Source organism: Rutidosis leptorrhynchoides, chromosome 11 (assembly GCF_046630445.1).
Source record: "Rutidosis leptorrhynchoides isolate AG116_Rl617_1_P2 chromosome 11, CSIRO_AGI_Rlap_v1, whole genome shotgun sequence".
NCBI classification, from domain to species: domain Eukaryota; kingdom Viridiplantae; phylum Streptophyta; class Magnoliopsida; order Asterales; family Asteraceae; genus Rutidosis; species Rutidosis leptorrhynchoides.
This window is the reverse complement of record NC_092343.1, coordinates 164,968,554-165,112,732: the sequence shown is the minus strand read 5'-3', so window position 1 is coordinate 165,112,732 and position 144,179 is coordinate 164,968,554. Positions and strand designations below refer to the sequence as shown.

General features: G+C 33.9%; 5 protein-coding genes and 2 pseudogenes across 5 annotated transcripts; 3 read left to right on the top strand and 4 right to left on the bottom strand.

The window, feature by feature from the left end:
• Positions 1 to 34,174: 34,174 nt before the first annotated feature.
• LOC139875207 (F-box/FBD/LRR-repeat protein At1g13570-like) lies at positions 34,175 to 35,749 on the bottom strand. Its single transcript, XM_071862552.1, has 3 exons — positions 34,913 to 35,749; positions 34,577 to 34,741; positions 34,175 to 34,468 (listed from the first exon to the last, which is right to left on the bottom strand). Exons 1-3 carry the CDS (start codon positions 35,747 to 35,749, stop codon positions 34,175 to 34,177), a joined length of 1,296 nt encoding a protein of 431 aa, XP_071718653.1.
• Positions 35,750 to 39,491: 3,742 nt separating this feature from the next.
• On the bottom strand, positions 39,492 to 40,874 carry LOC139875206 (F-box/FBD/LRR-repeat protein At1g13570-like). Its single transcript, XM_071862551.1, has 4 exons — positions 40,853 to 40,874; positions 40,193 to 40,584; positions 39,905 to 40,069; positions 39,492 to 39,791 (listed from the first exon to the last, which is right to left on the bottom strand). Exons 1-4 carry the CDS (start codon positions 40,872 to 40,874, stop codon positions 39,492 to 39,494), a joined length of 879 nt encoding a protein of 292 aa, XP_071718652.1.
• A 2,008-nt stretch (positions 40,875 to 42,882) lies between these two features.
• Positions 42,883 to 104,809, top strand: LOC139875205 (NAD-dependent protein deacylase SRT2-like; annotated as a pseudogene).
• Positions 88,385 to 98,281, top strand: LOC139877186 (disease resistance protein RPV1-like; annotated as a pseudogene).
• A 2,109-nt stretch (positions 104,810 to 106,918) lies between the features above and the next one.
• LOC139875204 (F-box/FBD/LRR-repeat protein At1g13570-like) lies at positions 106,919 to 108,493 on the bottom strand. The gene is made up of 3 exons (XM_071862550.1): positions 107,657 to 108,493; positions 107,321 to 107,485; positions 106,919 to 107,197 (listed from the first exon to the last, which is right to left on the bottom strand). The coding sequence occupies exons 1-3, from the start codon at positions 108,491 to 108,493 to the stop codon at positions 106,919 to 106,921; spliced, it is 1,281 nt and encodes a 426-aa protein (XP_071718651.1).
• A 3,253-nt stretch (positions 108,494 to 111,746) lies between these two features.
• Positions 111,747 to 113,290, bottom strand: LOC139875203 (F-box/FBD/LRR-repeat protein At1g13570-like). The gene is made up of 3 exons (XM_071862548.1): positions 112,448 to 113,290; positions 112,160 to 112,324; positions 111,747 to 112,046 (listed from the first exon to the last, which is right to left on the bottom strand). The coding sequence occupies exons 1-3, from the start codon at positions 113,288 to 113,290 to the stop codon at positions 111,747 to 111,749; spliced, it is 1,308 nt and encodes a 435-aa protein (XP_071718649.1).
• A 10,322-nt stretch (positions 113,291 to 123,612) lies between these two features.
• LOC139875202 (uncharacterized) lies at positions 123,613 to 124,486 on the top strand. Its single transcript, XM_071862547.1, has 2 exons — positions 123,613 to 123,766; positions 123,961 to 124,486. Exons 1-2 carry the CDS (start codon positions 123,613 to 123,615, stop codon positions 124,413 to 124,415), a joined length of 609 nt encoding a protein of 202 aa, XP_071718648.1. The 3' UTR covers positions 124,416 to 124,486.
• The last annotated feature ends 19,693 nt before the right edge of the window (positions 124,487 to 144,179 follow it).

Genomic DNA, 144,179 nt, shown 5'->3' with positions numbered 1-144,179 from the left:
CCTTTAAAGTCCAGGGAAATAACATGAGATATATCTGTTCATCTTCAACTTCTCTTATTTTAAATAGAGTGCAGATCCTATTAAAGGTACGAAGATGTTCATTTGGATCTTCCTTCGGCGCACCACTAAATTGGCATTGATTAGTCACCATGTGTAGAATTTGTCCTTTGATTTCATAATCTGGCGCATTAATGTCTGGATGAGTAATTGCGCGACCTTGGCCAGTGCGTTTAGCTCTCATTCGGTCTTCCATACTTAAAGGTTCTGTTACTTCCATAATTGAATTTGTAGAATAGGAATCACTAGAGGATTCTGATTTAATGGTTCGTTCCTCAACAATCTCTGTTTGAATGATTGGTGGTTCCGGAGGAAAATTTAATGGTTCAGGATCTATGAATTGTCCCTGAATATTCTCCAGATTCTCAATTGTGAGGTCGGGTTCAAAAAATGGATTATCAACGGCGACAATATTAGCTAGATGTCTTGATCTAGTTACAGGTGGTGAACGTACAAAAGGCGGTGAACGTCTTGCTCGGTGCATTCACTGAATATCCTATTAGTTTTTTAAAAGGAAAGAAAAATTATTTAAGTTATCCAATTAATAGACTTTTCTGATTTTGCCCACGTTTCGAATAGCCAAAAGATGCAGCAGAGGGGCAAGATTCGTTTGGTCTCAATATAATTGAGGACTGTTTGGCTCCAATAACCCGGTCCACGTACAAATCCAACTATTACTACGAACCAGAAAATTTTGATGTCTATCAATTTAACCACTTAAAATAAATTTTCGTAATTTAAGAAATTTAGATAAGAAGTAGAATAAAAATCTATGTCCTAAAACTAGAATAGCGAGAAATAAGAAAGAAAAAGAGCGTGTCGGAAAAAGATCGAAAATAAAAATAAGAAAGAAAAAGAGTAACTTATAGAACTTAAAAACACTCGACTAACCCAACCTTATTACTATCACTAACTTAAAATTATAATCGCAAATTGAGATTACTAATTGGAATAATAATTGATACTTAGGTAAAAGGCGTCTAAAAATATTAAAGCTTACAAGTGAAACTATATCTCAAATGGCAATAACTTAAAAAAAAAAAACTAAAACTTAAAAAGGCGTCGCAGAATTCTAAAGCACTTAAATCTTAGTCTAAAGAAAAAGCACTTAAGGGATTTTACGGCAAAGCCTAAAAATCTAGAAATAAAAATATAACTATGGCAAAAACTAAGTTTAACACTAAAAACTAGCGAAAAACACAAATATTACGCTAAAACAATTAAAAAGGGATAAAATATAAAAATATACAAAAAGTTGTAAAAAGTACAATTTTTATAAAAATATTATTTTTATAATATTTATTTTATAAAACTATTAATTTTATAATTTAAATAAACTGATTTAACTAAAATATATAAATTAAATAAAAAGTAAAACTAATTAATATATTAAAATTAAACCTAATTAGGGTTAAAAGTTAATTAATAAATATAAACCCCGTAATTAATGCTGATTAGGGTTTCTGTCACGTGTGTCAGGGCTGCTTCGCGAGTTGCGGTGCCCGAAGCAGGAAAACTCCGCGAGTCGCGGGGTTCTAAAATTCAACTCTGGTACAGTTTTTAATTCGACGCGTTTTTTTTTATATATATTTTCTGTATTATGCTTTATATTTTCTGTTTTAAATAAAAATATTTATATAATAAAAACTTATATTTAAAAACTAAAATAAAAATAGAACTACTTTATAATTTTATAAATAAAAATCTTAAAACTAGATTTATATATATATATATATATATATATATATATATAATTTTTTTTTCTTTTTTTTCGGTTTTTGATTTTATATTTTAAATAAACACAAAATATTTAAATAAAACTTATATTTTTATAAAATAAAAATAAAGAAACTTTAAACAAAGCTTAACGCTATATAAGTTTACTTTTATAAAAATACAAATATATATATATATATATATATATATATATATATATATATATATATATATATATATATATATATATATATATATATATATATATATATAAGTAATATTATTATTATAAAGGGGGATTTTTACCGTTTAATGACCGGTTTGTCGATTTTAAAACTTTAGTCGCAGTTAAAACCAAATGTAAAATAAAAAATAAATACAAGACTTAATTTAAAGCGTAAAGTAAATAACGATAATGAAATTGCGATAAATAAAAGTGCGATAAAATAAACTTGCGATAATTAAAAGTACGATAATTAAAAGAGCAATTAAATATAATAACAATAAAATAAAATGCGATAATTAGAAGTGCAATTAAATATAAAATAAAGGAAATTAAATATGAAATAAAATAATTATGCTTATTTAAAATAATTATGATTAAAAGGCGTCGAAAAATAAGAAAGAAAAAGAGTGACTATAAAACTTTAAAAATACTCGACTAACCCAACCTTGTTACTATCACTAACTTAAAATTAAAATTGCAAATTGAGATTATTAATTGGAGTGATAATTGATACATAGGTAAAAGGCGTCGAAAAATAAAAATAAGAAAGTAGCGCGTTAAAACTTAAAAAGGAACTAAAAACTAAAAGTTGCGTCTAAAAATATTAAAGCTTACAAGTAAAACTATATCCCAAATAGCAATATCTTAAAAAGGTACTAAAACTTAAAAAGGCGTTGCAAAATTCTAAAGCACCTAAATTTTAGTCTAAAGAAAAAGCACTTAAGGGATTTTACGGCAAAGCCTAAAAATCTAGAAATAAAAATAACTATGGCAAAAAGTAAGTCTTAAAATTAAATACGAACGAAAAATACAAAAAAATTACGCTAAAACAAATAAAAAGGGACAAAATATAAAAATATACTAAAAGTTGTAAAAAGTACAATTTTTTTATAAAAATATTATTTTTATATTATTTATTTTATACTTTATAAAAGTATTAATTTTTATATATTAATAAAACTAATTAAACTTAATATTACAAATTAATTAAAACTTAAATTAAATACTAAATTAATTAAATATTTAACCCTAAATACAATTTAATTAATAATAATAAATAATACTCCGTAATTAATGCAGATTAGGGTTTCTGTGTGACCCATGTCAGACGGCTCCGCGAGTCGCGGTTGAACCAGTTCAATACCTCCGCAAGTCGCGGAGGTTGCAGGTCCAAAAGAGGTGCTGGTCAAATTCGACAGGTCAGTTTTTTTTATTCATTTGTTTTTTTTTCTATTTTTTCTTTAATTAATATATTTATATAAATTTAATAAAACTTATATTTTAAAAACTAAAATAAAAATAAAGATACTTTATAATTTTATAAAAAATCTTAAAAATAGATTTATATATATATATTTTTTTTCGTTCGGTTTTTTTTATATTTTAAATAAAAACAAAATATTTAAATAAGACTTATATTTTTATAAAATAAAAATAAAGAAACTTTATAAAACTTAAATATTTAACAAACTCTTAAAAATATTTATATTTTTGTTTTTCTTTTTATATTTTAGAATATTTAAAACCTATTTTTACAAAAGTGTATTTTTATAAAAGTAAACTAAAAATAAAAATCTTTTTTTTATAGCGTTGCGCTTTCGGCTTTTAAGCTAGATTTTAAGTCTTCCCCGGCAGCGGCGCCAAAAATACTTGATGTTATGCGAGGTGTATATAAAATAGCTTTATTTTTACAACTAAATACTATTAAATACGATACAATTTTACACAAGATATTTATTTATTTATAGAATGGATATACTTAAACCTTGCTACAACACTTATAGGCAGTGTACCTAATCATACAGTAGTGTAGTTTTTAGTAAGTCCGGTTCGTTCCACAGGGAAAAATCTTTAAACAAAGCTTAACGCTATATTAGTTTTATTTTATAAAAATACAAATATATATAAGTAATATTATTATTATAAAGGTGGGTTTTTACCGTTTAATGACCGGTTTGTCGATTTTTAAAACTTTAGTCGCAGTTAAAACCTAATGTAAAATATTAAAAATAAATATTACTTAATTTAAAGTGTGAAGTAAATAACGATAATGAAATTGCGATAAATAAAAGTCCGATGAAATAAAATACAATAATTAAAAAGTGCGTTAATTAAAAGTGCAATTAAATACAAAAACAATAAATAAAAGTGCGATAAATAGAAGTGCAATTAAATATAAAATAAAGGAAATTAAATATGAAATAAAATAATTATGCTTATTTAAACTTCCGTAATCATGATGTTTGACGTGTTGATTTTAGTTTTATGCCCATGGGTTAATTGTCCTTTGTCCTGGATTATTTAATATGTCCGTCTGGTTTTTGTCCATAACAGTCCATCGGTCATAAATATAAAGTGCGAGTGTCCTCGTCAAATTATCCTTATACCCGAAGTTAAATATTCCAACTAATTGGGGACATAAACTGTAACAAGATTTTAATACTTTGTTTAATAATTACACTAGGTTATCGACTGCGTGTAACCCAAGGTTTTAATACTTTGTTAACAATTATGCCAAGTGTCCTTGTACATAATTTCACCCCTGTTTTAATAATTCCATAGACTATTAATACATTCCCGTGTCCGGTTAAATGAACGATTATTCGTACATATAAATACCCCGCCCATCGTGTCCGATCGAGTGTATATGGTTATTTATGGGTACGTCCAATTGTAAATCTTTACATTAAAATTAACAAACTATCATTTAGTTAAACAAATATAAAGCCCATTAATAGCCCATAGTCTAATTTCCACAAGTGTCGTTCTTTTGTCCAAACCCCAATTATGGTACAAAGCCCAATTACCCAATTTTAGTAATTAGCCCAACATCATGATTACTTTGGTATTAAATAAGCATAATAATAACTTAGCTACGAGACATTAAATTAAAAAGGTTGAACATAACTTACAATGATTAAAAATAGCGTAGCGTTACACGGACAGAATTTCGACTTACACCCTTACAACATTCGCTAACATACCCTTATTATTAGGATTTAAAATTAAAATTAAAATTAAAATTAATATATATATATATATATATATATATATATATATATATATATATATATATATATATATATATATATATATATATATATATACTAAAAGGACTCGTTCATATACATTATAAACGATTCACAATAGTTGATTACATCGCGAGGTATTTGAACTCTATATAATACGTTTTACAAACATTGCATTCGTTTTTAAAAGACAAACTTTCTTTACATCAAAAATTGACGGCATGCATACCATTTCATATTACATCCAACTATAATTGACTTAATATTAATCTTGATGAACTCAATGACTCGAATGCAACGTCTTTCAAAGTATGTCTTGAATGACTCCAAGTAATATCCTTAAAATGAGCTAATGCACAGCGGAAGATTTCTTTAATACCTGAGAATAAACATGCTTTAAAGTGTCAACCAAAAGGTTGGTGAGTTCATTAGTTTATCATAATCCATCATTTCCGTAATAGTAATAGACCACAAGATTTCAGTTTCTATAAATATCCGTACACTCGCAAGTGTATAAAAGTATTCTATAAGTTGTAGGCACCCGGTAACAAGCCTTAACGTTCATGTTTTACCCTCTGAAGTACACCAGATCAGGTGTGTTTAAAATAACCTCGAAGTACTAAAGCATCCCATAGTCAGGATGGGGTTTGTCAGACCCAATAAATCTATCTTTAGGATTCGCGCCTACCATACATAGACAAGTAGTTTAATGTTACCAAGCTAAGGGTATATTTCTGGTTTAAACCCACATAGAATTAGTTTTAGTACTTGTGCCTATTTCATAAAACATTTATAAATCAGCGCATGTATTCTCAGCCCAAAAATATATATAAAAAGGGAGCAAATGAAACTCACAATACTGTATTTCGTAGCAATTATGTATATGACGGCACTGAACAAATACAGGGTTTGTCTCAGATTCACGAACGTATCAATATTGTGATTCAATATTGCAGGAAAGCACGTAGACGCAACGAAAATGATAAACGTTAGGTTGACCTCACGAGCAATACCCTCGATCAATACCCATAACCTTCATAGCTATAACCCATAATTTCCTTAGCTATATCCCATTTGAAAACTTATTTTGAAATCGTCTGAATATAACTCCATCGTAGTATTTTATGTATACTAATAATATCTTGAAATAGTACTAAGTAAATATATATATATGTAATTCGATTGAGAGAGTTTAGAGAAATATATTTTCAAGTTTCTATGAAATAATGAAACCTATTGAATTCTATTTATAATAGATTTTTGAATTATTAAAGTGAATTATTAAAGTATGAATTATTAAAGTGAATTATTAAAGTATGAATTATTAAAGTGAATTATTAAAGTATGAATTATTAAAGTGAATTATTAAAGTATGAATTATTAAATTGAATTATTAAAGTATGAATTATTAAAGTGAATTATTAAAGTATAAATTATTAAAGTTAAAGTAAAGTAAAAGTAAAGTAAAGGTAAAGTTAAAGTATAGTAAAAGTATAAAACTATGGACGTATAATACGCGTATAAAAATATATAATATTAATTTAAATCGTTATATATATTTAATAAAATAAAATATAAATATCGTTATCTTTATCATACTGGTTAAGTAATGAGTTGTCAAAAAGAATAGATTTCTTAAATCACAGTGGACCTCATAACATAGGCCCGTAATCATATCATAATGTATCTGATAATTCAATCATTTGATATTATCTCTTAATTCTGTCGATGAATATATCGAAACAAATATGTTCATGTAAAGTATCATATATCTAATACTTTGTTAATGTTTTCAGTTAGTATTATATATTATATATACATATCTATATAAACATAATTGTTCGTGAATCGTCGAACACGGTCAAAGGGTAATTGATTACATGAATGTAGTTCCAAACTTTTTAAGATTCAACATTACAAATTCTGCTTATCGTGTCGGAAACATATAAAGGTTAAGTTTAAATTTGGTCGGAAATTTCCGGGTCGTCACAGTACCTACCCGTTAAAGAAATTTCGTCCCGAAATTTGATCGAGGTCGTCATGGCTAACTATAAAAATGTTTTCATGATGAATATGAGTTGATAAATAGAGTTTTATCATCATTGAGTAATATAGATAAAATAATTTGATTACGCGAAGAGTATAAGTGAAGCTATCGCAAGAGAGTGAAATGAGTAAACGTATATTCATTTTAACCGATGACGTAGTTATGACTGATTTTCGGAATTCATGGGATTTAAAGAAAATCTTTGCAATAAGATTTGGTTCTTCGGCGATTAAGGAAATCAGGATCTTCTTTGATTAAATGCGATAATCTGTCTCGATTTCTCTGTCTGATATTTTACTATAATTCCACCCCCTTCGTTTCTTTATTTCCACATCTCACACCTTCTAGTCTTTCTCCCCAATTCATACTTTAAAGCATTCGTTAATATGCTTCATCCAGTATTGATTCTTGATATACTCTTAACTTTCATATATGTCATTCTTCTTTTTCATCTACCACCGGAGGAAGTTATTTTCTTCTACCATTACCTTGGGGTTATTGTGTTTTTCATTCTCCCGTGTCTTTATATTGCTATACGCATTGATATACATGGTTTGTAATTTCGGGGTTGTTATCGGGCTTTATATTCTCCATTATATTTCGGAGCTTCATGCTTTCGTTTTCTCTTTCCGACCTTAAGTCAAGCGGATAATGGTCCAGAATTCGTAGATATGAATTTTTGGATGAACATAGTTAATGTTCCAAGAAGAAAATCGTAATGGCACGATCTTGATTTGGCAAATTACCAGAATATACGAAAATATAGAGCTATCAAGATGATATGTTCTTAATATGTTTGGAAATTGGGTAGAATGTAAGAGTCGTGTAAACAGTACATGATGACGGTATGTTCTGTGAATCATCACGTTCCATTAGAAACTTAGCATGACTTACTGTAATATAATCACGTTGATCAAGTGTCATTATATTATACTAACTCATGCTTCAGTTCCCAACACTACTTCAAAAACATTCCTATTTTAAATTCAATTTTTTTTTTTTTTAGAATTTAGAAACTAACACAGCTTCTTTTTATGTTGTAACGCAGATATTGCGAAGAGATAAAAGATTTCAGATAAGAATAGTTGTGAAAATATCTTCAGGAATATCGAAGATATTATAATAAAAGATACGATAATATGGATGATGAAGAAGATTTGTCTGTGAAGGTTTAGAATAAGAAGTAAGTTGTTTGCTAACGATTTCAGTAGACACTGAATCATTTAGATCCTTTGAAGGCAGGTTTAGTCTTTGTGATTTGTCCACAGCCTCCTTCATGGTCTGCTCAATCCTTTTTCCAGTTTCAAACCTTCTCTTTTTCTCAGCTTTACCACCATACTATTCTTTATCATCAAACTTTTGACTGTTAAAGTCGTTTACAGTTTTTGCTGCTTCATCAGCATTTTTCCAATTTCGGAGAACTAGTTCATGGTTTGGGATGTTTTTCAGAAAATTCACATTCGAAGTATGTAAGTCTAGGAGATAGACGTTATATGTATAACTTTAGACGTAAAATTGTCGCGAAATTCAAAATACTGATTGCTAATTCCCAGTAGTTGGTGTGACAATTATTGTTACAGGATGTAGGTGAGTACATGATGGGGTTTTAATGAATAAGTATAGTGGCTTTTCGGAGAGGCTTAAGTCGAAGGTTAATGAAGTTGTTGATAAGTTTACTGCTAATGTGGCGAGATATGAAAGGTTCCCCGGTAACAATGATGAAGGGGTAATTGTTATAATAAGGTTTATTCGTATAAACAAATGAAGGTGATTTGCTGGAGCTGTGACAAAACTGTCTATTTTGGAAAGAGATTGAAAAATTATATTTGGTAATAAATATCAAAGGATCTGACATGGATACGTGTTAAACTATAACTTTGGTTTCGAGAGCTTTTCAGATGCATGACAGTGGGTAATATGTGGTTGGATCATCATCTCGCATGTCTTTAGGAATTTCGAATTGTTTGAACACATATTGTAATTGTTAATATACATATGATGTTCTAAGATTTTGAATGATACAAATATTTTTGTGAGTTCCATGAATAGAAATGAGGTTCTATGACAGTTTTGAAGTCAAAGTATAGTTTTGAAAGATGTAGGAATCTAAGAGTGACGATTTCGGTTATATCTTGAATCGAATTCTGAGATTTCAAAATCAGAATATGTAATTAGATTTTGAATGAGTATGGTTGTTTTGATTTTTATAAAAGAATGTATATTGTTGTGAAAGTAGGGAGTATAATGGATGATTTGCTGAATCAGATTCGAAGAATGTAACATGTTAATTGTGAATTTATATATCTCTCAGGTATTATCTACCCGTTAAAAAAAATTCACAATTAATATTTTGTATAAAAGAATTTTATTACAGTCTTTATAGAAATATATATGTGTATATTTCTTCAGATGTAATATTGATTTAATGAGTTAATATTAAATTAAACTCATTTGATTTATGGTTAAGGCGAGGATAGATAATTTCTAAACTTTAGAAATTACATAATCGCCGTAGAATGTTTCCCCAATGAAGTTATGAATCAATACTACATCGTTGTGGTATTCCTTGGTATCTACATGGCGTATGACGTCGATGCTCGTGGGACAGATTGTGAAGTTGAGGTTTGCGATGCGGTTGTTGTTGGTGGTGGTAATGGTACTGTTGATGTTGTTGATGGTGGTACTGGTTATGCTGCTGGTGCTGCTGCTGGTGTTTGTAACCTTTGCACCATATTCTCCAAAGCCACTACCCGAGCGCGAAGCTCGTTGACTTCTTCTATTACACCGGGGTGATTGTCGGTTCGGACGAGCGGATAAATAAGATCTAGAATTTGGTGTAGTATACAATCATGACGAGATACTCTGGAAATGAGAGAGAAAATGGTGTTTCGGATAGGTTCGCCGGTAAGTGCTTCAGGTTCATTGCCAAGAGGGCAATGTGGTGGATGAAAGGGATCGCCTTCTTCTTGTCTCCAATGGTTAAGTAGATTACAAACCCATCCCCAATTCATCCAGAATAGATGTTGGCTAATTGGTTGATTCATTCCGGTCACGCTGCTTTCGGAGCTCATGTGGAAATCCATATCGGCATAGCTGTCGGAATCCGAGGAACTCGAACTGGTTGAGGGATCCATCTTGTATGATCAGGGAAAGAATTTTTTGGTATGAAATAGATTGTAGAATTTAGATTTGGTATTCTTCAATACATAATTTACATATGTATATATAATACCAAAATCCCATAAATTACGGAGGAATCTTTGAAAGATGTCAGTCAAAGTTCACAGTAACAGATATGCTAAGATAAGAATTCGTCTATACACTATTATGCAATAAATGTAGGAAAACGCGTCTAGACTTAAGAATGATAAGTAGGTAATTTCCTAAGGATGGTAAGTAGATGATTTCCGACTAAAAATGATAAGCAAAAATTTTGACATGCAGACACGGTCGAAGTCCAGACTCACTAATGCATCTTAACAACTATCAGTTAGACACACTAATGCAAGACCTGGTTCGCTAAGACCACCGCTCTGATACCAACTGAAAGGACTCGTTCATATACATTATAAACGATTCATAATAGTTGATTACATCGCGAGGTATTTGTCCTCTATATAATACGTTTTACAAACATTGCATTCGTTTTTAAAAGACAAACTTTCTTTACATCAAAAATTGACGGCATGCATACCATTTCATATTACATCCAACTATAATTGACTTAATATTAATCTTGATGAACTCAACGACTCGAATGCAACGTCTTTCAAAGTATGTCTTGAATGACTCCAAGTAATATCCTTAAAATGAGCTAATGCACAGCGGAAGATTTCTTTAATACCTGAGAATAAATATGCTTTAAAGTGTCAACCAAAAGGTTGGTGAGTTCATTAGTTTATCATAATCCATCATTTCCGTAATAGTAATAGACCACAAGATTTCAGTTTCTATAAATATCCGTACACTCGCAAGTGTATAAAAGTATTCTATAAGTTGTAGGCACCCGGTAACAAGCCTTAACGTTCATGTTTTAACCTCTGAAGTACACCAGATCAGGTGTGTTTAAAATAACCTCGAAGTACTAAAGCATCCCATAGTCAGGATGGGGTTTGTCAGACCCAATAGATCTATCTTTAGGATTCGCGCCTACCGTACATAGACAAGTAGTTTAATGTTACCAAGCTAAGGGTATATTTCTGGTTTAAACCCACATAGAATTAGTTTTAGTACTTGTGCCTATTTCGTAAAACATTTATAAATCAGCGCATGTATTCTCAGCCCAAAAATATATATAAAAAGGGAGCAAATGAAACTCAAAATAATGTATTTCGTAGCAATTATGTATATGACGGCACTGAACAAGTGCAGGGTTTGTGTCAGATTCACGAACGTATCAATATTGTGATTCAATATTGCAGGAAAGCACGTAGACGCAATGAAAATGATAAACGTTAGGTTGACCTCACGAGCAATACCCTCGATCAATACCCATAACCTTCATAGCTATAACCCATAATTTCCTTAGCTATATCCCATTTGAAAACTTATTTTGAAATCGTCTGAATATAACTCCGTCGTAGTATTTTATGTATACTAATAATATCTTGAAATAGTACTAAGTAAATATATATATATGTAATTCGATTGAGAGAGTTTAGAGAAATATATTTTCAAGTTTCTATGAAATAATGAAACCTATTGAATTCTATTTATAATAGATTTTTGAATTATTAAAGTGAATTATTAAAGTATAAATTATTAAAGTGAATTATTAAAGTATGAATTATTAAAGTGAATTATTAAAGTATGAATTATTAAATTGAATTATTAAAGTATGAATTATTAAAGTGAATTATTAAAGTATGAATTATTAAAGTTAAAGTAAAGTAAAAGTAAAGTAAAGGTAAAGTTAAAGTATAGTAAAAGTATAAAACTATGTACGTATAATACGCGTATAAAAATATATAATATTAATTTAAATCGTTATATATATTTAATAAAATAAAATATAAATATCGTTATCTTTATCATACTGGTTAAGTAATGAGTTGTCAAAAAGAATAGATTTCTTAAATCACAGTGGACCTCATAACATAGGCTCGTAATCATATCATAATGTATCTGATAATTCAATCATTTGATATTATCTCTTAATTCTGTCGATGAATATATCGAAACAAATATGTTCATGTAAAGTATCATATATCTAATACTTTGTTAATGTTTTCAGTTAATATTATATATTATATATACATATCTATATACACATAATTGTTCGTGAATCGTCAAACACGGTCAAAGGGTAATTGATTACATGAATGTAGTTCCAAACTTTTTAAGATTCAACATTACAAATTCTGCTTATCGTGTCGGAAACATATAAAGGTTAAGTTTAAATTTGGTCGGAAATTTTCGGGTCGTCACATATATATATATATCACACACACACACACATATATATATATATATATATATATATATATATATATATATATATATATATATATATATATATATATATATATATATATATATATATATTACGTATATAGATAGAGAGATTGATAGAATTAGGATATATTTTACGATCAAAATGCGTTGCCTTTTATAGGAATTTTCGTCCAGGGAAGCTCCGCAACTCGCGGCATTTTTCTTCTTCAAACTCCGCGAGTCGCGGAGTTTGTTTTTACAGCTCACTCCAATTTGGATCCTAGTCTGCCGACGGTTTATTATATAAATATAATATATATATATATAATTTATATAATTAATTATATATTATATTATATTTATATACATAGTTAACTTGTAATTTTTTGTCCGTTGCGTCGAGCGTTGAGAGTTGACTCTGGTCCCGGTTCCGGATTTTCGAACGTCCTTGCGTACAATTTAATATCTTGTACTTTGCGTTTTGAATCTTGTACTCTTGTAATTTTTAGACGTTTCTTATCAATAATTGGAACCTCTTTGATTGTATTTTGTACTTTTGAGCTTTTTGGTCGTTTGCGTCTTCAATTCGTCGAATCTGTCTTTTGTCTTCACCTTTTTATTATTTAAACAAATATCACTTGTAAATAGAACAATTGCAACTAAAAGTTTGTCTTTCTTGAGGGATAATGCTATGAAATATATGTTCGTTTTTAGCATTATCAGTGGATGAACTCCAACATGTACTATGGGCACATCGGACAACGCCGAAAGATAGTACGAACGAAACACCCTTCAGTCTGGTATAAGGAACCGAGGCGGCCATACCGGCTGAAGTGCTAGTTCCAACTGATTGAATCACAGAATTCGATGAACAGCAAAACGACGATGCATTGTGAGAAAATTTGGATGCCCTGGAAGATCGGCGAACAATAGCGTACATCCGGTAAGCTGCAAAGAAACAAAAAATCGCAAACCACTATGACAAAAAAGTCAAACCATTGGACTTTCAATTAAACGGTTTGGTATTACGCAGCAACGAAGCCAGCCGACAGCAAGATGTCGGCAAGTTAGGCCCCAGATGGGAAGGACCGTACAGGGTTGTCGGGATAACTGAGTATGCTGCATACCACCTGGAAACACCGGATGGAGTTCCGATACAACGCCCTTGGCACGATTTTTATTTAAAGAAATATCATGTGCAGCTTATCTGCACCCGTGAGGACTGATCACCCACTCGGACGGCAGAAACACTTATGTATTCAAGTAATTTCTATGTATAAGTCATCAATAAAGCTTCACTTTATATACTTATGCACTGTAGTGACTCTGAATATGACACAAGTAACATCAAATATCCTTTGGCATATTTCTGACCTACCGCCAGAAGAAATGCTTTCTAGCTTTCGTTGGTAGGAGGACACCCCTTGAAGAACCTTAACGGATAACAAGGACGTCCGACCATATCATTGGTGGCCCTGTTTTACCGTATAAACAACTCGACCACACTCACGCGTAGTCTAGATATCTACGTTTTTGTCATGACAAACAAGTACAACTCAACGGAAAAGTAAACTAGTTTATAACACGGCATACAAAAAATTGTCGAAATTACATCAAATATACAAAAACCCAACCGAGTGCATATCTCTACGGTTGGTAATTTACAATATCCTCAACGGATGAGTTCTCGTCCCTACAAATTCTATCTAGCTCCTCAAAACTAATCCGGCCGAGAGCTTCATGTGCCCGATGGCAGTCCTCCACACAGGTAGCACTCAAAAGAGTTTTCTTCTTCTGAGCCGCGCTGCCAGGTGGCAGAAAACACTACACCGCCTTCAAAACCTCAAAAGTAGTCAACTTCTTAACGGCCTCAATAAAGGCACCAAATGGTTAACGAACAATAGACGACTTGAGAAGCCGGGCAAAAAGCACAGGAATACCATGCTGGAGACGGGTGAGTTCGCCTAGCGTGGCCGACACCTTCTCCGATAACTTTTTGTTGTCATCAAAGATCAAGGCAACTTTCTCCTGTTCTTGGGCAAGAGCAGCCCTCAACGACTCCTGCGCTTCTCGGGAAACATGCAGCTCATTCTGAATAGGCCCCAACCCCTCCTTAGCCGACAACAACTCCCCTTCAAGACGGGCGATCGTCCCTGACAATTCCGCCACCCGACGGTTATCATTCTCAAACAGCACACAATGCTCGTGAATACGACGAGCATCAGCCTCGCTTCGGTTCAGTTCATCTGTCGAAAGATGCTGAGCAAATACGGAGAATTGGGAACGCAAAAGCTGTACCTGGGTAGCGGAAAGCGCGGCCAGCACCTCTTTCAAAGCCGAAAAAGTGATAAAGTCAAGATACTTCTTATAAACCGGATAGTCTGAAGCTTCACAGTGGAACAGATTACGGAACAGCCCAATATTACAGTCGAGCAGCACGTAAACATTCTACCCGACACTAGTCGTCAACCGAGGACAAGCATCCGAGATCTATACCATGGGCTCTTTACCGGGACGATGCCCTTGAGCGCAAGATACAGTTAAATCAAAGAAAGAAAAAAAAACAACGCATACCTTCAGCTGCCGGCTCAATCCGACGCCTGGTACGACGGATCAGTCCGCCCTCCGAAGAGCCACCATTCGAAGATTCCAAATCTTCAGGAGGCGACATCCTGCGACGGCTGGAGGGCGCCGGTGTGGTCCCTTCGACCAGTTTATCGGTAAAGACCATGCCATCCAGGCTCGTCGCCCTCAGAACTTCTGACACTGTCAACTCTGCACAAAATATAAATTATCATCATATAAATCAAGGTCACCCTAAAAGACGGGAAGAGTCAAACGGTAAGATACCTCTCCCACCTCTTCGGGCAACAGGAATTCTATCAGCATGAGTCCAATTGTTGCTAACATTAGCCATTACCAGCATCTGCTCCTCATAAGACCGTTGAGGAATCCTCAAGCCCCTCAATTGGTCTACCATCAATTCATCTAGCTCAGAAAGCTGCCTCGACGACTGAACAGTCACATACCTAAACAAATAGAACTGTTCGTTCTTTAACGGGAAGTCAGAACATTTGGCAAAAACAAATGATTGCACCCAATTGTCTGCAATCGCTGGTGCCTCCTCAAGAAAATCAATTTCGTCGGTAAACGTATATCAACCTTTATGATAGGACGATAGCCGAAAAATGCTTCTAAAAATATTCAAGCTTAGGCTCATGCCTAAACCATTGAAATACATCTCGAACAACACGATCGCACGAACGCCATTCGGATGTAAACGAGCAACACTAAGGTTATAGAAATTTAAAACCTTCGTGAAAAAGCGGGTGAAGGGGTACCTCAAATTTGAAACCTCGAACGGCCTCAAATAGATGGCACAATTTAAAGCACGTTGCTGTGATCTTGGAATGATCAACTCCAAACCTCGCAACTGAGCGCATATGTGGCAAATCCTATCGAGATACGCCTCGTCAACACTACATCATGAAGAATGTTAGGTCTGGGGCCCATACTGAAGAAAAAAGGACGAAAATGCAAACCACAGAAGACAAGAAAATCGCTTCTCTGTAATTTACAAAGCAAGTACTCTCGAAGGTGGGAAGAATAAAATGAAGAGAAACGCTACTTTTTATAGGAAAAAGTCCCGCGTGGGACCCATCCAACTCAAAAAAGGTGTGTTGGAACACGAAAAGTACTATGATTAAGAAAGCATGCAACGCGCATTTATTGCACGTCAAATCACGTGAGCGGGTCACAATAATTTAAAGTTTGGCAACACAACTGTCCCAGCTGACCTTACCAAACTGGGGGGACTTGATGATACGCATAATGATCCGTCTCAAAATAGGCAAGCATCTCGGCAAAAATCACACCCGGCACTACGAGTCCCGGGTTGCCAACTCCTTTTCTCGTCATCCATCTGATGTCTTCCAGGATACTCCTCCATGACGGATAAATGGCAAGGCTAAGAACCTGGATGACAAACACGTAACCGGCACCTTACAACCGATCAAGATAATCGTAACTAGGCATTTCAAGACCAGTCATCATAATCGTGACCGTCAAGAAACACTTAGAACGCGTCTAGGTGAAACCTACCCGGCTGGACCGAGAAACAAAGACACTCCCAGGACAAGCACGTTGTCCCGAAACAAGAGTGCGTCACCACAGAGCAGGCACCTCGTCCCGGAATGACCACCTGATCACGGAACAAGCACACGGGCAAGTCGCGTGCCACATCAGCCTGCAAATTTAGGGAAGTTCGTTAGAATATGTTATTCCCCACGAAAGGGACAGGTGCCACGTCACCCCTCGGGATTGACAAAGTTTGTTACAACCATGAAAGGGACATGTGCCACGTCATCATTCCCTCCACAACATCTATAAATACACAAGTGAAATCATTCATTTAAAAAAGACACTGGATGCATAAACGTTACTCTGCCAAAATCAATTACGATAACGTCACTCCAGTCGTTAGCTTAATTCCGATCGGTGCTCCGATCACCATCCGAGTTAACCCACACTAAGATATTAACTTATTCGATTCCGATCGAATTAGGTTAATCTAATTGATTGTTTTACGCCCTTGGAATCCAGATTCCAAATCGGGGTTCGCACAATTATTGGAGTTAAAACAATCAACTTACTCCTTTTCCCAAATTAAGCACTCAAACCCGAAATCTCATCACCCATTACGATTTTGGTTTGATCACGAACGTTACTATGTTTTGGTATTTTTATAGTTTTTTTTTTGTTTAATTGAGAAATGTACATGAATTGCACAGAGCAGCTCATGATGCTGGTGCTGCTACGGAAATTGTAGATATTGGCAAAACACGAGTGGACGATTAACGCAACACTAGGATCGGCCTGTTCTTAAAAAGGATTAATTGGGGAACTTTACAACAGTGCCTGCATGAGAATAACTATTATGGACGTTACAAATTAATAAGGGTGTATACGTTGACTGCAGTTGGCAGCAGCAATAGAAAGTCTGGGTTATGACAGCAGCAATTTAGATAAGAGTTTTGGGATGAAGCAAAGACCCGATGGTGATATTGAAATCCATGAAATATTATGGGAAGGAGATTTCCACATACCGACATGCTCAAAATGTGACTGAATTCTTAAACCCGATGTAACTCAATTCTAGTAACTAGTATTAATACATGGAATCTGTTTTTACTACCACTAATTGACTAATTGGCTTAAGGTGTCTCTTTTTGAAGGTTGTGTTTTTTGGTGATAATGTACGTACCAAAAGATAGAGCGATTGTAGCTATGGAAGCTGCTGCAGGGTGTGATGCTTTCCTCGTTCTTGGTTCATCCGTTATGACAATGTCTGCTTTCCGACTTGTCGGGTACAAATGTGGTTGGAGCAATTATACAGAGCTGCTCATGATGCTGGTGCTGTTACAACAATTATAAATATTGGCAAAACTCGAGCTGATGATATTGAAGATTTTAAAACTAACGCGAGACAGAATGGGGAATTAATGTTGGCCAATAACAGGATCCTTTTACTTATACCTACAGACTTATAACTAGTGCAAACAATTAATTTTTATTGTTTATCAGTTCTTCAATTAGAAAAACTGGTTCTACCTCTACCTTTTATCAATTTTCAACTAATTACAGCTTCGCTTTCACTGTGTCACATCTTTTAATCCTAGACCAATTCAATTGATGCAACTATTATTATAGACAAAATGACTTGTAAACAATGTATAATTATGCGCAAACCTTAAGCAATCGATTCAAACCTGCTGCTTTATGTTTAGGGCTTCTAATAAATTGATAGTAATAATTTCAGTTACTTGAATATTTTTCGAATAAATCTCTAACTAAGGTGTAGCAACAATAAATAATCAAATTACTGAACCAGGATCTACGAATTCAACTGGAATACAGAATGTTTGAATTACAGATTACAGATTTAAATTAAAGAAGGTAAAAAGTCGAATAGAAATAACAACAGGAATCAATTTTTGTCAAACATTTCGTTTATATGAAAGAATCGAACCAAATTAAAAATTAACTTACCGAAATTCGGAAATAAAGATGAATCCATCGGAGTACCGATTCAAGTTTAGCGACCAAATTGGAGTGCCTAGTTTTTCAGAGTTTAAGGTTTTTTGGGTTTAGGTCGATGAAGTTTTTAATAAGTTAAAGTAAACATCCCTCAACTTTTGTTATATGTGTATGCTTCAGAACCAAAAGTTTTATTTGCAGAATGGGTCCCTTGTTCAGTTAAAATTAATAAAATATTCTTTATTTAAATTAAAATTTTAGTTATTTTCTTTGATTGAAATCGATGAAGATTTCCACATGCAAGATGGTCAAAATGAGATAGAGTTCATAAGAAAGCTAGAAAAATCTACTGCACGCCTGAATGAACTAGTCTTGCTGGATATGACCAATTGTGTAAACGTACGAGAATTTCCACACTTGCATCCCTTGTATATGTTGAAATATGTGCTTGCCGAAACCTTAAAGTTGTTGGAAGTTTATGATGCTTGAATTCACACTCCCATTTGTTTAACGATTCTTTCCCTAATGACTTGTCAGTAGAGTAATCTAGTTTCAATAGAGAGATTGATTCTAGAAGGAAACAATATAACAAGCTTACCAAAATGTATTCAAATTCTACCTACATTTATATATCTCAGCGCTAACCACTTTTCAAAGATCCAGTCAATTCGAGGATCTCCAGCTATGCTTTTGGAAATAAACGAATGCCCAAATTTATGGGAGGTGGAGGGTTTTTTCAAGTGGAATTCAATAGAAAATGTGGAGAAGAAAATAATAGAAAAAATGGGGTTGGGATCATTAATAGAGCTGGGTAGTCTTGATTATTCTAAACCAATGGTGGTATGTTCGACTTTGTTCTGTTTTGTGCTATGCTTTTTAACTAGTTTAGTTTCGTTGGCTTATATATCATTAATAAATGTTACTGAGAATCAAAATGAAAATGAATGATAGAGGATGGTGTATATGCAGGTATTGTATGAATATGGTATATTCGGCACATGGGTTACAGGGAACCTAATCCCTTGTTGCAGCAGCTACATGCAATGTATCATAAAAAGGGACCACAAATATCATTTAGAGTTCCAGAGAATGATTCAACACCAATAACTAGCTTCAACTTGTGTCTAGTATATTCTGGCATATAAGATTTGAAGATTCAAGTATATAACAAGACTAAGGATTTGTTATTGAATTACACATGTGAAAAAACGGATGAAAATGGTATGACAAAAAAGAAAGGGTGGGTAAGCCTTTGAAGGTGTGGCAATCTATTAGAACATGGAGATGAAGTTTTTGTACGTATCATTTTAGTAGATGATTCTAGAGTGTTGTTCAATGATATAGAAGAATGTGGTATAAACATTATATACAAAGAAGAATATGATGGCGATGATACAGAAAGAAAGGAGGGCAACAATAAACTAATGATGAGTGAAAGTGATGGAATTGCATGGAGCGATAGAATGGTTACAGAAATATCGTATTGTGTTCTTAACGGGATGACTTGTAATTTGGAAATTAATAATTTTATGGGATACTGTTTATTTTCTCGACTTTCAACATGTGTAGAACAAAGGGAGGGAGAACGTGTATTTTGGGTCGGTGATAGTGAGGTATAGATGAACTATGTGATTGAATTGGCTAGGATTCATCAATGAAGCTAGGTACACATAATTATTGTAAACTAAAGGTACGATCTTCTTTTTAATTATTACAATTTTGTAAACTAAAGTTACAAATGGTTTAATTATCAATACGTGGAGTCCGTTATTACCGGATCTAATTGACTAATTGGTTTAACGTCTCTCTGTTTAAAGGTTGTGTTTTTTGGTAATAATGTGCCTAAAGAAAGAGCGATTGTAGCTATGGAAGTTGCTGTTGGGTGTGACGCTTTCCTTGTTCGTGTTCACCGGTTATGACAATGTCCGCTTTCCGGCTTGTCAAGTACAAATGTTCATTTGATATTTTTTTGTGGTTTGTTTTTGATTAATTGAGAAATCGACATGAATTTTACAGAGCATCTTATGATGAGGCTGGTGTTAGGAAGAGGGGATCGCCTGGACGTTGGGAGATATAAATTTGAGAGAAAAACAACTCTATTACTCACAAGAATAGATTTACAGAGTATTACAAAACTCTTACAAAAAAACTCTCAAAACTCGCACACACTCTCTAGGTTGTGATTACACTTCTCTGAGTGATTTAGGATGATTTACAACTGAGGTTTGCACCTCTATTTATAGTAAAAATTCTATGGCGGTGGAATGGTGTGAACGGAGAAGGTTGGCGGCCGTCATCATCATCAACTTTGCTACCTCCATATGAGTTGTCAAGGTTGCCTACTTTGAATATCTAGAAGGTATATATATATATATATATATATATATATATATATATATATATATATATATATATATATATATATATATATATATATATATATATATGCTACCTCCATATGAGTTGTCAAGGTTGCCTACTTTGAATATCTAGAAGGTGGGCTTCTAGATTGTAGGCTGGAAATCTTCAATTCTCCCCCTCCAGCCAAATCCACAAACATTCCAGTTATGTCTCTGCATAACTCCAACTTCTCTCGAGTCACCACCTTTGTTAACATATCCGCAGGATTCTCCTTTGTAGGGATCTTCACTAGTCTCAACAGTTGTCGATCAATTACCTCGCGTATCCAATGATAGCGAATATCAATATGTTTTGTACGAGAATGGTACATGGAGTTCTTGCTCAAATCTATAGCACTTTGACTGTCACAATATACCTTGTACTCCTTTTGCTTGATTCCAAATTCTTGAAGATAACGCTTTAACCACAACATTTCTTTTCCAGCTTCTGCGGCAGCAATATACTCTGCTTCAGTTGTAGATAATGCAACACACCTCTGTAGTCTTGACTGCCATGAAACAGCTCCCCCTGCAAAAGTGTAAATGAATCCTGAAGTAGATTTCCTACTATCAGGATCTCCGGCCATATCCGCATCTGTATAGCCTTCCAAGATTGGATCAGCTCCCCCGTAACAAAGACATAGATTCTTTGTACCTTTAAGATATCTGAGAATCCATTTTACCGCCTCCCAATGCTCTTTCCCGGGGTTCGAGAGAAAACGACTCACCGTTCCCACTGCATGAGCAATATCGGGCCTTGTATACACCATCGCATACATCAAACTTCCAACTGCTGAAGAATATGGTACTGAAGACATCTCCCCGATCTCTTCCTTGGATGAGGGACAAGAACTCTTGCTTAACTTGAAATGGTTGGATAATGGAATGCTAACAGGTTTGGCATTGTTCATATTGAAACGTGAAAGCACTCGTTCAATATACTTCTCTTGAGATAGCCATAACCTTTTATTCTTCAGCTGGTTGATCTTCGTTGCGTCTTTCCCTACGATCAAAATATCGTCTACATATAGTAGAAGAGCAACAAAATCTCCTTCAGAAAACTTCTGAATGTAGACACACTCATCTGCTGCAGTTTTCTTGTACCCGTGACTCACCATGCACGAGTCAAACTTCTTGTACCACTGCCTAGGTGCCTGCTTCAAACCATACAAACTTTTCTTCAGCTTGCATACGAGGTTATCTCCTGAAACCTCAAAACCTTCTGGCTGCTCCATGTAAATTTCTTCATGTAAATCTCCATGAAGAAAAGCTGTCTTTACATCCATCTGTTCAAGCTCCAAGTTCATACTTGCGACCAATCCAAGTATGACTCTAATTGAAGTCATCTTGACTACTGGTGAAAATATCTCCTCAAAATCAATCCCTTTCTTCTGTTGGAATCCTTTGACTACAAGTCGTGCTTTGTATTTCACCACTTTTCCACTACCATCCTTTTTCAGCTTGAACACCCATTTATTTTTCAGTGCCTTCTTCCCGCGTGGAAGTTCTACAATCTCATAAGTTTGATTTTTCTGCAGAGAATCCATCTCATCCTGCATTGCGAGCAACCATTTTTCTTTATCCTTATGAGTTACTGCTTCATGAAAACTCTCTGGTTCCCCATCTTCAGTAAGTAGAAGGTACTCGGATTCTGGATATCTACTCGATGGAATCCGACCTCGTTCAGATCTACAAACTTCTGAACATTCTGAGGAGATCCACCATCATCTTGACCTTGTGATGGTGCTGGAACGTCTGGCAGATGGGGTTGTGGCTCCCCCTGCTCAGCACCGTCATTTTCCTCATTATCTTCTACTTCTGGAATTTCTTCTTGCACTGAAAATTCATTTCTCATGAATGATTCCGTTGTTGCCTCTGGCACCTGAGCAGCAACATTTGACTTCTGAGATATTGTGGGTTTTTCAATATCTTCTATTGTCTGGATTTCATGGAACACCACGTCCCTACTTCTGATCACCTTTTTCTCCTTTGGATCCCATAATCTGTATCCAAATTTTTCATCTCCATAGCCTATGAATATGCATGGAGTGGTCCTTGCATCCAGCTTCTGCCTGAGCTCCTTGGATACATGTGCATACGCCAAACATCCAAATACTCTTAAGTGAGAGTATGATGGATCCATTCCAGACCAAAGTTTCTCCGAAACTTCAAAATTCAGTGGTACTGATGGAGATCGGTTGATCAAATAACAAGCGGCTCTGACTGCTTCTCCCCAGAATGGCTTTGGCAGCTTAGCCATACTGAGCATGCTCCGAACACGTTCCATGATTGTTCGGTTCATTCTTTCTGCTATACCATTATGTTGAGGGGTACGTGGGATCGTCTTCTCATGTCGGATGCCATTTGATCTGCAATAAGCATCGAACTGCATGGAAGAGTATTCACTGCCGTTGTCGGATCGAAGACACTTTAACTTCTTTCCTGTCTCACGTTCTACCATGACATGGAACTGTTTGAAGTAATCGAACACCTGGTCCTTCGTCCGTAAGAAATATACCCACACCTTTCGAGAAGTATCATCGATAAACGTCAGAAAGTATCGATTGCCGCCAATTGATTCAACCTCCAAGGGACCGCAAACATCAGAGTGTACCAGACTGAGTAACTCTGATTTTTTCGTTGAAGAGGAATTAAACAAGACTCTATGCTGCTTACCAAACAGAAAATGATTGCAAGGATCTAGCGCAGCATCCTTGTCTACATTGATAAGCTTCTTCTTTATTAGGGTAGACAACCCTTTCTCACTCATGTGACCGAGTCTCTGGTGCCATAAATTTTGTGAAGCCTCCTTTTCTGCAACATTAACACTGTCTGTGCAGATCTTCACATGAGTCTTGTAAAGTGTGCCACAAATGTGTCCCCGAGCGAATATCATAGCGCCTCTTGACAATTTCCATGTGCCTCTACTGAAATGACTATCATAGCCCTGTTTATCGAGAGCTACTCCGGAAAGTAAATTCAGCCGAAGATCTGGCACATGGCGGACATCCTTCAGAGTGATTGTGCTCCCGGAACTTGTCTTTATCTTGACATCACCAATTCCGACAATCTCAGCGGAACTGGAATTTCCCATCTTTACAACTCCAAAGTCTCCAACTTTGTATGTTGTGAAGTATTCCTTGTATGAAGTCACGTGGTAGGAAGCTGCAGTATCTACCACCCATTCGGTGTCTTCTCGTGAGACGTGAAGGCATGTCTCATCATGGGTTGAACAATAAGCTACATCACCAGGGATAGTCACTAATGTTTCTCCACCCTTATTCTTCGGCTGTGAACTACTTTGACCTTGTTCCTCTTTCAATCTATAGCAGTTCTTCTTCATATGTCCCTCTAATCCACAATGATGGCATTTATATGTTGGTTTTCTGCCATCAGCTGACCTGCCCCTGCTCTTGCTTCTGCCTCTACATTTATTTTTGCTACTCATTCGCTGTCTCCCCCGATTCTCTGTGACAAAGGCATGGGTCTGATCTGTGCCCATGTCCTTTCTCCTTGCCTCTTCACTGAATAGGGCATCCTTGACCATTGACATGGTAAGTTTTCCATTCGGGGCTGAGTTGCTGAGTGTTACTACCAGCATTTCCCAACTATCGGGAAGGGAACTAAGTAGCAGTAGTGCCTGAACTTCATCGCCAAGCGGCATCTCTACAGAAGATAACTGGTTGACCAAGCTCTGGAACTCACTGGTATGCTCGGCAACTGAAGTTCCACTTTTGAACTTCATGTTGACTAAACGCCTCATCAGCAGGGCTTTATTCCGAGCAGTCTTGACCTGTTACATGTCCTCCAACTTTTTCCAGAGGACATATGCGTCTGTCTCTTGTGCAACATGGTGGAAGACACTATGATCAATCCATTGACGGATCTGACCAATAGTTTTTCGGTTTGATTTCTTCCACTTTTTCTCTTTGGCAGAATCAGGGTTTATACCCTTCAATTCAATAGGATCGAACAAATCCTTACAGCTGAGGAGATCTTCCATCCGAGGTTTCCACAGCGTGTAGTTTGTGGCTGTGAGCATAATCATAGCTCTGGAAGATGATGTTGACTCTTCTGTGGACATTATCACCTTAGAAATAATTTTTTAACACAAACGAGGTTGAATTGTAGAAAACAGAGATCACCGTTACGTCCGGAATGGTTGAAAATGGTGGAATAGACACTTCGCGGCTTAAATTCCACTTACGAGGCAAAATTATAATTTTTATAAACTTCAGGGACCAAAAATGAAATTCTGAAAATTTCAGGGACCAAATTGTAAAATTTCAGAATTGCTACAGAACCGCTACAGTACCGCTACAGTGACTTGCTACAGTGCCGCCGCTGCTACAGTGAATTGCTACAGTGATCGTCTTCTCCGGCGAAAATTCCGGCACCGGTCGTCTTCTCCGGCGAGTTGACCAAACTTTGACCGCATTTTCTGGGCTCGTTATAACTCCGTTTAAGTCACCGTTTTTTGCGTTGGACTCGGTTCGACGAGACGAATCCAATGGTACACTCAAAATTGGATTTTAAGAAAACTTCAGAAAACCCAAAACTCGACCAACGTCTCTAACCAAGCTCTTGATACCACTTGTTAGGAAGAGGGGATCGCCTGGACGTTGGGAGATATAAATTTGAGAGAAAAACAACTCTATTACTCACAAGAATAGATTTACAGAGTATTACAAAACTCTTACAAAAAAACTCTCAAAACTCACACACACTCTCTAGGTTGTGATTACACTTCTCTGAGTGATTTAGGATGATTTACAACTGAGGTTTTCACCTCTATTTATAGTAAAAATTCTATGACGGTGGAATGGTGTGAACGGAGAAGGTTGGCGGCCGTCATCATCATCAACTTTGGTACCTCCATATGAGCATATGAGTTGTCAAGGTTGCCTACTTTGAATATCTAGAAGGTATATATATATATATATATATATATATATATATATATATATATATATATATATATATATATGCTACCTCCATATGAGTTGTCAAGGTTGCCTACTTTGAATATCTAGAAGGTGGGCTTCTAGATTGTAGGCTGGAAATCTTCAGCTGGTGCTGCTACAGCAATTATAAATATAGGCAAAACTGGAGCTGATGATGATATGGCAGATTTGAAAATTAACGCAAGACTATGAGAGGTCTGTTGTACCCGAAAACCATTTGAATGCGAGTTCAACAATTACCTGAATCCTGGATCACTTGGTGTTCCTGTTTTTTAAGACTTCAAACAAGACTAACTGTTTGTTGTGGGGTTAGAGCCTAAAATTAATCGATTCGCGTGATGTTGACTTTGCCAACTTCTTTTAATGGGTTACTGCAAATATTGAGATCCTTCTGTTGGCATGATGTTATGGTACAAGCTTTTTGTTCACATGTTCATGTTTTTGCTCTTTTTTGTTGATACTGGTATATGTGTGTCGTCAGGTCATTTGGCATTCAAAAATAAATTTGTGTTTGTATAAGCATTATATGGAAATGTAATATGTATATTGTGGACAAGAGGATTTAGTGGATGTTAGGATTGGGGATCAGATTTTACCTCCACAAGAGTCCTTTAGATATTTAGGATCGATGCTTCACAAATCGGGAAGGATAGATGAGGACGTGACGCATCGTATACTAGTAGGATGGTTGAAGTGGAGGGCAGCGAAAGGGGTGTTGTGCGACAAGAAGGTACCCACTAAATTGAAAGGGAAATTTTTCAAGGTCGCAATCAGACCGGCCATGTTGTACGGCTCAGAGTGTTGGCCAATGACGAAAGCCCAAGAGAGGAGGATGGGGGTGGCAGAAATGAGGATGCTTAGGTGGACGTGTGGCAAGACCATGCTAGATATGATACCAAATGGAGTTTTTAGGGAGAACTTGGAAGTTGGGAACATAACCAACAAGTTGAGGGAAGGACGACTTAGACGGTTCGGGCATGTTATGAGGCGCCCACTTCTAGCCCCGGTTAGGAGAGTCGAGACTCTCGTTGTTGGGGGCGTAAGGAGAAGGGGTAGACCCAAACGTAGGTTGGAGGATAGATTGAAGCTTGACATGAAGGAGCTCTTATTGATCGAGGACATGACTTCTGATAGGAATTTGTGGAGGAGTAGAATTAGAATAGATGACTAGGTTCTACATGGTGTTTATTTATCTTATATATTTATATTATATTTCTTGCCTACTTGCTTGTGTGCACTTCATATATATCTTTATTATGTATTTTTTTTCGTGGGACTTTACGTATTGGCTGGACATGTTTTATGGATATATAATATATCTATACTTATTGTAGCATATTCACATGCTTTATTGCACTATATGGTTACATGTTTGTATTACATTATATAGCAATTAATTTATACGTACTTACATATCACATGTTTTTATGCTAACATAGCATACTTATTTGTCTATGCCTACATAGTATACCATCTATTTTATACTGCATATTATACCTACATGCTTCTTACCAACATGTTTACGTATACTTATTGTACTTACATGACTTGTTATACTTGCATATTTGACACTCACATATTTTACTTATATGTTATATTTCTCAATATTGTTATATGCTTTATTTACCTATATATATCGTATTGGAGTATACATTATTCATGGTAAAGCTTCTATTTTGTCAACTTTACTTGTATATTTTTACTTCACATATCGAATTTCATGGTTCTTTCTGGTCGGAGGTCCCTAGGAAGCAGCCTCTCTGCTCTACAGAATAGGGAGGGACGACTTCCTCTACCTGGGGACCGATAGGTATCCTGGGTAGAAGAATGACTTCCCTTTTACTTTAGGGTAGAGGAAAGGACTGTTGGAAATTTAGTGTAATTGAGGGATTTAATCTACACTTGTAAATGGGTTAGGAGGTACGGAGTGTACACCCATTAAGTGATAGATTGCCCATGGTTTTCCATTATCACAAATTTGAGTGATTACGGAAGTATTATTCCTGCACTAGGTGAAACATCTCCATCGTAGAAATAAAATAAACAACTTTATGTAAAGGATTTGTTTTATATTTGAAAACGATTTCCTAGATTTGGTTGTTGAAAATAAAACAAACAACTTTATGTAAATGATTTGTTTTAAATTTGAAAACGATTTCCTTGATTTGGTTGTTGGAAATAAAACAAACAACTTTATGTAAAGGATTTGTTTAGATTTGAAAACGAAATTAGTTAGTGAAACATCTCCATCGTGGAATAATACTTGTTTTTGGGTGCCTATAAATAAGGACTATCATTTATGAGAATAACATATACGAAAAACACCTTAATACTCTTATGCAAAAGAGTTCTTGTTTACTGCCAATAACAAGAACTAATCTCTGTCTTATCCCAAAGTGATATTCGTGTAACCCAGGCAATAAGGGTTGAATAATTACTTTCGGAAAGTGATACCACGATTCAGTGATTTATCCGGCTATCGATTATTTTACCCTACACGAAATTTCAATAAAACCTCCAACAATCGAAAGTAATTATTTGTTATAATCGATGGCGGCTACGATGAAACACATGACGGCGAATTTCTCCAAACTTGATAAGTTTGAGGGAATTGATTTTAGGAGATGGCAAAAGAAGATACACTTCTTTCTGAGCAGCATGAGTGTGGTGTACGTACTCAGCACACCAATTCCTGAAGATCATGGTGATGATGCTATTGTTGAACAAATTCGGAAAAGGTGCAAGTGGGAGAACGATGACTACATCGCTAGAGGTTTAATCCTCAATGGTATGGCTGATTCCCTTTTTGATATTTACCTAAATGTTGAATCTGCTAAAGAACTATGGGACTGTTTAGAAACCAAGTATATGTCTGAGGATGCTTCTAGTAAAAAGTTCCTTGTGAGTAATTTTAATAATTACAAGATGGTCGATTCTAAACCGGTCTTGGAACAATACAATGAGCTCATTCGTATACTTGGTCAATTCACACAACATAAGATGAACATGGATGAGTCTATTCAAGTCTCAAGCATAATTGATAAACTACCTCCATCTTGGAAAGAATTTAAACATTCTTTGAAACATAAGAAGGAGGAGTTAACTCTTGTTGAGTTGGGTAGTCATCTGCGTATTGAGGAATCCCTCAGGTTGCAGGATAATGACAAGCCAAAGAGCAACGAAGTTGCTGGTACGTCTGCTGTCAATATGGTGGAACATAAAAAGTTCACTAGTAATAATGACAAAAAGGGAAAACGTAAACATCAAGGTAATAACAAAGTTGATCCTAATAAGAAGTCTAAATTGACTTGTTGGAAGTGTGGTAAATCTGAACACTTGAAGAGGGATTGCAAGGTTATTTTTGGCACTAACAATGCTAAGGGATCTAGCACAAATGGTTCGGGCAATGGTTCGAACAACCAAGCCCCAAAAGGTCAGAATATATTTAATAATTCAATTGAGAATTATTATGTTTCGTATATATCTGAGATTTGTTTTGTGCAGGATGATGATGTTGCGTGGTGGGTTGACTCTGGAGCTACTATTCATGTATGTAAGGATAGATGTTGGTTCAAGACTTACGAGTCGGTGACTGATGGATCAATTCTTCATATGGAAAATGAGTCAATAGCCTCTATTCATGGACGTGGTCGTGTGGATTTAAGTTTTAGCTCTGAAAAGATTGTTTCTTTGTTTAATGTTTTGCATGTACCACAAATTAGAAAAAATTTGGTTTCAAGTAGTATGTTGAATAATTGTGGTTACAAGCAGAATCTGACAAGTTTGTTCTATCTAAAAATGGTTTATTTGTTGGATTTGGTTATTTGAGTAATGGAATGTTTAGACTAAACATTGAACATGTAAGTGTTGATATTGCTTGTATGTCTACTACTAGCATAAATAATTCTATTCTTTGGCATGCTAGACTAGGACATGTACACTTTAAAAGAATGCAAGATATGTCTAAAGATGGATTAATACCGGCCTTTGATATGAACAATGAAAAATGTAAAACGTGTATGTTGACAAAGATCACTAAGAAACCTTTTCAAAATATACATCGTGATACTGAGATTTTAGAATTAATACATAGTGATTTATGTGATTTGCATGCTACTCCTACTTTAGGGAACAAGAAATATTTTGTAACTTTTATTGATGATGCTTCTAGGTTTTGCTATGTTTATTTGTTACATACTAAGGATGAAGCATTAGATAAATTTAAAATATTTAAAACTGAAGTAGAATTACAACAAAAGGCTTTGATTAAAAGACTTAGAACGGATAGGGGAGGTGAATACATTGACCAATCGTATTTCCAATCCGTTGGTATTATCCATGAGACCACAACTCCTTATACTCCACAACAAAATGGTATATCTGAAAGGAAGAATAGGGTCCTCAAGGAAATGGTTAATTCCATGTTATCCTACTCGGGTTTAAGTGAAGGATTTTGGGGGGAAGCTATGTTAACAGCTTGTTATTTGCTTAATAGAGTTCCTAACAAAAGAAACAGGATTACACCTTATGAACTTTAGAATAAAAGGAAACCTAACTTGAATTATCTCCGGGTATGGGGTTGTAGGGCGGTCGTAAGACTGCCTGATCCCAAGAAGAAAAGTTTAGGTGAAAGAGGTATAGATTGCATATTTGTTGGATATGTTGAACATTCCAAGGCATATAGGTTCTATGTAATAGAGCCTAATGAGTTTGTCTCAATCAATTCTGTGATTAATTCAAGGGATGCAATCTTTGATGAAATTCGATTTTCATCTATACCTAGACCAAAGGATATGATTCCAAGTAACAATGGAATAAATAAGGATTGTAATGATGAAGTCTTTGAAAAGGCTGTTGATCAGTCACTTGAGATTCGAAAAAGCAAAAGAAAAGGGAAACCTAAATCATTTGGACCTGATTTTTAGTTATACTTAATTGAAGGTTCCAGGGATGATGTTTCTACCCAATATTCGTATTGTTTCAATGTTGATGATGATCCTAAAACATATGATGAAGCAATGAGGTCTCAGGATGTTGCATTCTGGAAAGAGGCAATTAATGATGAGATGGATTCCATCATGGGCAATAACACTTGGGTGTTAGCTGATCTACCTCCTGGTTGCAAACCTTTGGGTTGCAAATGGATCATCAAAAAGAAGATGAAGGTGGATGGAACTATTGAAAAGTTCAAGGCAAGGTTAGTCATTCAAGGCTTTAGACAAAAGTCTGGAATTGACTATTTTGATACTTATGCTCCTGTGGCACGTATCACTACCATTAGACTGCTGATTGCTTTGGCTACAATTCACAATCTGATTATTCACCAGATGGATGTGAAGACAGCATTCTTGAATGGTGATTTGGATGAGGAGGTTTATATGAACCAACCTCAGGGCTTTGTCATGCCAGGAAATGAAGGCAAGGTGTGCAAACTTGTGAAGTCCTTATATGGTTTGAAACAAGCACCTAAGCAATGGCATCAGAAGTTTGATGAAGTAGTTTTATCTAGTGGTTTTAAATTAAACCAAGCAGATAAATGTGTATATAGTAAATTTGATGATTCTTGTAAAGGAGTTATAATTTGTCTATATGTTGATGACATGTTAATCTTTGGGACTGACCAAAGTTAGGTTGATTTAACAAAAGAATTTTTGTCATCAAAATTCTCCATGAAAGATATGGGGGAGGCTTACGTTATCCTTTGCATTAGGATCAAACGTGAAAGCAAAGGAATTTTGATTTGTCAATCTCATTATATTGAGAAGGTATTGAAAAAGTTTAATTGCTTTGAATGTATTCCTGTGAGTACCCCTGTTGATCCAAGTGAGAAGCTTATGCCTAATCAAGGTGAAGCTGTATCACAACTTGAGTATTCTCAGGTGATTGGCTGTTTGATGTACGCCATGACTTGTACAAGGCCGGATATTGCTTTTGCTGTGGGAAAACTGAGTAGATATACTAGTAATCCTAGTACTCATCACTGGCAAGCAATTAGGTGGGTACTGAAGTATTTAAAGAAAACTATGGCATATAGTTTATCTTACAGTGGATTTCCTTCTGTAATAGAAGGATATTTTGATGCGAGTTGGATAACCAATATTGAAGATCATTCTTCAACGAGTGGTTGGGTGTTCTTGCTTGGGGGAGGTGCTATTTCATGGGCTTCTAAGAAGCAGACATGTATTACCAACTCAACGATGGAATCTGAGTTTGTTGCTTTAGCTGCTGCTGGTAAAGAAGCAGAATGGCTTAGAAACTTGATCCATGAGATAACATTATGGCCTAAACCTATAGCACCCATGTCTATCCATTATGATAGTGCTGCGACATTGGCAAAGGCTTATAGCCAGATGTACAATGGAAAATCTAGACACTTAGGTGTCAGACATAGCATGATTCGTGAACTCATCATGAATGAGGTGATTTCTATAGTGTTCGTGAGGTCACAACAGAATTTAGCTGATCACTTGACGAAGGGATTGGCAAGAGACTTGGTTGACAAGTCTGCTGTGGGGATGGGTTTAAAGTCCACATAAATTTCTAATTATAAGATACCCAATTCCCTTCCAATGAAAATTAGAAGTTGAATTCAATGCGGAAGGCTTATATTTAGAAATTTGGAGTACATAAATTTTATATCATCCCAAGGTAAGGTATGTACTCGGACCTGCTGAAGGTGAGGTTGAAGTCTAGCTTCTTAACAGTTCATTTGAAAAAGTGCAAGAGCAGGTGCATGACTGAAGTGAACTACCTATGTGAATGTGAAGTTTTGCCGCTTCAACAAAGCTTGGACTTTTAGCTTTGGATACATTCATGAAAGGATATGGACACATGGCTTGTAAAGTGTCAGGATAGCTTTAGAGTATTTGAAAACTTATGTGTATATTATTTTCAGTTATTCAAATGGGTTGAAGGGTTCAATTCTTAGAACACCCTGATTCTCGAATATTTGGAATGTGTAATGTACTAAGATGAAAATTCAATCTTCAAGATATTTTTATTTATGCATAAGTTTTTGTTTTAATTTGTTTAATTCTCATGAAACGAATTGCACTAAATTGGGGAGGATTGTTGGAAATTTAGTGTAATTGAGGGATTTAATCTACACTTGTAAATGGGTTAGGAGGTACAGAGTGTACACCCATTAAGTGATAGATTGCCCGGACCCGAAAGTGGTTTTCCATTATCACAAATTTGAGTGATTACGGAAGTATTATTCCTGCACTAGGTGAAACATCTCCATCGTAGAAATAAAACAAACAACTTTATGTAAAGGATTTGTTTTAGATTTGAAAACGATTTCCTAGATTTGGTTGTTGGAAATAAAACAAACAACTTTATGTAAATGATTTGTTTTAGATTTGAAAACGATTTCCTTGATTTGGTTGTTGGAAATAAAACAAACAACTTTATGTAAAGGATTTGTTTAGATTTGAAAACGAAATTAGTTAGTGAAACATCTCCATCGTGGAATAATACTTATTTTTGGGTGCCTATAAATAAGGACTATCATTTATGAGAATAACATATACGAAAAACACCTTAATACTCTTATGCAAAAGAGTTCTTGTTTACTGCCAATAACAAGAACTAATCTCTGTCTTATCCCAAAGTGATATTCGTGTAACCCAGGCAATAAGGGTCGAATAATTACTTTCAGAAAGTGATACCACGATTCAGTGATTTATCCGGCTATCGATTATTTTACCCTACACGAAATTTCAATAAAACCTCCAACAATGACTGCCTACATCTAACCTCCCCCATACTCTATTTTAGTGGAATTGGGTATTGTTGTTGTTGTTGTTGTAATATGTATATTGTATTCAACCAAATCAGTGTATGAAATATTTCCTTCATGGATGTTTGTTACTAAAGTATCATGCAGTGTTTGTTTGATATCATTCTCTTGATCTTAAATTCACCAGCCATTTATTTTGAGGACTTGTCTCCATAATAAGAACATATGAAGTATGTGTTTCAAACATTCTTGCAAGTAGTTTGATTAGTTCGAATCAACCAGTAGTTACACACAGCTCTCAAAATATAAAAAAAGAAAAAGCTATTAAAGAACTATATCATGCAAGGAGTGTTTGAGCTCATTTTGTATCAAATCAAACTGACTAGCAAGCTGTTCAAACGCTTAAAGCATAAACCAATCAGGTTTAACATTATATAGTATATACAGAGAACATAACATAAGCGATGGTCAACGATAACTAGTATGCATATAAAATGCAATGTAATATAAACTTAACGGATTGTGGTTAAGGATCCAAGTAGAAAAGCTCTGCTTTTGCGGAAGCTCGTGGGAACTGCATAACATCCTTAGCGAAGTTGTACTTTTCAAGAGCATCAACAGTTACACTGGGTCGAATTGATACTTTTTCAAGAATGGGCGAATGATTAAGTAAAAGCTTTATAAAGACCAACACAGGCCTTGATCTTTCTACATGCATAATATTTATAGTTTTCAATCGGTTCAAATTCTGGTCAAAACAGTCAGAAGCTTCCCAATAAGTTGATGCTGGATTCACATCCAGTTGCTCGTTTTGAAGACCCTAGAAAATACAATAAAAGTGAGATTGTATATTAAAACACCTATCTTAAATTACTATGTAAGCACACACAACACAAAAATACAAGAGAAAACGTTTGGCACTCTTTACCTGATTATCGAAATCAAGTCGTTCTAAGTTAGGCGAGTTACGAAGCATACATAAAACACCTTGAAGTTGATTTAAATCACCAAATTTAAAGTTGTGTAAGCTGAGATACTCTAAACAATTAGCCGGGTGTGGAAGCCACTTGGGAATGTTTTCTGCAATACAAAACTGTGAGGGTGAAAGTGAGATTTTAAGTTACCAAAGAAGATATGGAAGACGATATGAAAAAACATATGAGAACTAACTATACGCCGGAGTGGAATGGTAAAGTTCACTTGCTCAAAGGCAATATGATGAAGAACAAAAATTAAATATTAGAATTAAAAATTCAAATCATACCTGTAGAAAATACCCGTCGATAATTAAATCCCCAAGACATGGCATATTACTTAACAAGCTAGCCAAATTAACTCTTTCAACTCCTTGAATGGGTTTACCTATAGCTATACAAAGCGCACCAAGACATTTACTATGCACTAACTGATGCAAAGTTGCATCAGGGCAATTTAAGACCACTAACCAAAACAACTTTGTAGACTTGATCTTGAAATTGTAAACATTGGTGCATGCAACCAGTTTCAACATCTTAAGTTGTGGTAAGTTCATGATAGCTCCATGCAAGTTAGTCCCAAATTCAATATTCCTAAGACATAGATTTTCGAGATAGAGAAATCCTTGAAAATCGAGTGGTGGCTTAATGATACAGTTTTCAAGTTCTAGCATTCTCAATTCTAGACAACAACAAAAATAACATGGAAGTTGATAACGTTGGTTTAAAACAGTAAGGACGAGTTCCCTAATAACACCGGCTTTTGACAAGGATAAAATCCACTGATCGACTTCTTGGAAGCTATCAAGAGCCATGTTTGGTATGTGGAGATGTAACTTTAAGATAGGACCCTTGATAAAGTTAAAGATTTGGTTTGAGATGGTAAAAAACCCATAATGACCAAAAGCTTCATTTTTGGCAAACTTTTCTGAGAAATGTTTATCAAGAACCACCGAGCTCATTTTGGTCCATTTGTACCTCCAACTTTTTGATAAAACGTGTGTCCTCACAACATCTTGAACCGGGAGCTTCTCAAAAATCAAGTCAATCAAATTCTCTGGCAAGCAACTGATTTTATCCACTTCAATATTGTTATAACGTGTGTCCTCAATATTGTTACCTGTCATTAAATTCAAGAAAACGCAGAATGATTTATTCAAAAGGAAAACAAGTTGACATATAGCTAATACTCTTAATTTATGTGTTATTGTAAATGAACTTTTCAATAACACGACACCTGACAAAAACAATATTTTTTCTGCTATAATTATTATTGATGGTTAAAAGCATTTTTCTTAACTTTCTTATTAGTATGGCCCATTTTGCATCAATCATCAAAATTGAACATTCTCCTTGCAACATACAATGGAATGTTAGTCAAAATATAAGCAATCAAAAATATGGAAGGAAAATGTAGAGATATCAACACACATCTCAAAGATAGAAAACGTGGCAACTGCAGAAATAAACAGAGGGCATCAAGACTTATAAAGTTGAGTATTTGAGCAAGAAATAAACAAAGTGTACATCTTAAATGGTTGTAATAATGTCCATCGTAAAGCAACATTACTATCGAAAAGCAAGCTGCGGGCCAAACAAACTTAAAACTAAGTAGAGAGTGAAAATGGGGAATTAAAAACAACAACATCTACTTATACCTACAGAGTTATAACTTATAACTAGCGCCAACGATTAATTTTTACTGTCTTATCAGTTCTTCAATAAAAAAAATAAGAAAAAAAAAACTGGTTCTATCTCTATCTTTTATCATTTTTCAACGCATTACATTTTCGCTTTCACTATGTCACATCTTTTATTCCTGGACCAGTTTAATTGATTCAAATATCATTATATACAAACCTGCTGCTTTACTTTAAGGCTTGTAACAATTTCGGTTACTTGAATATTTTATGAATAAATCTCTAGCTAAGGTATAGCAAAAATAATTAATCGAATTGTTAAACCAGGATTTACGAATTCAGCTGGAATAAAGAATGTGTGAATTACAACATGAATCAATTCATTTCAAACATAAGTACGTTTATATGAAAGAATCATACCAAATTATGAATTACAGATGAATCCATCGGAGTTACAGATGAATCCATCGGAGTACCAATTATAGTTTAGCGCCCAAATTGCAGTGCCTTCGAGTTTAAGTTGTTCAAAGTTTTTAGGGTTTAGGTCGCTGTAGTTTCTGATAAGTTAAAGTAAACACCCCTCAACTTCTCACAGGGGCGGAGGCATGCTTTACCTTATGGTAGCACGTGCCCCCAATGCCGATCGTGATATAAGTTCAACATGTATCTAATTTATACAACAATAGGCATTAGTAAGCATTCATGCACCCACTATTTCCGTAAAATCTCCACGTGAACTTTATAATCATGGGGCACTCTCACATATTTATCATTTTTGTGCAATGTTAGATACTACTCCTACTTGCTTATTTCAGTTAAGTGCTATAAGTTTTTATAATTTATTTACCAAGTTAACACAAATCTAATTATAATTTAATTTAGTGACTTTAGAAATAGTTTAACTTGAGAGTTAAAACTTGAAAATTTTGTAAGATTCAATACTGTTGTTATACAATGTATATTACTATATTAGGCTAGCTTAATTGTTCAATTGTTTCTAGTTTTATCGTATGCTATTATACCGATTTTTGAATCGTTTATAATAGGCTTGAAATTTGTGCCACCAGCGATTAAAAATCCTGGCTCCGCCCCTGACTTCTCAACTTTTTTTTTTCTTTTGTATGCTTCAAAACCAAAAGTTTTTATTGCAGAATAGGTCCCTTGTTCAATTTCAATTAGATTTTTTTTTGAACGGCGGTCCCTTGTTCAATTTTTTTTGAACGGCGGTCCCTTGTTCAATTTCAATTAGATTAATAAAATATTCTTTATTTAAATTTGAGTTTTAGGTATTCCTTCTATTGAAATCGATGAAAGATGCTCAAAAAGTTAAAATGTAATAAAGTTCAGGAAGCTTGATAAATCTATTGCATGCCTGAATGAACTAGTATTGCTGGATATGACCATTTGTGTAAACGTAGGAGAATTTTCACACTTACATGTGTCCCTAGTATATCTTAGAGGGTGTTTGGGGTTACATTTTGTTAGTGATTTTTTGATTATCACGATTACAAAACGCAAATAATTTATTTTCAGTGTTTGGCAGTTAACATTTGAAAATTGATTAATTGCGATTTAATGGGTTAAAAACGCGATATTGAAATAGTGACATGGGAGGTACTGCACCAAAAACATGATTCTTATCTCGAGTAAAAATTACCGAATAGTCCTCTAAATATTTATGAAGCTTCCGTGGTATTTCACTAAAATTTACCTACTCCACCTCCATCTCACTCAGAGGCGGATCTAAAGTGTTAAGGAGGGGGGCGGTCGCCCCCGATGGATTTCGAAATTTTAGTGCAAATTTTTTCAGTTTTTCGATTTTGCCCCGGTGAAATTTTTTTTTGCCCCAAACCCTTCATATTTTGCTCCAAAACCTCTATATTTTGCCCCAAGACCTTCGTATTTTGCCCAAAAACCTTCAAATTTTGCTCAAAAAACTCTATATTTTGCCCCAAAACCTCTATATTTTTGCCAAAAAAAATTCCCTACGTTTTAAAAAAAAAATTCGCCTCCGGTGAAATTTTTTCCTGAATCCGCCACTGATCTCACTATTTAATTTATTTTCCATTTTACGTTTTTTTATATCTTAATGTGGATAACACGTATATCTCTTATACTTAATAAGAAATCTTTTATGATGCTATCTTTTTTCAAAAAAACCCACTTGTCAAAATACTAGCCTTTAGATGGGAATATTATCTTTTAATCCAAGCCATTAAAAATGCTTATGACATCATTTAGGGAAACCAACAGCAGTTATAGTTTTTAATTCCCTTCATGCCCATTGTTTAAATAATTATTTACTTAGTTTACTTAAATTTAGTAAAAAAGCTGGATAAACTGATACTAAGAGAGGTATGTTGTACCCGAATCACCTACAGAGCTCAAACACTATCTAGACTAAGAGAGGTCTGTTCGCTATTATTGCAGATATTACCACGGCTGCTCAACACTGGATCGCTCAGTATTCCTGTATTTTAAGACGTCAAAAAAAAGACTATACGTGCTAATTGGTTATTGTGCAGTTGGAACCTAAAATTTATCAATCTGTAATGCCTGACTTCATCAACTTCTTTTAATGGGTTACTGCATGACGTTATGGTACTTAATTCACATGCTCTTGTGTTTGACCTTTAGTCATTTTGTGATCCGAAACCGATCGTTTTGGTTCTTGTTTGTTGAAACTGATATATGAACGTGGTGAAGTTATTTTCCATTAACGGTAAATATGCAGAGATAGATTTGTGTTTGTCTCAGCACTATCTGGAAATGTAATATGTATATTGTATTCAAACAAATCAATGTATGAAATAGTAGTTTCATAGATACTATTCACTAAAGTATCATATCATGCAATGTTTGTTTCATATCATTCTCGTGATCTTAAATTCGCCATCCATTTATTTTTGAGGACCTGTCTCCATAAGTATTTGCAAGTAGGTTGATTAGTTACATACAGCTTTCAAAATATAAAAAGAGAAAGAGCTATTGATGAGCTATCATGCAAGGAGCTTTTGATCTCATTTTGTATCAAATCAAACTGAGTACCAAGATGTTCGAACGCTTAGAGCATAAACCAATCATGTTACTGGTTTCATCAAACATTATTTACAGATCAGTAGAGTTGTGCATAGGTCCCACAGCATACATAACATGAAAGATAGCTAACGGTAACTAGTATGCATATAAATTGCAATGTAATTTAAAGTCATTAATAGATAGATTGTAGTTACGGATCCAAGTAGTGAAGCTCTGCTTTCGAGGAAGCTCGTGGAAGCCGCATAACATCCTTAGCGAAGTTGTACTTTTCCTGAGCATCAGCAGTTACACGGGGTTGAATTGATATCTTTTCAAGAGTGGGAGAATGTTCAAGTAAAAGCTTTATAAAGAGTAACAAGGGGCTTGAATTTTCTACATGGATTATTTCTATAGTTTTCAATCGGTTCATTGTCTGGTCCAAACAGTCAGACGCTTCCAAATAAGTTAATGCTGGTTTCACATCCAAATCCAAATGCACGTTCCAAAGACCCTAGAAATACATTAAAAGTGAGACTAGCGGTGCATTAAAAAAAACTACCTTAAGTTACTATATAAGCACACACAACACAGAAAACACAAGAGAAAACATTTAACACTCTTTACCTGATTATTCACATTGAGTTGTCCCAAGTTAGGTGAGTTCCGAAGCATACATAAAACACCTTGAAGTTGATACAAATCACCAAATTTGAAGTTACGTAAGCTGAGAGTCTTTAAACTATTAGCCGGGTGTGGAAGCCACTTAGGAATATTTTCAGCAATAGAAAACTGTGAGGGTGAAAGTGAGATTTTAAGTTACCAAAGATGATATGAAAGAAATGTTCTGTTGCTCAAACGCAGATACGATAAAGAACAAAGATCAAATATTAGAATTTAAAATTCAAATCATACCTCGAGAAAATACCCGTCGATAAGAAACAACACAAGACATGGCATATTACTTAACAAGGTGGCCAAATTAATTCTTTCAACTCCTTGAATGGGTAGTATGAAACCTATACCAACCGCACTAAGACATTTACTATGTAATAACTGAAGCAAAGTTGCATCAGGACAATATAGGACCGTTAACTTATATAAACTTGTAGACTTGATCTTGAAATTGTAAACATTGGTGCATGCAGATAGTTTCAACACCTTAAGTTGTGGTAAGTTGAGGATAGTTCCATGCAAGTTAGCCCCAAATTGAATATTCCTAAGCACAAGATCTTTGAGATAGAGAAATCCTTGAAAATCGAGTGGTGGCTTAATAATACAGTTTTCAAGTTCTAGCTTTCTCAATTCTAAACAACGAAATAAATAACATGGAAGTTGATAACGTTGGTTTAAATTAGTAAGGATGAGTTCCCTAATAACACCGTCTCTTGACAAGGATAAAATCTACTGATCGACTTCTTGGAAACTATCAAGAGAAATGTTTGGTATTTGGAGATGTAACTTTAAGAGAGGACCCTTGAGAAAGTTAAAGATTTGGTTTGAGATCGTAATAAACCCATTATGACCAAAAGCTTAATTTTTGGCAAACTTTTCAGAGAAATGTTTATCAAGAACCAGCGAACTCAGTGTGGTCCATTTGTACCTCCAACTTTTTGATAAAACGTGTGTCCTTACATCATCTTGAACGGGGAGCTTCTCTAAAATCGAGTCTATCAAGTTCTCTGGCAAGTAACTGATTCTATCCAGTTCAGTACAAGTTACAAACCTCCTCTTAGTATTAAAATTATTACCTATCATTTAATTTAAGAAAACCAAGACTAGGTTATTTAATAGAAAACAAAATACATGAAACTAGGAAAACTTATATATAGGGTTGTATAGTGATGTAACAGACATTGGAATGATGCCGAATGACATACTAAGTGGTAGAACTTAGTAGCTACCAATACAAGTGTACTTAACCATCTGATGGTCACAATAAAAGCATGAAATATTGAAAGGGAAAATAGAGATAGCAACACACATCTCAAAGATAGAAACCAAGGCGACTGTAGAAATAAACAACGTGGGCATCAAAATTAAAAAAAGCTGAGTAGTAAGACAAGAAGGTTCAAAAGGTTATTAAGGGTATGAATGAGAGATACGAGATCTTAAAATTAAAAAAAAGTTGAGTAGTCAGAGTGAACATGTGAAATTTAAGCTGATCAATAAAATGAACATTTTACTTATACCTACAGAGTTATAAGTAGGGCCAACATTTAATTTTCAAAGTATTATCAGTTCTTCCTTTAAAAAGGCTGGTTCTACCTCTCTTAATCTTTTATAAATTTTCAACAAATCAGGGTTTCGCTTTCACTATCTTGCATCTTTTAATCAGTATAGAAAAAAAAAAAAACTTGTAAACATTGTATAATTATGCGAAAACCTAAAGTAATCCATTCATACTTGCTGCTTTATTTTTAGGGCTTCTAACATATATCTAGGTTAAATTCCGGTCACTTGAATATGTTTCGAATAAACCGCTAACTAAGTTATAACACTGATAATCAATCGAATTGTAAACCGGAATCTACGAGTTCAACTGGATAAATAATGTATGTATTATTATAGAATTAAATTAAAGAATGTAAAAAGTCGAATAAGAAATTACAACAGGAATCAAGTTTTTTCAAACATAAGTACGTCTATATGAAAGAATCAAACAAATTATGAGGTAGAAATTATATTACCGATATTAAGAATTACAGATGAATCCATAGGAGTACCGATTGGAGTTTATCGTCCAAATTGTAGTGCCTTTTCGTTGTAAGTTTTTCAGAGTTCAAGGTTTTAAGGGTTTATGTCAAGGTAGTTTAATAAGTTAATCATCCCTCAACTTTTGTTTTATGTGTATTTTCCAAAACCAACTTTCTTTGCAGAATAGGTCCCTTGTTCAATTAAAATTTTAAAAATTACTAAAATACTCTACTTAAATTTTATTTAATATTTTTTTTCCTTCAGTTGGAAAAAATCAAGATCGCATACCAAGATGCTCAAATGTGATGGATTTTTTTTACCTTGTGCGGATTTTATGTTAGGGTCTTTGTTGTAATTAAGTCAAATTTTTAATCAATACGTGGTTACTACTATCCTTTTTACGAAACTTTGTAATTGAAAGGTTTGTTTTCAAACCTATGGGCGACGAATTCATCACTACTCTATGCATAACGTTTGTAAGCAATGTTACATGGTCAACCAAGATGCGCAGCTAGAGTTTTGAGTTTTGAACCTGAGAGTTCTTGTGGGGATATCAAGACACGTATTACTATGTCATCTTAGATCCATGTGATGTGAGTCATTATGTGATTTTGAGGATTCAAATTCTGGAACACTACTAAAGATTTTTAGAGCGGTTATGTTCAATCACTAATGTGTTTTTAATTAAATATTGCTTTCTAGTTTAAATGTTTATTGTAATTTTATAGGTTTAAGGCTCTAGCAACATCAGTTCAAACACACCATTAACATCACGATTAACATTATTTAAACTATTCAAGAAATTGTTCAACTGTAATATGGAAGAAGACTTTTGAAGTAGTCTTTGTAATTGAACATTCGAATAAGTCCACATAATAGTTTAGTCCAACTGCACTATATTAAATGAAATGTATCTACTGTCAAATTTTTCACCACAAGATTTATTATTAGATTCATTAAAAGACAGAAAAGTGATCCCCGATGCAGGTCCACCAACCGCTAAAGATGTCAATCTTTTGTATCAATTTTTCGATAGAAGGTATGTCCTGATGCAGTCATATTTGGTGGTGTTATTGAACGTTTATGCTGATCTACATTGTATGAAATGGTTTGTTCGTTACATTGTGCAGTAATAAGGTTGTGGTTTTGACTGGAGCTGGGATAAGCACAGAATGTGGTATTCCCGATTATAGAAGGTATTCATGATTGTTATGTTTTCCGTTCTGCGTTCTGTAGATGTGACAGTTTAGATCAATTTATTTGTAACTGAATCAATTTAGGTTACATTATATCTCTCAACGGGGGCAGAAGGTAACATAGCAAGTACTATCTTAATAGAGAATGGATCAAATGAGTTGAAAGACACCCAACGTATATATTCGGTCCATAAAAACCACCTAAATCACTTTAACCAAAAAATATTACTAGTTTATTATCAAAGTCATATATTTTGGATATGATATCCTGGTTATTTACATGAAAATTTGGAGATAAAGTCTTTCAGGTCAACGCAACCTCGCACGTACGCGTACCTAAGTTACCCACCATTTACCTACCCTGCCCATTTTACCACCTAATAGTCTGGTTACATAAAGGGAGTAAGGGGCATATCCTGTTTAGTAGTTGTCACCTACTGATAATCTGCATGTCTAATTATATATTCCGTAATCATATTTGATGAGCTAGTTATTCACTTATTTGTACAAAATTTTGGACAAAAAAGTGTTCCAGGGTAGTGCAACCTTGTACATACTTGATCAGCAACCCACCAACTACCTAACCTTCCCATTTTAACCACCTGATATTCTGGTTTATAAAGGGACATATTCTGTTTAGTGGTTGTTACCTGCTGGTAATCTGTTTGTGTTTACTCATTATATGTATCCCTGTTAGTAACATCATTCATCTTTCCTGTCTAATATCATAATTGGTGCAAAAGCCCGGATGGAGCTTACAGTACTGGTTTCAAGCCAATCACTCATCAGGTAAATTCAATACATTACATTCAGTTGATACTATCTGCATTTTTCTATTTGAGGAATCCTGATTTGTACTTCTTTTTTATATTTTTTATGGGTGTAGCAATTTAGTTGTTCAAGCTGTGCACAATGGCAGTAGGGATAGGAGTTATGCAGGATGGAGAAAATTTATCGAAGCTAACCCTAGTCCACCTCATACTGCATTAGCTTCTTTATAAAAAGCCAACCGGATTAGCTTTATGAATGCACAAAACTTTGACAGGACATCCTTTTCTTCCATTTGTACGCCCATTTTTTTAATAAAACGTGTGTCCTCACAGCATCTTGAAGGGGGAGCGTCTCTAAAATCGAGTCAATTAAATTCGTTTGCAAGCAACTGATTCTATCCACTTCACACCTCTCAGTATTGTTATTATGATAGAAATTACAAGGATTAAGTATACATGTTGACTGCAGTGGGCGGCACCAATCGAAGGTCTGGGTTGTGATGTTATGGATTTTACTTAGTGGGCACATGCTCTGCACATGATGCAAACAATTACTCCCTCTAAATATTCGGTCAAGACTACTACGTGCTTTTCTGAATGTAAACGTGCACATGCATACTTAAAACAACTTCTTAAAACCCACGACCCACGTGCATGACTCTAAATCAACTGCTACAAATTTTGGAGTACTTACAATAATTTTTTATCCTTCTTGGACTTTCAATTGGGCCGCACAAGCTTTTGGGCCTAACCAGACTCGGGTTCAAGATTACCCAACAATTACTTCTATTGCTATTTTGATCCAATACTTTATTCTTAATCTTGCGCGTTCCTCACTTTAGCTTGTGATCTTCTCCAATTAGTATTAATTCGGAAGATCTATATCATATGACGACAATTCAGACAAGAGTTTTAGAATGACGATGTCTGCTTTCCGACTTGTCAGGTACAAATGTTCATGCAAATTCATTTGACGCGAACTGATGATACACATAATGATCCGTCTCAAAATAGGCAAGCATCTCGGCAAAAATCACACCCGGCACTACGAGTCCCGGGTTTCCAACTCCTTTTCTCGTCATCCGTCTGACGTCTTCCTGGATACTCCTCCATGACAGACAAATGGCAAGGCTAAGAACCTGGATGACAAACACGTAACCGGCACCTTACAACCGGTCAAGATAATTGTAACTAGGCATCGCAAGACCAGTCATCATAATCATGACAGTCAAGAAACACTTAGAACGTGTCTAGGCGAAACCTACCCGGTTGGACCGAGAACATCGTAATGCTATAACCGGAACCAACTCACCAACACCATCGTCTCGGTCCACTAAACCGACATAAGGACACTCCCGGGACAAGCACGTTGTCCTGAAACAAGAGTGTGTCACCACGAAGTAGGCACCTCGTCCCGGAATGACCACTTGATCACGAAACAAGCACGCGGGCAAGTCGCGTGCCACATCAGCCCACAAATTTAGGAAAGGTCGTTAGAATATGTTATTCCCCATGAAAGGGACAGGTGCCACGTCACCCCTCGGGATTGACAAAGTTTGTTACAACCATGAAAGGGACATGTGTCACGTCATCATTCCCTCTACAGCATATATAAATACACAAGTGAAATCATTCATTTAAAAAAGACACTGGATGCATAAACGTTACTCTGCCAAAATCAATTGCGATAACGTCACTTCAGTCGTTAGCTTAATTCCGATCGGTGCTCCAATCACCATCCGAGTTAACCCACACTAAGATATTAACTTATTCGATTCCGATCGAATAAGGTTAATCTACTTGATTGTTTTACGCCCTTAGAATCCAGATTCCAAATCGGGGTTCGCACAATTATTGGAGTTAAAACAATCAATTACTCCTTTTCCCAAATTACGCACTCAAACCCGAAATCTCATCACCCATTGCGATTTTGGTTTGATCACGAACGTTACTATGTTTTGGTATTTTTATAGTTTTTTTTTTTTAATTGAGAAATGTACATGAATTGCACAGAGCAACTCATGATGCTGGTGCTGCTACGGCAATTATAGATATTGGCAAAACACGAGTGGACGATTAACGCAAGACTAGGATCAGCCTGTTCTTAAAAAGGATTAATTGGGGAGCTTTACAACAGTGCCTGCATGAGAATAACTATTATGGACGTTACAGATTAATAAGGGTGTACACGTTGACTGCAGTTGGCAGCAGCAATAGAAAGTCTGGGTTATGACAGCAACAATTTAGATAAGAGTTTTGGGATGAAGCAAAGACCCGATGGTACTGTTTGAGTACTGTTTGACTCCAATAACCCGGTCCACGTACAAATCCAACTATTACTATGAACCAGAAAATTTTGATGTCTATCAATTTAACCACTTAAAATAAATTTTCGTAATTTTAAGAAATTTAGATAAGAAGTAGAATAAAAATCTATGTCCTAAAACTAGAATTGCGAGAAATAAGAAAGAAAAAGAGCGCGTCGAAAAAGGTCGAAAAAGAAAAGGGTTGAAAAATAAAAGGCGTCGAAAAATAAGAAAGAAAAAGAGTGACTATAAAACTTTAAAAATACTCGACTAACCCAACCTTATTACTATCACTAACTTAAAATTAAAATTGCAAATTGAGATTACTAATTGGAGTGATAATTGATACATAGGTAAAAGGCGTCGAAAAATCAAAATAAGAAAGTAGTGCGTTAAAACTTAAAAAGGAACTAAAAACTAAAAACTAAAAGTTGCGTCTAAAGATATTAAAGCTTACAAGTAAAACTATATCCCAAATAGCAATATCTTAAAAAGGTACTAAAACTTAAAAAGGCGTCGCAAAATTCTAAAGCACCTAAATTTTAGTCTAAAGAAAAAGCACTTAAGGGATTTTACGGCAAAGCCTAAAAATTTAGAAATAAAAATAACTATGGCAAAAACTAAGTCTTAAAACTAAATACGAACGAAAAATACAAAAAAATTACGCTAAAACAAATAAAAAGGGACAAAATATAAAAATATACTAAAAGTTATAAAAAGTACAATTTTTTTATAAAAATATTATTTTTATATTATTTATTTTATACTTTATAAAAGTATTAATTTTTATATATTAATAAAACTAATTAAACTTAATATTACAAATTAATTAAAACTTAAATTAAATACTAAATTAATTAAATATTTAACCCTAAATACAATTTAATTAATAATAATAAATAATACTCCATAATTAATGCAGATTAGGGTTTCTGTGTGACTCGTGTCAGACGGCTCCGCGAGTCTCGGTTGAACCAGTTCAATACCTCAGCAAGTCGCGGAGGTTGCAGGTCCAAAAGAGGTGCAGGTCAAATTCGACAGGTCAGTTTTTTTTTATTTGTTTTTTTCTGTTTTTTCTTTAATTAATATATTTATATAAATTTAATAAAACTTATATTTTAAAAACTAAAATAAAAATAAAGATACTTTATAATTTTATAAAAAATCTTAAAAATAGATTTATATATATATATATATATTTTTTCGTTCGGTTTTTTTTATATTTTAAATAAAAACAAAATATTTAAATAAGACTTATATTTTTATAAAATAAAAATAAAGAAACTTTATAAAACTTAAATATTTAACAAACTCTTAAAAATATTTATATTTTTGTTTTTCTTTTTATATTTTCGAATATTTAAAACCTATTTTTACAAAAGTGTATTTTTATAAAAGTAAACTAAAAATAAAAATCTTTTTTTATAGCGTTGCGCTTCCGGCTTTTAAGCTAGATTTTAAGTCTTCCCCGACAGCGGCGCCAAAAATACTTGATGTTATGCGAGGTGTATATAAAATAGCTTTATTTTTACAACTAAATACTATTAAATACGATACAATTTTACACAAGATATTTATTTATTTATAGAATGGATATACTTAAACCTTGCTACAACACTTATAGGCAGTGTACCTAATCGTACAGTAGTGTAGTTTTTAGTAAGTCCGGTTCGTTCCACAGGGAAAAATCTTTAAACAAAGCTTAACGCTATATTAGTTTTATTTTATAAAAATACAAATATATATAAGTAATATTATTATTATAAAGGGGGGTTTTTACCGTTTAATGACCGGTTTGTCGATTTTTAAAACTTTAGTCGCAGTTAAACCTAATGTAAAATATTAAAAATAAATATAACTTAATTTAAAGCGTAAAGTAAATAACGATAATGAAATTGCGATAAATAAAAGTGCGATGAAATAAAATACAATAATTAAAAAGTGCGTTAATTAAAAGTGCGATTAAATACAAAAACAATAAATAAAAGTGTGATAATTAGAAGTGCAATTAAATATAAAATAAAGAAAATTAAATATGAAATAAAATAATTATGCTTATTTAAACTTCCGTAATCATGATGTTTGACGTGTTGATTTTAGTTTTATGCCCATGGGTTAATTGTCCTTTGTCCTGGATTATTTAATATGTCCGTCTAGTTTTTGTCCATAACAGTCCATCAGTCATAAATATAAAGTGCGAGTGTCCTCGTCAAATTATCCTTATACCCGAAGTTAAATATTCCAACTAATTGTGGACTTAAACTGTAACAAGATTTTAATACTTTGTTTAATAATTACACCAGGTTATCGACTGCGTGTAACCCAAGGTTTTAATACTTTGTTAACAATTATGCCAAGTGTCCTTGTACATAATTTCACCCCTGTTTTAATAATTCCATAGACTATTAATTCATTCCCGTGTCCGGTTAAATGAACGATTATTCGTACATATAAATACCCCACCCATCGTGTCCGATCGAGTGTATATGGTTATTTATGGGTACGTCCAATTGTAAATCTTTACATTAAAATTAACAAACTATCATTTAGTTAAACAAATATAAAGCCCATTAATAGCCCATAGTCTAATTTCCACAAGTGTCGTTCTTTTGTCCAAACCCCAATTATGGTACAAAGCCCAATTACCCAATTTTAGTAATTAGCCCAACATCATGATTACTTTGGTATTAAATAAGCATAATAATAACTTAGCTACGAGACATTAAATTAAAAAGGTTGAACATAACTTACAATGATTAAAAATAGCGTAGCGTTACACGGACAGAATTTCGACTTACACCTTTACAACATTCGCTAACATACCCTTATTATTAGGATTTAAAATTAAAAATAAAATTAAAATTAAAATATATATATATATATATATATATATATATATATATATATATATATATATATATATATATATATATATATATATATATATATATATATATATTACGTATATAGATAGAGAGATTGATAGAATTAGGATATATTTTACGATCAAAATGCGTTGCCTTTTATAGGAATTTTCGTCCAGGGAAGCTCCGCAACTCGCGGCATTTTTCTTCTTCAAACTCCGCGAGTCGCGGAGTTTGTTTTTACAGCTCACTCCAATTTGGATCCTAGTCTGCTGACGGTTTATTATATAAATATAATATATATATATAATTTATATAATTAATTATATATTATATTATATTTATATACATAGTTAACTTGTGATTTTTAGTCCGTTGCGTCGAGCGTTGAGAGTTGACTCTGGTCCCGGTTCCGGATTTTAGAACGTCCTTGCGTACAATTTAATATCTTGTACTTTGCGTTTTGAATCGTGTACTCTTGTAATTTTGAGACGTTTCTTATCAATAATTGGAACCTCTTTGATTGTATTTTGTACTTTTGAGCTTTTTGGTCGTTTGCGTCTTCAATTCGTCGAATCTGTCTTTTGTCTTCACCTTTTATTATTTAAACGAATATCACTTGTAAATAGAACAATTGCAACTAAAAGCTTGTCTTTCTTGAGGGATTATGCTGTAAAATATATGTTCGTTTTTAGCATTATCAAATATTCCCACACTTGAGCGTTGCTTGTCCTCAAGCAATATAGGCTTGAAATACTAGAATCACTTCTTTACTCGAATCACTTTTTTTTTATTCACACACTTTATACATCAGTGATTTTGATACAGTGGTATAAACAATGATAGTAAGAATGTGGTTTACAGTCCCACATAACTATAAAATTTAGATCCATTAAGGAAATTGGATCTTTATGAAAACATTTGATCATTTGAAAATTCAATCTTGTTTTTACCCTAGATAAGTTTTCCGGAATAACCCTTCATCGGTGTTTGCAAATTCTTTTTGTGGGTTTGGTGGGTTTCAGATTTGAAAACTTTAGCTCAAAACTTGTGGTTTTGTGTCACCCACTTGCTAACCTTGTATTAGGAAAGCAACACGTCCAGTATACTTGCTCCGAATATTACCTTTCGGTAAACTTCCGTCCGGTTGTAAAGGAAAGCGTTGAACAAGCAACTGTTAAGGCAATGTCCCCTGACATGCTTTTAATTATGGTCTATAACGTGTCGGACGCAATTACTATCCTTGGTAGGAGCAATAGTAAAGCTCACCCTTATAATTTTTCGGTCTGGCACAGGTCCTGTCTTTGACCATGATGTGCAATCACCGTTCTTACGGTTGACACCCGAATTGGTTCAGGTGACCTAATGAATTCCAGGTGAATTCCTAGGATTTTACGTTCAATGGTAATGAACGCATTGAAAATAGTTTTTCAGAAAACAAATCGGTTTTAATTTGATCAAAATATTTTCTCGTTCAAGCTCGAGTTTAGATATCATTGAATTCCATGAGTTTGAATTCTCAATCTTTAAGGTCAATCTCTAGGATTGAGTAATATCAGTCTTAAAAGCTGATTTTTGATCTTTAGGGAGATTATCCTTTCTGGGGGTCTGATTCATTAGTCTTATCCAGCTAATTTACACGGCGTCCTCCCCATTTTACGAGACAGATCCTCTCATGGTTAGGATAAGTCTGACCACTTGGCAACCCTGTTTTATGCTGAGGTCCGTGGATTTCCTGCTAATTTTAGTGATGACTTTTCTAGATTTTTCGTCAACCTACAGCTGGTCTGGACGACAACTTCATGACCTAAATCAAGAAGCGCGTTTCTTTTTCGGAAGACTTTACTTCCTTTTAATGATGGAATTGATTCATCGTGTAGATCCATCTTTCTTTCAAAAGTATTACCATAAACCGGGTAAAACTGATTATTTTCGTCCAAAACAAAAGTATTTTCAATTATTTGTACAAAAATATGTGATATATGTTTTAAAATAACTTGGTAAATTTTCCCACACTTGGCTTTTATTTTCCTTTTTGTTCTCCTCAATTCCATTTTAAATGAATTCTAACATTTTGGTTTGTTTGTCAATTTATGTCCTTTCCGAGGTAACAATAATTTCGGTGTTAACACCTAGTTTTATCGTTCATAAATATGTATAAACATGATTTTGAGTTCATTTAATTGAAAATTTTGAAAAATTTTACTAGAATTGGGTAGTCAGTATATAAGACTAGGGATGTTCTTTGTTATCAGAGAGCACTAGATTCTAATACAACTACTGCGTTACTAGTATTTTTAATGGTAACCAAGTGTATAAATAAAAATTTTTAAAATCTGAAAGAATTTAACCCCTTCCCACACTTAAGATCTTGCAATGCCCTCATTTGCAAGAAATCAGTAACAATTTAAATTATTGTCTACCGATGTGTATTTGTTATATCAGTTTCATCTAAATTTCAAAATGCATACAGCGGTTAAGAAACTAACTCTTCTGATAGCAGTTATGGATTTTCAAATAAACCCATCGCACATACTATCAACCATATTTCAATTTGAAGATTCATGCAGTATATATTCGACTACCGAAATTCAATTTCATATTTGCCGAGTATTATTATCAGTTTTAATTGATAACAAATGTCTAATATACAAGATGAATTGGACCAATTGTGTATTGAAGAAGTTCAGAAAACTGGAGATGGAGAACCAAATCAAGCAGCCGTTTTTGACTCACTTGAACTGGAACCCATTAATGTTGTTGATGAAATCTCGAGCCCTAATACAATCGAAGGTAATACATTTACATACATATTTTGAAATTGTTATACGATTTTGAATTTTTTGTGTATTAGTCTCACCTTTTTAATTTTGATCATTAGTTGATTGTATAACCTAATATAATAAGATTAGTGTTTATACATTTGTGAACCAACAAATCTATTTCAAGTGTTGACTTTGTTCATGTGATAAAACAAATTCTAATAGGTGCATCTATTTCAAGTGTTCATTTCTACACACCTAATGGGAGCAGATACTTCATACCTGAAGTTCAAACAACATACAAACCGGTTGTAGGAACTATGTTTAATTCAGTTGAGGAAGCATTAGTGTTGTATTAGGGTTATGCCAAAAAAGCAGGTTTCTCTGTAAGAAAATACACGGCTAAACGTAAAGCAAATGGGGATTTATCTCATAGGTTATTTGTTTGCAACAGACAAGGTAAACCGTATACGAAAACAGGTGTTGATTCATTACAACCGGCTGTACTGGTGGACAAAAGTCAAGAACAGAATGAAAATGTTGAAGGGACGAGTGCGCAGAATATAAAAAAGAAGCCACAACGTCGTCGACGAAACTAGAACATAAAAGTAACAGACTCTTATTGTGTGTTAGTTTGTTATTTTCCCGTGACATTTAATTTACTCTTAGTGTCTGTTTAATTTAATTTTTTTTTGCTTAATAATTTCAAGTAACTGTTCTTTACAGATTTGTATAATATAATTTGCGTCTAGGGTGTATTCATAATTTTGATGTAAGTTGCTAAGATGTTTTTTTTTCTTTGCTTTGTTCAGTAAGTGCATCTTGTTATTTGCTGTTATTTTGTTTGTAACTCAATTCGTTATAGTGATATCAGGTTATTTCGCCAATCTCAATACCCGTTGTGCTTAGGTCTTTGGTCTGTGGATGTTAGTTTAATAAATGTTTAGTACCATCTGTTTTTGTGGGTTTCACTCATTTGCCTTCAAATCCAAAGTTGGTCATTTTATAGTGTTATACAATGTGTTTATTCCTGGTGGGATGGGGTGCATAATAACAAATGGTTAATTAGGTGGTATTTGCTGTCCCTACTAGACTTCAATTATGTTAAATCGAAGATTCCTTTTATGGTCTATGGAGTTTTGATCCACGATAACAAGTGGTATTCAATATGGCATTATTATCATGGTGGCAATCAGACTATCTTTTTTTTTTTTTTTTTTTTTGGTTTTTTTTTCTTTTTTTCTTTTTTAAGGTGATACAAAATATATACCTAAACTGCATTGGCCTGAATACTATTATGAATTTTTATACATATAGTTTGATTAATGTCTATTGGTTTTGGTATAGTATTTTTGTATTTGAAATATGTATCATGTTACCAGGATATGGGATGTACATTAGTAAGTCCAAAAGTTTTATGTTGATCATGATGGTATTTTTCCTTCCTTTTGACATCTTGTGCAGGTTTACTACATTTGATTGTGTTATTTTCAAACAAATAATACACATGTTCGTGTTTTTGTAGTTGAGGACGACACGTTTTTTAGATGCTTATGTTATCAGTGCAGAGTTGGAAAACTCAGTTCAACTTAAATGATCATCATGTGTGGACTCTACAAGTAAACCATGCTCATAAAATGATAAAATTTAATTCATTAAATGAAATAAGTTCATAAAACTATGCTCAAACATCTTACACCCCAAAGTCAGACTTTAAAAACCAAAAACTACTAATATTCTAGTACCATCAAAAAATAACATTACTCAATACTTAATATCCCCTCTCAAGAGGCTTGAGGCTATTTGCATAACTTCTAGCATCCAATAGCACCTTAGATTTTTGTTTGTTTTCATTGGATAGCAATAACTTTCTTTCCCAGTACATTTGTGAATAAAACAAGGAAATTCAACTTAAAATTCCAGTCTGCAACTTCACTTTCACTTATCTTCTGCTATATTTCATCAGCACTTACACTATTCTTACCAAACTGATTCACCCACGCATCCCATATATTATCTGGTCTTCTTTTATACCCTAATGATCTTATATTCACTCCTCCGATGGGAACGCCCAAAATTCCATGAATCCTTTCTTTTGTTACCTTTATCGTGCCTGCTCTTAGTTTGAAGTCTAAATCTTCATCATTAAATTTGACCACCGCATAATAAGTAACCTTTCCCGGCAAAATATTAATATTGAAATTGAGCAATTCCCCAAAACCCATAGATTTTAAGCATTCTTTTTGGACTGAGTTCATTTTCTTTATCGCACTAAACAGCGGCTTTGGAGATGATCTGGTACGAATTGATGGTAGTTTAGACTCATCTTCGTCCACCTGCTTCGAAGCAACGTCTATATTTGTAACACCGTCAACTTTCATATTCTCACCATTATCGTTACTTTCATTCGTTTTTCTTCTACACTTCCTTTCACTTTGCTTCACACTATTATTAGCATCTTCATCTTCAATAAATGCAATACATTTTTGTTTGGGATTTACACTTTTGTTCTTCACATACGTGCCTTCAAATTAGGCATCTCTATGAGTTATCAACCTTAACACATCTTTTGTTAATCATCAAGTATAAACATAAATGTGAACATTTATATAGTTGTTAACAAATATTTATTATTCAGGAATCTAACAAACCTGCAAATTATTTACAATAATACACTCTACATAACGGTTACAAAGCAATTCAGACTACATTCTTTAAATTTCATACAGTACATGCACATATAGCTACTATTGCAGCTTGTTACCATATTAACATCTACAAACCATGTTCACAATTGTGCAAAAAACATGATTAAATAAAAAAAAATAAAAATAATTAACGTAAATTATATGTATTCACAAGTTAACATTATAACAATCTTTGAAATTGTTCATATGTTAACATCACAGTACACTACATATTTCGAACCAATTATAACGTATAACCAAACTAGTAATCTTATCCTTCTTTCACATATGAACATAAAGTCATTATTACATCTTGTTACCATATTACCATATTCCAAACATATTAAAATTTTGTAAAATTCTAAACACATGCACAAATAAACCAAACACATGTTAACAAAATCACATTGAGACACATGTTAACATATTATTAACCAAAAAAGTTTCTTTTACATATACATAACATAGCAACTGTTACATAAATTTACCATATTAACATAAGCTACACAGTTGAATAACTTTCAAAACAAGTTTTAACAGATTGTAAAAAAAAAATTGATAATTAAAAAAAAAAATTAAACTGTTAACAAACCTACATGTAATCTCAAGTAAACACTTTCACAAGTGAACACTTTCACAAGTGAACACTTTCACAATCCATCAAAAAATGATACTTAAAAAAACAAAAACTTGTCAACAAACCTAAATGTAATCCTACCATACACGCATTCTAGAAAACTATATATTTCAGTAACCACCAAAACATTATATTTTTTGGCACATCTTGTTACCATTATAACATTTTCACAACATGTTAACAAGTTTGTATATTCGGAACTCGTCTGCAAAACAATCCAATGATAACAAATTCACATAATTTCACATGGTAACAAATTAAAAAACACATATAATCACAACGTTCATTAGTTCACACGCTGCAAACGTTCATGATCGTAGGTTACTATTATAGGATATACTGTTATTGTGACTTCTAAATACCTAACTTGTTCATAGTTTGCCATAAACACTTACCATTAACATGTTCATAGACATACCACCATCCAAGCAAGCATGTTAATTGATTTTATTACACTTACTATAACTTGTTAACAAACTATCAAATAATAATTTACTAGTCACAATATACTAATATCACATTACAATTAACAAAAAAAAATTTATACTTAATTCAACAACAACTTGCCAACGACTGATATGAACAACAATTAGGTTCCAAACTAAACAAGTAAACAAATCTCGTGTAAACCCCTCTGTTAACTTACTCAGTGACTTTTAACAAATTAACACACATGCAAACACATTATGCATCAACATAAATCATACCTGAAATGTTTTGTTGAGCTTGTCATTTTCTCGCAGAAACATCCATGTCCTTTACACACACTCGCAAAAAAAAATAAAAAAATTTAAAAAGATTAACAAAACAATAATTATATAAAAAACAGCCTACTAATTAATAAATTGATGGTCTGCGATTATAAAATTAACATCACAATACCTTGATTCTTGAACGTTTTCTGGTACAAAATTTTTTGACTTGGAATTAATTGAAATGCTCCGTATCTGGTAGCAGTTAAAATTATCAATTAGATAAAACTGCAATTCGATGGTTATTAAACGAAAGAAGGTTTTTGATGCTGCTCCAGTTAACAATTGCCGGTTTATCATCTTCGATTTTGAAATACAAACCGCTACCCTTTTCCGTGTTAATATACTATTATTTTATTAATTAATACTAAATCTAATCCAATCCATTAATCTAATAAATCTAACGGCTGATACTAGTTCTCAAGGTTCTCACAAATTTATTAGTTCTCATTTGAACTCAACCTTATTAGCAATTAAACAAGTTTCAAATAGCATTATCTCTCAAAAATCAAGTTCATGAATTTTAGACTTGAAAAAGTCCACTTTAATTCTCAAAAATCATGTTTAGGCTCAAAGTTTGGATCATTTAACTACCTAAACATGTTACACTACTTAATTTAGCAATAATTCATGACAAAAAATCGGCCATAACCTGTTTATATCAAAAAGCCCCAAATTCACTACAAGAAATTCGTTCTTTTGCCACGAAATCATTTGTGGCGACAAAAATTTCGCCGCAAACAACCCGCTAAACGACAAAAAAATCCTACTTTTTGACTTGTTGAGTCAAACTTAACTATTGTGGCGACATGTCGCCAAAAAAGTCGCCGCAAATTTAATTTTACATTTTCTTTTCCATTTTTCTTAATAAAAACCTGGTCAAAGGTTGAAATTTTTTAATTGTGGTGACATGTCGCCACTAAACGTTGTCGCAATTGTTATTTTTTATTTTTATTTCATTTATTTTTTTCGCTCCAAATTGCAAAAATTATTAAGTGGAGGGAAAATTTCCCGCCATACCTATTGTGGCGACTTGTCGCCACTAATGTCGCCGCAAAAGTTGCCACAAATTTAATTTTACATCTCCTTTCCATTTAATTATGTAAGACGGTGGTGTGGTGGTGATTTAAGACAACAAGATGTGACGATGTTGTAACAATGGGGAATGTAGTGGTGATGTAAGTCGGTGAAATGAGGAGGTGATGTAAGATGGCGGAATGTGATGATCATGTAAGACGGTGGAATGTAGTGAAATGCGGTGATGATATGCGACGTTAGTAAAATGAGTCGGTGATGTAAAATGGTGGAATTAGAAAGCAATGTAAATTGGTGGAATGTGGTGATGTAAGATGGTAGTATGATATGGTAATCTAAAACGGTAAATTCTGGTGGTGATATAAGTCGGTGGAGTGTGGTGGCCATGTACGATGGTGGAATGAGGTAGTGATGTAAAACGATGGAATGTGGTGAAAATGTAAGATGGTGAAATGTGATGGTTATGTATGACAATGAATTGTGTTGGTGATGTATGACAATGGAATGTGGTGGTGTATGACGGTGGAATGAGGTGTTAATCTAAGACGGTGGAATGAGGTGGTGATGTAAGACGATGAAATGCGGTGGAAATGTAAGACGATGAAATGTGATTGTTATGTAAGAAGGGGGAGTTTGACGGTGACGTATGACAGTGAAAAACAAATCAAGAACCTCTGTAGTGATACAAATCAAGAACCTCTAATGAGTTACATCTTGTCAATTCACGTACCGCATCACTAATAATAGGTGGTGATGTAAGGCGGTTGAATGAGATGATGATGTAAGACGATGGATGTGGTGTTTATTTAAGACAACGAAATGCGATGATAATGTGACATTGTGAAATGTAATAGTGATGTAAGTGGATGAAATGGGAAGGTGACGTAAGTCGGTAAAATGAGGCAGTGGTGTAGGACGGTGGAATTAGAAAGTAATGTTAGAAGGTGATGTATGACGGTCTAATGTGGTGGTGATGTACGATAACTAGAATCTGGACGAGAACGACCAATAGAACGATAAGGAGGACGGAGACGAGAACAAGGACAACCACGGGGGAAAACCCGCAACGTACATTTGAGAGATTTACTAGAGGCTCGAAATGGTGCACTTTTGCCCATTGAATTTGAGGTGGACCATGGTTCCACTTTTATAGCTGTTGGTGACTATGGTAACTTATTTACCTCGAAGCTTGGAACATTGGTTGACCCGATTCCAACTTACTACGAAAGCTGGCGGAAAGTACCTGCACCATTTAAGACAACATTGATCCACGATTTAGAGGTTATATATAGTCATTATATATATATATATATATATATATATATATATATATATATATATATATATATATATATATATATATATATATTTGAACTAATATAATAATCTGATATTGTGTTATAATTTGCAGCAATGTTTCGATTTGGATCATCATATTCAGGGACCCCACGGTGATTCGATTCGAATGGCAATTGATAAGATGTTCGCGAAGCGATATAGTGGAAAGAAAAGCAAGGTTAAAGACAAATACTGGAAAAAACGAGGGGGGAAAAAGAACGCTGCTCAACTTAAAGATAGTATTCCCGAAGGTTCAAATATGGATTTAATTGAATGGAGAAAATATTACGATTTTTATATGGATCCCAAGAACATTTCCCGATCAAATTCAAATAAAAGATGTCGTGCGAAACAAACTCTAAAGCCAAGAACGGGAAGAAAGTCGTTGGCACAAAATCGATATGAACATGTAAGTTGATAACTATATATATATATATATATATATATATATATATATATATATATATATATATATATGCTGACTCTCGTTTTTATTTACATATGAACTAATTTGATTTATTTACAGCGTGATAAATCAACCAATGTCTTTGAAAATCTAATGAAGACGTATTATCGAGTAAACCGTTATAAAAATGGGGAATGGCGTCAAACAGAGTATGGAGAAAATTATGTAAGTAATTAGTTATACTTGATAACATTATTTATATATATATATATATATATATATATATATATATATATATATATATATATATATGTGTGTGTGTGTGTGTGTGTGTGTGTTTGTGTATATATATGTATGTATGTATGTATGTATGTATCTATATGTACATTTATGTATATATATATTTTTTATGAAAAGCAAACAGTTTATTATTATTAATTATAAACAAAAGAATACATACACATACAAACCTATCACATGAATGAGGTGGGATTATGCACAGACCCATAACCCATTTTCAAGTTACATGACCCATATTCACTAGGCTGTATATACAAGTAACAGCAGCAAAACCTTTGTGCGTGTGTATATATGTATGTGTTACAGATTTTATATATAATATCAATTATTTTTTTGTCGTAATTATGCAGCTTTCAATGCAAGAACTTCAGAAAAACAAGCCCAATCTGAGTGAGATAGAGATTATGGCGGAGGTTTTGGGCGAAACACGTGGTTGGAGGAGAGGTATTGGGATGAGAATACCCTCATCGTCTACATCCACGTCATCCACAGCCCAAATGAGGAAACGATATTATACTTTGGACCAGGTTGAGGCTTTACGGGCCGAGGATCAGAAGAAGATAATGAAGAAAATGGAAAAGATATTCCAAAAGAAGATAAATGAACAAATGGTGCACTACCATGAGAATTACACCTCGAAACTCTATGACGCGGTAGGTAAAGGGAAAGAGGCCTACGTATATGACGCAGTAGGTAAAGGGAAAGAGCCTTACATATATGTTGATGCCGAGGACGAGGAAAACCGTGGTAATAGTGACGAAGATGATGGATATGGTGATAGTAGCGATGGTGTATCGGGATCTTTGGCTTGACTTTGGTGTTTAGATTTTAGTATCTAATTCGTATGTTAAACATATGATATTTTGAACAATTGGGTATGTACTTCGTATGTTAAACATATGATATTTTGAACAATTGGGTATGTAGTTCGTATTTTAAACGATTGTAATTTGTGTTATCGGAAACGTTTAGTTTGTAGTAGATTTGTTTCTTTGATTTGTTAGAAAACAAGCAATAACAGGTTTTGTATCTGCGAAGAAAACCCGGCATTTCCGGGTGGGAAGCATGAAAAGCCAAAGCAGGTTCTGCATATTTTTCTATTTGTGGCGACATATCGCCAAACTGTATCGCCACAAATGATAATTTCTGAATTTAAAAATAAATTGAATAAATATAGATATATTCCTTTTTACAACCCATTTGTCACCACAAATATGTGGCCGCTAATAACATATGACGTCAGATAACGTCATAATTGAGTTTAATTCTTCTTTTTTATTTGAAACAAAATTGTCGCCACAATTTGTCGCTGCAAACCATATTTTAGAATTTCTTTTACCTTTGCGGATCTATTGCGGCAACATTTTTGTGACGTATTTGTTGTTGCAAAAGAGGATATTGTGGCGACATGTGGTCTAATGTGGCGAAAAGTTGTCGCCGTATTAGACTAGAATTGTTGTAGTGATTGCTCAAGAACACAAACCCTAGATTACTTAAAATTTGAAGTTTAAGGCTTCTAATCATGTTAAATAGCATCACTCTAGGTTATAAAAGCATAATACACAAACAATTTAAGTACAATTACACTAAAAAGCATCAAAATCGAATTGGGTATAAAATTTGTTCAAGAACACTAATTTTCGGATTAAATGGTGTTTTGGTGTAAAAATTTACCGTTTTCCTTGAGTAATTCCTTGATAGCATCCTTCTCAACATGATTTTGTGAAAGATTTGATGAAAAATGGTCAAAAATTGCGAATTTGTGTGTGTTTTTCGTGTGTATTTTCGCAGTTTTTGTGTGTTGTTATGTTGGGGACTGCTCTGTTCGGCCTTTTTAATTTTTTTTCTCTATTTTTGATTCTCCGCGACTTGCGGTGAAATTCCCCTTCAAACTCCGCGAGTCGCGGAGTTTGTATATTTTTTTATTTTTTATTTTTTTTATATAAAAATCTTAACTTATAAAACAATTAATTAATTAATTTTAAAATATTGTTTCCCTTGTTATTTAAGATGAGGTCGTTTCGGAACGATGTCCTAGTCCGTCCCTCGATAAAATTTTAAAATTTTTCAATTTAAAGCGCGATTTTAAAAGCAAAGATTTTTGAGTTTTTTTAATGTTTTTGGCATACTTTAATTCAATAAGATTAAAAATAATGATAATAAAAGTTCTCGTCCTTCCCTCGGGTAAAGAAATTTCGGTTCAAAGACCTAGTCTTCAACTCACGACGAATTTTAAAAATCATATTTTTAACTTAGCGAAATAAAGTAAATTTTTGTTTTTAAATTCACACCAAACTTAAATTTTATTTTTGTTTTTATACATACAAATTATATTAAAAATATTAATTTTTCAAATATTTGCAATTTTAAATAAGTTTACAATTTTAAATTAATATTTATATATTAATTTTAAAAACATGGTAAAAATAAAATTAAAAATCTTTTTGGCTTTTATCCCACTTTAATCAATCAAATATTATAAAAAATATGCGCCCCTCTTTTCGGTAAAGTAATTTCGGTTCCATAACCTAATTTAACTCATGACGAATTTTTGAAATATTTTGAGTTGTTTGATTAAAGATATTTATACCTTAAGAATAAACGTTAAATTTTGCAGTGATGTAATAAATTTTTGTATGATATCAATAATTTCGGTCGCAAGACCTAATTTTATCGAATATCAATTTAATACTTTATAGCGAACAAATTAGCGTTTATTATCAAAAGGTTAAAAATAAAAAAAAACTGTACAAACTTACCTGTGAAATAGATTTCTTAGTGATATGCTCTAGCCCACTCATAAGATAGTCGGACTAATTGGTTTTCCATGGCTACATAGGCGTAACCTCGAGCATTTAATGCTTTTTCTTCTAAACATATAAACGGTCCATCTCTGCATAAAGTAACAAATTCGGTATTTGAATAGGTTTGATTATTTGAACATTTACCTTCGTGTGACCATTTTCCGCATTTGTGACATTTTTCAAGGTGTCGTGCTCTTCTTTTCGCTGCAGATTTTGATTTTCCTTTACCAAATTGTAACTTATTATCTTCGCATCTGGATTCTTTTCTTACTCCGTCCAATTTTTCTCTGATTACTGATACTAGTTCACTTGGTAGTGTGTCATTATTACGTTTAGTAATCAAAGCGTGTAGCATTAGACCATGGTTTAATTCACAGGAAGTCTTCATTTCGTAAAAACCTAAAAAAAATAAAAATTCAGAATGGGGGGAGAAGACTAGTTCTTTAGGGTCTGCTAGGGAAAGACCATTCGGGTTCCATTTTTGAGAACTACACGAAAACAGAAAATCTAACTTTAACATAAATACATATTATCCTTTAAAGACTTGATTCTCCCCACACTTAGTTAGCTGTGGTATCGAAATTGTGATTAACATCGTTGTTAATTTCCATCGGACTATCTATGTAATGTTTAACTCTGTGACCATTAACCTTAAATTCAATCCCATTTGAATTTATTAATTCTACTGTTCCGTATGGGAAAACTCTTTTGACTATGAATGGTCCAGACCATCTTGATTTCAATTTTTCAGGAAATAGCTTGAATCGTGAATTGAAAAGAAGAACTCTGTCTCCTTCTTTAAATTCTTTTGAACTTCTGATTCTTTTATCATGCCATTTCTTCGTTCTTTCTTTATAGATTAACGAATTTTCGTATGCTTCATGTCTTAATTCTTCTAATTCGTTTAATTGACTTAACCGTAGACGTCCAGCTTCATGTAAATCAAGATTACATGTCTTCAAAGCCCAAAATGCTCTGTGTTCAATTTCTACTGGAAGATGACATGTTTTTCCATAAACGAGTCTAAAAGGTGTGGTTCCAATTGGAGTTTTGTAGGCTGTTCTAAAAGCCCAGAGTGCATCCTCCAATTTAATGGACCATTCCTTCGGATTTGATCCTACGGTTTTCTCTAAAATACATTTTAAAGCTCGGTTGGTATTTTCAACTTGTCCACTTGTTTGTGGATGATATGCAGTGGAGATTTTATGAGTTACTCCATATCTTTTAAGAACTTTCTCAAGTTGATTATTACAGAAATGAGTACCCCGATCACTTATTAAAGCTTTCGGTGTTCTAAACCTTGCAAAAAGATGTTTTAAAAAGTTGACTACAACTCGTGCATCGTTAGTTGAGAGAGCTTGTGCTTCCGCCCATTTAGATACATAATCAATGGCAATGAGAATATAGAGATTATTATGAGATTTTGGAAATGGACCCATAAAGTCAATACCCCAAATGTCAAATACTTCACATACTTGAATGACATTTTGTGGCATTTCATCACGTTGACTTATTTTTCTGGCCCTTTGACAAGCATCACAGGATTTGCAAAGAAGGTGTGCGTCTTTGTAAATTGTAGGCCAATAGAATCCAGCATCATAAACTTTTCTTGCTGTTAGTTGAGGCCCATAATGCCATCCTGTTGGTCCTGTGTGACAATGGTTTAAAATTTTACTAGCTTCATCCCCGAATACACATCGGCGTATTATTCCATCTTGACAACTTTTAAACAAATGTGGATCTTCCCAGAAATAGTGTTTTATATCACTAAAGAATTTCTTTCGTTTTTGGTACGATAATCCTTTTTCAAGGAATCCACATACTAAGTAGTTTGCATAGTCTGCAAACCATGGAATTTCATTATGATCTATCTTCAATAGATATTCATCAGGAAAGTTGTCTTGTATGGCCGATTCATTTAGAACTTCTAATTCAGGATTTTCAAGACGAGAAAGATGATCAGCGGCGAGATTTTCAGCTCCTCTTTTATCTCGGATTTCAATATCGAACTCTTGTAAGAGTAAGATCCAACGGATTAATCGTGGTTTGGCATCTTGTTTCGAAAATAGGTATCTAAGAGCAGAATGGTCGGTATAGACCACCGTTTTAGCTAGAACGAGATATGATCGAAATTTGTCAAAAGCAAAGACAATAGCAAGGAGTTCTTTTTCAGTTGTCGTGTAGTTCGTTTGTGCTCCTTGTAACGTCTTACTAGCATAATATATAGGTTGAAATCGTTTTTCAATCCTTTGTCCTAAAACGGCTCCCATTGCAAAATCACTTGCATCGGACATTAGTTCGAATGGTAGATTCCAATTTTGTGTTATCATGATCGGTGCATTAGTGAGTTTCTCTTTAAGAATATTAAAAGATTTGATGCATTCATCCGAAAAGATGAATGGAGCATCCTTTTCTAGGAGTTTATTCATAGGAGTGGCAATTTTAGAAAAATCTTTTATAAAACGTCGGTAAAAACCGGCATGCCCTAGAAAACTCCTAACTCCTCTAACATTGGTGGGATGTGGAAGTTTAGCAATTACATCTACTTTAGCTCTATCCACTTCAATTCCTTCCTTTGAAATTTTATGACCAAGAACGATGCCTTCTTTAACCATGAAATGGCATTTCTCCCAATTAAGTACTAGATTTGATTGTTCGCATCTAATAAGCATTCGTTCAAGATTAACTAAACATGATTCAAATGTATCACCGAAGACTGAAAAGTCATCCATGAAAACTTCCATGCATTCTTCTATCATGTCATGAAAAATCGCCATCATGCACCTTTGAAAGGTTGCAGGGGTGTTGCAAAGTCCAAATGGCATGCGTTTGTAAGCAAAAGTACCATAAGGGCACGTGAATGTGGTTTTTTCTTGATCTTCAGGTGCTATTGGAATTTGAAAATATCTAGAAAATCCATCAAGAAAACAATAGTAACTGTTTCCGGCTAACCTTTCCAACATTTGATCAATGAAAGGTAAGGGAAAGTGATCTTTTCTGGTGGCGTCATTTAATTTTCTATAATCAATACACACACGCCATCATGTTACAGTTCTAGTAGGAATAAGCTCATTTTTCTCATTTGTAAGGACAATCATGCCACCCTTCTTAGGTACGCATTGAACTGGGCTTACCCATGGACTATCAGAAATTGGATAAATTAAACCTGCATCTAGCAGTTTAATAATTTCTTTCTTAACTACATCTTACATATTAGGATTTAGTCTTCATTGGCGTTGTACATACGTTTTATGACCTTCTTCCATAAGGATTTTATGTGTGCAATACGAAGGACTTATTCCTTTAATATCAAGAATCTTCCATGCAATGGCTGGTTTATGAGCTTTTAACACAGAAATGAGTTGTGATTTCTCATTTTCAGTAAGAGAAGACGATATTATTACAAGTAATTCAGATTCACCATGTAAATAAGCGTATTCCAAATGGTTTGGAAGTGGCTTTAACTTTAATGTCGGAGGTTCTTCTATCGATGATTTATATCGATATCTGTCTTCTTCTTTTAGCATTTGAATTTCTTCTGTTGTTGGTTCATATCCATTAGCTATTAGTGTAGCTAACATTTCAGCTTCATCAATTGGTTCAGTTCCTTCTCCTAAAGAACATTCTCCTGTTCCTTGTAATTCTGGAAATTCTTCTAACAATTCTGCATGTGAATCTATAGTTTGAATATAATAACATGTATCATCTGCAGATTGCGGTTGTTGCATTGCTCTATCAACCGAAAAGGTAACACTCTCATCCTCTATACTTAGGGTCAGTTTCTTACCAAACACGTCTATCATTGCTTTAGCCGTGTTTAAGAATGGTCTTCCTAATATGAGAGGAACTTGATAATCTTCTTCCATATCCAGAACAACAAAATCTACTGGAAATACTAAAGTACCAACTTTAACTAGCATGTTCTCCATTATCCCTCTAGGATATTTTATTGATCTATCGGCTAGTTGTATGCTTATTCTTGTTGGTTTCAATTCTCCAAGGTCTAGTTTAGCGTATAGTGAATACGACATTAAATTTATACTAGCACCTAAGTCTGCCAATGCTTCTATTGAACTAAGACTACCCAGAAAACATGGAATTGTGAAACTTCCTGGATCAGATAGTTTTTCTGGTATCTTATTCAACAGCACTGCTGAACAATTAGCATTCATAGTAACAGCCGAGAGTTCTTCCATTTTCTTTCTATTCGTGATCAGATCTTTCAAGAATTTAGCATATCTAGGCATTCCTGAAATCACAACAATGAAAGGAAGATTTACATTTATCTGTTTGAACATATCCAAGAATTTGGATTGCTCGGCTTCAAGTTTCTCTTTCTTCATTTTACTCGGGTAAGGAAGTGGTGGTTGGTATGGTTTAACATAAGGTTTATCCTTAACTGTGTTATCTTCATTAACCTTTTCAACTACCGGTTCTGTTTCCTTATCTAGTTCAGGTTGTGGTTCTTGTGGAGTAGGAATAGCTTCATCAGAAGTTACAGGTATTTCAGGTGGTTTAAGTGTAACACCACTTCTTGTGGTAATGGCTTTAGCCGTTTCATTCCGGGGGTTAGCATTTGTATCACTAGGTAAACTTCCCGGTTTTCTTTCACCTATTAACCTTGCTAGGTTACTTACTTCTTGTTCCACATTTTGAATTGAAGCTTGTTGATTTCTAAATGCTTGAGCATTTTGTTCATTAGTTTGTTTCTGAGATGTGAAAAACTGTGTTTGAGTTTCAACTAGCTTCGTCATCATATCTTCTAAATTCGGCTTTTTATCATTGGTTTGTGGTGGTTTGTTTTGAAAATTAGGTCTTTGCTGATTGTAAGTATAGTTGGATACTTGTTGATTACTAGGACCTTGTTGGTTGTTGTATGGAATATTTCGGTTGTAATTCTGGTTTTGATTGTAAATTGGTCTTGGCGGTTGATAATTATTCTGATAATTATTTCTAGGCCTTAGGTTTATGTATGAAATATTCTCTCTTTGTTCCATTGTTAGTTCAATACTAAGACAATCTTTTGTCAAATGTGGTCCTCCACACTGCTCACAACTAATTCGTATTGAGTGTATATCTTTAGTCATCTTTTCCATTCGTCTCTCGACAACATCTATCTTTGCGAAAATGGAATCTAAGTCATGGCTAGAATCGGTTCTAGCTGCTTTAGATGATCTAACGATATCTTTTTCTTGGTGCCACTCATGAGAGTGGGAAGCAGTGTTATCAATAATTTTATAAGCATCAGTTTTGGTTTTCTTCATAATAGAACCACCAGCTGCTATATCTATGTCTTTTCTTGTAGTGATGTCGCATCCTTGGTAGAATATTTGAACTATTTGACAGGTGTCTAAACCATGTTGCGGACATCCTCTTAATAACTTTCCAAATCTTGTCCACGCCTCATATAGAGTTTCATTTGGTTTCTGTGTGAACGTAACAATTTCTCCTTGAAGTCTTACGGCTTTAGATGCCGGAAAGAATTGTTTAAGAAATTTTTCAACTAAAACGTCCCATGTATCAATCGGCCCTTCAGGTAACAATTCCAACCAATCTTTGGCTTCTCCTTTTAAAGTCCAGGGAAATAACATGAGATATATCTGTTCATCTTCCACTTCTCAGATTTTAAATAGTGTACAGATCCTATTAAAGGTACGAAGATGTTCATTTGGATCTTCCTTCGGCGCACCACTAAATTGGCATTGATTAGTCACCATGTGTAGAATTTGTCCTTTGATTTCATAATCTGGTGCATTAATGTCTGGATGAGTAATTGTGTGACCTTGGCCAGTGCGTTTAGCTCTCATTCGGTCTTCCATACTTAAAGGTTCCAGATTCTCCATAATTGAATTTGTTGAATCTGAATCACTAGAGGATTCTGATTTAATGGTTCGTTCCTCAACAATCTCTGTTTGAATGATTGGTGGTTCCGGAGGAAAAATTAATGGTTCAGGATCTATGAATCGTCCCTGAATATTCTCCGGATTCTCAATTGTGAGGTCGGGTTCAAAAAATGGATTATCAGAAATTTGAATTGTAGTACTTGGTCGACTGGATGACGATTCTAAAGGAAAATCAACGGCGGTAATATTAGCTAGATGTCTTGATCTGGTTACAGGTGGTGAACGTACAAAAGGTGGTGAACGTCTTGCTCGGTGCATTCACTGAATATCCTATTAGTTTTTAAAAGGAAAGAAAAATTATATAAGTTATCCAATTAATAGACTTTTTTGATTTTGCCCACGTTTCGAATAGCCAAAAGATGCAGCAGAGGGGCAGGATTCGTTTGGTCTCAATATAATTGAGTACTGTTTGGCTCCAATAACCCGGTCCACGTACAAATCCAACTATTACTACGAACCAGAAAATTTTGATGTCTATCAATTTAACCACTTAAAATAAATTTTCGTAATTTTAAGAAATTTAGATAAGAAGTAGAATAAAAATCTATGTCCTAAAACTAGAATTGCGAGAAATAAGAAAGAAAAAGAGCGCGTCGAAAAAGGTCGAAAAAGAAAAGGGTTGAAAAATAAAAGGCGTCGAAAAATAAGAAAGAAAAAGAGTGACTATAAAACTTTAAAAATACTCGACTAACCCAACATTCTTACTATCACTAACTTAAAATTAAAATTTCTAATTGAGATTACTAATTGGAGTGATAATTGATACATAGGTAAAAGGCGTCGAAAAATAAAAATAAGAAAGTATCGCGTTAAAACTTAAAAAGGAACTAAAAACTAAAAACTAAAAGTTGCGTCTAAAAATATTAAAGCTTACAAGTAAAACTATATCCCAAATAGCAATATCTTAAAAAGGTACTAAAACTTAAAAAGGCGTCGCAAAATTCTAAAGCACCTAAATTTTAGTCTAAAGAAAAAGCACTTAAGAAATTTTACGGCAAAGCCTAAAAATCTAGAAATAAAAATAACTATGGCAAAAACTAAGTCTTAAAACTAAATACGAACGAAAAATACAAAAAAATTATGCTAAAACAAATAAAAAGGGACAAAATATAAAAATATACTAAAAGTTGTAAAAAGTACAATTTTTTTATAAAAATATTATTTTTATATTATTTATTTTATACTTTATAAAAGTATTAATTTTTATATATTAATAAAACTAATTAAACTTAATATTACAAATTAATTAAAACTTAAATTAAATACTAAATTAATTAAATATTTAACCCTAAATACAATTTAATTAATAATAATAAATAATACTCCGTAATTAATGCAGATTAGGGTTTCTGTGTGACCCGTGTTAGACGGCTCCGCGAGTCGCGGTTGAACCAGTTCAATACCTCCGCAAGTCGCGGAGGTTGCAGGTCCAAAAGAGGTGCAGGTCAAATTCGACAGGTCAGTTTTTTTTTTCTGTTTTTTCTTTAATTAATATATTTATATAAATTTAATAAAACTTATATTTTAAAAACTAAAATAAAAATAAAGATACTTTATAATTTTATAAAAAATCTTAGAAATAGATTTATATATATATTTTTTTTCGTTCGGTTTTTTTTATATTTTAAATAAAAACAAAATATTTAAATAAGACTTATATTTTTATAAAATAAAAATAAAGAAACTTTATAAAACTTAAATATTTAACAAACTCTTAAAAATATTTATATTTTTCTTTTTCTTTTTATATTTTCGAATATTTAAAACCTATTTTTACAAAAGTGTATTTTTATAAAAGTAAACTAAAAATAAAAATCTTTTTTTATAGCGTTGCGCTTCCGGCTTTTAAGCTAGATTTTAAGTCTTCCCCGGCAGCGGCGCCAAAAATACTTGATGTTATGCGAGGTGTATATAAAATAGCTTTATTTTTACAACTAAATACTATTAAATACGATACAATTTTATACAAAATATTTATTTATTTATAGAATTGATATACTTAAACCTTGCTACAACACTTATAGGCAGTGTACCTAATCGTACAGTAGTGTAGTTTTTAGTAAGTCCGGTTCGTTCCACAGGGAAAAATCTTTAAACAAAGCTTAACGCTATATTAGTTTTATTTTATAAAAATACAAATATATATAAGTAATATTATTATTATAAAGGTGGGTTTTTACCGTTTAATGACCGGTTTGTCGATTTTTAAAACTTTAGTCGCAGTTAAAACCTAATGTAAAATATTAAAAATAAATATAACTTAATTTAAAGCGTAAAGTAAATAACGATAATGAAATTGCGATAAATAAAAGTGCGATGAAATAAAATACAATAATTAAAAAGTGCGTTAATTAAAAGTGCAATTAAATACAAAAACAATAAATAAAAGTGCGATAATTAGAAGTGCAATTAAATATAAAATAAAGGAAATTAAATATGAAATAAAATAATTATGCTTATTTAAACTTCTGTAATCATGATGTTTGACGTGTTGATTTTAGTTTTATTCCCATGGGTTAATTGTCCTTTGTCCTGGATTATTTAATATGTCCGTCTGGTTTTTGTCCATAACAGTCCATCAGTCATAAATATAAAGTGCGAGTGTCCTCGTCAAATTATCCTTATACCTGAAGTTAAATATTCCAACTAATTGGGGACATAAACTGTAACAAGATTTTAATACATTGTTTAATAATTACACCAGGTTATCGACTGCGTGTAACCCAAGGTTTTAATACTTTGTTAACAATTATGCCAAGTGTCCTTGTACATAATTTCACCCCTGTTTTAATAATTCCATAGACTATTAATTCATTCCCGTTTCCAGTTAAATGAACGATTATTCGTACATATAAATACCCCGCCCATCGTGTCCGATCGAGTGTATATGGTTATTTATGGGTACGAACAATTGTAAATCTTTACATTAAAATTAACAAACTATCATTTAGTTAAACAAATATAAAGCCCATTAATAGCCCATAGTCTAATTTCCACAAGTGTCGTTCTTTTGTCCAAACCCCAATTATGAAGAATGTTAGTCTAATTTCCACAAATCCTATCGAGATACGCCTCGTCAACACTACTAGGTGCACGTAACACATCATGAAGAATGTTAGGTCTGGGCCCATACTGAAGAAAAAAGGATGAAAATGCAAACCACAGAAGACAAGAAAATCGCTTCTCTGTAATTTACAAAGCAAGTACTCTCGAAGGTGGGAAGAATAAAATGAAGAGAAACGCTCCTTTTTATAGGAAAAAGTCCCGCGTGGGACCCATCCAACTCAAAAAGGTGCGTTGGAACACGAGAAGTACTATGATTAAGACAGCATGCAACGCGCATTTATTGCACGTCAAATCACGTGAGCGGGTCACAATAATTTAAAGTTTGGCAACACAACTGTCCCAGCTGACCTTACCAAACTGGGGGACTTGAGGATACGCATAATGATCCGTCTCAAAATAGGCAAGCATCTGGGCAAAAATCACACCCGGCACTACGAGTCCCGGGTTGCCAACTCCTTTTCTCGTCATCCGTCTGACGTCTTCCCGGATACTCCTCCATGACGGACAAATGGCAAGGCTAAGAACCTGGATGAGAAACACGTAACCGGCACCTTACAACTGATCAAGATAATCGTAACTAGGCATCGCAAGACCAGTCATCATAATCGTGACCGTCAAGAAACACTTAGAACGTGTCTAGGCGAAACCTACCCGGCTGGACCGAGAACATCGTAATGCTATAACCGGAACCAACTCACCGACACCATCGTCTCGGTCTACTAAACCGACATAAAGACACTCTCGGGACAAGCACGTTGTCTCGAAACAAGAGTGCGTCACCACAGAGTAGGCACCTCGTCCCGGAATGACCACTTGATCACGGAACAAGCACGCGGGCAAGTCGCGTGCCACGTCAGCCTGCAAATTTAGGGAAGTTCGTTAGAATCTGTTATTCCCCACGAAAGGGACAGGTGCTACGTCACCCCTCGGGATTGACAAAGTTTGTTACAACCATGAAAGGACATGTGCCACGTCATCATTCCCTCCACAACATCTATAAATACACAAGTGAAATCATTCATTTAAAAAAGACACTGGATGCATAAACGTTACTCTGCCAAAATCAATTACGATAACGTCACTCCAGTCGTTAGCTTAATTCCGATCGGTGCTCCGATCATCATCCGAGTTAACCCACCTTAAGATATTAACTTATTCGATTCTGATCGAATAAGGTTAATCTACTTGATTGTTTTACGCCCTTGAAATCCAGATTCCAAATCGGGGTTCACACAATTATTGGAGTTAAAACAATCAACTTACTCCTTTTCCCAAATTAAGCACTCAAACCCGAAATCTCATCAACCATTACGATTTTGGTTTGATCACGAACGTTACTATGTTTTGGTATTTTTATAGTTTTTTTTTTGTTTAATTGAGAAATGTACATGAATTGCACGAGTGGACGATTAACGCAAGACTAGGATCGGCCTGTTCTTAAAAAGGATTAATTGGGGAGCTTTACAACAGTGCCTGCATGAGAATAACTATTATGGACGTTACAAATTAATAAGGGTGTATACGTTGAATGCAGTTGGCAGCAGCAATAGAAAGTCTGGGTTATGACAGCAGCAATTTAGATAAGAGTTTTGGGATGAAGCAAAGACCCGATGGTGATATTGAAATCCATGAAATATTATGGGAAGGAGATTTCCACATACTGACATGCTCAAAATGTGACTGAATTCTTGAACCCGATGTAACTCAATTCTAGTAACTAGTATTAATACATGGAATCCGTTTTTACTACCACTAATTGACTAATTGGCTTAAGGTGTCTCTTTTTGAAGGTTGTGTTTTTTAGTGATAATGTACGTACCAAAAGATAGAGTGATTGTAGCTATGGAAGCTGCTGCAGGGTGTGATGCTTTCCTCGTTCTTGGTTCATCCGTTATGACAATGTCCGCTTTCTGACTTGTCAGGTACAAATGTGGTTGGAGCAATTATACAGAGCTGCTCATGATGCTGGTGCTGTTATAACAATTATAAATATTGGCAAAACTCGAGCTGATGATATTGAAGATTTTAAAACTAACGCGAGACTGGGAGAGATCCGTTGTGCCTGAAAACCATTTGAATGTAAGTTTAGATTTACCTGAATCATGATTCCAGTTGGGTGTTACTGCAGATATTACCACGGGTTCTAAACACCACATCGCTCAGTGTTCCTGTTTTTTAAGACTAGACACAAGACAATACGTACTAATTGTTTGTTGTGTGGTTGGAACCTAAAATTAATTAATACGTGATGCTGACTTCATCGACTTCTCCTAATGGGTTAGTGCAAATATTGAGATCCTACTGTTGGCATGCTGTTATGGGACAAGGTATCTGTGCCACATGTTCTTGTTTGTTAAAACTGATATATGTGCGTGTAGTAAAGTTATTTTCCATTCACAATAAATATGCAAAGATAAATTAATGTTTGTATAAGCACTATTTGGAAATGGGTATATTGTATTCAATCAATCAATACCCAACCGTAAAATTGTTTTTGGACCATTTCTAACCCTTGGTAGTGATATCACGGTCAGTTGTGCACTTTTAAGCCAAAAAGTGCAATCTGATTTGGCAACGTCAATTTCTGACATTTTTTAACCCCATATGTCAGTTTTGTTTTTCAAATATTGGATAGAGTGATGTGGTAAAATCAGATTGAAAATGGGTGGGAAAAAATTAATTAATAATAAAAATATAATTAATGAAAATTTTTGATTGGTTGGGAGAAAACAAACGCACCTTCACATTTGTGCCACTTGGTGACGGATGGATACAAAACTAACTGACGCTCCATTAGGGGCCGTCAGTTTTCGTCAATTTTTAACACATCATCTGACGAGGGGGAAACTAACGGAGGGTTGGTAAAGGTCTTATAACACTACAGTTACAATAACAAGAATATCCAAACATTACGCTATAGATGTGATATGTATATTTTATCCAGACAAATCAATCTGTGAATTTTCTTTTTCCAAAGATGCTTGTTACACAACTATTGTGTAAGGAACACTTGATCTAGTTTTTATTCTAGCTGCTCACAAAGTATAAATAAATACCAGGAGGGTTACCGGTTTTATAGTACCACTCTGCGAGTTAATGAAAACCCATAACATATATGATGCATACAATCAGAATACAACTAAATTATAAAGTAACTTAAAGTTATTAGTGGATTGAAGTTACGGATCCAAGTAGTGAAGCTCTGCTTTCGAGGAACCTCGTGGGAACCGCATAACATCCTTAGAGAAGTTGTACCTTTCCTGAACATCAACAGTTGCACGTGGTCGGATTGATATTTTTTCAAGAGTGGGAGAATGTTCAAGTAAAAGCTTTATAAATAGCAACAAGGATCTTGATCTTTCTACATCCATTATATTTATAATTTTCAAGCAGTTCAATGTCTGGTCCAAACAGTCAGAAGCTTCCAAATAAGTTATTGTTGGTTTCATATCCAAATACACGTTTGGAAGATCCTGGAAATACATTAAAAGTGAGACTGACTGTGTATAAAAGGAACCCACATTAAATTACTATATATGCACACACAACACAAAAACACAAGAGAAACGTTTAGCACTCTTTACCTGATTGTACACATCAAGTCGTCTCAAGTTAGGTGACTTCCGAAGGATACATAAAACACCTTGAAGTTGGTACAAATCACCAAATTTTAAGTCTCGTAAGTAGAGAAGCTTTAAACTATTAGTTGGGTGTGGAAGCCACTTGGGAATATTTTCCGCAATGGAAAACTGTGAGGGTGAAAGTAAGATTATAAGTTAACAAAGAAGATATGGTTGGAAGATGATACGAAATAATATATGAGAACTAACTATACACAAGAGTTGAATGGTAAAGTTCACTTGCTCAAACGCAAAATGATGAAGAGCAAAATATAAATATTAGAATTTACGGTTAAGGCTATTCAAGGGCCATATACTTTTTATTTTGTCCCGATGTAGTCCATATACCCAAAAAATACTATTATAGGCCATAAACTTTAAAAAAATGTGTTAATGTAAACCGTTGACCTGATAAATAAGGTTGATCGATTTTGTAGGTTGATTTTCAAAAAAGTATAATTTTTTTTGTTCCAATGTAAGCTTTATACAAAAAAAAAAAGTACTAATGTAGTTCACATACTTTCAAAAAGTGTATCGATGTAGGTCACATATTTTCCGTATCGATGTAAACAAAAGGTGACCTGTTTAGCCGGTAACAAGTTACCTTTTGTTTACATCGATACACTTTTTCAAAGTTTATGGCCTATAATAGTATTTTTTTGGGTATATGGACTACATCGGGAAAAAACAAAAAGTATATGGCCCTTGAGTAGCCTTAACCCTAGAATTTAAAATTCAACTCGTACCTGGAGAAAATACCCGTCGATAACAAAATACCCAACACATGGCATATTACTTAACAAGCTTGCCAAATTAACTCTCTCAACTCCCTGAATAGGTTTTTTGATAAATATACCAAACTCACTAAGACATTTACTATGCAACGAGTGGAGCAAAGTTGCATCGGGGCAACTCCTGATCAATAACTGAAACAACTTTGTAGACTTGATCTTGAAATTGTAAACATTGGTGCATTCAAACAATTGCAACATCTTGAGCTGTGGTAAGTTGATAATAGTTCCATGTAAGTTAGCCCCAAATTCAATATTACTAAGCCTAAGTTTTTCGAGATATAGAAATCCTTGAAACTCAAGTGGTGGCTTAATGATACAGTTGTCAAGTTCTAGGATTCTCAATTCTAGACAATGAAATAAATAATATGGAAGTTGATAACGTTGGTTTGAATTTGTAAGGATGAGTTCTCTAACACCATCTCTTGACAATGATGAAATCCATTGATTGACTTCTTGGAAACTATCAAGAAACATGTATGGTATGTGAAGATGTAACTTTAAGCGAGGACCCTTGAGATAGTTAAAGATATAGTTTGTGATCCTAATAAATCCATTATGACCAAAACTTCCATTTTTTGCAAACTTTTCTGAGAAATGTTTATCAAGAACCAATGACCTAATTGAGGTCCATCTGTACCTCCATTTTTTTGACAGGACATGTGTCCTCACCGCATCTACAACAGGTAGCTTCTCTAAAATCGAGTCTATCAAATTCTCTACCAAATTACCGATTCTATCCATTTCAGTACAAGTTACAAACCTCCTCTTAGCATTGTTATCTGTCATTACATTCAAGAAAACAAAGACTGGTTTATTTAATTACTATGATACTCTTTATTTTTATTTTTATTAATTTGTTTTTCCTTCAATCAAAATCGATAAAGATTTCCACAACCAAGATGCGCAAAATGTGATGTAGTTCTTAGGCCGATGTTATATCAATTTACTTATGAATGGAAGTTAGATCAATTTTCTTATAAATGGGTCGATTTGGGCTATGATATATCTCTCAATGGGTCAAAAGGTAAAATAGAAAAACTGCTTGATAAACAACAGATCTAATGAACTGAAAGTTTCCCAATGTGTATCTTCGATCCATAAAACCTCCCAAATCATTTCTATCAAAGTTTTAGTTTATTATCAAAGTAGTATATATATGTATTTGATAATCATATTTGATACACTAGTTATTTGTATAAAAGTTTGGACGAGAAGTGTTTCTGGTCAACGCAACCTCACATGTATCTAGTTAACAAACCAATCATTAACTAACCTGCCCATTTTACCACCTATGGTTTCATAAAGGGACTTATCTTTTTTAGTAGTTGTCAAATATTTTTCTGTTGTGCTTATGTTACTTTCATGTCATCTCCCAATAAGTAACATCATTAATGTTTCCTGTTTGATATTAAGATTTGTGCAGCCCATATGGAGCTTACAGTACTGGTTTCAAGCCAATTACTCATCAGGTAATCTGAATACACTTAGTTGATACTATATGCATTTTTCTATTTGTTGATTAGTCGTCTTTATAATGCTTAAAGTTCAAAAGGTGAATAGCTAAAGCAATCTATTCATACTTGCTGCTTTATTCTTTAGGGATTCTAATAAGTATCTAAGTTAATATTCGGTCTCTTGAATATGTTTAGAGTAAATCGCTAACTAGGTTATAACAATCTCAAATAACTCAAATTGCTAAACCAGAATGAACGAATTCAACTGGAATAAACAATGAATGTGTGACAGCATTAAATTGAAGAAAATAAAAAGTCGAATAGAAATTACAACATGAATCATGTTTTTCACACATAAGTACGTTTATTTGAATATCATTAAATCGTATTATGAGGGAGAAATAAACTTACCGATATTCAAAATAAAAGATGAATCCATTGGAGTACCGATTAGAGTTTAGCGCCGAAACTTGCAGTCCCTCTCGTTTTAAGTTTTGTCAGACTTTCAGGTTTATAGGGTTTAGGTCACTGTGGCTTAAGTAAACATACCTCGAATTTGGAAAAACCGGTGACTGAATCTGAGGTATGGAATGCGATTAAAGGGTGCGGAAGCTCCAAAGCTCCCGGACCCGATGGTTTCAATTTTCATTTTTTCAAAAAATATTGGAATGAGATAAAATCTGATCTAATGGAAGCTATTCAATTTTTTTGGCGAAATGGTGAATTTTCGAGAGGATGTAATGCGTCGTTTATTACTTTGGTTCCAAAAAAAACGGATCCACTATGTTTGTCCGATTACCGGCCGATAAGTTTAATTGGCGGGTAATACAAAATTATTGCAAAGCTACTCTCAAATCGTCTTCGGAATGTAATCCCAAATCTTGTTGGCTTCGAGCAAAGTGCCTTTTGAGAAACATACTCGATGGCGCGTTAATTGCGAATGAAACAATCGAGTACTTGAAACATAAACGCATAAAAAGCTTAATTTTTAAAGTTGACTTCGAGAAAGCGTTTGACTGTTTAAGTTGGGATTTTCTATTAGAAATAATGGAAATCATGGGTTTTGGTTTAAAGTGGAGGAATTGGATCCATGCATGTCTCAAGTCGGCTTCTATCTCAGTATTGGTTAATGGCTCCCCCACCAGCGAGTTTTCACTAAAAAGAGGTGTAAGACAAGGTGACCCTCTATCACCTTTCCTTTTCATTTTAGCGGCCGAAGGTTTGAATGTATTAACAAAGATGGCGTTAAATAATAATCTGTTCTCGGGAGTCGAAATAGGTAATGATAGAATTCCAATCTCTCACCTCCAATACGCTGATGACACAATTTTTTTTGGGACTTGGAGTGAGCGTAATATTCGTAATCTCATTAAAATCCTCAAATGTTTCGAGTTAACTTCGGGGTTAAAGGTAAACTACAATAAGAGCAGTTTGTTCGGGTTATGTGTTGGTACTAGCGAAGTTGAACATGCTGCAAATTTGTTCAACTGTAGCATTGGCTCGTTACCGTTTACTTACCTCGGGCTTCCAGTTGGTGCAAAAATGAATAAAGCGGCTAGTTGGAAACCGGTCATTGAGAAATTTAAAAAGAGATTGTCGGATTGGAAAGCACGAACGATGTCATTTGGAGGTCGGTTGACTCTTGTGAAATCGGTACTAAATAGCCTTCCGTTGTATTACTTCTCACTCAAAAATTTCGTGAGTAAAATGGGATGAAACCCTTCTTCATTACAATAAAGGAGGGTTGAATTTGGGATCATTAAAATGTAAAAATATGGCGTTAATCGGCAAGTGGTGGTGGAGGTTTAAAACCGAATCCACTTCCTTGTGGGTTAAGGTCATCAAAAGCATATATGGGATTTCGGGCGGCTGTGATTCAGGTGGGTTTTTATCCTCATGTTCGACGGTTTGGTCTAATATTATCAAAACAGGAGGAAGCATTGACGATTCTGGAATTTCTTTCCGGAACTCTTTTTCTAGACAGGTTGGAGATGGTGCAACTACGTCTTTTTGGAACGATGTGTGGCTAGGTAACTCTAGCTTGAAGAGAAGATTCGGTAGATTAGCAAGGCTAGATAAAAATGGCGATGCTTCGGTGCAGCAAAGGGTTACATGTAATGGGTCGAAATGTGCAGGTTCATGGGAATGGCTTCGGGAACCGAATGGCAGGTCTTTGGACGAGCTGAATAATCTTAATATGCTGCTTGATTCGGCTGCTATATGTCCGGAAAAAAGTGACTCGTGGCGATGGTTATTAAACTCCAATGGTAACTTCTCAACAAACACTCTGTCGAATTTACTTTGCGATAAGATGTTCACTCCAGGTCCAAACACCACCGAAACTTTAAGAAACAACTTTCTCCCAAAAAAAGTAGAGGTCTTTGTTTGGCGTGCTCGGAAAAGGAAAATCCCCGTCCTAACTGAACTTGATAAAAGGGGTGTTGATCTACACTCCGTTCGTTGTCCAATTTGTGATGACGATGTGGAGTCGGTAGATCACTCTCTTTTGTTTTGTAAACAAGCATACGAGATTTGGTTAAGAGTCTATAATTGGGGGGGATTTAATGGGGTGACAAACTTGAGTATTGGAGAAGCTTTTCGTGGTACTTCAAGCATTCCGATGACACCATTAGGTGCGAAGATTTGGCAAGTAGTCGAGTGGACGTGTGCGTATTTAATATGGAAGAACCGGAACCAAAAGACATTTAAAAACAAGTGTTGGACTACACCGGTTGCACTATGTGAAATCCAAATAAAAAACTTTGACTGGATCGCGAAACGGTGCAAAAATGTTGATATAGATTGGCATAATTGGCTAAGCAACCCACAAGCTTTTGTAATATAATCATATATTGTTTAGGTAGGATACTATCTTAGCATCCTAGCTCGTATATGTTAGTTGAGATATGTGTAACTAATCGAGATATTCTGTGCAAGATGGGCTGCTGCTAAATCACTTGGCTGCTCCTCTTGTTCTTGTTCTTTTACTTATTCTAATATATTGATGCTTTTAAAAAAAAAAAATACCTCGAATTTTAACCGAAACTTTTTATTTGGAGAATAGGTCCTTGTTCAATTAAAATTAGTACGGAGTTCAATACTCTTTAGTTAAACTTTAATTAATTAATAATTTAATTAAGTAAATAATTTGTCTTTCTTTCAATTGAAGTCGATGATCTTTCCACGTACCAAGATGCTCAAGTGTGATAGACTTCTTAAACCGATGTAAACCTATCATTTAGCATTGCGCTATCTAAGAATTTAAACAACATAATGAAAACTAACTAAGTGTGAGTGGTTGGTATCTCGATGATGTTGACATCAACAACGACGACGCCTTTAAGGTAGTACAATGTGTGTTGCCATATAAGGAATTACAATACCAATTTTTATCGAGTAGTATTTTGTTTGTGGAAGTTGATCTTTTTTTTGCCAAAAATAACGAAAACTTCTATAAAATCGAAAACGTTTTCTAAAAGAAAACGTCTTTAACCAAATATACAAAAGATGACCTGATGAGGCTCGTACTTAAAAAGCAGCATAGAAACTAACTATCTATACCGAGTCTCATCTACATTAAGGCAAACCAAACTACCCCAGAAGGAGAATTGAAACAAAAAACATAAAAAAAACATCAAACTAACATCCAACAGTAGACCTTACGGAAAAATGACAAAACGTAACAAGCATCGAATCTTCGACCTTTTTAAACTTGCCATGTAAAATCTCTCGACCGATATTTTCCGGAAGAGTTCTCGATCTTAAAGGAGAGAGCATAAGAAGATCAATCACCAATCAAAGTATCGGAAGAAGGAGGGGAAAAACCACAGTTAGCCAAGTTTTGGAAGGCATCTATATTCGAAGTTCATAAAATTCGCACCCGACGATCCAACCTGGTTACCATCTTGAGGAACCATAACAAATTTTAGATTGCTTCTCCGTAAACCAAATCTTCGTTATAATCCTTGAGTTTTAAAGATCGCAAGGTATGTATCTCTTTCTCCTACTTTCATGTCTTCAAATTAGCGCCACTAATTTGAACTTTTGATAAATGCCTATTAAAGACATGCCAAAATTTATAAAATCATTCACACGAGGGCACCTCACAGTCGCAATATATTCTCCCGCTTCGCCCAATCAAAATCAGGGTAGGCTTTTCTTCGTTCTTGTCTTCATTGTGTAAACCCAAAGATACTTCCTTCTCCATCTTCTTCTCCGTTCTTTTTTTTAATGATTTGACGAAAGTGGAATTTGCAGCAAAAGAGCTCGAACCAACATCAAACAATATACGTTGATTGCAGTGGGCAGCAGCAATAGAAAGTCTGGGTTATGACAGCAGCAATTCAGATAAGAGTTTTGGGATGAAGCAAAGACCCGATGGTGATATTGAAATCCATGAAAATTTCTGAAAAGAAGATTTCCACATACCGACGTGCTCAAAATGTGACTGAATTCTTAAACCCGATGTAACTCAATTCTAGTAACTAGTATAAATGTTGGCAAAACTCGAGCTGTTCATATTGCAGATTTTAAAATTAACGCGAGACTGTGAGAGGTCTGTTGTGCCTGAAAACCATTTGAATGTAAGTTTAGATTTACCTGAATCTCATGCTGTTACTGCAGATATTACCACGGGTTCAAAACACCACATCGCTCTGTGTTCCTATTTTTTAAGACTACAAACAAGACAATACGTACTAATTGTTTGTTGTGTGGTTGGAACCTAAAATTAATTAATCTATGATGCTGACTTCATCGACTTCTCCTAATGGGTTACTGAAAATATTGAGATCCTACTGTTGGCATGCTGTATGGTACAATGTATCTGTGCCACATGTTCTTGTTTGTTAAAACTGATATATGTGCGTGTAGTAAAGTTATTTTTCGTTCACAGTAAATATGCAAAGATAAATTAATGTTTGTATAAGCACTATTTGGAAATGGGTATATTTTATTCAATCAAATCAATACCCAATCGTAAAATTGTTGTGGGATAATCACTTTTTTGCCCATTTTTTCACCCTTTTTTGCCTCAGAGCCCAAAAAAAAAAAAATTGCCAGAATGCGTGTGCAAGTCGCAAGAAACCTTGCGACCAGACCCGCGCAAGGCACAAGTTTGCGACCTTATCTGATCAGAACTGGATTTTCTGGATAAGATTTCGTCAGATTTCCTAGATTTTTTCGGATAAGATTATATCAGTAAATAAAGAATGGCCGTGGAAGAATTCATACACACTCTCATATTCCATTATTTCAAATTCATTTCAGAGATTATTGGCATCAAAAGGTACACATTTAAGCATTTTTGCAATTATTTTAATGTTAATGAATTGTCGTAATGATGATAAATTTGTTGTTCATCTATGTTGTGGGGGTTCTTTCCAGTTTATTAACAACATTCCCATATATTTTCCCCTAGATTGTTTTAGAATTCAGTTAAAACTCCCAATTGCACCCGAAAAACCCATGAATCGAAGAATATTGTTGAAAAATGTTCTTAATAAGCTTAATATGCCACTCAATGCACCAGTTTCAATGAGATATTTGGTAGATAATCATGTTTTTGATATTACGGATGATTATGAAGACTTTCATGAGTTTATACAATACGCAATCGCAAACGCCCCTATTGATATTTATATTGTCGAGAGAGTACGAACGCACCAGCTTCAACGAAACCCAGAAACACACGAGCTACAACCAAACCCAGAAACACACCACCCACAACCAAACCCAAAAATACACTGCCCACAACCAAACCAAGATACACACCATCACCAACAAAACCTAGAAACACACCTTCTAGAACCACCTCCAAACGTCTATAATAACAATTTAGAAGAGGATCTACCTGAAACACCACCTCCAAACACAGAAGAGTTTGATTTTTTTTAACCATGGTGTTGAGAACATATGTAAAATTAAAAAAAACAGACCACCCGTTTGAATCTGTTGTCGCATCTAGTAATTCTGATGACGCAAAAGACGGAGAAGATGAAGATGAAGATGAAGAAGAAAAGCAAGATTTATTCTGGAATATGCCACGTCTTTTGAGTCAACAAGAGGAAGAGCCTGAATTTACCACACAAATACCAATCACGTATCAGGTATCTTATTTAATTAGTGTTCGTCAGACGTTTTTGAATAAGGATGACTTTTTAAACAATCTGTTTAGAAAATGCCTTGAAGAAAACTTCCAAATCAAGTCGGTAAAGTCAGAAAAATCTCGATACACAGCTAAATGTGTGTTGCCAAACTGCGATTGGAGATGTAGTGCTTACAAAATAAGACACACTGAGAACTTTATGGTTAAAAAATTGCATAACGTACACACTTGTTCACGCACACAAATTATGGGAAACAATAAACATGCAAGCAAAAAAGTGTTGGGTAGTATTCTTATGGATTCATTCAAATCTGCAAATCGAGAATATAAACCGAAAGATATACGTGACGATATAGGCAACCGGTTTGGTGTGAGCATATCTTACAATCAAGTATGGAGGGCCAAATGGCATACATTACAAATGCTTCATGGCAGTAGTGATGACTCGTTCCGAATGCTTCCAATTTACCTATATAACATCATGATCTACAATCAGGGAAGCGTAACTAATGTGATCACTAACAAGGAAAATAAATTTCTGATGTGTTACTATTCTCTTGGCGTAGTTGTAAGTATTAAAATAATTATTGCTTTTATTTATCATTTTGTAGATGGCAAGGTAAAACACATATATTAGTGTTTCTGTTTAGGCACAAGGTAAAACTTGCGCCCTTGCGTATGCGTTGCAACCATACGCAAGTTTTGCCTTGCGCCCTAGCGTAAAGGTTGCAAACATACGCAAGGTATCACTTGCGCCTTTGCATAAAGGTTGCGACCATTCGCAAGGTACTCCATGCGTCTTCCAAACCATGCGCAAGGGCGTAAGGGAACTTGTGTATAGTGTGCAACCATACGCAAGAACCCCTTTGCGTCCTTGCATCTTTCATTTTTTTATTCGTTTTGTAAATCTACCATACAGGTTCGATCATTTGTTCAATGTTGTTGTCCAATAATCATTGTCGATGTTGCGCATTTGAAGTCAGGGTATTTGGGGACTAATTTAGTCGCTGTCGCAATGGATGGTAATAATAGAATTTTGCTATTGGCATATGGAATTGGTGAAGGCGAGACAAACGAGGTTTGGTCATGATTTTTTGGAAACCTAAGAGATCATTTAATGCTTTGTGGTATGGGTGATCGTATGTCAGAGCTTACTTTTATATCTGATCGTGCCCCTTCAATAGCACATGAAATTTCAAATGTCTTTCCCGAAGCATTTCATGGTTTTTGCGCACGTCATTTATTCATGAACGTCAAGGAAAAATCCATCAAATTAAAGTATTTCGAATGACACTATTGGAAAATGGTTAAGGCTTACCGTGCGTCGGATTTTCAGGATCATCTTAGTGTATTTCAAAGAAGATTGAAAGTGACTTACAAATATCTACAAGACGTTGGTTTCCAGAAATTTTGCAGAAATAGAGCTGAACATGTTAGGTTTTCATATCTTACTAGCAACAGTGTAGAGTCTATCAACGCACTAAGTAAACATGCTCGAAAATTACCTGTTTGCATGTTATTAAAATTTTTCCATGCTTCAGTACAAGATTGGTATTTCAAAAATCGCAACACATCAGTTAGTGTTACTTCCATGGTTACTCCATATGCTGAACGTAAACTAGCCAAAAGGACGAAAAAATCTAGAAGGTCTCAAGCAATCCCATCGACAAACAATCTAATAGAAGTTCGTGATGGACGAAAAAATGGGATGGTTAATCTAGAAGATAGAGTGTGTTCATGTGGCCAGTGGCAATTATCGGGCATACCATGCGGAAATGTTATTGCAGCAGCACGACGCTTAGAAGTAGAGGATGTTACTTGTTATGTATCACGTTGGTTAACGACCAAAACTTATATAAATATGTATGTGGAACATATCCTATCTTTACCCCATTGGTCAGAATGGTCACATCCTGGGCCCGACGTTTTACAAATTGTAAACCCCCCCAATCCAGTGAAAAGAAAACCTAGACGCCCAAAAAGTACAAATCGTTAACCTTCACAAGGTGAAGAAACTTCCAAAACAGTAAGAACATGTACTCGTTGCAAAGAACCAGGTCATTGTAGGAATACGTGCAGCGCACCTTTTGACCGAACAATTGAATCTACTTCAAAAAGGGTAGTTAAACAATCGGCCTCAAAATCGAAGGGTAAAGATAAAGTCGAAGATTAAAGCTTATCAGTCTCAGTTTTATTCAATGTGCAATTTAGGGGGCGATTAGGATTATTAATGATTTAATGTGTGATTTTGTAAACTCATTTAGGGTTATTTAATGTATTTAATGTGTATTTTATCTGCAATCACAATTTAGGATTATTTAATGTATTTAATGTATTTTATATGATTTTATGTGTATTTTATATTGCCAAAAACCAATAATAAGGAAGTCGCGCAAGGGCGCAAGAAGCATCTTGCGCCTTCTAAATCATCAAACGCATGGAAGCAAAACAGTCCTTGAGTCTCGGCAAAGGAAGGCACAAAGGCGCAAGTAGGCCTTTGCGCCTATAAAATCGGACACAAGCACGCAAACAGCAGCTGGGCTGCTTTTATTTTTTTTTATTTTTTTTGTTTTGTTTTCAATAAATTTAAACAATTGAAATCGATATTGGTTTGTGGCAAAGCATTTAAACTGTTGTTTTGATGTTGGTGATTTGGGTTGAATCGATTAAGTTAGTGAAGGGGATGATGAATAAGACTGCAAACAGGTACTAGATATAGATATATGATTCGCATTATAAAACAGAAAGACAAGCACAGCAGAATGGTTTAGAGGGTGAGCGGTTTAGCGGGAGGTCACGGGTTCAAGTCCCGTTGGGTGCTTTCTTTTTACAAAAAGCTCTATAAAAGGGTATACTCTTCATATTATTATCATTACTATTATTGTTGTTGTTAGCAATATTACTAGTATTATAACTAGTATTATAATTATTATTACAAGTATTATAAAAGTTATTGTTATTATGATTATTATTAAGTATGAGTGTTATGATTATTATTAATATTAGGTATTATGAATGTCACCATTATTAATTACCAAAACTACCATTTTTTAACAAATAAATACTTTGTACATAAAATGCACTTAATACATATACACTAATTATAATAATATCTCATAAAACCATATATCAAACATATTATATTTTTTTTTAAATAAATACTTTCATACAATAAATATTGAATTTAACATATAATACTAATCATAGATATATATAGAAATAGTAATATAACTAAATGTATAGATATTAGTTATTTTAAATACATACAAAATAAACAAATACAACATGAGATGTAATATATATAGGTAAAATATATATATATAATTTTTAATGAAATTTAGTATAAAATCCATATAACTACAAACATATAAAATTTATATAATTAATAAATGAGATTATGAAATTTCTATTATATGTTTTAATAAATATATAATTAATATAGGTTCGTGAATCCAGGGACAACCTTACACTTGTACCATGACGTTATATGTATTTTTACTACAAAATACAATATGATGAGTTTCATTACTCCCTTTTATATATATATTTTTGGGCTGAGAATACATGCGTTGTTTTATAAATGTTTTACGAAATAGGCACAAGTACTAAAACTAATTCTATGTGGGTTTAAACCAGAAATATACCCTTAGCTTGGTAACATTAAACTACTTATCTATGTACGGTAAGCGCGAATCCTAAAGATAGATCTATTGGGCCTGACAAACCCCATCCTGACTATGGGATGCTTTATAACTTCGAGGTTATTTTAAACACACCTGATCTGGTGTACTTCAGAGGGTAAAACATGAACGTTAAGGCTTGTTACCGGGTGCCTACAACTTATAGAATACTTTTGTACACTTGCGAGTGTACATATATTTATAAACGGAAATCTTGTGGTCTATTAATATATTGAAATGATTGTTATGATAAACCTATGAACTCACCAACCTTTTGGTTGACACTTTTAAGCATGTTTATTCTCAGGTATGAAAGAAATCTTCCGCTGTGCATTTGCTCATATTATATGGAGTCGTTCATGGCATACTTAGGTCAGTACCTCGCAATGGGACCAGATGTTGATGACTTCGTCCAGATGGATTAGGACGGGTCTTTACACAATCTATCTATTACAAATGTTTATTATATGTTGAATACTTTATTTGAAACTTATCCTACTGTTATGCTGAAACCTTGAAGGTTTAGAAGTATAATTTACGGATCACCATTCCGCTTATTCACGTGACTATAACCTAGTATTAGGACCAGATCAACCCTAGGATACAAGGTAAGTAGTTATGTGTGCTTAACATCACAACAGGGATATAGTACATACGTACGAATAACTATTTATTCGTTAAAGAAGAGCTGCCCACTTAGGTTGTGACGAGTAGGCAATATAGAGTTCAGTGAACACTGGCTTGCTAAAAAGCACGATTCGCGTCAAAAGCAACGTTCTTGAGATGTTGTAAGATGATCCGGGGTTGGATAAGTGATCGCAAAGGAGAGACCTCTAATCCAATTAACAGTACCTTAGAATATCTAAGATTGCACATCTGTTAATGTTAAGGCATAGCGTAGTATTAAATGGAGGAATATTGTTTTAGTTAGACTAACTAGGATTAAGAAAGGCTGAGACTTTCCTTTAGGGATATACCACTTTGTTCATGTACCTAGGATTCTATCCATAAGGTCGTTTAAACCCTTTAAGGTTAACGTTGGGAGTAGGGATATCCGTCTTAGCCATAATCTTCAAAGCCTAAACTCTTAGTGACAAATCAGTTAGGTTCATAGCCCAATTGATTGAGGTTTAGTGTTTATTCTAGGAAGTTAAACTCTTGTGATAGTTCCTCATCAGAATTCTATTCTCCATACCTATCTATCTTTATCTTTACAGTTAAATTACCGTATTATTAGTTAATCTTAATCTATCACCTCTTGTCACTAGAGTTAACTATATGGGCACTTTTGTCCCACGTTACTGAGCAAACATATAAAAATACGAACCTGAGTTATATTTACCACTTACTTGTTAAAAGGAAGACAAGTAGGTGAGTTATAGCTAGGAGACCCCAGCTAAATACAAATAATAAAACCATTACTCTCTTTTGGTAGCTAATTCTGACGTGTTGCGACATAACGACACCGCATAAATAAAATCGTCCATTTTGGCCATATCACTCATCCATGTGTTGAGCCACGACGCGCCTTAACACCAAAACATACTTTTTTTTGTTGTTTTGATATCCTTCATACATCCAACATTTACAACATCAGTTCAAACATACAATTAACATTATTTAAACTTTACACGATATTGTTCAACTAGCTGTATATAATATGAAAGAAGACATTTGAAGAAGTCTTTGTAATTGAACATTTGAATAAGTCCAGATAATATTTTAATTCAACTGCATTATATTAAAATGAATTATATCAACTATCGAAGCTTTAAGTAGAACGTACATTTGAATAGCATTATTTGATCCAATTGCATTATAATATGAAAGAAGACTTTTGAAAAAGTCAACTTACTCTCTCAATTCTTGCATTCATAAATCATAAATGTACAAGTGACTTCATTTCATAATGCTTTTTGTATCAACCATTATGGTTAAGATCAATGCAATTTCACAAAAATCTTCATCAAGTTATGTTTACGACGTGTTTATAAGTTTTAGAGGTGCTGATACTCGTTATAGTTTTACTGATCACCTCCACAAGGCTTTAGTTGATGCCTCTATCGATACGTTTTTGGATGATGCTGAGATTCAAAGTGGAGAAGAATTAAAACCAGAGTTGGAGAGTGCGATCAAAGCATCGAGAGCTTCGGTTATCGTGTTGTCCAAGGATTACGCTTCTTCCAGATGGTGCCTTGATGAACTTGTATTGATCTTGGAGCAACATAGGAACTACAATCGCATTCTTATCCCCATCTTCTATCATGTTGAACCCACCGATGTCAGGAAGCAACAAAACAGATTTGGAAACTCAATGGCAAAGCATAAACAGAGGATGGAGACCGAATCAAATGCAGAGAAGAAAAGTCAATGGGCTCAAAAGATTGGTCAATGGGAGAAAGCACTTACTGAAGTTGCTGATTTAAAAGGGAAGGATGCACAGGGAAGGTATTAAAAAACTTGCATATGCTCATTTTTTTCTAATTAGTGGTTGTAAACTATTCTGTAAATAATATACAAAATTCCGTATAAGTTTTTAACATGTTGCATAAATCTGTTAAATAAGACCAAAATTTCATAGAAGACTGCCTTTGGCCTAGAGTTGGCATTGTCGCCCACTAATCAAAACATAAGGTAATCATCTCCAAAATTGGGAAAGATAACAAAGATCAATCATTTCTTCGACAATGAATTCACAATGCTATTTTGCTGATCTAGAAGGGTAGGATGCACATGAAAGGTAACTAACTTCTTCTAATGGAGAGTAAACTATCTAGTGAATAATATTTAGAGTTCATACCAGCTTTTAATATTTTGGAAATACTATCAGACCAGAGAAAACATCATTTATTTACTCGTTTGGTTTTTAAAATGTTGCATAATTCTGTTGATTAAGACTAAAACTTTCATTTAAGATAGCGATTGGCGTATTTCTACTCTATTGCTGCCTACTAACCATAACATTATGGATTCATGTCCTAAAAGGGCAAGGGAATATCACCAAAATGTTCATTTTTTTGAAGCTTCTGACAGCCCTTAAAAAAAAGTTTGACAATTTGCCCTCGCAAGGCGCAAGAGGCCTTGCGTCCTTGCAACCTTGCGTCCTTGCGTTTAGGCCTAAACGCAACAAACAGCCTTGCGTCCTTGCGTATTGCGTCTTGCGCATTGCGTCCTTGCGTCTTGCGTCTTATCCCGATAAGATTTCATTGATTTCTTGGATAAGATTTTGCTAGATTGTTGTACTTTTACGGATAACATTTCATTTCTATATAATCATTTAACCTGGAACAACAGTTCATTTCACTACATTTCCACATAAATCATATCATTTCTAGCATCATTAAGGTAACTTTCCACCTTTTTTTTACTTGTTTTTTAAATAATGAGTTGTAGTGATAATGAAACCTGTGTTATTCATATATGTTGTGGTGGTTCTTTTCAATTTATTAATAACTTACCTATGTATTTGCCTCTAGATTGTTTTAGAATTCGATTAAAACTCCCAGTTGCTCCACAAAAACCAATTACTCAAAGAATATTGTTAAAAAATGTTCTTAGAAAAATTAATTTGCCACCTAATGCTCCTATTTCAATGAGATATGTTGTCGATAATCTTGTTTTTGATATTACTGATGATTATGAAGACTTTCATGATTTTCTACAACATGCAATATCAAATGCTCCTATTGATATTTATATTGTCGACAAAGTTACAATGCATCAACTACTAGAAAACTTACAGTCATTGCAAATCCTACCAACACAGAATGTCCATCGAAACCTACCATCACACGATGTCCAACAAAACCTACCAACACACGAGTCTCAAACAAACCTTCAGACACCAAATCTGGAAGAAGCACGACCTGAAATACCACCTCCAAACACAGAAGACTTAGATTTCTTCAACTATGGAGTTGAGAACGTATGTAAAATTAAAAAAAACAGATCACCCTTTTGAATCAGTTGTCGCGGCTAGTGATTCGGAGGAAGAAAATGACAGAGAAGATGAAGATGAAGAAGATGAAGAAAAAAAAGATGTATTCTGGAATATGCCACTTTTATTGAGTGAGCATGACCAAGAGACTGAATCTACGAGCCAAATACCAACCAGTTATAGAGTATCTGATTTGATTAAAGTTCGACAAACTTTTTTAAACAAGGATGATTTTGTAAACCATCTATACACAAAATGTCTTGAAGAAAACTTCCAAATTAAGCCTGTAAAGTCGGACAAATCTCAATTCACCGCTAAATGCATGTTGCCAAATTGTGAGTGGAAATGTAGTGCATAAAAAATACGCCACACTGACAACTTCATCGTAAAGAAATTGCATGACGTACACACATGCTCACGTACCCAAATTATGGGAAATAATAAACATGCAACCAAAAAGGTGTTAGGAAGTATTCTGATGGAATCGTTCAAAGCTGCTAATCGAGACTATAAACTAAAAGATATACGTGATGATGTTGGCAACCGTTTTTGGGTGAGCATTTCTTACAATCAAGCATGGAGAGTCAAGTGTCATGCAATAGAGATGCTCCGTGGCAGTATGGATGACTCGTTCTGAATGCTTCCCATTTATCTTCATAACATTAAGATTCATAACCCAGGAAGCATGAAAAATGTGGTGACTGACAATGAAAATAGATTCGTGATGTGTTACATGTCTTTTGGCGCAGTTGTAAGTATCATTCATCCTAATATTGTTTATTAACGAGACCCCCATGGGTACGCGTTCACCTTATTGAAATCTTCAACCAACCATAGAAACTGTTTATTAACTACATGTATCCCCTACTTCCCCATAAACGCTCTCTCTACGATCAAAATTATAGCTAATCGAACGATATCATCATCACTAACCTTTATATCACCTTGTTTTTTGATAAGGATGTTTTGTATATCATTAACCAAAATGTTGCTGGCATCGGCATGCTTTGGAAAACAACGCCATCTAATGGGTGCGGTCTTAGATTCATAATTGCGAGGGATGTAATGGACCATGTCTGTCCGGGATCCCAAAAAAAACGGTGACTAAACAAAATTCACGCCGACCAAATCTAATCATAAAATTAGGAGAAAAAGTAAACCAAATATCTTGTTGCTCTTCCAGGTACTTAGTAGCATCTAATTTTGATGAATGCTCACATTTCTGTTAGAGCATGGCATGTACTAGTCCAGGATCATTATCCGTGTATGAAAGATCTAACCAGGGACTAAAACATGTACTTCGGAATAATTTTTCTTGATTTTCAGTCAAAATTTTCTTGACCTGAGGTATCACGGTCAACATATTCTTCATGGTCAATTTACCTTCAACATAGCCCTGTAAAAGTGAGAAGAACATCAGCAGACAAATCACTCATACGCAAGACGCAAAACAAAGTTTGCGTGCCAATAATGACGGATGCAAGGATGCAAGGTTAAACTTGGGTGCATCATGCAATCTAGACGCAAAGACGCAAGTACGTAAACAAAACTTTGCGTCCACATGAAAGAATAACCATATGCCATACGCAAAGACGCAAACAAAACCTTGAGTACAACCACATGTCCTATGCAAATACGCAAGGTTAACCTTGCGTCTAAATATCAACCGAGTTTTACAACTTAAAACTAGCAAAAAGTCATGGGTATCGTACGCAATCTCAATAATATAGAAACAAAATCACAAAATACAAACAAATTTCATTGACACATTTTATCGAACAGCTGGCGTGCAAAAACTTTGTTTAAGCACAAAGAACGAAGAAAACTAACATAGATCGAATAATATAACATAGATCTAAGAAAATCTAACCTGTTCTTGAGAAATAATGAACGATGATGGTGATTCGATGATGTAGGTGGCGTATTAGCTCGCTTGTACTTTCGAAGATCGAAGATGGAATGATTAAGGTTGAGGCTTAGTGACGATGAAGAAGGAAGGATGAACACGATGAAGATGTGAGGATGATGATGAAGATTTTGCGAGTGTTTGAGAGAATCTAAGGAAGCTTGATGATGATTTTGCGAGTGACGAGCGAATGGGCACCAGAGAGAAGCTTGCGTATGAGTGTGTTTTGTGAGGTGAACAGTGAACGCAAAGTGATTATTTAACCAGCTCTTTTTGGGTAAGACGCAAGGTCGCAAGTACGCAAGGTCACAAGGACGCAAGGTCGCAAGGACGCAAGGCATCTTGCGCCTTGCGAGGGCAAATTGTCAAACTTTTTTAAGGGCTGTCAGTCAACAAGCTTTAAAGAAATGAGCATTTTGGTTATATTCCCAAAGGGCAAAGGTAATAAAACATTTCTTTAACATTTTTTCCAAAATAGATTTATTTTCTAACTATAATACAGAAATAGAAATTTAAACAGATTTTTATAAAAATAGGTAAATCACGTTTACCCTCCAGTTACATTTTATAATATATTTAAGCCACGTTTGCCCTAACAGATTAAAACAGCTTTCAAAATGCCGGATTGTAATTTATTTTTTGATATATTATGTTATGTTTGTATTATTTAATATTCATTATGATTTTTATAAAATTATTTATTAGTTTATTAATAATGAGTTTTTTTTTGTTTTTCATATTATGTTATTTTTTTATTATTTAATTATAATAATTTTTAGTTTATTAATTTGATTGTAAAACGAGTTTTCAATTATTAAATTATTCATTATAATAAAATATAATAAAAATATATTCATTATAATAAAAGATAATAACGAGTTCTCATTAAAAAAACCAAACTATTACAATCATTAATAATACGCTCAATCAATGTCCACGTCTATGCCCATGTTTGTGTCCACCGGTACCACATCGTGGTGGATTTGAAACCCGGTCACTCCTCCGGAGTTGTTGTGGTTGTGGGTCAGGCTCATCATCTCCTAAATCCGCCGCATCGTGTACATTCTGATGAACTTGTGATGTATCTCCCATATCCGAGAATGCCAAGGGAGAGTTTCGACGAACACATGATTGAGTTCGTTGAGATCGCAAATCAAACACAGAGTTCCTTGGAGTTTGATGTCCATATGGTGGACTTCCCATATCAAACGCAGAGTCCTTGGTGTTTGATGAGGGGTACTACCATAACCATAATCCCCTATAGACACGTTCTGGTTCGGGGTGGCCCTGGATGATTGACCCTGATTTGTATATTGAGGGAAACCATAATCCGGTCATTGGTACTTTTGTGTACCATAGAACTGGAAACCTGGATCATGATGAGTTTGATGCGTGACGCCCATCAAATGACGCGAAAAGTCAACAAAAGCCTGCAGGTTTGGTTGACTGTTTGGTTGCATTTGAGATGTAGCCATTGCGCTTATCCTTGCTAAACCCTCCTCCTGCACAATAGGTAAATGTTAACAAATATTAAAACTAATTCATTTCACCCAAATGTTATAAAATAATTATTTTACTTACATAAAGTTTCTCTTCGGTTGCCCAATCACGATATTGGTTGACGAGTAGTGGTCTCATAATATCACGTATAGTAACTATTGTACGCGCGTAGTACCACGAAAAGTAACGAGCAGTCGTGCCCGTGCCCACCCCCGACGTAGGAATATAGACCCTCTGAGCTCGTTCGTACCACTGGCTTATGTAGTCAACTTGCGAGTTCGTTAGCCTTATATCCACGTTTTCTCTTAACCGTAGGGTTGTGCCATGTATGGCATGATGCTGATTGCAAAAATAATAGTGATTCATCGAGCGGAGTTACTCGAGGTTGGGCGGGATCCATTGCAAAATCGTGTGTGTGTTTTAAAAAAAGTGTAAGAAATTGAAGGAGTGATGCAAACCGATGAAGCAAAAGTCGGATTATATAATGATGCAAACCGGCTTTTCATTTGCCGGTTTGTACACGTGGCATCTTTTGGTTCGCAACATTTATGTCATGGATTGAGGGAATAAATGATAAGGCGGTTGGTGCGAAAACTGTTCCAGTCAAAGAGTCAAACCAGCATTTCATTTGCCGGTTTGACAGAGAATCAAACACATCGCCAAACCGGCATTTGAAACATCGGTTTGGCCCCAAAACATTCAAACATGCAATTGAATCATCGTTTTACCTATTTTGTAAAAAATTTATTTGAATTTATATTTTTGTAAAGAGCTACAAAATAAATCTCTTTCGAAAAAAATTCAATTATTAGTTGGTCAACCCTATAGATTTAGTAATGATCATTGCAGTGCTTGAACCTTAGGCTAGATTTCTGTAGGCTTAAGTAATGTTTGAAACTAGTTGCTTTTACAAGCTATTTTTTTAGAACAATGAAATATTATCCATTTCTCCTTTAAATTACATCCATTCACAGATTTCATTTGAAGGTCACAAAACTTTTCTAAAAGTAAGTGCCAACTATAGCTCCAAGTAAAAACACCAGCTAAATACTTGTATCAAAGGTATCTAAAGCCCCACACACAAGTTAATTTTGCCTAACATAGCCTTAACATTACATGTAGTTTTAGATGAAACCAAACTTTTTTTATTATATTAATTTAAAAATATCCCAGGTTGGAGACGATACTTATTGAAGAAATTGTTAAAGAGATCAGCAACAGATTAGATCTACACAAACGGAGTAATATTCCACACATGATTGGGATGGAGTCTGTCATTAATATTGTTAAAGATTTCTTGAAAGATAATTCATTAGATAACACCCAAGTTGTCACACTATGGGGGATGGCCGGGATTGGAAAGACTTACTTAGCTGACTATATCTTTAAGTTGCATTATTTCGAATTTGAAAGAAGCTGCTTTCTTGAAGATATCGAAAGGAGATGTGGTACATCATCAAATGGATTGCTTGATTTACAAAAACAGATCCTTAAAGACTTTCAAGATAGAAGTTGGATGGACGTACAAGATACTAATGCGGGCACGTATAAGATTGAAAAAATACTTCATAGGAAAAGAACTCTTCTTGTTCTAGACGGTATCAGTAAAATTGAGCAGTTGGAAGCGTTAATCGGGACGAAAGGTCTTCATCCTGGAAGTAAAATAATAATAACATCCAAAGATGGATCAATAACAAAAAAATGTAGGTTGTTTGAAACAGAAGTTCCACCAAAGTATATGTGGCTCTTGCTTGAAGGGTTGGGTCAGAAAGATTCAATGCAGCTTTTAAGTTGGCATGCCTTCGGGCACAATGAACGCAAAGAAGGCGACATAAAAGACCTAAAGAAGGTTGCAGAGTATTGTAATGGGCATCCACTAGCTCTTAAAGTTTTGGGAAGTTCTGTTCGTCATGAAGACGCTACATGGGATGATATCTTAGAATCGCTAGGTAAGATTAATCATGATGTTCAGAAGGTGCTGCAAATAAGTTTAGACTCATTGCCACATGAAAAGGACAAGGAACTCTTCAAGTTCATTGCTTGTTTTTTCGTTGGAGAAGATAAAAAATTTTGTGAAGAAATATTAAAAGCATGTGGTATATGCAGATCATCTGGGATCAAGAATCTCACAAACAGATGCCTTCTCACAGTTTGTCCGTTAACTAATCAGTTAAATATGCATCAGCTTCTTCAAGATTTGGGGAGATACGTAGTCCATCAAGAATCCCCTGAAAAGCCGTGGAAACGAAGTCTGTTATGGCATCATGAGGAGTCTGCAACAGTGTTGCAACAGAAAAAGGTAATAATCAATTCTGTTAAGAGTGCATTCATTAACGATTTTGTTTGATGTATATAACAATAACATTAACTTCTAATTTAATATCTTGCTATTCCTTTATTTGTAGGGAACATCAAAAATTCAAGATCTTGTCCTTGACATGCGAGCATTTGAGGATGAGACTTCACGCGACTCAAGTAACGTCGATGACTACGATAACTTCAGATCATTTCCCTTCATCAGTTGGGCTTTAAGTTTATGTTCTCCTAGTGATAATGAACAAGTTGTCTTTGAGACACTTGCATTTAGTGAGATGTGTAACTTAAGACTACTACAACTCAACTATGTAAAAATCATTGGATCGTACAAGAACTTTCCTAAAGATTTAAGATATTTGTGTATGCATGGATTTACTTTAAGTTTAATACCTTCAAATTTACAAATGGGGAATATGGTTTCTCTTGACATGTCGAATAGCAATCTACAACAACTTTGGAAGACGCCCAAGGTACTAAATTGAACATCTTTTTTTCTTCTTCTAGTTTTTGGTTATCTATCTTTGTAACACTAAAACTCATCTTTAATTATTCAGGTGCTCAAGTCACTTAAGCTTCTTAATCTCAGTGGTTGTTATAAGCTTCTTACAGTGGGTAGCTTCTCTGCATTCCCTGTACTTGAGCGGTTGACACTCGCAGGGTGTACAAATCTCGTTGAGATTAGTGAATCGATTGGGAATTGTGATAGACTTGTAGTCATAAATATGAGTGAATGCCGTCAGCTAAAAAAGCTTCCACGGAGCATAAGAAATTTAAAAAAGCTTAAACAACTATTGATAAAAGGGTGTTTAAATCTTGGCGAGTTTCCAGTTGAGATAAAGGATATGGAATCCCTAGAAGTGTTTGAGGCTAACAATATTATCAAAGAACCCCAAGTGTCTTCCTCTGCCATTGTGGAGGCTATACCGAGAAGTGTGCAGTCCTTTTCGAATTCTTTACCCAAATCATTAGTAACTTTGTCACTTATAGATAATAACTTGTCGAATGAATGGTTTCTTGTGGATTTTATTGGCCTATCGGTATTGAAGGAGTTGAATTTAGATGGTAATCCTATTGATTCCCTTCCCGATTGTGTGAGAAGCCTATGTAAGTTGGAGGTTCTCACTTTAGAAAATTGCAAAATGTTGAAGACAATTTTGTGTGCTCCAAACACAATAACGAGATTGTATATCGATCGATGTGAAACATTGGAGAAAGTAACTTTTTATCCAGAAATGTCAGTATCACATAGGTTTATTTTTTATTCTGATATAATTTCTTTGACTGAGATTCAAGACAAGTTCAAAATGCAAGCTATATCATAAATTGACGAAGTGACACTTCTTAGTTTGGGATGGATTAATTTAGAATATGTGAATTATCATCGCTTGTGTATAGCATGTTCTTACGGAGACTACTCCTACCCAGAAAAAATTCAATCAGCACAGGTGAATGTCTCTTCATCTATATTCCCATTTTTCCTTATGTTAAGTAAATTCAAGTGATTGAAGCTAATTAACAAAAGCTGATTATGACAGATGCTTTATGAACATCGAATATTCAGCACATATCTTAAAGGCCAAGAGGTTCCAAAGTCTTTCACTCATCGAAGCAATGGGTCATCATCAATAACCTTGCAATCAGATCAAAAGAATTGCCGGATTCGTGGGCTAAATGTATGCATTGTGGGTTTTCTCTCAAACATATCTATGGATCTTCCTCCAAGAATTGCAATAAAGAATTTGACAAAGAACTTCTCCTGGATATACCAACCTATAGCGTATATTTTATCAAATTCTAATGAAGTTATAGTATGGTTAAGCCATTGGATGTTTGAGAACAATGAGTTTGAAGTTGGCGATGAAGTTAGTGTTCATTTCAATGCAAAAACTAATTACGCTTCTTCGTACTCTTCTTCATCATATGTGAATCAGTTTGGTAATGGACAAGATTATGCACATTTAAGTGAGTATGGGATTAGCCTAGTGTATGGTGAGGAAAACAAGAAAGAAGAAGATCTGTTGGCTTATTACAAGTCATGGAATCATATCATCACTCAAGATGTCTCTGCTGCTAAACTATCTTCAGATGATTACCTTTTGTCACCTGTATGCCCAGCTTTGATTGATAATACGTTCTTTCCACTGGAGGAAGCTTACTGGCAAAACTGATTGATATTTCTAGAAACCAGATTAATTCATGCTTGCATACGATTTTGAATGAAACAGTGAAATGAATGTATATATATGTTGTATCTATATGTATATGTATACACTATGTATATAGATGATAATAGAAGTTGTATGATTCAGATGATGATGAATGATGATGATGATAAACACATAATTAAACAAAACTATATGTCAAGATTACAAGTTGAGAGAGTGATTACAAAAGTGAGGGTTGAGAGAATTGGCTAAGTGTGTGTTTGTGAGGTGTGAGGGAATTGGTATAAATGAGAGTTGTCTAAAGGTTAGCTTTATCACTAAGCTAGGTGGAGGTATTTATACTCCTAAGACTAAATACAAATTGCATCTAAAATTAGACTTAACAATCTCCCCCTTAGATGCAGTTTGTCATTGATCATCTTTAGTCTTTGAACTTCTTTGAGGAAGACTTATTGAAGGCTTTGTGACAGAATTGATAAATCATATAGTCTAACAACATGTACGACACATAAGTCCTAGAGTTCACCCTTTTCAAAAGTCCTAAAGTTCACCCTTTTCAAAAATCAATTGGTGATAGAGAGACTTCCCATTTGACTTATATGCATACATTTGTTTTTGTCCATGACCGATGTGGGATAACTTCCAAACACGCCCCCTCACATCAAGGCGTGGAACGCTTGTAGAGATGGCAGTAAGAAGAAGGCCTGACTCAATCTCTTTGTAGCGACGGCGCCACACTCATGGGAGCCTGACTCGGACTCGCTGTAGAACAAACCGTCCACCTAAGCTCTGATACCATGACAGAATTGATAAATCATATAGTCTAACAACATGTACGACACATAAGTCCTAGAGTTCACCCTTTTCTAAAACCAATTGGTGATAGAGGGACTTCCCATTTGACTTATATGCATACATTTGTTTTTGTCCATGACCGATGTGGAATAACTTCCAAACACTTTCAAGTTGTCTTTGGTGAATGTAAATTGATTTCTCTTGTCTTCTTTGTAGGCAGTTGATTTTGGTAGCCAGTGAAGATTTGTTGATTATCATGTATGATTGTTGATTGTGTTGCCTTGAAATGATGTTGTTGACTTGTTGTTGACTTGTCTTGTTAATGAGAAAGAGCTTTGTTATGACGAAGCTTGAGTAGTGTGATAATTTTGCTCCCCCTATATTGATCAATTCTCTTGCTCCCCCTCTATTATTGCGTTCTCTTGCTCCTCCTTGATTGGAATTTGGTTTGTTTCTTTGAATGTTATTGTCTTGATAAGATCTTCAAAGAGTTGGTGCGGAAGCTTGTTTGATTGGTGGCTCAATTGTTGTTGTTCATTAGTTTTAAAGATCTTGATTTGGTGTCAACCATTGGTTGTTGAGGAAAACTTTGTCATCTCGTGACCAATGTGAAGCTGCATGATTCAAATTATGATCATGGTAAACCAAAATCTCATTTCTTACCAATAATTGACTTTACCAAAACATTATATACAAAGAACTAGAATTCTGCATCAACCAACTTTCCAATTTTATGTATTAATTGACATGTCCCACAACATACAAAACATGGAAAATGAAAATGACATATAATTATAAAATAAATATAATTTAGATATAAATAAATGAAGTGCAATGCAACTAAAATTATTAATGAATTATGGTTACGGATCCAAGAAAAGAAGCTCTGCTTTTATGGAAGCTCGTGGGAACCGCATAACATCCTTAGCGAAGTTGTACTTTTCATTAGCATCAGCAGTTGCATGGGGTCGGATTGATATGTTTTCAAGAGTGGGAGAATGATAAAGTAAAAGCTTTATAAAGAGCAACAACGGTCATGATCTTTCTACATAAAAGATATTTATAGTTTTTGACCGGTTCAATGTCTGGTCCAAATAGTTAGACGTTTCCAAATAAGTTAAAGCTGGGTTGACATCCAAATGCACGTTCCGAAGACCCTGAAAATACATTAAAAGGGAGACCGTGCATTGAAAATACCTACCTTAAATAGAAGCACACCCAACAGAGAAACAGAGGAAAAAGATAGTTTACCTGACTAGTCACATTGATTCGTTCTAAGTAAGGTGAGTTCCGAAGAATGCATAAAACACCTTGAAGTTGAAACAAGTCACCAAATTTGAAGTTTTGTAAATTGAGAAACTTTAAACTATTAGCAGGGTGTGGAAGCCACTTGGGCATATTTTCTGCAATACAAAACTGTGAGAGTGAAAGTAAGATTTTAAGCTATCAAAGAAAGATATGGAAGACGATATAAAAGAATATATGAGAACTAACTATACACTGGAGAGGAATAGTAAGGTTCTCTTGCTCAAAAACTATATGATGAAGATTAAAAACTAAATATAAAAAATTGAGATTCAAATAATACTTGGAGAAAATATCCGTCGACAAGTAAATCCCCAAGACATGGCATATTACTTAACAAGCTAGCCAAATTAACTCTTTTAACTCCTTGAATAGGGTTTTTGAAAACTATAGCAACCACACTAAGACATTTACTATGCAATAACGGAAGCAAAGTTGCATCAGGGCAATTTAAGACCAATAACCGAAACAACTTTGTAGACTTAATCTTGAAATTGTCAACATTGGTGCATGCAACCAGTTTCAACATCTTAAGCTGTAGTAAGTTGATGATCGTTCCATGCAAGTTATCCCCAAATTCAATATTCCTAAGCAATAGTTTTTCAAGATAGAGAAATCCTTGAAAATCGATTGGTGGTTTAATGATACAGTTTTCAAGTTCTAGCATTCTCAATTCTTGACAACAGAAAAAATAACATGGGAGTTGATAACGTCAGTTTTTATTAATAAGGACGAGTTTTCTAACACCATCTCTTGACAAGGATAAAATCCATTGATCAACTTCTTGGAAGCTATCAAGAACCATGTTTGGTATGTGAAGATGTAACTTTAACAGAGGACCCTTGAGAAAGTTAAAGATTTGGTTTGTGATCCTAATTAATCCATTATGATGCAAAGCTCCATTTTTGGCAAACTTTTCTGAGAAATGTTTATCAAGAACCACCGAACTCAATGTGATCCATTTGTACCCCCATTTTTTTGATAAAGCGTGTGTCCTCACAGCATCTTGAACGGGGAGCTTCTCTAAAATCAAGTCAATCAAATTCTCTGGCAAGCAACTGATTCTATCCACTTCAATGGTAGAAGTTACAAAACTCCTCTCAGTATTGTTATCTGTCATTACATTCAAGAAAACAGAGACTGGTTTATTCAAAAATAAAAACAACTTCATCATAATACATAAAACAAGTTGACATAGCTAATACTCTTGAATTTTTTTATTGTATATTGTAAATGAACTTGTCAATAGCATGACACCTGACAAAAATAAATATTTTTTCTGCAATTTTTGATGGTTGAAAGCATTTTTCTTAACTTTCTTAATAGTATGGCCCTGACTATATAGTTCGGAGCAACATTTTCTATCAATCATCAGAATTGAACATTCTCCTTGCAACATACAATGGAATGATAGTCAAAATATAAGCAATGAAATATTAAAGAGAAAGGTAGAGATATCAACACACATCTCAAAGATAGAAAATGAGGAGGCGACTGCATAAATAAAAAAAGTAGTCATCAAAACTTATAAAGGTGAGTATTCGAGCAAGAAGGTTCAAAAGGTTGCTAAGGGTAAGAATGAAGGTAATGGAATCTTAAATGGATGTAATAATATCCATCCTAAATTAATATTACCATCCAAAAGCAAGCTGCAGGCCAGGATACTTGAAACCAAGTACAGAATGGGGAATTAATGTTGGCCAATAACAGGATCCTTTTACTTATACCTACAGACTTATAACTAGTGCAAACAATTAATTTTTATTGTTTATCAGTTCTTCAATTAGAAAAACTGGTTCTACCTCTACCTTTTATCAATTTTCAACTAATTACAGCTTCGCTTTCACTGTGTCACATCTTTTAATCCTAGACCAATTCAATTGATGCAACTATTATTATAGACAAAATGACTTGTAAACAATGTATAATTATGCGCAAACCTTAAGCAATCGATTCAAACCTGCTGCTTTATGTTTAGGGCTTCTAATAAATTGATAGTAATAATTTCAGTTACTTGAATATTTTTCGAATAAATCTCTAACTAAGGTGTAGCAACAATAAATAATCAAATTACTGAACCAGGATCTACGAATTCAACTGGAATACAGAATGTTTGAATTACAGATTACAGATTTAAATTAAAGAAGGTAAAAAGTCGAATAGAAATAACAACAGGAATCAATTTTTGTCAAACATTTCGTTTATATGAAAGAATCTAACCAAATTAAAAATTAACTTACCGATATTCAAAAATAAAGATGAATCCATCGGAGTACCGATTCAAGTTTAGCGACCATATTGGAGTGCCTAGTTTTTCAGAGTTTAAGGTTTTTTGGGTTTAAGTCGATGAAGTTTTTAATAAGTTAAAGTAAACATCCCTCAACTTTTGTTATATGTGTATGCTTCAGAACCAAAAGTTTTATTTGCAGAATGGGTCCCTTGTTCAGTTAAAATTAATAAAATATTCTTTATTTAAATTAAAATTTTAGTTATTTTCTTTGATTGAAATCGATGAAGATTTCCACATGCAAGATGGTCAAAATGAGATAGAGTTCATAAGAAAGCTAGAAAAATCTACTGCAAGCCTGAATGAACTAGTCTTGCTGGATATGACCAATTGTGTAAACGTACGAGAATTTCCACACTTGCGTCCCTTGTATATGTTGAAATATGTGCTTGCCGAAACCTTGAAGTTGTTGGAAGTTTATGATGCTTGAATTCACACTCCCATTTGTTTAACGATTCTTTCCCTAATGACTTGTCAGTAGAGCAATCTAGTTTCAATAGAGAGATTGATTCTAGAAGGAAACAATATAACAAGCTTACCAAAATGTATTCAAATTCTACCTACATTTATATATCTCAGCGCTAACCACTTTTCAAAGATCCAGTCAATTCGAGGATCTCCAGCTATGCTTTTGGAAATAAACGAATGCCCAAATTTATGGGAGGTGGAGGGTTTTTTCAAGTGGAATTCAATAGAAAATGTGGAGAAGAATATAATAGAAAAAATGGGGTTGGGATCATTAATAGATCTGGGTAGTCTTGATTATTCTAAACCAATGGTGGTATGTTCGACTTTGTTCTGTTTTGTGCTATGCTTTTTAACTAGTTTAGTTTCGTTGGCTTATATATCATTAATAAATGTTACTGAGAATCAAAATGAAAATGAATGATAGAGGATGGTGTATATGCAGGTATTGTATGAATATGGTATATTCGGCACATGGGTTACAGGGAACCTAATCCCTTGTTGCAGCAGCTACATGCAATGTATCATAAAAAGGGACCACAAATATCATTTAGAGTTCCAGAGAATGATTCAACACCAATAACTAGCTTCAACTTGTGTCTAGTATATTCGGGCATATAAGATTTGAAGATTCAAGTATATAACAAGACTAAGGATTTGTTATTGAATTACACATGTGAAAAAACGGATGAAAATGGTATGACAAAAAAGAAAGGGTGGGTAAGCCTTTGAAGGTGTGGCAATCTATTAGAACATGGAGATGAAGTTTTTGTACGTATCATTTTAGTAGATGATTCTAGAGTGTTGTTCAATGATATAGAAGAATGTGGTATAAACATTATATACAAAGAAGAATATGATGGCGATGATACAGAAAGAAAGGAGGGCAACAATAAACTAATGATGAGTGAAAGTGATGGAATTGCATGGAGCGATAGAATGGTTACAGAAATATCGTATTGTGTTCTTAACGGGATGACTTGTAATTTGGAAATTAATAATTTTATGGGATACTGTTTTTTTTCTCGACTTTCAACATGTGTAGAACAAAGGGAGGGAGAACGTGTATTTTGGGTCGGTGATAGTGAGGTATAGATGAACTATGTGATTGAATTGGCTAGGATTCATCAATGAAGCTAGGTACACATAATTATTGTAAACTAAAGGTACGATCTTCTTTTTAATTATTACAATTTTGTAAACTAAAGTTACAAATGGTTTAATTATCAATACGTGGAGTCCGTTATTACCGGATCTAATTGACTAATTGGTTTAACGTCTCTCTGTTTAAAGGTTGTGTTTTTTGGTAATAATGTGCCTAAAGAAAGAGCGATTATAGCTATGGAAGTTGCTGTTGGGTGTGACGCTTTCCTTGTTCGTGTTCACCGGTTATGACAATGTCCGCTTTCCGGCTTGTCAAGTACAAATGTTCATTTGATATTTTTTTGTGGTTTGTTTTTGATTAATTGAGAAATCGACATGAATTTTACAGAGCATCTTATGATGAGGCTGGTGCTGCTACAACAATTATAAATATAGGCAAAACTGGAGCTGATGATGATATGGCAAATTTGAAAATTAACGCAAGACTAGGAGAGGTCTGTTGTACCCGAAAACCATTTGAATGCGAGTTCAACAATTACCTGAATCCTGGATCACTTGGTGTTCCTGTTTTTTAAGACTTCAAACAAGACTAACTATTTGTTGTGGGGTTAGAGCCTAAAATTAATCGATTCGCGTGATGTTGACTTCGCCAACTTCTTTTAATGGGTTACCGCAAATATTGAGATCCTACTGTTGGCATGATGTTATGGTACAAGCTTTTTGTTCACATGTTCATGTTTTTGCTCTTTTTTGTTGATACTGGTATATGTGTGTCGTCAAGTCATTTGGCATTCAAAAATAAATTTGTGTTTGTATAAGCATTATATGGAAATGTAATATGTATATTGTGGACAAGAGGATTTAGTGGATGTCATAATTGGGGATCAGATTTTACCTCCACAAGAGTCCTTTAGATATTTAGGCTCGATGCTTCACAAATCGGGAAGGATAGATGAGGACGTGACGCATCGTATACTAGTAGGATGGTTGAAGTGGAGGGCAGCGAAAGGGGTGTTGTGCGACAAGAAGGTACCCACTAAATTGAAAGGGAAATTTTTCAAGGTCGCAATCAGACCGACCATGTTGTACGGCTCAGAGTGTTGGCCAATGACGAAAGCCCAAGAGAGGAGGATGGGGGTGGCAGAAATGAGGATGCTTAGGTGGATGTATGGCAAGACCATGCTAGATATGATACCAAATGGAGTTTTTAGGGAGAACTTGGAAGTTGGGAACATAACCAACAAGTTGAGGGAAGGACGACTTAGATGGTTCGGGCATGTTATGAGGCGCCCACTTCTAGCCCCGGTTAGGAGAGTCGAGACTCTCGTTGTTGGGGGCGTAAGGAGAAGGGGTAGACCCAAACGTAGGTTGGAGGATAGATTAAAGCTTGACATGAAGGAGCTCTTATTGACCGAGGACATGACTTCTGATAGGAATTTGTGAAGGAGTAGAATTAGAATAAATGACTAGGTTCTACATGGTGTTTATTTATCTTATATATTTATATTATATTTCTTGCCTACTTGCTTGTGTGCACTTCATATATATATTTATTATGTATTTTTTTTTTCGTGGGACTTTACGTATTGGCTGGACATGTTTTATGGATATATAATATATCTATACTTATTGTAGCATATTCACATGCTTTATTGCACTATATGGTTACATGTTTGTATTACATTATATAGCAATTAATTTATACGTACTTACATATCACATGTTTTTATGCTAACATAGCATACTTATTTGTCTATACCTACATAGTATACCATCTATTTTATACTGCATATTATACCTACATGCTTCTTACCAACATGTTTACGTATACTTATTGTACTTACATGACTTGTTATACTTGCATATTTGACACTCACATATTTTACTTATATGTTATATTACTCAATATTGTTATATGCTTTATTTACCTATATATATCGTATTGGAGTATACATTATTCATGGTAAAGCTTCTATTTTGTCAACTTTACTTGTATATTTTTACTTCACATATCGAATTTCATGGTTCTTTCTGGTCGGAGGTCCCTAGGAAGCAGCCTCTCTGCTCTACAGAATAGGGAGGGACGACTTCGTCTACCTGGGGACCGATAGGTATCCTGGGTAGAAGAATGACTTCCCTTTTACTTTAGAGTAGAGGAAAGGACTACCTACATCTAACCTCCCCCATACTCTACTTTAGTGGAATTGGGTATTGTTGTTGTTGTTGTAATATGTATATTGTATTCAACCAAATTAGTGTATGAAATATTTCCTTCATGGATGTTTGTTACTAAAGTATCATGCAGTGTTTGTTTGATATCATTCTCTTGATCTTAAATTCACCAGCCATTTATTTTGAGGACTTGTCTCCATAATAAGAACATATGAAGTATGTGTTTCAAACATTCTTGCAAGTAGTTTGATTAGTTCGAATCAACCAGTAGTTACACACAGCTCTCAAAATATAAAAAAAGAAAAAGCTATTAAAGAACTATATCATGCAAGGAGTGTTTGAGCTCATTTTGTATCAAATCAAACTGACTAGCAAGCTGTTCAAACGCTTAAAGCATAAACCAATCAGGTTTAACATTATATAGTATATACAGAGAACATAACATAAGCGATGGTCAACGATAACTAGTATGCATATAAAATGCAATGTAATATAAACTTAACGGATTGTGGTTAAGGATCCAAGTAGAAAAGCTCTGCTTTTGCGGAAGCTCGTGGGAACTGCATAACATCCTTAGCGAAGTTGTACTTTTCAAGAGCATCAACGGTTACACTGGGTCGAATTGATACTTTTTCAAGAATGGGCGAATGATTAAGTAAAAGCTTTATAAAGACCAACACAGGCCTTGATCTTTCTACATGCATAATATTTATAGTTTTCAATCGGTTCAAATTCTGGTCCAAACAGTCAGAAGCTTCCAAATAAGTTGATGCTGGATTAACATCCAGTTGCTCGTTTTGAAGACCATAGAAAATACAATAAAAGTGAGATTGTATATTAAAACACCTATCTTAAATTACTATGTAAGCACACACAACACAAAAATACAAGAGAAAACGTTTGGCACTCTTTACCTGATTATCGAAATCAAGTCGTTCTAAGTTAGGCGAGTTACGAAGCATACATAAAACACCTTGAAGTTGATTTAAATCACCAAATTTAAAGTTGTGTAAGCTGAGATACTCTAAACAATTAGCCGGGTGTGGAAGCCACTTGGGAATGTTTTCTGCAATACAAAACTGTGAGGGTGAAAGTGAGATTTTAAGTTACCAAAGAAGATATGGAAGACGATATGAAAAAACATATGAGAACTAACTATACGCCGGAGTGGAATGGTAAAGTTCACTTGCTCAAAGGCAATATGATGAAGAACAAAAATTAAATATTAGAATTAAAAATTCAAATCATACCTGTAGAAAATAACCGTCGATAATTAAATCCCCAAGACATGGCATATTACTTAACAAGCTAGCCAAATTAACTCTTTTAACTCCTTGAATGGGTTTACCTATAGCTATACAAAGCGCACCAAGACATTTACTATGCACTAACTGATGCAAAGTTGCATCAGGGCAATTTAAGACCACTAACCAAAACAACTTTGTAGACTTGATCTTGAAATTGTAAACATTGGTGCATGCAACCAGTTTCAACATCTTAAGTTGTGGTAAGTTCATGATAGCTCCATGCAAGTTAGTCCCAAATTCAATATTCCTAAGACATAGATTTTCGAGATAGAGAAATCCTTGAAAATCGAGTGGTGGCTTAATGATACAGTTTTCAAGTTCTAGCATTCTCAATTCTAGACAACAACAAAAATAACATGGAAGTTGATAACGTTGGTTTAAAACAGTAAGGACGAGTTCCCTAATAACACCGGCTTTTGACAAGGATAAAATCCACTGATCGACTTCTTGGAAGCTATCAAGAGCCATGTTTGGTATGTGGAGATGTAACTTTAAGATAGGACCCTTGATAAAGTTAAAGATTTGGTTTGAGATGGTAAAAAACCCATAATGACCAAAAGCTTCATTTTTGGCAAACTTTTCTGAGAAATGTTTATCAAGAACCACCGAGCTCATTTTGGTCCATTTGTACCTCCAACTTTTTGATAAAACGTGTGTCCTCACAGCATCTTGAACCGGGAGCTTCTCGAAAATCAAGTCAATCAAATTCTCTGTCAAGCAACTGATTTTATCCACTTCAGTATTGTTATAACGTGTGTCCTCAATATTGTTACCTGTCATTACATTCAAGAAAACGCAGAATGAGTTATTCAAAAGGAAAACAAGTTGACATATAGCTAATACTCTTAATTTATGTGTTATTGTAAATGAACTTTTCAATAACACGACACCTGACAAAAACAATATTTTTTCTGCTATAATTATTATTGATGGTTAAAAGCATTTTTCTTAACTTTGTTATTAGTATGGCCCATTTTGCATCAATCATCAAAATTGAACATTCTCCTTGCAACATACAATGGAATGTTAGTCAAAATATAAGCAATCAAAAATATGGAAGGAAAATGTAGAGATATCAACACACATCTCAAAGATAGAAAACGTGGCAACTGCAGAAATAAACAGAGGGCATCAAGACTTATAAAGTTGAGTATTTGAGCAAGAAATAAACAAAGTGTACATCTTAAATGGTTGTAATAATGTCCATCGTAAAGCAACATTACTATCGAAAAGCAAGCTGCGGGCCAAACAAACTTAAAACTAAGTAGAGAGTGAAAATGGGGAATTAATAACAACAACATCTACTTATACCTACAGAGTTATAACTTATAACTAGCGCCAACGATTAATTTTTACTGTCTTATCAGTTCTTCAATAAAAAAATAAGAAAAAAAAAACTGGTTCTATCTCTATCTTTTATCAATTTTCAACGCATTACATTTTCGCTTTCACTATGTGACATCTTTTATTCCTGGACCAGTTTAATTGATGCAAATATCATTATATACAAACCTGCTGCTTTACTTTAAGGCTTGTAACAATTTCGGTTACTTGAATATTTTATGAATAAATCTCTAGCTAAGGTATAGAATAATTAATAACAACAACATCTACTTGAATATTTTTGATTAATATTTTATGAATAATTAATCGAATTGTTAAACCAGGATTTACGAATTCAGCTGGAATAAAGAATGTGTGAATTACAACATGAATCAATTCATTTCAAACATAAGTACGTTTATATGAAAGAATCATACCAAATTATGAATTACAGATGAATCCATCGGAGTTACAGATGAATCCATCGGAGTACCAATTATAGTTTAGCGCCCAAATTGCAGTGCCTTCGAGTTTAAGTTGTTCAGAGTTTTTAGGGTTTAGGTCGCTGTAGTTTCTGATAAGTTAAAGCAAACACCCCTCAACTTCTCAACTTTTTTTTTTCTTCTTTTGTATGCTTCAAAACCAAAAGTTTTTATTGCAGAATAGGTCCCTTGTTCAATTTCAATTAGATTTTTTTTTGAACGGCGGTCCCTTGTTCAATTTCAATTAGATTAATAAAATATTCTTTATTTAAATTTGAGTTTTAGGTATTCCTTCTATTGAAATCGATGAAAGATGCTCAAAAAGTTAAAATGTAATAAAGTTCAGGAAGCTTGATAAATCTATTGCATGCCTGAATGAACTAGTATTGCTGGATATGACCATTTGTGTAAACGTAGGAGAATTTTCACACTTACATGTGTCCCTAGTATATCTTAGAGGGTGTTTGGGGTTACATTTTGTTAGTGATTTTTTGATTATCACGATTACAAAACGCAAATAATTTATTTTCAGTGTTTGGCAGTTAACATTTGAAAATTGATTAATTGCGATTTAATGGGTTAAAAACGCGATATTGAAATAGTGACATGGGAGGTACTGCACCAAAAACATGATTCTTATCTCGAGTAAAAATTACCGAATAGTCCTCTAAATATTTATGAAGCTTCCGTGGTATTTCACTAAAATTTACCTACTCCACCTCCATCTCACTCAGAGGCGGATCTAAAGTGTTAAGGAGGGGGGAGGCCGCCCCCGATGGATTTCTAAATTTTAGTGCAAATTTTTTCAGTTTTTCGATTTTGCCCCGGTGAAATTTTTTTTTGCTCCAAAACCTCTATATTTTGCTCCAAAACCTCTATATTTTGCCCCAAGACCTTCAAATTTTGCCCAAAAACCTTCAAATTTTGCTCAAAAAACTCTATTTTGCCCCAAAACCTCTATATTTTTGCCAAAAAAAATTCCCTACGTTTTAAAAAAAAAAATTCGCCTCCGGTAAAATTTTTTCCTGAATCCACCACTGATCTCACTATTTAATTTATTTTCCATTTTACGTTTTTTTATATCTTAATGTGGATAACACGTATATCTCTTATACTTAATAAGAAATCTTTTATGATGCTATCTTTTTTCAAAAAAACCCACTTGTCAAAATACTAGCCTTTAGATGGGAATATTATCTTTTAATCCAAGCCATTAAAAATGCTTATGACATCATTTAGGGAAACCAACAGCAGTTATAGTTTTTAATTCCCTTCATGCCCATTGTTTAAATAATTATTTACTTAGTTTACTTAAATTTAGTAAAAAAGCTGGATAAACTGATACTAAGAGAGGTATGTTGTACCCGAATCACCTACAGAGCTCAAACACTATCTAGACTAAGAGAGGTCTGTTCGCTATTGTTGCAGATATTACCACGGCTGCTCAACACTGGATCGCTCAGTATTCCTGTATTTTAAGACGTCAAAAAACAAGACTATACGTGCTAATTGGTTATTGTGCAGTTGGAACCTAAAATTTATCAATCTGTACTGCCTGACTTCATCAACTTCTTTTAATGGGTTACTGCATGACGTTATGGTACTTAATTCACATGCTCTTGTGTTTGACCTTTAGTCATTTTGTGATCCGAAACCGATCGTTTTGGTTCTTGTTTGTTGAAACTGATATATGAACGTGGTGAAGTTATTTTCCATTAACGGTAAATATGCAGAGATAGATTTGTGTTTGTCTCAGCACTATCTGGAAATGTAATATGTATATTCTATTCAAACAAATCAATGTATGAAATAGTAGTTTCATAGATACTATTCACTAAAGTATCATATCATGCAATGTTTGTTTCATATCATTCTCGTGATCTTAAATTCGCCATCCATTTATTTTTGAGGACCTGTCTCCATAAGTATTTGCAAGTAGGTTGATTAGTTACATACAGCTTTCAAAATATAAAAAGAGAAAGAGCTATTGATGAGCTATCATGCAAGGAGCTTTTGATCTCATTTTGTATCAAATCAAACTGAGTACCAAGATGTTCGAACGCTTAGAGCATAAACCAATCATGTTACTGGTTTCATCAAACATTATTTACAGATCAGTAGAGTTGTGCATAGGTCCCACAGCATACATAGCATGGAAGATAGCTAACGGTAACTAGTATGCATATAAATTGCAATGTAATTTAAAGTCATTAATAGATAGATTGTAGTTACGGATCCAAGTAGTGAAGCTCTGCTTTCGAGGAAGCTCGTGGAAGCCGCATAACATCCTTAGCGAAGTTGTACTTTTCCTGAGCATCAGCAGTTACACGGGGTTGAATTGATATCTTTTCAAGAGTGGGAGAATGTTCAAGTAAAAGCTTTATAAAGAGTAACAAGGGACTTGAACTTTCTACATGGATTATTTCTATAGTTTTCAATCGGTTCATTGTCTGGTCCAAACAGTCAGACGCTTCCAAATAAGTTAATGCTGGTTTCACATCCAAATCCAAATGCACGTTCCAAAGACCCTAGAAATACATTAAAAGTGAGACTAGCGGTGCATTAAAAAAAACTACCTTAAGTTACTATATAAGCACACACAACACAGAAAACACAAGAGAAAACATTTAACACTCTTTACCTGATTATTCACATTGAGTTGTCCCAAGTTAGGTGAGTTCCGAAGCATACATAAAACACCTTGAAGTTGATACAAATCACCAAATTTGAAGTTACGTAAGCTGAGAGTCTTTAAACTATTAGCCGGGTGTGGAAGCCATTTAGGAATATTTTCAGCAATAGAAAACTGTGAGGGTGAAAGTGAGATTTTAAGTTACCAAAGATGATATGAAAGAAATGTTCTGTTGCTCAAACGCAGATACGATAAAGAACAAAGATCAAATATTAGAGTTTAAAATTCAAATCATACCTCGAGAAAATACCCGTCGATAAGAAACAACACAAGACATGTCATATTACTTAACAAGGTGGCCAAATTAATTCTTTCAACTCCTTGAATGGGTAGTATGAAACCTATACCAACCGCACTAAGACATTTACTATGTAATAACTGAAGCAAAGTTGCATCAGGACAATATAGGACCGTTAACTTATATAAACTTGTAGACTTGATCTTGAAATTGTAAACATTGGTGCATGCAGACAGTTTCAACACCTTAAGTTGTGGTAAGTTGAGGATAGTTCCATGCAAGTTAGCCCCAAATTGAATATTCCTAAGCACAAGATCTTTGAGATAGAGAAATCCTTGAAAATTGAGTGTTGGCTTAATAATACAGTTTTCAAGTTCTAGCTTTCTCAATTCTAAACAACGAAATATATAACATGGAAGTTGATAACGTTGGTTTAAATTAGTAAGGATGAGTTCCCTAATAACACCGTCTCTTGACAAGGATAAAATCCACTGATCGACTTCTTGGAAACTATCAAGAGAAATGTTTGGTATGTGGAGATGTAACTTTAAGAGAGGACCCTTGAGAAAGTTAAAGATTTGGTTTGAGATCGTAATAAACCCATTATGACCAAAAGCTTCATTTTTGGTAAACTTTTCAGAGAAATGTTTATCAAGAACCAGCGAACTCAGTGTGGTCCATTTGTACCTCCAACTTTTTGATAAAACGTGTGTCCTTACATCATCTTGAACGGGGAGCTTCTCTAAAATTGAGTCTATCAAGTTCTCTGGCAAGTAACTGATTCTATCCAGTTCAGTACAAGTTACAAACCTCCTCTTAGTATTAAAATTATTACCTGTCATTTAATTTAAGAAAACCAAGACTAGGTTATTTAATAGAAAACAAAATACATGAAACTAGGAAAACTTATATATAGGGTTGTATAGTGATGCAATAGACATTGGAATGATGCCGAATGACATACTAAGTGGTAGAACTTAGTAGCTACCAATACAAGTGTACTTAACCATCTGATGGTCACAATAAAAGCATGAAATATTGAAAGGGAAAATAGAGATAGCAACACACATCTCAAAGATAGAAACCAAGGCGACTGTAGAAATAAACAACGTGGGCATCAAAATTAAAAAAAGCTGAGTAGTAAGACAAGAAGGTTCAAAAGGTTATTAAGGGTATGAATGAGAGATACGAGATCTTAAAATTAAAAAAAGTTGAGTAGTCAGAGTGAACATGTGAAATTTAAGCTGATCAATAAAATGAACATTTTACTTATACCTACAGAGTTATAAGTAGGGCCAACATTTAATTTTCAAAGTATTATCAGGTCTTCCTTTAAAAAGGCTGGTTCTACCTCTCTTAATCTTTTATAAATTTTCAACAAATCAGGGTTTCGCTTTCACTATCTTGCATCTTTTAATCAGTATAGAAAAAAAAAAAAAAACTTGTAAACATTGTATAATTATGCGAAAACCTAAAGTAATCCATTCATACTTGCTGCTTTATTTTTAGGGCTTCTAACATATATCTAGGTTAAATTCCGGTCACTTGAATATGTTTCGAATAAACCGCTAACTAAGTTATAACACTGATAATCAATCGAATTGTAAACCGGAATCTACGAGTTCAACTGGATAAATAATGTATGTATTATTATAGAATTAAATTAAAGAATGTAAAAAGTCGAATAAGAAATTACAACAGGAATCAAGTTTTTTCAAACATAAGTACGTCTATATGAAAGAATCAAACAAATTATGAGGTAGAAATTATATTACCGATATTAAGAATTACAGATGAATCCATAGGAGTACCGATTGGAGTTTATCGTCCAAATTGTAGTGCCTTTTCGTTGTAAGTTTTTCAGAGTTCAAGGTTTTAAGGGTTTATGTCAAGGTAGTTTAATAAGTTAATCATCCCTCAACTTTTGTTTTATGTGTATTTTCCAAAACCAACTTTCTTTGCAGAATAGGTCCCTTGTTCAATTAAAATTTTAAAAATTACTAAAATACTCTACTTAAATTTTATTTAATATTTTTTTTCCTTCAGTTGGAAAAAATCAAGATCGCATACCAAGATGCTCAAATGTGATGGATTTTTTTTACCTTGTGCGGATTTTATGTTAGGGTCTTTGTTGTAATTAAGTTAAATTTTTAATCAATACGTGGTTACTACTATCCTTTTTACGAAACTTTGTAATTGAAAGGTTTGTTTTCAAACCTATGGGCGACGAATTCATCACTACTCTATGCATAACGTTTGTAAGCAATGTTACATGGTCAACCAAGATGCGCAGCTAGAGTTTTGAGTTTTGAACCTGAGAGTTCTTGTGGGGATATCAAGACACGTATTACTATGTCATCTTAGATCCATGTGATGTGAGTCATTATGTGATTTTGAGGATTCAAATTCTGGAACACTACTAAAGATTTTTAGAGCGGTTATGTTCAATCACTAATGTGTTTTTAATTAAATATTGCTTTCTAGTTTAAATGTTTATTGTAATTTTATAGGTTTAAGGCTCTAGCAACATCAGTTCAAACACACCATTAACATCACCATTAACATTATTTAAACTATTCAAGAAATTGTTCAACTGTAATATGGAAGAAGACTTTTGAAGTAGTCTTTGTAATTGAACATTCGAATAAGTCCACATAATAGTTTAGTCCAACTGCACTATATTAAATGAAATGTATCTACTGTTAAATTTTTCACCACAAGATTTATTATTAGATTCATTAAAAGACAGAAAAGTGATCCCCGATGCAGATCCACCAACCGCTAAAGATGTCAATCTTTTGTATCAATTTTTCGATAGAAGGTATGTCCTGATGCAGTCATATTTGGTGGTGTTATTGAATGTTTATGCTGATCTACATTGTATGAAATGGTTTGTTCGTTACATTGTGCAGTAATAAGGTTGTGGTTTTGACTGGAGCTGGGATAAGCACAGAATGTGGTATTCCCGATTATAGAAGGTATTCATGATTGTTATGTTTTCCGTTCTGCGTTCTGTAGATGTGACAGTTTAGATCAATTTATTTGTAACTGAATCAATTTAGGTTACATTATATCTCTCAACGGGGGCAGAAGGTAACATAGCAAGTACTATCTTAATAGAGAATGGATCAAATGAGTTGAAAGACACCCAACGTATATATTCGGTCCATAAAAACCACCTAAATCACTTTAACCAAAAAATATTACTAGTTTATTATCAAAGTCATATATTTTGGATATGATATCCTGGTTATTTACATGAAAATTTGGACATAAAGTCTTTCAGGTCAATGCAACCTCACACGTACGCGTACCTAAGTTACCCACCATTTACCTACCCTACCCATTTTACCACCTAATAGTCTGGTTTCATAAAGGGAGTAAGGGGCATATCCTGTTTAGTAGTTGTCACCTACTGATAATCTGCATGTCTAATTATATATTCCGTAATCATATTTGATGAGCTAGTTATTCACTTATTTGTACAAAAGTTTGGACAAAAAAGTGTTCCAGGGTAGTGCAACCTTGTACATACTTGATCAGCAACCCACCAACTACCTAACCTTCCCATTTTAACCACGTGATATTCTGGTTTATAAAGGGACATATTCTGTTTAGTGGTTGTTACCTGCTGGTAATCTGTTTGTTTTTACTCATTATATGTATCCCTGTTAGTAACATCATTCATCTTTCCATTTGTACGCCCATTTTTTTGATAAAACGTGTGTCCTCACAGCATCTTGAAGGGGGAGCGTCTCTAAAATCGAGTCAATTAAATTCGTTTGCAAGCAACTGATTCTATCCACTTCACACCTCTCAGTATTGTTATTATGATAGACATTACAAGTATTAAGTATACATGTTGACTGCAGTGGGCGGCACCAATCGAAGGTCTGGGTTGTGATGTTATGGATTTTACTTAATGGGCACATGCTCTACACATGATGCAAACAATTACTCCCTCTAAATATTCGGTCAAGACTACTATGTGCTTTTCTGAATGTAAACGTGCACATGCATACTTAAAACAAATTCTTAAAACCCACGACCCACGTGCATGACTCTAAATCAACTGCTACAAATTTTGGAGTACTTGCAATAATTTTTTATCCTTCTTGGACTTTCAATTGGGCAGCACAAGCTTTTGGGCCTAACCAGACTCGGGTTCAAGATTACCCAACAATTACTTCTATTGCTATTTTGATCCAACACTTTATTCTTAATCTTGGGCGTTCCTCACTTTAGCTTGTGATCTTCTCCAATTAGTATTAATTCGGAAGATCTATATCATATGACGACAATTCAGACAAGAGTTTTAGAATGACGATGTCGGCTTTCCGACTTGTCAGGTACAAATGTTCATGCAAATTCATTTAACGCGAACTGATGATACGCATAATGATCCGTCTCAAAATAGGCAAGCATCTCGGCAAAAATCACACCCGGCACTACGAGTCCCGGGTTTCCAACTCCTTTTCTCGTCATCCATCTGACGTCTTCCTGGATACTCCTCCATGACAGACAAATGGCAAGGCTAAGAACCTGGATGACAAACACGTAACCGGCACCTTACAACCGGTCAAGATAATTGTAACTAGGCATCGCAAGACCAGTCATCATAATCGTTACAGTCAAGAAACACTTAGAACGTGTCTAGGCGAAACCTACCCGGCTGGACCGAGAACATCGTAATGCTATAACCGGAACCAACTCACCAACACCATCGTCTCGGTCCACTAAACCGACATAAGGACACTCTCGGGACAAGCACGTTGTCCCGAAACAAGAGTGCGTCACCACGGAGTAGGCACCTCGTCCCGGAATGACCACTTGATCACGGAACAAGCACGCGGGCAAGTCGCGTGCCACATCAGCCCGCAAATTTAGGAAAGGTCGTTAGAATATGTTATTCCCCACGAAAGGGACAGGTGCCACGTCACCCCTCGGGATTGACAAAGTTTGTTACAACCATGAAAGGGACATGTGTCACGTCATCATTCCCTCTACAACATATATAAATACGCAAGTGAAATCATTCATTTAAAAAAGACACTGGATGCATAAACGTTACTCTGCCAAAATCAATTGCGATAACGTCACTTCAGTCATTAGCTTAATTCCGATCGGTGCTCCGATCACCATCCGAGTTAACCCACACTAAGATATTAACTTATTCGATTCCGATCGAATAAGGTTAATCTACTTGATTGTTTTACACCCTTGGAATCCAGATTCCAAATCGGGGTTCGCACAATTATTGGAGTTAAAACAATCAACTTACACCTTTTCCCAAATTACGCACTCAAACCCGAAATCTCATCACCCATTACGATTTTGGTTTGATCACGAACGTTACTATGTTTTGGTATTTTTATAGTTTTTTTTTTTTTGTTTAATTGAGAAATGTACATGAATTGCACAGAGCAGCTCATGATGCTGGTGCTGCTACGGCAATTATAGATATTGGCAAAACACGAGTGGACGATTAACGCAAGACTAGGATCGGCCTGTTCTTAAAAAGGATTAATTGGGGAGCTTTACAACAGTGCCTGCATGAGAATAACTATTATGGACGTTACAGATTAATAAGAGTGTACACGTTGACTGCAGTTGGCAGCAGCAATAGAAAGTCTGGGTTATGACAGCAGCAATTTAGATAAGAGTTTTGGGATGAAGCAAAGACCCGATGGTGATATTGAAATCCATGAAATATTATGGGAAGGAGATTTCCACATACCGACATGCTCAAAATGTGACTGAATTCTTAAACCCGATGTAACTCAATTCTAGTAACTAGTATTAATACATGGAATCCGTTTTTACTACCACTAATTGACTAATTGGCTTAAGAGACATCGTTGCAGGAATAAAAGTGAGATTAGGAAAACATCAGCAAGGATGGCTCCAATAACCCGGTCCACGTACAAATCCAACTATTACTACGAACCAGAAAATTTTGATGTCTATCAATTTAACCACTTAAAATAAATTTTCGTAATTTTAAGAAATTTAGATAAGAAGTAGAATAAAAATCTATGTCCTAAAACTAGAATTGCGAGAAATAAGAAAGAAAAAGAGCGCGTCGAAAAAGGTCGAAAAAGAAAAGGGTTGAAAAATAAAAGGCGTCGAAAAATAAGAAAGAAAAAGAGTGACTATAAAACTTTAAAAATCCTCGACTAACCCAACCTTATTACTATCACTAACTTAAAATTAAAATTGCAAATTGAGATTACTAATTGGAGTGATAATTGATACATAGGTAAAAGGCGTCGAAAAATAAAAATAAGAAAGTAGCGCGTTAAAACTTAAAAAGGAACTAAAAACTAAAAACTAAAAGTTGCGTCTAAAAATATTAAAGCTTACAAGTAAAACTATATCCCAAATAGCAATATCTTAAAAAGGTAATAAAACTTAAAAGGGACAAAATATAAAAATATACTAAAAGTTGTAAAAAGTACAATTTTTTTATAAAAATATTATTTTTATATTATTTATTTTATACTTTATAAAAGTATTAATTTTTATATATTAATAAAACTAATTAAACTTAATATTACAAATTAATTAAAACTTAAATTAAATACTAAATTAATTAAATATTTAACCCTAAATACAATTTAATTAATAATAATAAATAATACTCCGTAATTAATGCAGACTAGGGTTTCTGTGTGACACGTGTCAGACGGCTCCACGAGTCGCGGTTGAACCAGTTCAATACCTCCGCAAGTCGCGGAGGTTGCAGGTCCAAAAGAGGTGCAGGTCAAATTCGACAGGTCAGTTTTTTTTTTATTTATTTGTTTTTTCTGTTTTTTTTTTAATTAATATATTTATATAAATTTAATAAAACTTATATTTTAAAAACTAAAATAAAAATAAAGATACTTTATAATTTTATAAAAAATCTTAAAAATAGATTTATATATATATTTTTTTTTTTCGTTCGGTTTTTTTTATATTTTAAATAAAAACAAAATATTTAAATAAGACTTATATTTTTATAAAATAAAAATAAAGAAACTTTATAAAACTTAAATATTTAACAAACTCTTAAAAATATTTATATTTTTTTTTTCTTTTTATATTTTCGAATATTTAAAACCTATTTTTACAAAAGTGTATTTTTATAAAAGTAAACTAAAAATAAAAATGTTTTTTTATAGCGTTGCGCTTCCGGCTTTTAAGCTAGATTTTAAGTCTTCCCCGGCAGCGTCGCCAAAAATACTTGATGTTATGCGATGTGTATATAAAATAGCTTTATTTTTACAACTAAATACTATTAAATACGATACAATTTGACACAAAATATTTATTTATTTATAGAATGGATATACTTAAACCTTGCTACAACACTTATAGGCAGTGTACCTAATCGTACAGTAGTGTAGTTTTTAGTAAGTCCGGTTCGTTCTACAGGGAAAAATCTTTAAACAAAGCTTAACGCTATATTAGTTTTATTTTATAAAAATACAAATATATATAAGTAATATTATTATTATTATAAAGGGGGGTTTTTACCGTTTAATGACCGGTTTGTCGATTTTTAAAACTTTAGTCGCAGTTAAACCTAATGTAAAATATTAAAAATAAATATCACTTAATTTAAAGTGTAAAGTAAATAACGATAATGAAATTGCGATAAATAAAAGTGCGATGAAATAAAATACAATAATTAAAAAGTGCGTTAATTAAAAGTGCAATTAAATACAAAAACAATAAATAAAAGTGTGATAATTAGAAGTGCAATTAAATATAAAATAAAGGAAATTAAATATGAAATAAAATAATTATGCTTATTTAAACTTCCGTAATCATGATGTTTGACGTGTTGATTTTAGTTTTATGCCCATGGGTTAATTGTCCTTTGTCCTGGATTATTTAATATGTCCGTCTGGTTTTTGTCCATAACAGTCCATCAGTCATAAATATAAAGTGTGAGTGTCCTCGTCAAATTATCCTTATACCCGAAGTTAAATATTCCAACTAATTGGGGACTTAAACCGTAACAAGATTTTAATACTTTGTTTAATAATTACACCAGGTTATCGACTGCGTGTAACCCAAGGTTTTAATACTTTGTTAACAATTATGCCAAGTGTCCTTGTACATAATTTCACCCCTGTTTTAATAATTCCATAGACTATTAATTCATTCCCGTGTCCGGTTAAATGAATGATTATTCGTACATATAAATACCCCGCCCATCGTGTCCGATCGAGTGTATATGGTTATTTATGGGTACGTCCAATTGTAAATCTTTACATTAAAATTAACAAACTATCATTTAGTTAAACAAATATAAAGACCATTAATAGCCCATAGTCTAATTTCCACAAGTGTCGTTCTTTTGTCCAAACCCCAATTATGGTACAAAGCCCAATTACCCAATTTTAGTAATTAGCCCAACATCATGATTACTTTGGTATTAAATAAGCATAATAATAACTTAGCTACGAGACATTAAATTAAAAAGGTTGAACATAACTTACAATGATTAAAAATAGCGTAGCGTTACACGGACATAATTTCGACTTACACCCTTACAACATTCGCTAACATACCCTTATTATTAGGATTTAAAATTAAAATTAAAATTAAAATTAAAATATATATATATATTACGTATATAGATAGAGAGATTGATAGAATTAGGATATATTTTACGATCAAAATGCGTTGCCTTTTATAAGAATTTTCGTCCAGGGAAGCTCCGCAACTCGCGGCATTTTTCTTCTTCAAACTCCGCGAGTCGCGGAGTTTGTTTTTACAGCTCACTCTAATTTGGATCCTAGTCTGCCGACGGTTTATTATATAAATATAATATACATATATAATTTATATAATTAATTATATATTATATTATATTTATATACATAGTTAACTTGTAATTTTTAGTCTGCGGCGTCGAGCGTTGAGAGTTGACTCTGGTCCCGGTTCTGGATTTTCGAACGTCCTTGCGTACAATTTAATATCTTGTACTTTGCGTTTTGAATCTTGTACTCTTGTAATTTTGAGACGTTTCTTATCAATAATTGAAACCTCTTTGATTGTATTTTGTACTTTTGAGCTTTTTGGTCGTTTGCGTCTTCAATTCATCGAATCTGTCTTTTGTCTTCACCTTTTATTATTTAAACGAATATCACTTGTAAATAGAACAATTGCAACTAAAAGCTTGTCTTTCTTGAGGGATAATGCTATGAAATATATGTTCGTTTTTAGCATTATCAAATATTCCCACACTTGAGCGTTGCTTGTCCTCAAGCAATATAGTCTTGAAATACTAGAATCACTTCTTTAATCGAATCACTTTTTTTTTATTCACACACTTTATACATCAGTGATTTTGATACAGTGGTATAAACAATGATAGTAAGAATGTGGTTTACAGTCCCACATGACTATAAAATTTAGATCCATTAAGGAAATTGGATCTCTATGAAAACATTTGATCATTTGAAAATTCAATCTAGTTTTTACCCTAGATAAGTTTTCCGGAATAACCCTTCACCGGTGTTTGCAAATTCTTTTTGTGGGTTTGGTGGGTTTCAGATTTGAAAACTTTGGCTCAAAACTTGTGGTTTTGTGTCACCCACTTGCTAACCTTGTATTAGGAAAGCAACACGTCCAGTATACTTGCTCCGAATATTACCTTTCGGTAAACTACCTTCCAGTTGTAAAGGAAAGCGTTGAACAAGCAACTATTAAGGCAATGTCCCCTGACATGCTTTTAATTATGGTCTATAACGTGTCGGATGCAATTACTATCCTTGGTAGGAGCAATAGTAAAGCTCACCCTTATAATTTTTCGGTCTGGCACAAGGTCCTGTCTTTGACCATGTTATGCAACCACCGTTCTTACGGTTGACACCCGAATTGGTTCAGGTGACCTAATGAATTCCAGGTGAATTCCTAGGATTTTACGTTCAATGGTAATGAACGCATTGAAAATAGTTTTTCAGAAAACAAATCGGTTTTAATTTGATCAAAATATTTTCTCGTTCAAGCTCGAGTTTAGATATCATTGAATTCCATGAGTTTGAATTCTCAATCTTTAAGGTCAATCTCTAGGATTGAGTAATATCAGTCTTAAAAGCTGATTTTTGATCTTTAGGGAGATTATCCTTTCTGGGGGTCTGATTCATTAGTCTTATCCAGCTAATTTACACGGCGTCCTCCCCATTTTACGAGACAGATCCTCTCATGGTTAGGATAAGTCTGACCACTTGGCAACCCTGTTTTATGCTGAGGTCCGTGGATTTCCTGCTAATTTTAGTGATGACTTTTCTAGATTTTTCGTCAACCTACAGCTGGTCTGGACGACAACTTCATGACCTAAATCAAGAAGCGCGTTTCTTTTTCGGAAGACTTTACTTCCTTTTAATGATGGAATTGATTCATCGTGTAGATCCATCTTTCTTTCAAAAGTATTACCATAAACCGGGTAAAACTGATTATTTTCGTCCAAAACAAAAGTATTTTCAATTATTTGTACAAAAATATGTGATATATGTTTTAAAATAACTTGGTAAATTTTCCCACACTTGGCTTTTATTTTCCTTTTTGTTCTCCTCAATTCCATTTTAAATGAATTCTAACATTTTAGTTTGTTTGTCAATTTATGTCCTTTCCGAGGTAACAATAATTTCGGTGTTAACACCTAGTTTTATCGTTCATAAATATGTATAAACATGATTTTGAGTTCATTTAATTGAAAATTTTGCAAAATTTTACTAGAATTGGGTAGTCAGTATATAAGACTAGGGATGTTCTTTGTTATCAGAGAGCACTAGATTCTAATACAACTACTGCGTTACTAGTATTTTTAATGGTAACCAAGTGTATAAATAAAAATTTTTAAAATCTGAAAGAATTTAACCCCTTCCCACACTTAAGATCTTGCAATGCCCTCATTTGCAAGAAATCAGTAACAATTTAAATTATTGTCTACCGATGTGTATTTGTTATATCAGTTTCATCTAAATTTCAAAATGCATACAGCGGTTAAGAAACTAACTCTTCTGATAGCAGTTATGGATTTTCAAATAAACCCATCGCACATACTATCAACCATATTTCAATTTGAAGATTCATGCAGTATATATTCGACTACCGAAATTCAATTTCATATTTGCCGAGTATTATTATCAGTTTTAATTGATAACAAATGTCTAATATACAAGATGAATTGGACCAATTGTGTATTGAAGAAGTTCAGAAAACTGGAGATGGAGAACCAAATCAAGCAGCCGTTTTTGACTCACTTGAACTGGAACCCATTAATGTTGTTGATGAAATCTCGAGCCCTAATACAATCGAAGGTAATACATTTACATACATATTTTGAAATTGTTATACGATTTTGAATTTTTTGTGTATTAGTCTCACCTTTTTAATTTTGATCATTAGTTGATTGTATAACCTAATATAATAAGATTAGTGTTTATACATTTGTGAACCAACAAATCTATTTCAAGTGTTGACTTTGTTCATGTGATAAAACAAATTCTAATAGGTGCATCTATTTCAAGTGTTCATTTCTACACACCTAATGGGAGCAGATACTTCATACCTGAAGTTCAAACAACATACAAACCGGTTGTAGGAACTATGTTTAATTCAGTTGAGGAAGCATTAGTGTTGTATCAGGGTTATGCCAAAAAAGCAGGTTTCTCTGTAAGAAAATACACGGCTAAACGTAAAGCAAATGGGGATTTATCTCATAGGTTATTTGTTTGCAACAGACAAGGTAAACCGTATACGAAAACAGGTGTTGATTCATTACAACCGGCTGTACTGGTGGACAAAAGTCAAGAACAGAATGAAAATGTTGAAGGGACGAGTGCGCAGAATATAAAAAAGAAGCCACAACGTCGTCGACGAAACTCGAACATAAAAGTAACAGACTCTTATTGTGTGTTAGTTTGTTATTTTCCCGTGACATTTAATTTACTCTTAGTGTCTGTTTAATTTAATTTTTTTTTGCTTAATAATTTCAAGTAACTGTTCTTTACAGATTTGTATAATATAATTTGCGTCTAGGGTGTATTCATAATTTTGATGTAAGTTGCTAAGATGTTTTTTTTTTCTTTGCTTTGTTCAGTAAGTGCATCTTGTTATTTGCTGTTATTTTGTTTGTAACTCAATTCGTTATAGTGATATCAGGTTATTTCGCCAATCTCAATACCCGTTGTGCTTAGGTCTTTGGTCTGTGGATGTTAGTTTAATAAATGTTTAGTACCATCTGTTTTTGTGGGTTTCACTCATTTGCCTTCAAATTCAAAGTTGGTCATTTTATAGTGTTATACAATGTGTTTATTCCTGGTGGGATGGGGTGCATAATAACAAATGGTTAATTAGGTGGTATTTGCTGTCCCTACTAGACTTCAATTATGTTAAATCGAAGATTCCTTTTATGGTCTATGGAGTTTTGATCCACGATAACAAGTGGTATTCAATATGGCATTATTATCATGGTGGCAATCAGACTATCTTTTTTTTTTTTTTTTTTTTTGGTTTTTTTTTTCTTTTTTTCTTTTTTAAGGTGATACAAAATATATACCTAAACTGCATTGGCCTGAATACTATTATGAATTTTTATACATATAGTTTGATTAATGTCTATTGGTTTTGGTATAGTATTTTTGTATTTGAAATATGTATCATGTTACCAGGATATGGGATGTACATTAGTAAGTCCAAAAGTTTTATGTTGATCATGATGGTATTTTTCCTTCCTTTTGACATCTTGTGCAGGTTTACTACATTTGATTGTGTTATTTTCAAACAAATAATACACATGTGCGTGTTTTTGTAGTTGAGGACGACACGTTTTTTAGATGCTTATGTTATCAGTGCAGAGTTGGAAAACTCAGTTCAACTTAAATGATCATCATGTGTGGACTCTACAAGTAAACCATGCTCATAAAATGATAAAATTTAATTCATTAAATGAAATAAGTTCATAAAACTATGCTCAAACATCTTACACCCCAAAGTCAGACTTTAAAAACCAAAAACTACTAATATTCTAGTACCATCAAAAAATAACATTACTCAATACTTAATATCCCCTCTCAAGAGGCTTGAGGCTATTTGCATAACTTCTAGCATCCAATAGCACCTTAGATTTTTGTTTGTTTTCATTGGATAGCAATAACTTTCTTTCCCAGTACATTTGTGAATAAAACAAGGAAATTCAACTTAAAATTCCTGTCTGCAACTTCACTTTCACTTATCTTCTGCTATATTTCATCAGCACTTACACTATTCTTACCAAACTGATTCACCCACGCATCCCATATATTATCTGGTCTTCTTTTATACCCTAATGATCTTATATTCACTCCTCCGATGGGAACGCCCAAAATTCCATGAATCCTTTCTTTTGTTACCTTTATCGTGCCTGCTCTTAGTTTGAAGTCTAAATCTTCATCATTAAATTTGACCACCGCATAATAAGTAACCTTTCCCGGCAAAATATTAATATTGAAATTGAGCAATTCCCCAAAACCCATAGATTTTAAGCATTCTTTTTGGACTGAGTTCATTTTCTTTATCGCACTAAACAGCGGCTTTGGAGATGATCTGGTACGAATTGATGGTAGTTTAGACTCATCTTCGTCCACCTGCTTCGAAGCAACGTCTATATTTGTAACACCGTCAACTTTCATATTCTCACCATTATCGTTACTTTCATTCGTTTTTCTTCTACACTTCCTTTCACTTTGCTTCACACTATTATTAGCATCTTCATCTTCAATAAATGCAATACATTTTTGTTTGGGATTTACACTTTTGTTCTTCACATACGTACCTTCAAATTAGGCATCTCTATGAGTTATCAACCTTAACACATCTTTTGTTAATCATCAAGTATAAACATAAATGTGAACATTTATATAGTTGTTAACAAATATTTATTATTCAGGAATCTAACAAACCTGCAAATTATTTACAATAATACACTCTACATAACGGTTACAAAGCAATTCAGACTACATTCTTTAAATTTCATACAGTACATGCACATATAGCTACTATTGCAGCTTGTTACCATATTAACATCTACAAACCATGTTCACAATTGTGCAAAAAACATGATTAAATAAAAAAAAATAAAAATAATTAACGTAAATTATATGTATTCACAAGTTAACATTATAACAATCTTTGAAATTGTTCATATGTTAACATCACAGTACACTACATATTTCGAACCAATTATAACGTATAACCAAACTAGTAATCTTATCCTTCTTTCACATATGAACATAAAGTCATTATTACATCTTGTTACCATATTACCATATTCCAAACATATTAAAATTTTGTAAAATTCTAAACACATGCACAAATAAACCAAACACATGTTAACAAAATCACATTGAGACACATGTTAACATATTATTAACCAAAAAAGTTTCTTTTACATATACATAACATAGCAACTGTTACATAAATTTACCATATTAACATAAGCTACACAGTTGAATAACTTTCAAAACAAGTTTTAACAGATTGTAAAAAAAAAATTGATAATTAAAAAAAAAAATTAAACTGTTAACAAACCTACATGTAATCTCAAGTAAACACTTTCACAAGTGAACACTTTCACAAGTGAACACTTTCACAATCCATCAAAAAATGATACTTAAAAAAACAAAAACTTGTTAACAAACCTAAATGTAATCCTACCATACACGCATTCTAGAAAACTATATATTTCAGTAACCACCAAAACATTATATTTTTTGGCACATCTTGTTACCATTATAACATTTTCACAACATGTTAACAAGTTTGTATATTCGGAACTCGTCTGCAAAACAATCCAATGATAACAAATTCACATAATTTCACATGGTAACAAATTAAAAAACACATATAATCACAACGTTCATTAGTTCACACGCTGCAAACGTTCATGATCGTAGGTTACTATTATAGGATATACTGTTATTGTGACTTCTAAATACCTAACTTGTTCAAAGTTTGCCATAAACACTTACCATTAACATGTTCATAGACATACCACCATCCAAGCAAGCATGTTAATTGATTTTATTACACTTACTATAACTTGTTAACAAACTATCAAATAATAATTTACTAGTCACAATATACTAATATCACATTACAATTAACAAAAAAAAATTTATACTTAATTCAACAACAACTTGCCAACGACTGATATGAACAACAATTAGGTTCCAAACTAAACAAGTAAACAAATCTCGTGTAAACCCCTCTGTTAACTTACTCAGTGACTTTTAACAAATTAACACACATGCAAACACATTATGCATCAACATAAATCATACCTGAAATGTTTTTTTGAGCTTGTCATTTTCTCGCAGAAACATCCATGTCCTTTACACACACTCGCAAAAAAAAATAAAAAAATTTAAAAAGATTAACAAAACAATAATTATATAAAAAACAGCCTACTAATTAATAAATTGATGGTCTGCGATTATAAAATTAACATCACAATACCTTGATTCTTGAACGTTTTCTGGTACAAAATTTTTTGACTTGGAATTAATTGAAATGCTCCGTATCTGGTAGCAGTTAAAATTATCAATTAGATAAAACTGCAATTCGATGGTTATTAAACGAAAGAAGGTTTTTGATGCTGCTCCAGTTAACAATTGCCGGTTTATCATCTTCGATTTTGAAATACAAACCGCTACCCTTTTCCGTGTTAATATACTATTATTTTATTAATTAATACTAAATCTAATCCAATCCATTAATCTAATAAATCTAACGGCTGATACTAGTTCTCAAGGTTCTCACAAATTTATTAGTTCTCATTTGAACTCAACCTTATTAGCAATTAAACAAGTTTCAAATAGCATTATCTCTCAAAAATCAAGTTCATGAATTTTAGACTTGAAAAAGTCCACTTTAATTCTCAAAAATCATGTTTAGGCTCAAAGTTTGGATCATTTAACTACCTAAACATGTTACACTACTTAATTTAGCAATAATTCATGACAAAAATCGGCCATAACCTGTTTATATCAAAAAGCCCCAAATTCACTACAAGAAATTCGTTCTTTTGCCACGAAATCATTTGTGGCGACAAAAATTTCGCCGCAAACAACCCGCTAAACGACAAAAAAATCCTACTTTTTGACTTGTTGAGTCAAACTTAACTATTGTGGCGACATGTCGCCAAAAAAGTCGCCGCAAATTTAATTTTACATTTTCTTTTCCATTTTTCTTAATAAAAACCTGGTCAAAGGTTGAAATTTTTTAATTGTGGTGACATGTCGCCACTAAACGTTGTCGCAATTGTTATTTTTTATTTTTATTTCATTTATTTTTTTCGCTCCAAATTGCAAAAATTATTAAGTGGAGGGAAAATTTCCCGCCATACCTATTGTGGCGACTTGTCGCCACTAATGTCGCCGCAAAAGTTGCCACAAATTTAATTTTACATCTCCTTTCCATTTAATTATGTAAGACGGTGGTGTGGTGGTGATTTAAGACAACAAGATGTGACGATGTTGTAACAATGGGGAATGTAGTGGTGATGTAAGTCGGTGAAATGAGGAGGTGATGTAAGATGGCGGAATGTGATGATCATGTAAGACGGTGGAATGTAGTGAAATGCGGTGATGATATGCGACGTTAGTAAAATGAGTCGGTGATGTAAAATGGTGGAATTAGAAAGCAATGTAAATTGGTGGAATGTGGTGATGTAAGATGGTAGTATGATATGGTAATCTAAAACGGTAAATTCTGGTGGTGATATAAGTCGGTGGAGTGTGGTGGCCATGTACGATGGTGGAATGAGGTAGTGATGTAAAACGATGGAATGTGGTGAAAATGTAAGATGGTGAAATGTGATGGTTATGTATGACAATGAATTGTGTTGGTGATGTATGACAATGGAATGTGGTGGTGTATGACGGTGGAATGAGGTGTTAATCTAAGACGGTGGAATGAGGTGGTGATGTAAGACGATGAAATGCGGTGGAAATGTAAGACGATGAAATGTGATTGTTATGTAAGAAGGGGGAGTTTGACGGTGACGTATGACAGTGAAAAACAAATCAAGAACCTCTGTAGTGATACAAATCAAGAACCTCTAATGAGTTACATCTTGTCAATTCACGTACCGTATCACTAATAATAGGTGGTGATGTAAGGCGGTTGAATGAGATGATGATGTAAGACGATGGATGTGGTGTTTATTTAAGACAACGAAATGCGATGATAATGTGACATTGTGAAATGTAATAGTGATGTAAGTGGATGAAATGGGAAGGTGACGTAAGTCGGTAAAATGAGGCAGTGGTGTAGGACGGTGGAATTAGAAAGTAATGTTAGAAGGTGATGTATGACGGTCTAATGTGGTGGTGATGTACGATAACTAGAATCTGGACGAGAACGACCAATAGAACGATAAGGAGGACGGAGACGAGAACAAGGACAACCACGGGGGAAAACCCGCAACGTACATTTGAGAGATTTACTAGAGGCTCGAAATGGTGCACTTTTGCCCATTGAATTTGAGGTGGACCATGGTTCCACTTTTATAGCTGTTGGTGACTATGGTAACTTATGTACCTCGAAGCTTGGAACATTGGTTGACCCGATTCCAACTTACTACGAAAGCTGGCGGAAAGTACCTGCACCATTTAAGACAACATTGATCCACGATTTAGAGGTTATATATAGTCATTATATATATATATATATATATATATATATATATATATATATATATATATATATATATATATATATATATATATATATATATATTGAACTAATATAATAATCTGATATTGTGTTATAATTTGCAGCAATGTTTCGATTTGGATCATCATATTCAGGGACCCCACGGTGATTCGATTCGAATGGCAATTGATAAGATGTTCGCGAAGCGATATAGTGGAAAGAAAAGCAAGGTTAAAGACAAATACTGGAAAAAACGAGGGGGGAAAAAGAACGCTGCTCAAGTTAAAGATAGTATTCCCGAAGGTTCAAATATGGATTTAATTGAATGGAGAAAATATTACGATTTTTATATGGATCCCAAGAACATTTCCCGATCAAATTCAAATAAAAGATGTCGTGCGAAACAAACTCTAAAGCCAAGAACGGGAAGAAAGTCGTTGGCACAAAATCGATATGAACATGTAAGTTGATAACTATATATATATATATATATATATATATGCTGACTCTCGTTTTTATTTACATATGAACTAATTTGATTTATTTACAGCGTGATAAATCAACCAATGTCTTTGAAAATCTAATGAAGACGTATTATCGAGTAAACCGTTATAAAAATGGGGAATGGCGTCAAACAGAGTATGGAGAAAATTATGTAAGTAATTAGTTATACTTGATAACATTATTATATATATATATATATATATATATATATATATATATATATATATATATATATATATATATATATATATATATATATATATGTGTGTGTGTGTGTGTGTGTGTGTGTGTTTGTGTATATATATGTATGTATGTATGTATCTATATGTACATTTATGTATATATATATTTTTTATGAAAAGCAAACAGTTTATTATTATTAATTATAAACAAAAGAATACATACACATACAAACCTATCACATGAATGAGGTGGGATTATGCACAGACCCATAACCCATTTTCAAGTTACATGACCCATATTCACTAGGCTGTATATACAAGTAACAGCAGCAAAACCTTTGTGCGTGTGTATATATGTATGTGTTACAGATTTTATATATAATATCAATTATTTTTTTGTCGTAATTATGCAGCTTTCAATGCAAGAACTTCAGAAAAACAAGCCCAATCTGAGTGAGATAGAGATTATGGCGGAGGTTTTGGGCGAAACACGTGGTTGGAGGAGAGGTATTGGGATGAGAATACCCTCATCGTCTACATCCACGTCATCCACAGCCCAAATGAGGAAACGATATTATACTTTGGACCAGGTTGAGGCTTTACGGGCCGAGGATCAGAAGAAGATAATGAAGAAAATGGAAAAGATATTCCAAAAGAAGATAAATGAACAAATGGTGCACTACCATGAGAATTACACCTCGAAACTCTATGACGCGGTAGGTAAAGGGAAAGAGGCCTACGTATATCACGCAGTAGGTAAAGGGAAAGAGCCTTACATATATGTTGATGCCGAGGACGAGGAAAACCGTGGTAATAGTGACGAAGATGATGGATATGGTGATAGTAGCGATGGTGTATCGGGATCTTTGGCTTGACTTTGGTGTTTAGATTTTAGTATCTAATTCGTATGTTAAACATATGATATTTTGAACAATTGGGTATGTACTTCGTATGTTAAACATATGATATTTTGAACAATTGGGTATGTAGTTCGTATTTTAAACGATTGTAATTTGTGTTATCGGAAACGTTTAGTTTGTAGTAGATTTGTTTCTTTGATTTGTTAGAAAACAAGCAATAACAGGTTTTGTATCTGCGAAGAAAACCCGGCATTTCCGGGTGGGAAGCATGAAAAGCCAAAGCAGGTTCTGCATATTTTTCTATTTGTGGCGACATATCGCCAAACTGTATCGCCACAAATGATAATTTCTGAATTTAAAAATAAATTGAATAAATATAGATATATTCCTTTTTACAACCCATTTGTCACCACAAATATGTGGCCGCTAATAACATATGACGTCAGATAACGTCATAATTGAGTTTAATTCTTCTTTTTTATTTGAAACAAAATTGTCGCCACAATTTCTCGCTGCAAACCATATTTTAGAATTTCTTTTACCTTTTCTTTAAACGGTGGTGGGCCCTACGTGTGTCGCCACAAAAGAGGACGCATAATATCAAAAGTGACGGATCTATTGCGGCAACATTTTTGTGACGTATTTGTTGTTGCAAAAGAGGATATTGTGGCGACATGTGGTCTAATGTGGCGAAAAGTTGTCGCCGTATTAGACTAGAATTGTTGTAGTGATTGCTCAAGAACACAAACCCTAGATTACTTAAAATTTGAAGTTTAAGGCTTCTAATCATGTTAAATAGCATCACTCTAGGTTATAAAAGCATAATACACAAACAATTTAAGTACAATTACACTAAAAAGCATCAAAATCGAATTGGGTATAAAATTTGTTCAAGAACACTAATTTTCTGATTAAATGGTGTTTTGGTGTAAAAATTTACCGTTTTCCTTGAGTAATTCCTTGATAGCATCCTTCTCAACATGATTTTGTGAAAGATTTGATGAAAAATGGTCAAAAATTGCGAATTTGTGTGTGTTTTTCGTGTGTATTTTCGCAGTTTTTGTGTGTTGTTATGTTGGGGACTGCTCTGTTCGGCCTTTTTATTTTTTTTTCTCTATTTTTGATTCTCCGCGACTTGCGGTGAAATTCCCCTTCAAACTCCGCGAGTCGCGGAGTTTGTATATTTTTTTATTTTTTATTTTTTTTATATAAAAATCTTAACTTATAAAACAATTAATTAATTAATTTTAAAATATTGTTTCCCTTGTTATTTAAGATGAGGTCGTTTCGGAACGATGTCCTAGTCCGTCCCTCGATAAAATTTTAAAATTTTTCAATTTAAAGCGCGATTTTAAAAGCAAAGATTTTTGAGTTTTTTTAATGTTTTTGGCATACTTTAATTCAATAAGATTAAAAATAATGATAATAAAAGTTCTCGTCCTTCCCTCGGGTAAAGAAATTTCGGTTCAAAGACCTAGTCTTCAACTCACGACGAATTTTAAAAATCATATTTTTAACTTAGCGAAATAAAGTAAATTTTTGTTTTTAAATTCACACCAAACTTAAATTTTATTTTTGTTTTTATACATACAAATTATATTAAAAATATTAATTTTTCAAATATTTGCAATTTTAAATAAGTTTACAATTTTAAATTAATATTTATATATTAATTTTAAAAACATGGTAAAAATAAAATTAAAAATCTTTTTGGCTTTTATCCCACTTTAATCAATCAAATATTATAAAAAATATGCGCCCCTCTTTTCGGTAAAGTAATTTCGGTTCCATAACCTAATTTAACTCATGACGAATTTTTGAAATATTTTGAGTTGTTTGATTAAAGATATTTATACCTTAAGAATAAACGTTAAATTTTGCAGTGATGTAATAAATTTTTGTATGATATCAATAATTTCGGTCGCAAGACCTAATTTTATCGAATATCAATTTAATACTTTATAGCGAACAAATTAGCGTTTATTATCAAAAGGTTAAAAATAAAAATAAAAATAAAAAAAAACTGTACAAACTTACCTGTGAAATAGATTTCTTAGTGATATGCTCTAGCCCACTCATAAGATAGTCGGACTAATTGGTTTTCCATGGCTACATAGGCGTAACCTCGAGCATTTAATGCTTTTTCTTCTAAACATATAAACGGTCCATCTCTGCATAAAGTAACAAATTCGGTATTTGAATAGGTTTGATTATTTGAACATTTACCTTCGTGTGACCATTTTCCGTATTTGTGACATTTTTCAAGGTGTCGTGCTCTTCTTTTCGCTGCAGATTTTGATTTTCCTTTACCAAATTGTAACTTATTATCTTCGCATCTGGATTCTTTTCTTACTCCGTCCAATTTTTCTCTGATTACTGATACTAGTTCACTTGGTAGTGTGTCATTATTACGTTTAGTAATCAAAGCGTGTAGCATTAGACCATGGTTTAATTCACAGGAAGTCTTCATTTCGTAAAAACCTAAAAAAAATAAAAATTCAGAATGGGGGGAGAAGACTAGTTCTTTAGGGTCTGCTAGGGAAAGACCATTCGGGTTCCATTTTCGAGAACTACACGAAAACAGAAAATCTAACTTTAACATAAATACATATTATCCTTTAAAGACTTGATTCTCCCCACACTTAGTTAGCTGTGGTATCGAAATTGTGATTAACATCGTTGTTAATTTCCATCGGACTATCTATGTAATGTTTAACTCTGTGACCATTAACCTTAAATTCAATCCCATTTGAATTTATTAATTCTACTGTTCCGTATGGGAAAACTCTTTTGACTATGAATGGTCCAGACTATCTTGATTTCTATTTTTCAGGAAATAGCTTGAATCGTGAATTGAAAAGAAGAACTCTGTCTCCTTCTTTAAATTCTTTTGAACTTCTGATTCTTTTATCATGCCATTTCTTCGTTCTTTCTTTATAGATTAACGAATTTTCGTATGCTTCATGTCTTAATTCTTCTAATTCGTTTAATTGACTTAACCGTAGACGTCCAGCTTCATGTAAATCAAGATTACATGTCTTCAAAGCCCAAAATGCTTTGTGTTCAATTTCTACTGGAAGATGACATGTTTTTCCATAAACGAGTCTAAAAGGTGTGGTTCCAATTGGAGTTTTGTAGGCTGTTCTAAAAGCCCAGAGTGCATCCTCCAATTTAATGGACCATTCCTTCGGATTTGATCCTACGGTTTTCTCTAAAATACGTTTTAAAGCTCGGTTGGTATTTTCAACTTGTCCACTTGTTTGTGGATGATATGCAGTGGAGATTTTATGGGTTACTCCATATCTTTTAAGAACTTTCTCAAGTTGATTATTACAGAAATGAGTACCCCGATCACTTATTAAAGCTTTCGGTGTTCTAAACCTTGCAAAAAGATGTTTTAAAAAGTTGACTACAACTCGTGCATCGTTAGTTGAGAGAGCTTGTGCTTCCGCCCATTTAGATACATAATCAATGGCAATGAGAATATAGAGATTATTATGAGATTTTGGAAATGGACCCATAAAGTCAATACCCCAAATGTCAAATACTTCACATACTTGAATGACATTTTGTGGCATTTCATCACGTTGACTTATTTTTCTGGCCCTTTGACAAGCATCACAGGATTTGCAAAGAAGGTGTGCGTCTTTGTAAATTGTAGGCCAATAGAATCCAGCATCATAAACTTTTCTTGCTGTTAGTTAAGGCCTATAATGCCATCCTGTTGGTCCTGTGTGACAATGGTTTAAAATTTTACTAGCTTCATCCCCGAATACACATCGACGTATTATTCCATCTTGACAACTTTTAAACAAATGTGGATCTTCCCAGAAATAGTGTTTTATATCACTAAAGAATTTCTTTCGTTTTTGGTACGATAATCCTTTTTCAAGGAATCCACATACTAAGTAGTTTGCATAGTCTGCAAACCATGGAATTTCATTATGATCTATCTTCAATAGATATTCATCAGGAAAGTTGTCTTGTATGGCCGATTCATTTAGAACTTCTAATTCAGGATTTTCAAGACGAGAAAGATGATCAGCGGCGAGATTTTCAGCTCCTCTTTTATCTCGGATTTCAATATCGAACTCTTTTAAGAGTAAGATCCAACGGATTAATCGTGGTTTGGCATCTTGTTTCGAAAATAGGTATCTAAGAGCAGAATGGTCGGTATAGACCACCGTTTTAGCTAGAACGAGATATGATCGAAATTTGTCAAAAGCAAAGACAATAGCAAGGAGTTCTTTTTCAGTTGTTGTGTAGTTCGTTTGTGCTCCTTGTAACGTCTTACTAGCATAATATATAGGTTGAAATCGTTTTTCAATCCTTTGTCCTAAAACGGCTCCCATTGCAAAATCACTTGCATCGGACATTAGTTCGAATGGTAGATTCCAATTTGGTGTTATCATGATCGGTGCATTAGTGAGTTTCTCTTTAAGAATATTAAAAGATTTGATGCATTCATCCGAAAAGATGAATGGAGCATCCTTTTCTAGGAGTTTATTCATAGGAGTGGCAATTTTAGAAAAATCTTTTATAAAACGTCGGTAAAAATCGGCATGCCCTAGAAAACTCCTAACTCCTCTAACATTGGTGGGATGTGGAAGTTTAGCAATTACATCTACTTTAGCTCTATCTACTTCAATTCCTTCCTTTGAAATTTTATGACCAAGAACGATGCCTTCTTTAACCATGAAATGGCATTTCTCCCAATTAAGTACTAGATTTGATTGTTCGCATCTAATAAGCATTCGTTCAAGATTAACTAAACATGATTCAAATGTATCACCGAAGACTGAAAAGTCATCCATGAAAACTTCCATGCATTCTTCTATCATGTCATGAAAAATCGCCATCATGCACCTTTGAAAGGTTGCAGGGGTGTTGCAAAGTCCAAATGGCATGCGTTTGTAAGCAAAAGTACCATAAGGGCACGTGAATGTGGTTTTTTCTTGATCTTCAGGTGCTATTGGAATTTGAAAATATCCAGAAAATCCATCAAGAAAACAATAGTAACTGTTTCCGGCTAACCTTTCCAACATTTGATCAATGAAAGGTAAGGGAAAGTGATCTTTTCTGGTGGCGTCATTTAATTTTCTATAATCAATACACACACGCCATCATGTTACAGTTCTAGTAGGAATAAGCTCATTTTTCTCATTTGTAATGACAATCATGCCACCCTTCTTAGGTACGCATTGAACTGGGCTTACCCATGGACTATCAGAAATTGGATAAATTAAACCTGCATCTAGCAGTTTAATAATTTCTTTCTTAACTACATCTTGCATATTAGGATTTAGTCTTCGTTGGCGTTGTACATACGTTTTATGACCTTCTTCCATAAGGATTTTATGTGTGCAATACGAAGGACTTATTCCTTTAATATCAAGAATCTTCCATGCAATGGCTGGTTTATGAGCTTTTAACACAGAAATGAGTTGTGATTTCTCATTTTCAGTAAGAGAAGACGATATTATTACAAGTAATTCAGATTCACCATGTAAATAAGCGTATTCCAAATGGTTTGGAAGTGGCTTTAACTTTAATGTCGGAGGTTCTTCTATCGATGATTTATATCGATATCTGTCTTCTTCTTTTAGCATTTGAATTTCTTCTGTTGTTGGTTCATATCCATTAGCTATTAGTGTAGCTAACATTTCAGCTTCATCAATTGGTTCAGTTCCTTCTCCTAAAGAACATTCTCCTGTTCCTTGTAATTCTGGAAATTCTTCTAACAATTCTGCATGTGAATCTATAGTTTGAATATAATAACATGTATCATCTGCAGATTGCGGTTGTTGCATTGCTCTATCAACCGAAAAGGTAACACTCTCATCCTCTATACTTAGGGTCAGTTTCTTACCAAACACGTCTATCATTGCTTTAGCCGTGTTTAAGAATGGTCTTCCTAATATGAGAGGAACTTGATAATCTTCTTCCATATCCAGAACAACAAAATCTACTGGAAATACTAAAGTACCAACTTTAACTAGCATGTTCTCCATTATCCCTCTAGGATATTTTATTGATCTATCGGCTAGTTGTATGCTTATTCTTGTTGGTTTCAATTCTCCAAGGTCTAGTTTAGCGTATAGTGAATACGGCATTAAATTTATACTAGCACCTAAGTCTGCCAATGCTTCTATTGAACTAAGACTACCCAGAAAACATGGAATTGTGAAACTTCCTGGATCAGATAGTTTTTCTGGTATCTTATTCAACAGCACTGCTGAACAATTAGCATTCATAGTAACAGCCGAGAGTTCTTCCATTTTCTTTCTATTCGTGATCAGATCTTTCAAGAATTTAGCATATCTAGGCATTCCTGAAATCACAACAATGAAAGGAAGATTTACATTTATCTGTTTAAACATATCCAAGAATTTGGATTGCTCGGCTTCAAGTTTCTCTTTCTTCATTTTACTCGGGTAAGGAAGTGGTGGTTGGTATGGTTTAACATAAGGTTTATCCTTAACTGTGTTATCTTCATTAACCTTTTCAACTACCGGTTCTGTTTCCTTATCTAGTTCAGGTTGTGGTTCTTGTGGAGTAGGAATAGCTTCATCAGAAGTTACAGGTATTTCAGGTGGTTTAAGTGTAACACCACTTCTTGTGGTAATGGCTTTAGCCGTTTCATTCCGGGGGTTAGCATTTGTATCACTAGGTAAACTTCCCGGTTTTCTTTCACCTATTAACCTTGCTAGGTTACTTACTTCTTGTTCCAAATTTTGAATTGAAGCTTGTTGATTTCTAAATGCTTGAGCATTTTGTTCATTAGTTTGTTTCTGAGATGTGAAAAACTGTGTTTGAGTTTCAACTAGCTTCGTCATCATATCTTCTAAATTCGGCTTTTTATCATTGGTTTGTGGTGGTTTGTTTTGAAAATTAGGTCTTTGCTGATTGTAAGTATAGTTGGATACTTGTTGATTACTAGGACCTTGTTGGTTGTTGTATGGAATATTTCGGTTGTAATTCTGGTTTTGATTGTAAATTGGTCTTGGCGGTTGATAATTATTCTGATAATTATTTCTAGGCCTTAGGTTTATGTATGAAATATTCTCTCTTTGTTCCATTGTTAGTTCAATACTAAGACAATCTTTTGTCAAATGTGGTCCTCCACACTGCTCACAACTAATTCGTATTGAGTGTATATCTTTAGTCATCTTTTCCATTCGTCTCTCGACAACATCTATCTTTTCGAAAATGGAATCTAAGTCATGGCTAGAATCGGTTCTAGCTGCTTTAGATGATCTAACGATATCTTTTTCTTGGTGCCACTCATGAGAGTGGGAAGCAGTGTTATCAATAATTTTATAAGCATCAGTTTTGGTTTTCTTCATAATAGAACCACCAGCTGCTATATCTATGTCTTTTCTTGTAGTGATGTCGCATCCTTGGTAGAATATTTGAACTATTTGACAGGTGTCTAAACCATGTTGCGGACATCCTCTTAATAACTTTCCAAATCTTGTCCACGCCTCATATAGAGTTTCATTTGGCTTCTGTGTGAACGTAACAATTTCTCCTTGAAGTCTTACGGCTTTAGATGCCGGAAAGAATTGTTTAAGAAATTTTTCAACTAAAACGTCCCATGTATCAATCGGCCCTTCAGGTAACAATTCCAACCAATCTTTGGCTTCTCCCTTTAAAGTCCAGGGAAATAACATGAGATATATCTGTTCATCTTCCACTTCTCAGATTTTAAATAGTGTACAGATCCTATTAAAGGTACGAAGATGTTCATTTGGATCTTCCTTCGGCGCACCACTAAATTGGCATTGATTAGTCACCATGTGTAGAATTTGTCCTTTGATTTCATAATCTGGCGCATTAATGTCTGGATGAGTAATTGTGTGACCTTGGCCAGTGCGTTTAGCTCTCATTCGGTCTTCCATACTTAAAGGTTCCAGATTCTCCATAATTGAATTTGTTGAATCTGAATCACTAGAGGATTCTGATTTAATGGTTCGTTCCTCAACAATCTCTGTTTGAATGATTGGTGGTTCCGGAGGAAAAATTAATGGTTCAGGATCTATGAATCGTCCCTGAATATTCTCCGGATTCTCAATTGTGAGGTCGGGTTCAAAAAATGGATTATCAGAAATTTGAATTGTAGTACTTGGTCGACTGGATGACGATTCTAAAGGAAAATCAACGGCAGTAATATTAGCTAGATGTCTTGATCTGGTTACAGGTGGTGAACGTACAAAAGGTGGTGAACGTCTTGCTCGGTGCATTCACTGAATATCCTATTAGTTTTTAAAAGGAAAGAAAAATTATATAAGTTATCCAATTAATAGACTTTTTTGATTTTGCCCACGTTTCGAATAGCCAAAAGATGCAGCAGAGGGGCAGGATTCGTTTGGTCTCAATATAATTGAGTACTGTTTGGCTCCAATAACCCGGTCCACGTACAAATCCAACTATTACTACGAACCAGAAAATTTTGATGTCTATCAATTTAACCACTTAAAATAAATTTTCGTAATTTTAAGAAATTTAGATAAGAAGTAGAATAAAAATCTATGTCCTAAAACTAGAATTGCGAGAAATAAGAAAGAAAAAGAGCGCGTCGAAAAAGGTCGAAAAAGAAAAGGGTTGAAAAATAAAAGGCGTCGAAAAATAAGAAAGAAAAAGAGTGACTATAAAACTTTAAAAATACTCGACTAACCCAACATTCTTACCATCACTAACTTAAAATTAAAATTGCTAATTGAGATTACTAATTGGAGTGATAATTGATACATAGGTAAAAGGCGTCGAAAAATAAAAATAAGAAAGTATCGCGTTAAAACTTAAAAAGGAACTAAAAACTAAAAACTAAAAGTTGCGTCTAAAAATATTAAAGCTTACAAGTAAAACTATATCCCAAATAGCAATATCTTAAAAAGGTACTAAAACTTAAAAAGGCGTCGCAAAATTCTAAAGCACCTAAATTTTAGTCTAAAGAAAAAGCACTTAAGAAATTTTACGGCAAAGCCTAAAAATCTAGAAATAAAAATAACTATGGCAAAAACTAAGTCTTAAAACTAAATACGAACGAAAAATACAAAAAAATTATGCTAAAACAAATAAAAAGGGACAAAATATAAAAATATACTAAAAGTTGTAAAAAGTACAATTTTTTTATAAAAATATTATTTTTATATTATTTATTTTATACTTTATAAAAGTATTAATTTTTATATATTAATAAAACTAATTAAACTTAATATTACAAATTAATTAAAACTTAAATTAAATACTAAATTAATTAAATATTTAACCCTAAATACAATTTAATTAATAATAATAAATAATACTCCGTAATTAATGCAGATTAGGGTTTCTGTGTGACCCGTGTTAGACGGCTCCGCGAGTCGCGGTTGAACCAGTTCAATACCTCCGCAAGTCGCGGAGGTTGCAGGTCCAAAAGAGGTGCAGGTCAAATTCGACAGGTCAGTTTTTTTTTTCTGTTTTTTCTTTAATTAATATATTTATATAAATTTAATAAAACTTATATTTTAAAAACTAAAATAAAAATAAAGATACTTTATAATTTTATAAAAAATCATAGAAATAGATTTATATATATATTTTTTTTCGTTCGGTTTTTTTTATATTTTAAATAAAAACAAAATATTTAAATAAGACTTATATTTTTATAAAATAAAAATAAAGAAACTTTATAAAACTTAAATATTTAACAAACTCTTAAAAATATTTATATTTTTCTTTTTCTTTTTATATTTTCGAATATTTAAAACCTATTTTTACAAAAGTGTATTTTTATAAAAGTAAACTAAAAATAAAAATCTTTTTTTATAGCGTTGCGCTTCCGGCTTTTAAGCTAGATTTTAAGTCTTCCCCGGCAGCGGCGCCAAAAATACTTGATGTTATGCGAGGTGTATATAAAATAGCTTTATTTTTACAACTAAATACTATTAAATACGATACAATTTTACACAAGATATTTATTTATTTATAGAATTGATATACTTAAACCTTGCTACAACACTTATAGGCAGTGTACCTAATCGTACAGTAGTGTAGTTTTTAGTAAGTCCGGTTCGTTCCACAGGGAAAAATCTTTAAACAAAGCTTAACGCTATATTAGTTTTATTTTATAAAAATACAAATATATATAAGTAATATTATTATTATAAAGGTGGGTTTTTACCGTTTAATGACCGGTTTGTCGATTTTTAAAACTTTAGTCGCAGTTAAAACCTAATGTAAAATATTAAAAATAAATATAACTTAATTTAAAGCGTAAAGTAAATAACGATAATGAAATTGCGATAAATAAAAGTGCGATGAAATAAAATACAATAATTAAAAAGTGCGTTAATTAAAAGTGCAATTAAATACAAAAACAATAAATAAAAGTGCGATAATTAGAAGTGCAATTAAATATAAAATAAAGGAAATTAAATATGAAATAAAATAGTTATGCTTATTTAAACTTCTGTAATCATGATGTTTGACGTGTTGATTTTAGTTTTATTCCCATGGGTTAATTGTCCTTTGTCCTGGATTATTTAATATGTCCGTCTGGTTTTTGTCCATAACAGTCCATCAGTCATAAATATAAAGTGCGAGTGTCCTCATCAAATTATCCTTATACCCGAAGTTAAATATTCCAACTAATTGGGGACATAAACTGTAACAAGATTTTAATACATTGTTTAATAATTACACCAGGTTATCGACTGCGTGTAACCCAAGGTTTTAATACTTTGTTAACAATTATGCCAAGTGTCCTTGTACATAATTTCACCCCTGTTTTAATAATTCCATAGACTATTAATTCATTCCCGTTTCCAGTTAAATGAACGATTATTCGTACATATAAATACCCCGCCCATCGTGTCTGATCGAGTGTATATGGTTATTTATGGGTACGTCCAATTGTAAATCTTTACATTAAAATTAACAAACTATCATTTAGTTAAACAAATATAAAGCCCATTAATAGCCCATAGTCTAATTTCCACAAGTGTCGTTCTTTTGTCCAAACCCCAATTATGGTACAAAGCCCAATTACCCAATTTTAGTAATTATCCCAACATCATGATTAATTTGGTATTAAATAAGCATAATAATAACTTAGCTACGAGACATTAAATTAAAAAGGTTGAACATAACTTACAATGATTAAAAATAGCGTAGCGTTACACGGACAGAATTTCGACTTACACCCTTACAACATTCGCTAACATACCCTTATTATTAGGATTTAAAATTAAAATTAAAATTTAAAAATATATATATATATATATATATATATATATATATATATATATATATATATATATATATATATATATATATATTACGTATATAGATAGAGAGATTGATAGAATTAGGATATATTCTACGATCAAAATGAGTTGCCTTTTATAGGAATTTTCGTCCAGGGAAGCTCCGCAACTCGCGGCATTTTTCTTCTTCAAACTCCGCGAGTCGCGGAGTTTGTTTTTACAGCTCACTCCAATTTGGATCCTAGTCTGCCGACGGTTTATTATATAAATATAATAAATATATAATTTATATAATTAATTATATATTATATTATATTATATTTATATACATAGTTAACTTGTAATTTTTAGTCCGTTGCGTCGAGCGTTGAGAGTTCAATCTGGTCCCGGTTCCGGATTTTCGAACGTCCTTGCGTACAATTTAATATCTTGTACTTTGCGTTTTGAATCTTGTACTCTTGTAATTTTTAGACATTTCTTATCAATAATTGGAACCTCTTTGATTGTATTTTGTACTTTTGAGCTTTTTGGTCGTTTGCGTCTTCAATTCGTCGAATCTTTCTTTTGTCTTCACCTTTTATTATTTAAACGAATATCACTTGTAAATAGAACAATTGCAACTAAAAGCTTGTCTTTCTTGAGGGATAATGCTATGAAATATATGTTCGTTTTTAGCATTATCAGTGGATGAACTCCAACATGTACTATGGGCACATCGGACAACGCCGAAAGATAGTACGAACGAAACACCCTTCAGTCTGGTATAAGGAACCGAGGCGGCCATACCGGCTGAAGTGCTAGTTCCAACTGATTGAATCACAGAATTCGATGAATAGAAAAACGACGACGCATTGTGAGAAAATTTGGATGCCCTGGAAGATCGGAGAACAATAGCGTACATCCGGCAAGCTGCAAAGAAACAACAAATCACAAACCACTATGACAAAAAAGTCAAACCATTGGACTTTCAATTAAACAGTTTGGTATTACGCAGCAACGAAGTCAGCCGACAGCAAGATGTCGGCAAGTTAGGCCCAGATGGGAAGGACCCTACAGGGTTGTCGGGATAACTGAGTATGGTGCATACCACCTGGAAACACCGGATGGAGTTCCGATACAATGCCATTGGCACGCCTTTCATTTAAAGAAATATCATGTGTAGCTTATCTGCACCCGTGAGGACTGGTCACCCACTTAGACGGCAGAAACACTTATGTATTCAAGTAATTTCTATGTATAAGT

Coding starts and splice junctions, on each gene's coding strand:
- LOC139875206 (XM_071862551.1), bottom strand. CDS start 40,874: ATGGACCACACTGAGTTCGCTG. Junction 40,585..40,852: donor GGACCACACTGAGTTCGCTG/GTTCTTGATAAA, acceptor TTCGTTGTTTAG/AATTGAGAAAGCTAGAACTT. Junction 40,070..40,192: donor TCGACGGGTATTTTCTCGAG/GTATGATTTGAA, acceptor TCACCCTCACAG/TTTTCTATTGCTGAAAATAT.
- LOC139875203 (XM_071862548.1), bottom strand. CDS start 113,290: ATGACAGGTAATAATTTTAATACTAAGAGGAGGTTTGTAACTTGTACT. Junction 112,325..112,447: donor TCGACGGGTATTTTCTCGAG/GTATGATTTGAA, acceptor TCACCCTCACAG/TTTTCTATTGCTGAAAATAT. Junction 112,047..112,159: donor AACTCAATGTGAATAATCAG/GTAAAGAGTGTT, acceptor ATGTATTTCTAG/GGTCTTTGGAACGTGCATTT.
- LOC139875204 (XM_071862550.1), bottom strand. CDS start 108,493: ATGACAGGTAACAATATTGAGGACACACGTTATAACAATACTGAAGTG. Junction 107,486..107,656: donor TCGACGGTTATTTTCTACAG/GTATGATTTGAA, acceptor TCACCCTCACAG/TTTTGTATTGCAGAAAACAT. Junction 107,198..107,320: donor GACTTGATTTCGATAATCAG/GTAAAGAGTGCC, acceptor CTTCAAAACGAG/CAACTGGATGTTAATCCAGC.
- LOC139875207 (XM_071862552.1), bottom strand. CDS start 35,749: ATGACAGGTAACAATATTGAGGACACACGTTATAACAATATTGAAGTG. Junction 34,742..34,912: donor TCGACGGGTATTTTCTACAG/GTATGATTTGAA, acceptor TCACCCTCACAG/TTTTGTATTGCAGAAAACAT. Junction 34,469..34,576: donor GACTTGATTTCGATAATCAG/GTAAAGAGTGCC, acceptor TGTATTTTCTAG/GGTCTTCAAAACGAGCAACT.
- LOC139875202 (XM_071862547.1), top strand. CDS start 123,613: ATGTCTAATATACAAGATGAATTGGACCAATTGTGTATTGAAGAAGTT. Junction 123,767..123,960: donor GAGCCCTAATACAATCGAAG/GTAATACATTTA, acceptor AAATTCTAATAG/GTGCATCTATTTCAAGTGTT.